Source organism: Crinia signifera, chromosome 4, assembly GCF_055691185.1.
Source record: "Crinia signifera chromosome 4, ASM5569118v1, whole genome shotgun sequence".
In the NCBI taxonomy this organism is placed as follows: Eukaryota; Metazoa; Chordata; class Amphibia; order Anura; family Myobatrachidae; genus Crinia; species Crinia signifera.
The window spans coordinates 206,925,663-207,069,841 of NC_139220.1; the positions used below are offsets into that span (position 1 = coordinate 206,925,663).

Below are 144,179 nucleotides of genomic sequence, written 5' to 3' on the forward strand. Positions count from 1 at the left end.
TTGAAAATATGGACTGAAATAGGAACACAAGGTAGCATATTGTATATTAGTTAGAGGGAGGGCAACATTATGGGGATCATTCTCGTTGACCCGCAAAGCTGCATATTATTCTGCTTTGCTAACCAACTAAACACCACCCGCACGAACGCCCACCTCCCCGCTCAGGGCCAAAATCGTTCAATGGTCGCTGACCATCAAATTGATTTAAGCATTCACAAAAGTCACTCTCTGGTGACTCAGGTTTGCAGCACCCTGCTACATGAACAGGGCGGGCAGCTGACATCCAGTGATGTCAGCTGCCCGACCCCGGCACCCACGTCACTCCGCCATTAGCATGGGAACGCCCAGCATTTGCATGGGAATGGCTATGAAACGCTCGTAACCTGTGCCCGGCCACCCTCTGCCCGCCCTGCTCCGTGCAAATGGAAAAAAAGGGGGGGGGGACAGTAGAGAAAAAATGGGTGCACACTGCAGATAACTACCTTTTGGCGTCCAACTGATACTTACTTTTTAAAACTTAGCTTTTATTTGTCACAATAATTAAAAAAGAATTGTGCTAATTGCACATTCTTGTTAGAACAATAGTAAGATATGTGAAAAAAGTCTAGAAAGAGTGATTAAAAATCGAAATGTGGATGCTCTTTTTTATTTAGTTTTTTTACTAACTCCCTGCCTGGAATTAGTATATAATTTATTTATTCTATCTCTGACTCTCAATAGATATCCTCTGTATTTTTTAGCAGATAGCCTAGTGTTACTATGTAGGCATTATCTTTACACAATGTTGCCCTTTAGTTTTTGTAGGCACCTCTGTTGTGAGAAATTGGATACAATTGTTATCTCATTTGTAGTCAGATATAAGCTTTCTTTTAACCGTTCCCACCTTACACTATCTGTTTTGAGGTGATTATATTATTTTTGCAGAATCTGAGCCCGCACATTGTTCTCCTGTTTTAAATTATTTCAATAATATATTGATGGGTATTTTAAGTGCACATACTTATATTTTTCTTATTTGGTAGATACAATATAGAAAGGAGAACAAAAGGACCATTTCAGTGCGGAATAAACATCCCTTGTCCTTTTCCCTACTTTTCACCAATTCGTGCAAATGGACCAGGGACTATGCACAAGCGAAAAAAATGTATGACAAAGACAAAACATCTCTGATCGAGCGATTCTATCAGAATGACCTCCTACTGTATGTTCAACATAGTTATAAGCAGTGAGGCAGGGCTAGGTGTGTATATACTGTATATATCTCGATAGTGCATCCGGAAAGTATTTACTGCGCTTCACTTTTTCCATTTTTGTTATGTTACTATTTCAAAATTCTACACACAATACCCCATAATGATCAAAAATATACTGGTAGGCTAATTGGCTCCCAACAAATTAACCCTAGAATGTCTGTGTGTGTGTGTACGTACATGTGGTAGGGAATATAGATTGTAAGCTCCACTGGGGCAGGGACTGGGACTGATGTGAATGTTCACCTATACTCTGTAAATCACCGAGGAATATGTATGCACTTTATAAAGAAACTGTTCATAATAAATAATTATGACAACGTGAAAAAAGTTTAGCAGCATTACAAGGGGAGCTGCTACATGTGTATTAGCCTAGGGCACCTGGAACCTGTAATCAGGCCCTGCCTGGGTCCCACAACTTGATGACAGCCCTGATTGCACTACTGTACAGATCATGCAGGTGGTGTTAGCAGAGCATTGCAGGACAAGTACCTTCCTCCTTTGCCTCCTCCTCTGTCACCGTCATGGTCAGTATCTCCCCCCAGACTGGGCTGTTAGTTGGAGTCCGTGCAGCATGTGAGATGCTTTGAGCACTTAATCCTTTTTCCTCATCCATGCTACTCATTCTGTAAAAGATACATTACGGATAAAACATAGTATAAGTAACGTACATCATAAAGCACAAGCCATTTTATGACATGAACATCGGTCTTGAGTCCATCTACTGTCTTTTCAAGCTGCCAGAGTGCAGATGTTATTTGAGATTTTTATATCTTCTGCTCTACATGTACTAGACAAGAAATAATCACTAGGAGTTCCACATGTGAATTTTCTAAGGGAAATAGTGGAACCAGTCCCATCCTAGAAATTAAGATTCCCAAATATGATGGATAATATACACTCTTTCTTTCTGGGCGGAAACTATTTGCAGCAACTGGATTTTCTGAACTTTGTGATCCATGCTGAATTAATAGGCCCTATGAGGGATTGGTTGCCATGTGCCACTTCTCCTATGGTTCACTTCTCCTCCCTTATCACTACTTCATACATCTACCGTTATGTTCTCTATTATTTCTGGAAATAAGAAACAAACCTTTCATGATCCAATGTTGGACAATTTGAAGTTAATAGTTACCCCTTTTTTCCTATACCTGGGTAAGTACTATCAGGCTTGGAGGACTAACATTCCCAATAGATTACACACACAGTACACAGTCTGATGAGAGTGCGGTATGAAACAAGCGTTGTAGTGGTTGTACTTACATCATTTATTTAAAAACAACAAATAGACTCCTTCATATATGATAAATACAATGGTTTATTACCTGAAGCTGTATGGCATAACATGTAATGGGCATTATGGCATGTGATATACTATGGCATTTTGTACACTATGTAATGGGTGTATGACGTGTAGTCGGCATTATGTTGAAAATTTTTGACGCGCGCCTACGCCGCGCACTGTCTGTGTTGTTCCTTCTTTACAAAAAACTTTTTCAGTCCTAGCATATCGTGTAATGGCCATTGCGGTGTATGGCGTAACATGTAATGGGCATCACGCTGTGTGGCATAACGTGTAATGGGCATTATGGCATATGGTATACTATGGTATTTTGTACACTATGTAATGGGTGTGTGACGTGTAATCGGCATTATGTTGAAAATTTTTGGCGCGCGTCTACGGCGCGCACTGTCTGTATTGTTCCTACTTTCCAAAAAACTTTATCAGTCCTGGCATATTGTGTATTGGGCATTGCAGTGTATGTTGTAACATGTAATGGGCATCATGGTGTGGGGCATAACCTGTAATGGGTATTACTGTGTATGATGTAACATGTAATTGGCATTATGGTATGCAAAATCAAGAATGAAATTGAAGCAAAGGTTAAAGAAAATCAACATAAGGCAGGTCAAAGGGCGGAGCTGGGGTGGGGCATGGGCGGGACAGTGGGTGTGTCAAGGGGCAGGCCACTGTCCGGGAATCTCTCAACAAAAAGGTGGTAACCCTAAAGCCACCACCCAGACAAAAAGAGTAACTGCCCCTTGCTAAATTGCAAGAGAATTGCCAATCGATGGCTAATCACTTACACTTGCAAATCCATACGCAATTCATGAAACATCTAACAGTTTTGACCATCTGTGCAAGTGTGAGTAGGTCTGGGGGATTACACTCACCCGTGACTGAGACTGAAAGTGGTCAGTGCTGACTCTCATTAAAAATTCCTGGGAACTCCTGTGTTTTTTCAGACACACCCAGAAAACGTCAGGTTAACACCCCCAAACGCCACATTCCTGTCAGTCAAACTGTGAGGATTACGGTTACAATCCATACACATTTTCTCTTAATATTTCCCCTTGCGCATGTGTGTTACATACGGAATGCATTTGCAGTCGTTCAATAATTGCTTGATTTGCAAATTCTCTGATTAGCGGTCATGTCTAAATCAGTCTCTAAAGGTGCCCATACATGGAGCGATGTGCTCCGTGCTTGTTGTACTAGATGCGATGCAATCTAGTACAACAAGTACGGGCTACACATACTTTTTGTGCTGTGAGATGTGATTGCATTACATGGGGAAAACTCTCCGTGTATGGGCACCTTTATTGTGGAGTTACTTACCCCAGAAGTAATGCACCAAGGAGAGATTACATAACAAATTGTGAATGCAACCAGTTCAGAAAAATTACAGTACAACAGGGAGCGCCAGACATTTCTGGATATATAGATCACGTTTTGTCCTACATGTCAGCCATCCTGATGAAGGGGCTGTGACTCTGAAACTGTTGACTTCCTGACGTTTTGTTTTACACATACAGTATGATTTGAATACACAGTTTGCTTTTTGGTGAGAGCCCCCTTCTGTCTTCATTTTGGTCCCTCACAAGGACCTTAATCATGGCACAGTGCATCACCAGAGATCCAAGCAGCAAATGGGTCTCTGGTGAGTGCCATGTCCCTGGCTTTATATACTTTATATACAACAGGGTTGAATCGGGTCCCCCTCCCGGCCCCCCGGAAAGGTGGGCAACCCTCCCGGATTCTAGGGGACCCCCACGCCAACCCCTGATTGCAGTGTCTTCCCCCTTACCTCTGCATTTAAATGCACTGCAGCAATCCGCGGGTCTCAGAGGAGGGGGCAGGGCTAAAATGTAAACAATTGTGTCATTTTAGCCCCGCCTCCTCCACGGAGATCCGTGAATTGGGGTATTTAATGACATCACGCTCAAGACCCCCCCCCTCCCCCCCAAAAAACCCCTGCAGTTAAGTATAGATACTTATGTAATATCTGGACTCCCGTTTTTCTTATAAGACCGCGTCCCCTCGCAGGGCTCGCTGCGCTCACCATGCTTCGGGCATGGTGGCTCGCTGCGCTCGCCACACTATATAAAATCAACTCCATGCGTAGTTGGATAGTAGGGGTATGAAAAAATGGGGTGCATTTAACATGGGAGTCCAGATAATACATAAGTACCTATATATAGATAGAGAGAGAGAGAGAGAGAGAGAGGAGAGAGGAGAGAGAGAGACACATTATATACATTTACAGCATATATATATATATATATATATATATATAAATGCAGGATACAATCAATTTGTAGATAGGAACATGATGTATGGATGCACGCTCACAGGTCTACACTGTTAATCATCAGTCTGTGACTGACAAAGGAGTGGGGGAGGGTCATTGTCATGTGATCTGTCAGCTCTAGGCCAAGGGGATGAAATATTAATGACAACTGAACCCCCAGAGAAGACAAGGAGGGGGCAACAGTATCCCATTAGCAGTCCCACAAACACAATTTCAGACTGAATTAGCTGCTCTTGAAGCAAAAGTGTTCAAGCCATGTCTCAGATTACCACGTTTCAACCAACGGGCAAAAAAATTATTAAACAACACACACATTTTATATATATATATATATATATATATATATATATATATATATATTTATTATGAGAGACGTTCAATAGTGTTATGAGGGAAGTGGTAGAATAAGCATAGTTGAGGGGAATAACATTGGTGTGATATGCTGTGATAATATCGAACAAATTCGCAATTCGATCATTTACCCCGGGGTTAGCCCCGGGCTTCTGCCCTTGTTCTTGGGTGCCCTGGGGGGGCCCTTTATTGGGGGGTCCCCACTCCCCCAGAGACCCTGGCCAGGGCTGTCCAGTTGTTAAAAAAATACGTACGACCCCTACATCTTTTGTCCCATGTATTTTTGGAACTAGGACCGGACCAGGAGCACGGTGATGATTTTTTAAATACAGCGGAACCTCGCGCACTGTTTCCCCTGAATTTCTGGAACAAGCACTGTCTCAAAGAGCCCAAACTGGTTACGCTTACAAGGGGGGACCCCATGATGTTTTTTTTCAACAATTTTAACCCTTTGTTTTACTTTTACACGTGCTTCTGCAAACTGGTAAAAGTTGGTCTATTTGCCATTCGTATTTTCAGCTGAATTAACGTCCGAATTTGCTCATAGGAATGATTGTAAATTTGCCGATGTGTCCTGGTGCTTATGTAAAGTCCTGATGGGTTTGGCCAATGGTTTATTGATTCCTACTTGTGCTTTCAACCATGATTTTCATTCATAAATGAGCAAATTTAGCTGAATTGTTTGCGTTGCAAATTTGCCGATGTGTGATTCCCGGCCATAAATGGGTACAAATGGGACATTCGTACCCATCCGATCTTAGTAATTTCTCTGTACAGTATGTCCCTCTTGTGTGATCACCTCTTCATACTTACAGACTGATGAAGGGAGAGGGAACAGACCCAGCTGCATTAGAGGGAATGTGTGTGGCTGAATGGAGGAACACAACAATTTTCTCAGTTCCAGGAAGGGGTAAAAGTTTTGGTTCTCTATCAGCACCATGCACAGGTTCAGCTTGAGCTGGTGGCTTCTCTGTAACCTATGGGACAAAGATCAAAAGAGAGAGAAGAAAAATTAACTGATTAGAATGAGCCTTACTGAAGAATAAGGGTAAAGAAATACAACAGTACTGTATATTTCCACAGCAGTTAAAGTGCACTGGTACCCATGGTATAGCATGCTGTGGCAAGGGACAGTGGGCTTTATTCTAGTTCACTCTTATTTAAATCTGTTGCTGTACAAGACTGCTGTATATTTGTACATTACAAGGAAAACCAATATACACTTTTATAGCTTTCTTAGGGGCCCATTTATTAATTATTGGGGTTTAGACCATAGAATTAGAATGGTCTTATTTCCACTATTTGTGGCAATAAGAAATTCTGTACCGCCCATATGTATTATAAAAACCATCCAGGGACAGAGGCTCTGATAGAAATCCATCTCTGAGATGTGTAACGCAAAGTGATCACTTTACTTTGTCCTGCGGGACCCTGGAAGTCTCCTTTGCAGGTGTGGTCATCAGACCATGCACACGCTAGTGGCTATTACTTGTAAGTTCTACCTAAAATAACATTAGCTACCGGGGTAAAGCCTTGGCATGATACATATGACAATACATCAGCCTCTCATACAATCCTACAGGGACTGCTTTAGCATTCAGAAGCAGGGGGACCCCAGCAGATCCAGATGTATGTTACCATAGTTCTATGGACAGGCTGCCAATTAGAGTGCCTGCAGTAATCGCGGCACGTGCTGGACCACAAACTACTGATGTCAAGAAAATCTTGTTGATCTATTTCCAATCAGCTAATGCAGGGTTTCTTGCAGTTGTTAGTATTGGCCATTGCACCAGCCCATGCTAGGTATAGGAGACCCACCAGAAATAGGTTTGCCTTCACCAGATGCCTGACTCAGAACCCACAATATTCCCATGACAACACAAATCAGTGTTATTCTGTGCAACAGATGCGGCCAAGATCTGTCTCATAGGACGGATATACACAAAAATGTATGGTTTACCATCAACGCATGCGCTGTGTGCAAATAAATTCTTCTTCTGTCCATGCACAGAGATCTGTCACTTCATGGCACTGAAGTGTTTTTTTTTTTTTTTTTTATGGCAACCAAGCTAATGTGGGCCTAGTTCAGATTATTTAGTAAATCCGATGATTTACATACTGGAGTAATCTGATGTTTGTGGCTCTATGCATGTGCTGGACCTGAGCAGAAGGGGTTGTTCATCATCGCTTGCATGATTAACATGCTGCTGTGTTTGGCTGGTGGCAGCAGTCGCCCCTGTTTATAGACATGCTGAGTCCAGGGTCTGCGTTGTTGGATGCAGACTTCCTGGACCTGGCTGATTGGTTCTGATAATCTGTCAGACAAATGTTTGTGATCCTGTGTCCACTATTGTCTACATGGTGAAGAATGGTTCCTCTGACCCTATTAACCTTCCTCTTCTACTTCACAGTCAGCTGTCACAGGTCTCTGCACCACGGAACATTGGAATCATGCCTTGCCAGGTGTGATGAGCTATTTACACATTGTGACCTGACTATAATCTCTCTGCAGCTCTCGCCAGGCTATTTTTGATTAAACTGCTTGCTGCACCACAGGATAGTAGGTACAGTGAAAAATCTGCAGTTGTTTTCTTTTTTTCTTTTTTCCTTCAAATCAATGCTCGGATAGTGTGACCACTTCTCTATCAAAGCCACAGAAGACTTCTCTTGCTGCCATGCTGGGATGCAATTACTGATTTCCCATACTGTAGCTGTTCCCACTGTCCACTATCCGTATTTCTCTCATACTCTAGCAGCACAATCACCTCTGGTACTGCACACGTATATGCCTCCATTAAAGTGTACTGAAGCATCACACATGCCCTACTGCATTCTGCAGGAGACTCCCTGAAATAGCAGCAATCTCCCTCTCTCCCTCATTAGTCTACCAATCTCCCTCATTTCACCTAGCCCACATTACACTGTTACAGTTTTTGGGAAAAAAGGAATGAGAGATATTTACATTTACATTGAATCATAAGCACCATTTCCCAGCATTTTACCAAGTATACCAGCTCTTACTAACTGCTTTGGGGCTCATCTACATTTGGATATAAGTCATTTTAAAAGACTCCTCTCAGATGTAGCAGTGCACACCCACGCTTCTAGGTGCCACGTTCACAATCTCTCTAGACAATCTCTCCATGTATGGAACTAGACACACCCTTAGGGTGGAGCATGACACGCCCCCTCAATGGGGCACTGTGCAAAATTCTACTACCAACTATAATCTCCCTGAAACTAGTTTTCAGAAGTAGGTAAGTATGACACATGCAGAGTGCTAACTGTAATTGCAAATGTGCTCTGCATGCCAGTGTTACTATGTCTGCATGCCAGCATGTAAATAATTAGTAATCATTTTGTTTATTTATGTGACACACAAATGTCAGCTGTCACATTGGGGGTAATTCAGACCTGATCGCACGGCCGCGAATTTGGACGGCCAGTGTTAAGTTAAGACGCTGATCCACTACAGTGAAATCCCACCTTGTAAATGAATGTGATCACTGTGCGAATGTGTACAGCTACACATACATTCACAGCCATCCAAATATGTCCAAACCCCATTGTAACAGGCTCACCCCTGAATGATTCTTCCGCTGTGCACCAGTGTATCCAGAGACTACAGTTACATTTGCATACATTACTCTTACGGAGTCCCAATGGTGCTTCCAATGATTGCTACTGCAGATGTTAGAAGTAGGCATCCCATCCCTTCCAAATTCAGGCATCTGCTTGTATGTGGTCACCACACATTACATATACCTCAATGGCTGATTCTGAGGTGGGACTCATGGGAGTAGAGCAAAGAGGTGCAAGTAACTGCTCCTGAGCTGGGCAAACCATGCTGCCCTACAGGGGCGGGGTTATATTTACCATATTTGAGTGCAAGGTAAATACTGGCTGATTTGCATGTAGCCCAAAATGCTGGACAGCTTTATATTTACACTGCATCTTAAATTAGAGTTTGGATATGCCTTTTACATCTAAATCTCTCTGCACATATTAAATCTGCCCCTCCTGCAGTGCAGCATGGTTTTACTAAGGTGCATAATTACTGACCTGGTGACAGATTTAATGAAACTTCTGGAAAAAAAGTTGAGGTGTTGGCCATAGCAACTATGCAAATTGCAGCTATTATTTTCCAGAATGTTCTAAATAAATGTCAACTAGACTCTGATTGGTTGCTATGGGCAACAGCTCCATTTTTCCTTTTTAGAAGTGCCTTATAATCACACAGGGAATATGTACTCACATGAGTCTTTTTGGTGGTGACTGGTGTTTTGGGTGGTGAAGGGAGGAGCAAAGGTGCATCATTAGGCATTCTGCGGGATGCAAGGTGCGACACCATAGATGAAGGTCCATCTTCAAGCTGGTCCTATAGGAGACACATGGATGTGAGAGACAGCAAAGAGGATGTCAGAAAATGGGGAAAATATAGGGAGATTTTCTTAAAAAAATTACAATTTAGAATTACAATTGGTGCATACCTGTTGGATACTTGTTGAGAAAGAGAGGTATATAGATATTATATAGAGGAACAGAAAATACTTTGTATAATCAGTGGCTTATGCATACTTCAACCAATCAGTGATGTATAATCATAATTTGTGGCTGGTGTATGTATGAAAGCAATGCCCTCATCCCCCAAGCTAAGTGGAAAAAGAAAGACCTACAGACATGTGTGGTGTGCACTGGACAATGCATGTGTTGCACGCACCTCTCTCCTTGGTCACTCATGTTCCCCTCATACTTGCCTACCCTCCCGGAATGGCTGGGAGGCTCAGGAAAATCGGTGGTGCTCCTGGCCCCCTGGAAAGTGATCAAGCAAGTCCAGGGGTTCAATAAGAACCACAAAGTACAAGTTGTGTCCAGGCTGCAAAACTGCGCATGTGTAGAGATACTGCCCTTACATTGGGCAGTCACGATCACTCCAGCTCACCAGAGAGGAATAGCAGAGCTTCAGAAATGGTGATGGGTCTCTCTAGTAGGAGGTATGTCTTGCTTAATAGCTTTAATAGAACGTTGTCAAACTTAATTCTACCTTATGCATGTGGAAACAGCTATTGCTGCATGTTTTAAGGACATATTGCTGCATGTTTTAAGGACATAATTAATTGGTTAATGCCGCCCCACTAAACACACCGCACTGCACAAATCCCTGTGCAGGGATGTGAACAGATGTGTACATATACACAAGTGGCCGCATGGAGGAGAATTCAGTTGATGGTTACTTATCATCAAATGATTTCTTCTCCCGTAGCCTGCGCTCGCAGCCACCACGTGACCCAGGAGTCACTCGGCGGCTGCTTGTAGTCTGGCAAAATCAGGGCGGTGCCAATGTTATCCACCCGCCCCAAACAGGCATGGAAACTTCTGCATTCGCTGGGGCCCACCCAGCGTTTCTATAGGCCCGCCCAGCGTTTTTGTGGGCATGGTCCACCCAAGAAAATTAACATCAGATGATAATGAGGATGACCGTGTCTCAATGGAAACATGATATGCTTAAAGTGCATTGTAAGCTTTAAAATAAATGTATCTTTATGCAGCGGATACATTTAAAACAGAATTATGGGTCACAGGAATCTCACAGCTTAGAATATACACATAATCGGGCACTTTTTTTGTAAAATGTATTTAACCTTTTCTGTGTTCAGCTTTACTCTATTACTTCAATTATTCTACAGTATATTAGATTGTTCAATAAACAATGCCATGGCCAAACCTACAAAACTCTACAGGTACACGCCACCAGATGGCGCTAAGTATCTCCTTTCAGGTTGTCATGCATCACTGCAACATAATCATTCTCATTTTAAGGTGTAGTGCCCTTGTAATGCATGTTATTCATGTTTTTTGTGCTTAGCAAAGAAAACAGATATTTTTTTACTGCTGAAAGCCGCAAAAAGGGATGCTATCTTGCCAGGTGAAAGCACCTATGCTTGTCAGGCGAGCACAGACAGTGTAATGCAGGGCTCCCCAAACTTTCCTGAATAACGGCACTCTAGAGTATCAGCGTTTTGATTGTCCACATGTTTATTATTGGCAGCCACCACTACTGGTTTTGCCTATCCCTTTGACCATAATTAATTTGATTCAGTCCTGGACCACCAACCCGAGGACCTGTTCAAGAGCCCTGTGGCACACAGTTTGGGACCCACTGGTGTAATAGTTAGCATTACTGCCTCAAAGCACTGAGGTCATGGGTTCATTTCCCACCCATCAGTGTGGTGTTTGTATATTCTCCCTGTGCTTGCGTGTGTTTCCTCCCACAATCCAAACATATACTGGTAGGTTAACTGGCTCCAAACAAAATGAACCCTGATGTGAATGTGTGTATGTATATGTCAAAGGGAATAAGTGCACCCTTTGAAGAGCTGGCGGATCTCAAGCATCCCACCCAGCCGCTTCCTGAAGCAGACAGGATGTGGAGATAATACCGGGATCTGCGTCTCCATGCAGAGGGTGGGTCTAAAAGATGTGAAATTTTAATTTAAGCCCCATCACTTTAACACGGAATACTAAGGAGATGGGTCCTAATGACGCAAGTGCCCGTCTCCTGCTGCCCCAAGTATCCCCAAGAAGAGAAATGAGAAGGTGACAAGAACACTAATCACCCATGTTATCTACACACACATCATCCCCTGGTTAAGATCCAACCCAAGAGGCAGCAATACTAGTCACATTCTCATATTAAACAAGAAGGACCATAACAAAATAAAAATCAAGGATGCAATATATATTTACTGTCGATAATGGCCATGATGACAATTATAATACTTAAGGAATGTTGACCTGTAAGAATGACACATATCATCCATGGCAGCCCAGCCATTACATCTGCAGAGTCCCCAGTGCAGCTGCCAGATCCCATCTGTCATGTGACTCATTTCCGAGTCAGACCTCTGATGCTTTACTGGTCTATTTCTTCCCTACCCCTAGTTCCTGACCGTAACATCGCAAAGAATGCAAATGCAAAACTTCTTCATACAATTGTTCACGAGAATTACAAAGGTTCTCACAATAACAATTTAAGAAACTCACACATTTGTTATTAATGTTATCATGAACTATATTTCCAATGCAAGAGAAACATATACATAACTATAGGATTGCATTTGATGGGTAATTAGGAAAGTTGTTATAGGGAAGCTGGAAAACCACCATACTAGTTATTCACTTTAAAGTTTATAGTATAGACCAGTCATTTTGTGTAATGCAGTATTGAAAATCAGCAAAATTGTGGTACAATTGTGAAAAAATGTAATTTGTGTGTGGGGTGTATGTAATAGGCCTTGGAGGGAGATAAAGTGCCAGCCAATCAGCTGCTTAATGCAATGTGACAGGTTGGGATTTCCTCTGTCCACTTTATCTCCCCCCATGGTTTAAGACCCCATACACACTAAGCAATATTTCAAACAATAGCGCTCATTTTGGCCCTTCTGAGTGATATCCTTTGTAATATTGCTTAGTGTGTATGCTCTATATTGTTAACTATGGACAATGCATCGTTAACACCACAACCCACACGTCCATCCATCATCTGTACATGCGTCAATCTTGACTACAAATCGCCAGTGACTGCCTGTTCAGTGGGGGATCCAATGACATCACTTAGCAATATTGTTAACAATATGTTTGCCAGGAGTTCAGCTGGAGACATCAATGATATCATCTAGTGTACATGAGGCATTAGTACAAATGCCACTGTATGTGTGAATGGTTTCACAAAATGTATTTTCTATAAAGAGAGCTACAAAGATTGTGGTCAATTCATCTTGCTGTATGGTGCAATCAGGGAAGGACTGGGAACACTTATGGCTAAATTCCACTGGCAAAACAGGCACATTTTATGGTCAAATGTAAAATTAAATAACATTTTGCACATCTACCAGTGGTCCTAGTTTCTGTGTAAAGCTGTGTACACACAGGGGCGATAGGGGATGAAATCGCTGGAAATATGGTTGCAGGCGACCATATTGCCAGTGATGGGAGTGTGCCCCGGCAATAAATCGCCGGGTGTGCGCTCCCGTTTTCAGCCGCATTCTAATCGCTGGTCGCAGCAGGTTGCTCCTGACCAGCTGATTACCTCTGCGGCTCCCCCGGCAGAGGTTCCCTTTCATCAGCATTCAGCGACCATCTCTGGTCGGTGATGAAAAGGAGAAACTGAGCAATATATTGCTCAGCCATATATTGCTATCAATAAATGGCTGAGCAATATATCTCCCCTGTGTGTACGGGGCTTAAGGGTGCGTTGCCACCTATTATAATCAAAGCACCTTTTAAGAAAATCTATGCAAATACTTGAGTATTGTAGTTATAACCAGGGCTTATAGTGGTCCTGGAGAGGGGGTGGAACTCATTTCCCTCTGACACCTGGCAGTAGGGCGAGGGCAAAGAAGCTGTGCACTTGGAGGTTCTCTACGCTCGCCACAGGTTCTATTCTCCCTCTATGGGGGTCATGGACTCCCATAAGGGAGAATAGCCTCTGCAAGTCTGGGCCCTGACTGTCAGGCTTTTAATAGTCATTATTCAGACTTCGGTCTACTGACCATCGGAATCCAAACTGTCGGGTGGTCACCCGGCACCCGTTTTGCATTGATATCTACAAGCAGGTACAGTACTGTATATAGTACATGTAATTGTTTGGCATAAGAATAACTTATACATCACTTGCAAGTCCACAATAAAACATCTACAGTATGTAGGATAAAAAAAGCAATAAAAAAAATGATTGTACATTTAAAAAAAGCTTATGTAAGCAAATATATGGCTGATGCAGATGCTGGGAGTCTGAGCTGGTGCAAAATAGTCTATGGATTAAATATATTAATATTCCATGGTACTCATTCCTTACCTGGTCTTGTGGTGAATCAAACCTTGGAGATGATGCATTTTCTTCTTCTTCCTCATCTGAGGATTTATATTTCACTAGATTTTGGTTCTCAGTGACATTGTGATGTGATCTTGGTGTGGGCGTAACGGGGTGGTTAGTCACAGATCGTGTAGTGTCCAAGTGTGACACATTGGTCATAGAAGTAAGTGCTCTGGGTGAATCTTTTTGCGAATAGTTTTGCTGATAGAGATCATGTCTGGGAGTACCAGGCTGGGAATTGCTTGCTTTTAATCTGGCTGCTATGGGAGAAGCTGGTTTGTAAACCTCCTCAACTTTAATTGGTTTGTATTCACGAAAGCAGACATTGTAGGCTAGACGTCCGCAGTGCATTGCCATATGATCCCCTCCAACTCGTAGAAGTGCAAGCACTCCCTGATAATTGTATAATGGTTGGTAGGGTTCGGCACGCAGATTAATGCGGGGCTGGTTAGTGCGGGGGTAGATGGCAAATATTGCTTGCCCCACTTTCTTTCCACCTTGGAGAGGAGCAGACCCAAACTTCAAGACATCAATGCATAGCCTGACATCATGGTGTTTATCGTTCTTACAAAGCCCTATATAGAAAGAGAGAGGGTTGAATTAGGCAACATGGAGAAAATTAGCACCCATTTTGTAACTTGTTTGTCTCAATGTACTTGTGATTTATTACACTGCTGTCACAGTATAGTATAATGCTCATGCGACCGGTCAAATATAAGCCAGCACTGTACAGACAAACCATACTTGCCTACTTTTGAAAACTAGTTTCAGGGAGATTATAGTTGGTAGTAGAATTTTGCAGTGCCCCATTGAGGGGACGTGTCCTGCTCCATCCAAAAGTCATGTCTATTTCCATATATGGAGAGATTGTGAAAACAGTATGTGAACGTGGCACCTAGAAGTGTGGGTGTGTACTGCTACATCTGAGAGGAATCTTGTAAAATGACTTATATACAAATGTAGATGAGCCCCAAAGCAGTTAGTAAGAGCTACTATACTATACTAAAGTGCTGGGAAATGGTGCTGATGATTCAATGTAAATGTATCTGTCTCTCATTCCTTTTTTCCCCAAAAAATGTAACAGTGTAATGTGGGTTAGGTGAAATAAGGGAGATTGCTAGACTAATGAGGGAGAGAAGGAAATTGCTGCTATTTCAGGGAGTCTCCTGCAGAATGCTATGAGAGAAACATTGGGGGAAATTTGAGAGATTCAGAAAGTGAGAGATTTCCAGTTTTTTTAAAGCAACAATCATTCACACTTCAAAACCAGTTTGATTCTAAATGATTGCCGCTTTAAAAAAAAACCTGGCAATTTCTTATCAAATCTCTCATTTTCTGAATCTCTCATCCTATTAAATTTCACACATTATTTCCTTTTTCAGTGTGAGCTAATCTTAGTTCTTGCATGCAGTAACTGCTTTTTTGCACTTTTTCACATACAAAACCACATTAAAAACAGTTCAGATAAGAGTCAGTGACGCTGACCCCAATATTGCAGTGAAGTGTTCCCTGTAAATTGGATTGTATTACAAACAGTGCAACATGTGAAAAGCACCTGCAATATGTGTTATAAATGCATAACTGTACAGGAGAATAAGGCCCACATTTGATTTCATTCATTTTCTAGCCATCGTGTGAACCAGCCCTTAGTGCCATTACTATCTCCACAGGGCATATTCTGGGAATCCGTCAGACCATGTCAGAGATCAGATCAGCATGTACAGACTACCAGCATGTTACCTTTGGGCAGTATAAATAGGAAGAGGTTCTTGTCAAACGTGAGCGTGTCTTCCAGGTCTGCTTGCTCTGCAATGTCAGTCTCAGCCTGGCAGCTCTGATTCATATCTCCATTGTTAACACTCACTGTGACCCCCTCCACAGAGTCATCCAGCAGGGGGTTCTCCACATGCAGAACCAGTTGGTACTTTCCTGGTTCATTAAACTGGGCATCCAACAGGAGGAACTCTAGAGACAACTCTTTTTCATCTAATCTCAGTCGAGGAGGTCCAAGCGGGACAGCAGGAGGGGCAGCTGGGGCTGGCATGATGAGATGAATGAATCTTGGCTATAAATTCACATGATCTCTGCTCTCTCCATTTCTGTAGTTATCCCCCTGCAGGTATTTCTCCCTGTACACTATGCTCTAGTCTAGTCCTTTCCTCACTTTTACACCCTTCCCCTATCATTACTCAGTTTGATCACCTGCAGGGAGTGGTAGTGAGGGAAGGATCACATTCACTTGGCTGCCGTTTGTTTGAGACAAACCAGGTTACCTGGTGACTTGGGGAAAGTCAATGACCTGATTACCTGTGCAAAACCTGCTTTCTGCTGAATAAGGGCAAACCAATCACTTCCTACATTTAATATACAGTGACTCATACAAATGTGCTGTTATAATATAATATATTGAAATATGACTTTCTTGAACTGTATACAGTAGCTGTAACAAAATTCCCAGCCAACGTTATTTGTAATAACAATTCTATAAAATAATTTATTAACTAAACTGCAAGAGCACATGGTGCCTGATTCCGAATGCCGACGTTAATGCAGGTTACCTCTGCATCTTACGCTAATTTCGGTTCACACAAACCTGAGATGCCCACTTACAGCATCTTGAGACAGTGCATTTAGATTTTAGATAGGTTACACAATACAAACTTGAACCAGTCATCTGACAGGAGCAGTTTCTGAGTATCGCCTCCTGTGTGATAAGCGTCTGCGGATGCAGCAATATTTAGCGACACACCCACGACACGTCCGCATCGGCTTTTTCACCCCCCTCTTGCCTCTCAGGTACTCCCACTAAAATTCCAATACTGTACTGTGGGGGGTATTCTGTTTGCTTTGCAACCAGAAAACCATCGCAGCCCAACCGCTAGTTGGGCTGTGTGCTTACGCATTTCTGTACATGCGCATGCGCTGGGTGCGTGCACCCACTGTGAATAGCGGGACCGCTGGGTGCGCGCACCCAAGACAGCAGGCGGGGGGGGGGGGCGGAGAGGGTCGTGGGGTGGCAAGCAGCCCCATTACCATATGAAAACACCCAGTGTTACTTGGGCGTCCCCATGAGAACGCAATGCAGGTAGGGAGGTGTGCGGGCACCTGACATCACCGGATGTCAGCTGCCCACCCATTTCCTCCCTCGGGTGCATGCATATGTGAGGTAGCCACAGAGCAACCTTACATATGCATGCACGTTCCACGTCATTCGATGGTAGCCGATCATCAAGTGATGTGGGTGTTCCCCCGCAGCATGCGAATGGATGTTTATGTTAGAGATCCATTTGCAGCCTGTGCGTGGGAACACATTTGCCGGGCGGGGTTTGTTGGACAACCCTGTGTCGTTGAGCAGGGATAATTAGTGTGCATGCACTGAGTACTACTGACACTTAACTACTTAGTGGTACATTTAATCAGATGGGAGTTCTATTGAAGATGGGATGTTGCCCAAAGCATCAAGAGTCTACTTATTTATGTAGCACCTTCTGGAAGATAATAGAATCTGATTGGTTGTTATGGGCAACATCCATCTGCAACAGAACTCCCATAACCCATTAGTGCAGATTTATTGCCATTATATGTACTAAAGGCAAAACAACATGAAAACTGAAGTTACCTGCTATATACATGCCGAAACATACAGTGCCACCCCAAAGTTTGAGATGAAAAGAATACAAACCACCAATAAATCAAGCTGCAGTTTTACAAGCGACCAGAAATACACTTTAAATGAACTTTACTAAATGATCTCTAGTTTCTAGATACTAAAGTTCATGTCTCAGAAAGATACTGTAATCACAATTAGCACCTTCTTTGAAGGAGGCATTTAGGCTCAATTAAATAAATCAATCAAGTTAGATATAAATTAGTAGTAGTAGGTTAACAATATAAAAATGTTATCTAGGAAAAAATAAATAAATAATGCTTTTCTTAATCATGGAAAATACAACACCATATAAAACCAATATACTATAACATCACCATACTTGACATGAAACTGCTGGCAGTCACTGGGTGTAATTCAGCCTGGATCTCTAAAACAAGAATTTGCAATTAGTTCATAATATCCGTATGCATAGAAGTCGCACTTTGATTGACAGGAAGCCGGCATTTAGAGACGGAAACTTGGCATTTTCAGGGTGTGCTTGCGATGCTTTTGCAATTTTGCGGGGGGGGGGGGGGGGGGGGGGGGGGTATTTCTGTCTGTCCCTTGATTTTTTTTGATTGCAGGAAACTGCTTTTTCTCTAACTAACGATCCATGCCGAATTAGGCCCACTATTATTAGTCAATGGATACTTATGTACTAATGGCCTTAAAAGAGTCTAAATAGTGATGATCTTTAAAAGGCTAAATGTATACATGTGTTGCTATGAGCAATGAGTAACTGCAGCACTAATACGTGACTAAGTTACTTCTATAGAGCGGATTACTAACATGTAATGCAAGAACAATAATAACACTTAAAAGTGATGCAATAACTTGGGAATGACCCCAAGTTCCTTATAAGCCTGACACAGTAAGCTTGCAGCAACAGTAATACAGTGACACTTACATTTTAGCTAAGAACTTTGTTTCAACACACCATTATAAAGAAAACATTGTGGTCGTGTCAGTCCGCCTGCAAATTACTGCCAAAGACGGGCCTGTTGGCTACTTACAGCTATCAATTACATCACGAGAAACAGCACAGAAACTACTGCCTCACTGTAAGTTATGTTACAGTGGTAATAAGCTACTGTAATACACAGCTGTGCAAATACATGCTGAAGTGCCTAGACTCCTACTGGAGAAAGAGCACTATATACTGTATATATAATATACCTAAAAAAGGGAAAGTTGATAGTCTGAACGACTACCGACCGATCGCCTTAACATCTTTAATTATGAAGGTGTTTGGGAGATTGGTCCTTGCTCACGTTAAGGAAAGCATTCCTCCTGGCTTTGACTCCTTTCAGTTTGCCTACAAGGCTAATAGATCCACGGATGATGCAGTGCTTATGTTAGTTCATAAGATTTCTGCTCATCTTGACTCAAAGGGATCCTCTGCCCGGATCTTGTTTGTAGACTATAGTTCGGCCTTTAATACTGTAGTTCCATCCACATTAGTGGGCAAACTTTCCAGTATCGGATTAAGCGGGCCCATGTGTGGTTGGATTCTGGATTTTTTATCTAACAGGCCTCAGGTCGTTAGGGTGAAGAACCAGGTATCTGGTGAATTGATAGTTAACACAGGTGTCCCCCAGGGGTGTGTTTTGAGCCCCCTGTTGTATTCATTATTCACTTATGATTGTACTGCCAGCTCCGATTCTGTTCAACTTATTAAATATTGCCATACTGGGTCTCATCTCTCATGATGATGAGTCAAAGTATAGGTTGGAAGTGTCCAAATTGGAGTCATGGAGCAGTGAGAATTTTTTGATCCTTAACGTGAGCAAGACAAAAGAAATGATCGTGGATTTTAGAAAATTACACACAACTACATATTGCCCACTGGTTTTAAATGGTCAACAGGTGGAGACTGTTGATACTTTTAAATTTTGGGGTGTAAATATATCTAAAGACCTTTCATGGAGCACTCATATCAATATTACAGTCAAAAAGGCCCACCAGCGTATGTTTTTTCTTAGGAAACTGCGCTTGGCTGGCATGAGTGAGAGAACTTTGGTGAGCTTTTACTCATGTGTGATTGAGAGTGTGCTGTGGCATGGTTTGGTCCCTGTTCGGCAGCTGACCGTAAGTCTTTACAGAGGGTGGTGTCAACTGCAGGTAAAACGATTGGGGTTGTCTTACCAAGTTTAGAAGACATTTTTAAAAAGCGACTTCTCTCTAAGACTAATAGTATCCTGAGGGATCCCACCCACCCAAATAGTGATCTCTTCTCCTTACTTCCTTCAAATAGGCAATACCATTCAGTCTTATGTAAAACCAAACGATATAGGGAGAGTTTTTTTCCAGTAGCAATTCGCACTTTAAATATTTTAAATGCTTAGGGTTATTTATGATCTATGCACAATCCTGTAGTCAAGTGTACCTCTTTTTTAATGTTTCTGTATTTGTACTGTTTACAATTTATTTTTGTTTAATGTTCATTGTATGTGGACGTTTTATGATAAATAAAGATTCTATTCTATTCTATTCTATATAATATTATTATTATAACACTGTCCTAGAACTCTCCAATGTTGAGCAGCCCCTCTAGATGCTGCATTCTTCGGGATGTAGGTGCAAATACTGCGCAGTCTGGGGGCAATTCAGTTATTCAGTTACATGCAAAATTAATGCAACAGTGCATACACACTAAGTGATTTTTGCCCGTCCAAGCAATATTCCCTGGGGTGGATGGCTTGCCATTGCAGGACGCTATGGAAAGCTGTGCCCCCTGTCACTCATCTGCTGGTAATTCCAGCAGATGAGTGGTGGCGGCCTGCGATGATGCTGTTCCATCAGTAAGTTACATTGGCACAGCCATCTGGCAGTCATCTTAAGAACTTTATCTTTCACAGTGCATCAGAATAAATTAGGCCTTCATTCTATTCCTTGGCTGTCACCTGGAAGGCGCCCCCCAAGTCCTGGCACCCTAGGCTGCAGCCTAATCAGCCTATAGATTAATCGGGCACTGTCGTTCAGTGACATCACTGGGGCCCGTAACACATGCCGGTCATCAATCATCATGAACGACGCGAAGGGAGCATACATCTTTAACGATAATGAGTATACACACTATTGTGAACAATATCGCTCAGAAGCCCCTTTCTGTATGATATTGTTCATATAGTGTGTATGGGGCTATAGTTTAGTAATGTGCAAAAAAAAAACATGTAGCTCATTATTCTGTACCGAGATCACTTACTCATCACCCAGCAGGACATCCAATTGCCCAACTATTCTTATCTCACTCAGACAGATTTAGAGGAAGAATATTTGTGGTTTGATTGTAAAAGGTTTCCATTTATCCCACGGAACACTAGGGATTACGCATCTTGCGGAAGCATTAATTATGTGCACTTTGATGTTTAGTCTCTGCACCTAGAAATATTAGTTTAGTAACTAAAGTCAAAACAGACAATATACATATTAATGAACACTTTAATGTAGTGTAAGGACACATGCTGAAAATGAGAGATGAGCTACAGAATTACAAGTGAAAAAACCCTGACAACACACCAGCTTGCCAAGGGCCTGGTCCAGAGATGTATGTAACCAAAGTTTCTGTTTTATGGAACATGCGTAATTAAATACAGCAAGTCTGCTTATGACAAAAGTAAGGGTGTCTATAGGGAAGATATCCTTGTTGTACTTAATGCAGGTGGTGGCTGTGCACCTTCTAAGATGCCACCTCCATATTTTCACTTGAGGTCTCGAAAGTGGCTATTGGTGACAGTGTGGGGTTGCGGTGGGAAAGGCGGTAGGTTGAAGTTTTGCCTAGGTCAGTGATGGCTAACCTTGACACTCCAGCTGTTTTTGAACTACACATCCCAGCATGCCCTACATCTGTTTTAACATGGCCAAATAGTAAAACTGTAGCAGGGAATGCTGGGATGTGTAGTTCAACAACAGCTGGAGTGTCAAGGTTAGCCATCACTGGGCTAGGTGCTGAAAAACATTATACCGGCCCTAGCTGTGGCACACCAGAATGCCACGGTTCCTAGATTGAGAACCACTGACTTAGATAGTATGTATGGATGGAATGGCAATAGAGGGAAGGCATGAGGGAAATTGAAGGAGTAGATCAAGATGGAAAAGTGCATTGTATAAAAATTAATATAGATAAAAAAATAGAAATTAAATTAGATAAAATGATTACATTTAGGCAGTGGAAAGAATAACTAAAATAAATTCTGGTGGAGACATGTTCCTAAATAACGAGTATAAACAATGTGGAAACATGAGATATGTATAAGACATAGGTTTCTAAGGGTGTTTGTGATATTGGAATTTAAGAAAAACATGATTATACTGTTCATGGGGAAAACCAGACACTTTCTGACATTGGGGCAAATGGATCAGTGGGTATTGTACTGGTGCCAACATTTCAGAAATGCTTCCTGAGATATAATCTGCTGGGTGGAGAGATCTCAGTGTGTTGCTCAGGCTCCTTAGTCCTGCACAACATGTAGCTGGCTCAGAATGTTCCAAGCCACACATGGCTCCCATAGAGCATACAAAGAGCTTATCTGATGAAAATAAATAAATGTATATGTATATGTATATATATATATATATATATATATATATATATATACAGCAAAATTAAGTTCAATTGCACATCCAACATGTCAGGGCATAATGATACCATATTATATTAACTATTTGTTCAATAAATAGTAAATATTGCTATAGTATAAATGACTGATGCATCATACCAGCAGACAAATGTTTTACATGCAAAGACCATTAGTAAAAGACAAAGAAACAGTTTGATAACATAAAACAACAACACACAAAATAACAGAAACAATAGTTTTCTAATATAATAACAAATTGGTGGAACTTGAGATTGGTTGGCTGCCGGATGTGGTCCCGACAGTCGGGATCCCGACAGTCATTTACCCGACGTCGGGATTCCGACTGTCAAAACTCCGACAGATGAGTGCCCGACGGCCACCGGCTATTCTCCACGACCCCCAGAGAGGGAGAAAAGAATAGGTGGCGAGCGTAGTGTGACACCGTGCCTGCAGCGTGTGGCTATGTTGGGGCCCCTGATTTTGTGGGGGCCCCCGTACAGCTGCCTCTATTGCCCCTTCCAGTATACCGAAATCGGAATCCCTTAATTAAATGCCTGACAGTCAGGATCCTGACTGACAGAGGCTATTCTCCCTCTTGGGGAAACTACAATCTCTGTTGAGTGCAGCAAGCCGCCGAGCCCGGTGATGCCTGACCACTCGGTCCATCATTCGATGGTCGGCGACCATCGGAGGATGGGGGAGGTTCCCGCAGATGGAGGAGGTTTTCACATGAAACATTCACTCGCGGTCCGTTCGGTCGGCATCTTACCGCATTCAGACTATGTGAGCGATCCGTACGGTAGGCGGGGCTAAGAACACTCGGTTCCTGTCCAAAATACGCATGTGTCCGATTTAACTAGAATAAGGGCCTTTATTTCAGTCCGATGCTGATCTATTGATACCATAGTCCCAAATCAGGATGTGTCGCAGAGTATGAGTACCTCTGTAGACGTGCAGGCTGAGCAGTCCAGTTATTGTTAATTTTAGCTAAAAATAATTAATCTAATTTTCCAAGCTTTATACTTGTCAAGTCTTCCCCCATAGAAAAAAGTATTAATAATTCCCCTGCAAGCTACAGTAAATAAGATTATGTTGCAAAGACGTGACTCAAACCTAATATTAATCTAAATTATTCTTTTGTTTACCCTTGAGCAATTCACACACACTTCAACCTGGTATTGGAAAAACGAAAAATATATACAGTACTGTAGTTACCATCTAGGGAAGTACTGGCATTTGGCACTACAGCTGCCACATTTATTTTGTTGGAGAGGATGGGACGGCCAGCTCTGTGAAGTATGGGGCAGGGCCAGTGGGTATGATGTACTGTAGATAAGGGGGGGCCTTACTTCAGGAAGTTGTGCAGGGAGCGTGGCACTCCCGATTGCATTGTTGTGGCTACCCCTAACTGCACAATGATGATATTACCAGCCAAGGAGGTGTTGTTGAGACTTGCTGGGAAGGATATCAGATTTTCTGGAGCCTCCCAGCCTTTCTGGGAGGGTAGGCAAGTATAATTCGAATGGAGACTAATTTGCACTGTAATAAATAATACATATATCCTGGATGCAGTGAGGATACACACCCTTCTCATTTTGGCACACATTGAATCTTTAATTTGGGGTTTAAGGTACTGACTGGGATGATGGGGATTGTTTCACCTGGGCCCACCAGTCACTATTTCATGCCTCGGACAATTCCATATTGCACCACTTTTCTTTTCATAATGGGCTGTATTTTGGGAGGGGGCATTGGGGATGGTCTTTTTTCATAGATATTTTTTTTGGTCATAATATACATTAATTTGCAACACATTTTAAACAGATAAACACAAACGGGGGTTATTCTGGTTCACTCTCAAAGACAAATTCACTCTCAGATGGACAAAACCATATGCACTACAGGTGGGCCTGATGTAACGTGTGCAAAGGAAGTTGCTGGTTTGAACTGACATTTGCAACTATGAAGATTACACTGTGGGAGGTGAGCCATACAAGACCCCAATGAATATATGAAAAACTGACACTTGTGTAGTAGTATGATATACCCTATATTGAAAGATACATTTGAAGAACATCCTTCCGGAGGAACCAACAAAGGCAGACCGTTGCTTTGGGTTTTCGATAAATGTAAGTTAAATATATATAAGTTCTCTCTCGCTGTCTCTCTCTCTCTCTCTGGGTGGGATGTATTAATATACATCGCCGCCCTTCGCCTGACAGCCGCCGCGATGCTGCCGCATATGTACTAACATATGCGGCTAGCATCGGGTTGCGGTGACGGAGACCCCCGCGATACCTGTGATGTGGTCTGCGGGGTTCCCCGTCACATCCCGGCGGCTGCCAGTGTCCCCTGCGTCTCCTCCTCACTCCTGCAGCCGGATGTCCTCCCAGCTGTGACACCTGCTGGGGGAGGAGGAGATCAAGGAGGACAGGAGGGGGGGCGCGCGGACGGCGATAGAAGCCCATAGGCTTCTTTAGGGTGGTGGCGATACCCTGCCAGACGAAGACGGGCGGACAGGTATTGGTACATAGGAAAATGCGGTAAAACCCCTGTTTTACCGCATTTTCCCTTTAGTAAATCCCGCCCTCTCTCTCTCTCTATCTCTCTCTCTCTAATGACCCGCACTGCAAATTAAATCACTATAATACCTGAGTGCCCTTCCTGAACTTTGTTGTGAAAGCCCCACATACCAATATTCCAGCAGGCGGCACTCCTCGGATTTCCAATATTAAAGACCACTTGTGGCAAAAATCTAGTCCAAAGTGTCTTTTTCCCCCATAACGAAAAATGTAATTAAACATTTGAAACATTGAACTACATTTTTTCCACAAGTGCCATTTAATATTGGAAATCCAGCGTGCTTGCATGCACGCTTCATTAAAGGCAATCTTACAATCTTACATAGCAAACAGCTTTCACAGGTTCTGCAAAGATGGGAAATCCCTAATAAAGAGGAGAAATTGATGTCAGTTTTACAGTAGCATGTAGTTTAAATAGGAGTGAGATTCTGAGAAGATGATTTCATGTCTGGTAAAAAAAGACTCAGCCTCCCACAAACTGGAATGCAAAACACAGAGCCACAACTGGAATTTATAGTAACATCCTAATACATATTTCTACTCTTAGGTTTGAAGATGAAGAAATATTTGTAGAAATGCAGCACACCCAATAATCTGCTACAGCTGCTTCTTAATGATAAGCTATGATGGTATAAATGTAAAAAAAAATACTAAATCTTTTTAACCCTTTGAATGCCAAGTGAATTTGTCAAAATAGGTGTGAAAATTACCAAGCAAACCTTTTTATTCATCAAAATGACCTGTTGGGTGACATTCTATGCTTTGAGATAAATGCGCATGTTTTTTTAGCGCACCACATCGCCGCTATTCGCACTTTTTCAAATCGCACTTTTCAGTCAAAATTCGCATATTTAATGTGATGCGCTTTGGAGGCTGAAAAGTGCGAAGAGGTGCGATTTGCGGCGAAGTGGTGCGATTTTAAGTAACAAAAAAGTGCGAGTTCTTCCGCTGGTCATGTGCGAGTTTTGGACCAACCGGAGTGCGATTTACAAAACTGTCTCCGCATGAGTAAGAACCCCACAACCTATTGGCCCACCTGTGTCCCCTCCATTATGCATCACACCCCCTATATAAAGGGGCATTGGCGCCATTTCACTCTTTGATAGGAAGTAAGGAGCATGGAGAGGAGCAGTGGCAGTGTGATTAGAGGAAGAGGAGTTGGTGGCAGAGTGAGGAGTGGCAGAGGGAGCAGTGGCAGAGTGAGGAGTGGCAGAGGGAGCAGTGGCAGAGGGAGCAGTGGCAGCAGCCAGTCAAGTGGGAGACCCAGCAGTGTGGCAGGCAGCATGGCCACAGCAAGGGCAGCCCCACACCAGGCCCTGGGCGTCCAGCCCCAGCAGGAGGAGGTGGAGGATCCGCTGGCATCCCCATCCTACAGCCAGGACCTTGACCATACCCCACACCAGCTGCAGGAGGGCCACATGTCAGAGGTGGCGGAAGATGGTGGTGAGGAGGAGGAAGACACTGGCATGGAGGAGGAGGGGTACATGGCTGGAGTTGAAAATGAGGAGGAGGAGGAGGAGGTGGAAGCTGGCCGCACAAAAAGTGGCCGAAAGGTCCGCTTTTCATATGAGGAAAATGCAGCACTTGTCCGGGCTATCCTGCCAGTGTTTGAGCGTTTGCTTGGCAAATCTCACCACAAGACCACTGCACAGCGCAAAAGGGCTATGTGGAAGGACATCACCCAGGCGGTGAACGCTGTCAGTCAGCACAAGCGCCTGGTCCGCAATGTGAAAAAGAGATTTAACGACATCAAAAGGCAGTTGAAAAATAAAATGGCCATGGAGTTGGAGGAGGCCACCAAGACTGGAGGAGGAAGCCCCACCACTGTGTGCTACAATTCATATGAGGTGAAGCTGAAGCGCATCATACCCCCTGAGGTCCTGCCTGGCATGCACGTGGCGGATTCCGATAGGCCGCAAATGCCATCCAGAGCTGGTAAGTGTGACTCCATGCAATGTTAAACATACATGCCAATGTATTATAACTGTAATGTTCACTTGTATTGTTATGCTAAGTAAAGTGCTGCTGTGGAACTACATAGCCCAGCAAGCTCATGCACAAGAAATTGGCTGCTCCTACTTTTAAATTGCTGATAATGCTGGGCCTTGTAGTTCCACAACGGCTCATATTGATTAACACTGTAACTTTCTTTCTAGCAGCCTAACATGTATGTGGGCAAAAACCCAGAGGTGTACTGGTGGTTAAGCTGCCATGCCTACATACCACAGATTATCCAATAGTTGTCATGTGTACAATAGTTTAATAATAATCTTATAAAAAAATCTTTGCCTTTAAACAAAAAAGAAGGTGGTGAAGAAATAATGCAGTCCTTATCCAAAGGGTATTGTCCATTATTGTCATTTCAATGCATGTTTGCAGAAAATGCTTAGCCATAGCAAGGTCCATAATGCCTGCCCATCTTTCCTTGCACAGATTGTCCATCCCGAAGTGCTCACGCATCCAAGACCAAAAGGCCCGTTGCTGCAGAATCTGCGGAAGCAGGTAAATGATGCCAAAAAACGCCATTACACATACAGTACACACACCTATGTCACATGAACTCGATCTCACACTACATTCATCTCCTGCTGCTACATTGCAATGGAAATGAATGTCATCTGAGCTAGGCATGTGACATATTATTCATGTCAATGTTACATGATGTATCGGGGTACATGTGTAAGTACATAACACCCCAAGGTATGTGCGTCCAGCATCTCTAGCCCTATGTAAAACAGTATAGATGACAGTGTGGCCAATATACGCATCAGTACTTACCTCTTCATCTGTATCCACAGGTGCTATACAACTAGGGTCCAACCAAACAGATTCTTCAATACTGGTGTTAGACGAAATGGACATCATTCTTGATCCGGTCGACACCTTTGCGGCAGAGGAAGAAATACAGACCTCGTCACAGAGTGATCTTCCCCCAAATGGGGTGTCTCCCAACCCACCCCCACCCACCCACACACCCCATACAGCAGCTTCTGCTTCCCAAGTAGCTAACTCCTTGGTTAATTTCAAGGACAAACAGTTAGAATTCATGGCCTCCCAAAGCCTCCAAATAGGTAATATCCAGGGGTACATGCGTGACACCTTCCTTCAGTTACGCAAAATTGCACGTAGTGTATGGGTAGGTGTAGGCACTCATGTGCGCATTGCTAACAGCATTGACACCCGTTTTGCGGAACAAACTGCTGCTATAAGGGAACAGAATACGCATATTGGCAGCCTGGCGCAAAGTATCACAGCACTAACCCAATCATGCACAGCGCAGACCAATGCCTTACTAGCTATGCAGGCCCAAATACAGCAGCAGGAAGCCAATGTGGGAGGTGGCACAGCATCAACCCTCAGCAGTGTATCCAGCACCCCAATAAGTGGCTCCCCCACTTCCCCACCCCGTCGGAGTGTTAGGACCCGTGGTGGGCTTGGTGCAGGGTCTAGAAGTGGTGTAGGGGTGCCTGATGCTGGGAGAAGGTAGCTGATATATATGTTTGTTCATTTTGTCAAATCCCAAACATCTTGTAACATGCCCCCAGAGTTGTTATTTTTCACCTGCCAAAATGCAGATTGCTTCTAAAAAAGAAGACAGAAGTAAAAATATCTAACCGCATACCATTGTGTTTGTGTCTTTTTCTAAAAACCAATTAATGTGTGAATTCTAACATATTGTAATGGTATATGACAATGGGATTGCACTAAAGTAGTGTGGGGTAACTCCTTGGCTGGCAAAGGTTGTGGATCTACATATTCCAGCAGGCTCTGACACTCATGGTTAGGACTGTAATGGTTGTAGTGTGTCAGGGCATGCTGGCATGTGTAGTTCCACAACACCAGTGAGCCATGTTTGACTGCAAACTTCATTCATACATGTATCAAATGTACTTACAAGCTAGATATCAGCAAGGGATAGGTCAGCACCACCATGTGCATCCGTTGGGCACTGTGTATTAGGTTAAATGTGGGTGGAAACAGATGGTATTGGTCAATAATTTGTTTATGAGTACACTTACAACACAGGTACATTTTGGAGTACAGGGCACATGTGCTTACCAGAAAAGTAACGGCTGCTGATGTATGTCCGCCACAACTTCTTTATAGCAAGTAACACTTGAGTAAAATGCTTAGAGAAAGTGGCCTGTGATACCCCCAAGGCCCATGTGGTCACAGACTGAGTGGAGGCTGTGGGCAAATAGTAGAGGGCACACATTAATTTGTGCTGGCCAGACACTGCATAGTTGGCTCCCACAAAAGGGTCCAAATCATCTCTCACCTGCTCATATAAGTCCAACAGGTTAATGGGGTTCAGCCTAAACATCCCCACAACCTGTTGATCCGAGAGGGAGTCCAGGTACAGGCGAGCACAATACATACGTGGGGTACGCAGTAGTCGGGGGGCTACCAGGATCTGTTGCGCAGCTTCCTCCCTCCTGCGCAGCTCCTCCAAATGGGCCACATCACAGAAAATTTTGGGAGGGGGCATTGGGGATGGTCTTTTTTCATAGATATTTTTTTTGGTCATAATATACATTACTAATTTGCAACACATTTTAAACAGATAAACACAAACAGGGGTTATTCTGGTTCACTCTCAAAGACAAATTCACTCTCAGATGGACAAACCCGGTACTTGTATACTATCACGGCTCCCATCGCATGCCATCGCATGCCATATGTAATGGCATGCGATGGCATGCGATGCGATTTTACCGGGTTTTTAATGCATTTGTGAGAAAAATCTCATGCCATTGCATCGCATGTGATGCGATGTGATGCGATGAGATGCCATTTTTCACAAAAATCATGGACATGTGTTCAAAGCATGTAAAATGCACCCCAAATGTCATTTTTCACACTGTGTCACCCCCACTAACAACGACAACCCGAAGCGTGGCGAGCGCAGTGAGCCCGCGTGGGGCGGCAGTACGCGTCCTACAACCTTTTCATACTCCCACTATCCACGTCGGCGTGGAGTTGAGAATAGAAAGTGTGGCAAGCGCAGTGAGCCAGCGAGCCCCGCGAGGTGACGCGGATACCTTCACAGGTATCCGTGTCCCCTCCCGGGCTTCACAGGTATCCGCGTCCCCTCGGGGGCTCGCTGCGCTCGCCACGCTTCGGGCTCGGTGGCTCGCTGCGCTCGCCACACTTTCTATTCTCAACTCCACGCCGACGTGGATAGTGGGGGTATGAAAAGGTCGTAGGACGCGTACCACCGCCCCTCGCGTACCGCCGCCCTTCGCGTACCGCCGCCCCTCGCGGTCTCGCTGCGCTCGCCACGCTTCGGGTTGGCGTTGATAGTGGGGGTGATACAGTGTGAAAAATTACATTTGGGGTGCATTTTACATGATTTGAACACATGTCCATGATTTTTGTGAAAAATGGCATCGCATCGCATGCGATCGCATGCGATGCGATTCTTCCCTGTATGATGCACATCGTGGGAGCCGTGATAGTATACAAGTACCACAAAACCATATGCACTACAGGTGGGCCTGATGTAACGTGTGCAAAGGAAGTTGCTGGTTTGAACTGACAATTGCAACTATGAAGATTACACTGTGGAAGGTGAGCCATACAAGACCCCAATGAATATATGGAAAACTGACACTTGTGTAGTAGTATGATATTGAAAGATACGTTTGAAGAACATCCTTCCGGAGGAACCAACAAAGGCAGACCGTTGCTTGGGGTTTTCGATAAATGTAAGTTAAATATATATATTTAAGTTCTCTCTCGCTCTCTCTCTCTCTCTCTCTCTCTCTCTCTCTCTGGGCAGGATGTATTAATATACATCGCCGCCCTTCGCCTGACAGCCGCCGCGATGCTGCCGCATATGTACTAACATATGCGGCTAGCATCGGGTTGCGGTGACAGAGACCCCCGCGATACCTGTGATGTGGTCTGCGGGGTTCTCCGTCACATCCCGGTGGCTGCCAGTGTCCCCCTGCGTCTCCTCCTCACCCCTGCAGCCGGATGTCCTCCCAGCTGTGACACCTGCTGGGGGAGGAGGAGATCAAGGAGGACAGGAGGGGGGGGGCGCACAGACGGCGGACGGCGATAGAAGCCCATAGGCTTCTATAGGGTGGTGGCGATACCCTGCCAGACGAAGACGGTGCGGACGGGTATTGGTACATAGGAAAATGCCGCATTTTCCCTTTAGTACATCCCGCCCTCTCTCTCTCTCTCTCTCTCTCTAATGACCCGCACTGCAAATTAAATCACTATAATACCTGAGTGCCCTTCCTGAACTTTGTTGTGAAAGCCCCACATACCAATATTCCAGCAGGCGGCACTCCTCGGATTTCCAATATTAAAGACCACTTGTGGCAAAAATCTAATCCAAAGTGTCTTTTTCCCCCATAACGAAAAATGTAATTAAACATTTGAAACATTGAACTACATTTTTTCCACAAGTGCCATTTAATGCAATCCTCTTTTGTGGTGGCTGCAGGGGAACAAGATACAGCACCTGGTCCCTAGCGCCAAAGACCTAATTTTTCTTGCTCTCAAAATATTGGAAATCCAGCGTGCTTGCATGCATGCTTCATTAAAGGCAATCTTACAATCTGACATACTGTAGCAAACAGCTTTCACAGGTTCTGCAAAGATGGGAAATCCCTAATAAAGAGGAGAAATTGATGTCAGTTTTACAGTAGCATGTAGTTTAAATAGGAGTTAGATTCTGAGAAGATGATTTGATGTCTGGTAAAAAAAAAGACTCAGCCTCCCACAAACTGGAATGCAAAACACAGAGCCACAACTGGAATTTATAGTAACATCCTAATACATATTTCTACTCTTAGGTTTGAAGATGAAGAAATATTTGTAGAAATGCAGCACACCCAATAATCTGCTACAGCTGCTTCTTAATGATAAGCTATGATGGTATAAATGTAAAAAAAAATACTAAATCTTTTTAACCCTTTGAATGCCAAGTGAATTTGTCAAAATAGGTGTGAAAATTACCAAGCAAACCTTTTTATTCATCATAATGACCTGTAATGTTTACATTATATAGAAAATATCATCTTTTTGTTTCCACTACATTTTTTATTTGAATTTATATAACAAATGTGAGGCATTTTTAGCCAATATTTTGCATATCTCTTATAAAGATGTTGGCATTGAAGGGTTAAAGTCACAGTGTTTTCCATCTTAAAAGTATTTACAGATGGAGCCGCTGCCATCCTTGGCCGGCGCCCGCCAGATCCCTTTCACTGGCGAGCGTCGGCGATAGGGACTGGTACGCACGCGTGTCCCAGTATCGCAGTGGCTGGGCAGCGTCTCCCTGCCCATCGCTTCAGGGAGACTATGCCCAGTTTGGGGGGGGGGGTCGGGGTGGTGAGGAGGACCGGCGGCGAAGGTGGGGGAGGCAGCGGGGATCGTGCAAGCGTCTTGTGTGCACCCCTGGCGGCAGCCGGCCGCCGGCAGGGGCTGGCGATAGACTGGCGATCTGTAACTACAGTAACTTGGTTTATTTAATATCTTTGAAATCCAGTAGGATAGTTTCTATATATCCTCATACAGGACCTTATTCTGGTTGAAATTCGCAGCTTTGTGAGTCCACCAAAGGCCACCAGTTTTGCATTAACATCCATTCGCAGCCTTGTATACGGGGAGAAAATCACTTGATCGAATGATTTTTCAAGCGCTCCCAGATCTAAGACACCACTGTGGTGTCTTAGATCTGCAGGTGCCCTGTATGAGAAGCGGACAGAAAGCTGACATCTACTGACGTCAGATGCCCGCCCCCCCCCCCCCCCCCCCCCCCCCGCATGTGCATCATGGGAGCTTTTTTGCAATACACAAAGGAGTGGCCCATCATACATACAGACTTCTCGTCCTGTCGACCTGCAATGTTTATAAAGAGGTTAATAATCTTGTCACCACCAGGTTATGGTTAGCAGAGAGAGGTAAGAAAAACCGTGGCCAACCAGCTCTTGAGGCACAAAACACAAACAACCCCCGGAGTAAACTAAGAGGTACGCCATGTCAGATTGTAATTGAAGGCCAAATTGTGCCCCCGGGGGAAATGTGAAACTGCGTTTCCCCTTTGGGCCTTTCTTACCTGTACGACACTGAAATATATACTGGAAATTAAGTGCTGCAAATTTGAAATATCACTTGTGACAGTAGATAGCATTACTGCTTCACAGCACTGAGGTCTTTGGTTTTATTTCTGCAAGGGTCAAGTGTGGAGTTTGTCATACCCTCCAACATTTGAAGGAAAAAAATCGGTACACACCCAAAAAGGGGTGTGGCCATATGTAAAGTGGGTGTGGGCATTGGTAAAAGGGGGCGAATGTGTACTCTGCATTTAAAATAAAAAAGTGTTGCCAACCTTCCTTTCTGCAGAGCTTCGTGTGCTCTGCCTCCGTTCGCCAAGCTGCATGTGCTTATCAGATCCCCCGTCTGGCCACTGCATCTCACGCTGTGCAGCTCAGCCTCAGGCAGCTGAGCTCTCTGCTGCACTTTACTTTGCGCAAAGAAGGACGCCACTGCCCTTCCCCTGAGTGTGCCGGGTCCGCGGTGCCGGCGTGTGACGCCATGACGCGTCACACGCTGGCACATGACCCGCAATGCACCCTTGGGAATGGGTGCTTGGACGGGTGAGCGCACAGCCGGACTGACAGCCCGGAGCCAGGAAGAGTTCTACAAATACAGAGGAGAGGGCACCAGTGATGTAAGGCAAATGTAAAATATCGGTACATTCGGTACGGACTTTATTTGCCGGTATAGACCGTTAAAAAACGGTACTGTACCAGCAAATTCGGTAGAGTTGGAGGGTATGGTTTGTATGTTGTCCCCATGTTTGCAAGGGTTTCCCCCAAAGCCTCCAGTTTCCTACCAGAAGCCAAATACATGCAGGTTGATTCATTGTTGTCTGACGAAGAATTATTAATGGTAGTGTCTGCGTGGTGAGTAGAAATGATGACGCCCAGTGGGGCAGATGTATTAAGCTTTAACAAGAGACAAATGCAAGGGTGATAAGGAGAGATAAACGTCCAGCCAATCACCTGCTAACTGCCATGTTACAGCCTGTGTTTGAAAAAAGTCAGTAAGGAGCTGATTGGCTGGACGTTTATCTCTTCTTATCACCCTTGCATTTATCTCTTGTTAAGGCTTAATACATCTGCCCCAGTGTGAGAAATAGCATCAGCCCCCTTAGGGCTAGCTGAATCTGCCCCTTGGACACAACAATAACTGCAGGGTTGCCGACCCTCCCGGAATTTGCGGGAGTCTCCCGAAAATCGGGTCCTTCCTCCCGGCCCCCGGAAGGGTGGGCAACCCTCCCGGAATCAGGGGGACCCCCACTGAGCCCCCCGATCGCGGCATTTATATGCCGCAATCCGCGGGTCTCAGGGGAGGGGGCGGAGCTAAAACGGCACAATCGTGACGTTTTAGCCCCGCCCCCTCCATGGATAACTGTTATTTCGGCTATTTCTTGTAATGGGGGCGGGGCTTAATGACATCACGGTTAAGCCCCGCCCCCAAAACGAGTAATGCAAGATTCCTCTCCGGGCTTCTCCCGGAGAGGATTTTTTCAAAGTCGGCAACCCTGAATAACTGTTTGAGAAAATAATGGAATGGAATGCTGCAAGTAGAAACCAACTGCAGGTTGATGATTAATGTTCCAGCTATGTATATATTGGCAGACATGGAACATTAAAATATTATTGTGGCTAGCCAAAATACTGTTTTTTGCTTTTATCAACATTAGCCTGCCCATTAATCACACAGCATACTAAAATAGCACGTCATACACAGCAAATATCTAGCATATAATGCAGGGTGTCCATAATAAAAGTGTACATATTCCAAGTAGTCTACAGCAAAAAATACTCATCAGAATGTGGCCAAATTTTCAGTACGTCTTAATGAAGTCATGGGAATGAAAATCATGGCAAAAAATTTGTGTTGAAAAAAGTCACCACCAGGGGGTGTTTCTTCCGCTTGTAAGTTATCAGATATGCATATTTCCCTTTAGCACGTCATTCCTCTTATCACTATTTACAGTAAACAACAGCCGTACAACCTTTTTTTGTTCTACATTTACAATAACGTGCATCACTGGTGAAATTGCTTTACCAAAACATGTATTCAGCAGCAGAAGATTTGAAAGATCTTCAAAAAGGTCCAATTATTTTGCCATTGAATTTCGTTCCCACAGCTTCATTAAGACATTTTAAAAATTTGGCGATATTTTGATAAGTAGTTTTTGCTGAAGACTGCTTGGAATTACAGTATAGACACCCTGTACTTAGAAATATTTATTACTGACCATTAGAATACACCCAGTATACAGTAATTGAACAAAGAATATTCAGGAAATAGCCAACATAGGAACACAATTAATATTAACCCAACCAATGTTGCTGAATCTGAAATTCCCACTTAGACTAGACCCATCCTAGCATCTGCGATAGCACCAGTCGCACGGCACTTCTTATGGCCCTGTGGTTGGGATGATTGTAAGCTCCACTGTGAGTCAGTGACCAATTTATTTATTATTTATGAAAAGTTTCTTATATAGCGCACACATATTCCACAGTGCTTTACATTCACATCAGTTACTGCCCCAGTGGGGCTTACAATCAATATTCCCTACCACATGTACACGCACACACAGACATCCTAGGGTTAATTTGCTGGGAGCCAATTAGCCTACCAGTATATTGTGTGGATTGAGGGAGGAAACCGGAGCACCGGGAGGAAACCCAAGCAAGCTCGGGGAGGATATACAAACTCTGCACAGTTAAGGCCATGGTGGGAATCGAACCCATGACCACTGTGCTGTGAGGGGTGCCGAATGTGGTCCCGATAGTCGGATCCCGACAGTCATTTACCCAACGTCGGGATCCCGACTGTCAAAACTCTGACAGACGGGTGCCCGACGGCCATCCACTATTCTCCCTCGTGGGGGTCCACGACCCCCATAGAGGAAGAATAGAATAGGTGGTGAGCACAGCGAGCCACCGTGCCCGCAGCGTGGCGAGCGTAGCGATCCCGCAAGGGGCTTTGTTGCGCTCACCATGCTGTCTGAGTCCGGGCAGTCAGGATCCCGACGTCGGGCTAATGACTGTCGGGATTCTGACTGTCGGTACCCTATACCACACCCGCTGTGAGACAGTAATGCTAACCATTACACCATCCGTACTTATCATTATCACTTGGACTACTACAGGATGGAAGAGTCCCACATGATTTTAAAGAGTACAAATGACACATATTTGTGTTTGTATTACTTTAGTTACTTATTTATTGAGTACTACATTGATTATCACCTAATTCTGTGAGTTGCTCTACCTTTGGCAATATTATTTCTCCTTCACTATTTATGTATGTTTTTTGTAGTGTTTGGCACTTACGCTGTGTACTTATAGTATGCTTTAGTAGCCTTTGTTTATGTGTGATATAATTAAACCGTTCAGGAGCGCTTATCGCGGCCGCGTCTGCAGCGCTATTCCGCCGGACTATCTGCGCCTCCTGCCTTGGACCTGTGTCCCGCTATCCTTGTGTGTTTTATCGTGTGGAATAAATTGTGTTACCCCCTACCAAGTGACTACCTGGTCCTTTCAAGCACCTGCTACGTGCATGCGAGTTTGAACCTAAAAGTAAGTGCTGTTTCCACTTATCACACAGACGCATATTTGAGGATTGTTTCCCTGAGCAAGTACCTGCTATGTGAACACGAGACAGAACTTTAAAGTAAGTTCTTTGTCTGTTACATATATCCAGGGAGGTGATCAAGCCAACTGGTCAGACTCTTCAATTGAGTGAGGATCAACTGCAACGCTTGCCTCCTGGGTCATACACACTAGGAGATCAGTGTTTGCTTTTACACCCAGCGCTAGTGACGGTCCAATCTTGGAATTTTGTGTTGCTATAATTAAAGAGGCGTCTTGCCTTTTTATCCTATGGACCCTGTATCAACGGGGGTCTAACCGCTGTGGAGCGTAGGAGAAACATATAAGGGAATGGGTAAAAACCTGAGCTACGTGAGCATCAGCATTGCCTGCAAATCTGAATCCGGCTCCGGGTCTTTTGAAAGTAGGCTTAGTACCCATGTGACATTTAAAGGAAACTGACTGCCCACATACAATGGGTGAAGCCATTTTGTGCGTCCAAACATATTTTATCCTATCAAAGAACATCAAAGGGACTTTGGGAGGTGTGGAAAGGTCCATGTGATGTCATGACGTCATGCTGTAGTCATGTAATGCTCCTCTGGGAAGGTTTTGGATGGCCAGGATATCTTTATGGGGCCAGGATATCTTTATGGGGACCTGCTGGGCCCTAGGCAGACTCCTTGGTTGGTTTGGGAAAATCTGCCCCTGAGCCTTCCTGTGTAGTCCGGGGTTGTAGTAAAAACTGGAACGGTCCAGGTTATATTGGGAGAGTGTAATCTCTCCTTCCCCATCTCCCAGATGATAGCTGTCACAGGCACTCCCTGGACAGGCATCCCCCCCCCCCCCCCAGATCAGACACTACAAGCTCCTGAATGGATAGTTTGATGAATGGAGCCTATCCGATCTGGCATTCCGGTATCTGGTATGGTTCGGGCTTTTACCTAATCCCATCATTCTAGTTTAACGGGTTGTTGGAGCTGATTGGCACAGTGGAGAGTAGGGAAGACTGTTGAGCAGAGGTGTGTGCTGGGAATCTGAGGATCTCCCCGGAACTCTGCATCTGGTGGGAAGAGACCAGGAACACTGTATTGGAGCCACAAATGAGGGGTCACTGAGCATATGGCAATGAATGAGCGCCATGCATGGAGTTCTTAAATATGGGAAAAAGAGAAAAGAGACCAGTCCAGTCTGTCAGCACTGTGACCACCAAGAGTTTGCTGTCAGGTTGATGAGACAGGGCGGATACCTCTCACAGTAAGTCTGTACCTCGTATTGATACATATATACTGTATTCAGAGCACTGAGCCTTATAAAACATTTAAGTGCTAAAACAAGATTTGAGCACTCAGAACTATAATTGCTGCAGTGCTGACAATTCCATTTCTATGTTTGTGCATTAGATGCTAATTATTCCCTTTTTCTTTGTGGGTTGTAAAAGCATGCATGTACTGTAACAGGAGGACACTGACCATCACCATCTGTGACCACTTATATTAAGTAAATGACTGATCAGTCTATGGTATAAACAATTTCCATTTTAACATAAAATGCTTCTATCTTGCTAATATATGTGTATTTGTGGGCTATATTCTGTGCCTAGAATAACATAATAGGTGTTATAGAAAAAAATACATTGTTTCCCTCCAGAACACTGAATGGCATCAGTATCCAGTCTTAAACACCATGGGGGAAATTTACTAAGAAGGCTGATCCCGTGTACAATAGGTACGTACGCGATCAGCCGTAAAGTGATTCGTATTTGTGTCGAGCATGAAGCATCACACAAATCAGTCAGATCCGTGCAATGCTTCGCTGCATAAAAGATATAAGAAATAAATAATTAAATAAAACATACGGCATGCGGTCCCCCCTCCCGGCTATAACCAGCCCCCGGCTCTTAGAGCCAGTCCTGGTAACAGAAATACAGGGTAACAAAAGATGTGGGCTCCCCCTGTATTTCTTAAACCAGCACCGGGCTCTTAACCCAGCCCTGGTTCCCAAAAACAGAGTAAAAAATTACTAGGGACTCGGCAACCATCTCCGGGATCAAACAGCCAGCGGGGTAATGCCACCGACTGGCAACACTTTTTATACAAGGTTCCCCCAGCCAAAGCATCAACTTGTGGCTGGTCATGGTCAATTTTTATAATTACCCTGGACGATAACACCCGAAAACAGATTATTAGGGACATTGACATTTCTCCTCCATCTAATTTATTTGAATATTGATACATAAATGTGTTTCAAACAACCCATGGTAAATTTTATTAGTATTGAATCAGTCTTCTGAAATGCCTGCCTAAAAGGCTTTGTACTTTAAGTCCTCAATCTTAGATCGTTATGCTCTTTATTTTACATCTTTATTCACATCTGGAGCTATTTCCTCCCCCCCCCTCCCCTTCCCTCCTTTTCTAGTCTATGTGTATATGTTTAACAGATATCTTTATTCCTTAATTATATGGTGGTATTAACGTTTTGCATACATGCTTGAAGTCCTATTCTGGGGCACGATGTGGTCACTTCCTGATTGTAAACCAAAACTCATTTATTTTAATCTTTCTTTTACTTTTTCTCGCCACGCTTCGGGCTCGGTGGCTCGCTACGCTCGCCACAGGTTTATATCCAACTCCATGCCCACTTGGATAGTAGGGGTATGAAAAGGACCCCTTTTCCCATTGAATTCCATGTTAAAATGGACTCAGTCCATTTTAACATTGAATCCTATGAAAAAATCGGGTCCATCGCATCACATCGCATGCGATATGGTCGGCTGCGATGCGATGCGATGGACCCAATTTCAAAATCGGCAGCCCAGTTACTACATAAGTACCGAAAATTCTAATAAAAAGATTAAAAAAAAAAAAAACTTGTGGCTGGTCAGCCCTGGGCGAGACCCTTGGGGAGTGGGGATCCCTCCCCCCAGTAAATGGCCCCCCCCTTCCAGAAAACCCATGGCCCAGGCTGAAGCCCAAGGTTGCCGAAAGCTGTGGGGGCCGGCTGATGGTGTTAAAAGTGCAAAATAGAAAAAAGTATTGGGTTCTGTTGAGCCTGATAGGCTCTGCCCACTGCTCCATAGAGCCCATGTTATGAATTTAACATGGGCTTCTATGGTGGGAACCAGCAACTCATTGTAGGGACTTGCTGTCAGCCTGAGTTGCCGGTTCCCACCATAGAAGCCATGTTAAATTAATGTCCATTAAGCTGCTGTCTCTACTGTAATATTCTGTACCATCTACACCTAACTAATACCCCTTTCAGACATACGACCCTATAATTACCCGGGTCAGTTTGCCGCGAGCAGCCTGACCCTCTTTCACACCGAACAGCAAATTATCGGGAACTGCTTCACCCAGTAATTTGGGTTTCTGTGTGAAAGGGGTATTACCTTTGCTTCTGATCACGTCTATGGCTGATACTTAAAATGGCAATGATTTTACTGGCAAGATACAGCTAGCAAAAGTATTACCCTTATAAATATCAGGCATAAAGACAACCAGAAAAATTGGATTTTACATCCACACACTTCATAAATAAACACTATAGAGGTTACATACTAAGGAAAAGTTTTGTTCAGGATAATATCAAGTGCACCTTCAACTGTTTCTAAATACAATTTATGAGTGGTCACTGTAGTATATTGAGTTGAATAAGCCTGTGTGTTGAATGCACCAATCCGTTTACTGTGATTTAGCCATTAGTTTTAAAATGATGATGATACAGTAAATTTAGCTGCAAAGCCAGGGTATTTTCTTCTTATAAAGTATTGCCGCTCTACCTATTAGGGGCTAAATTGGTGAAAAATGTGCTGTGCCTGTAACTGTAAATGTAAGACATTTGGGTCTTTGTATTATTTACTACATATGTACTATTAACCTATTTATTATACAAATTGCAATCACGCATACTGTAGTAAACCTTCAACATTACACCCTATTCTATTGCATCCCAAGATTATACTGCAATGCTGAGTACACACACACACACACAGAAAGCTAGATTACTGTACTTAGTGGGATTGGAAAAAGTTTTTACATGGCTGTAGTAGAGACTAGGGGATACATTTACTAAAGCTTCTAAAAGTGATAAATGGGAATGTTGCCTATAGCAACCAATCAGGAATGAAAGATAAAATCCAATATTTTTCCATAACACATTGGGTGAAATGTAATAGGATGAGAGATTCAGAAAGTGAGAGATTTGGTAAGAAATCTCCCGTTTTTCTTTTTACAGCGGCAATCACTTACACTGCAAAATCAAACTGGTTTTGCAGTGTAATTGATTACTGCTTTAAAAAACTGGAAATTTCTTACCAAATCTTTCTGATTCTCTCACCCTATTACATTTCAGCCAATGTTATATTGAGGAGGAATAACAGACTACAACCCTGCCCACCACCATGACTGGGACAGCCTAAAGTTTTGGGTACAGGTAGCAGAGGCAATATGATTTATTTTGTTTCCCAACACTACTAGGGGAAATTAGAACTGGGGTGAGGTTATCAGGGGATGGTAAGTAAGTAATATGGTAAGACTAAGACCCCTTTTAGAATGATCTATTATAATGGAGTACTCAACTCAATTTCTATTTCAGTCTCTGTGCACTCCACCCCAAGCTTCACATCTCTTCTTCTGCTCCAACTACCAGGACTCCTCCCACTGTAGAGAAGCAAACACTTATATCACAAGGGACATATGCATAAATAATAAACCAAGCCTGTTTAAATACAGTCAAAAAGGACAGCACATTGTAAGAAACAGGGCAGCCGAGAGGTATGCCGTGTCCCGGAAAAATAAATGGGGTCGTGGCCTAAATGAGGGAGGCATGGCCACCTCCTGCGATTGATTAGGCCGTGCCCCCCAAAAGTTTTGGGGGGTGAAAAGACACTTTAAAGTCGAGGGGGAGTGTTATTGCCAAACCATCCCCCCCCCCCCCCCTCAGCAGCAGCACATATCTACAGTATGTGCTGTGTTGACAGCAGGCTGAGGGGGAGATTCCCTAAGAATCTCCACCCCCCTTCGCAATTATAATTATCAGGGCAGCCGAGAGGCAGGGGGGGTGGGTACATTTTACCTGGGCCCGGGCCTATCAGGGGGCCCGGGTCCGAGAACACACAAAATATATTTGTTTTCCATCCCAGCAAGTGCGCTTCTGCGTAGCGGGCGCCAGCGGTAAATCAAAAAAGGACGGGAGAGGCCGCGGCAAACGGGTGGGTGCTTACTGTCTGTCTGTCTATCTTGTGTGCAGAGTCAGACAGTGCAGGCAGAGGAATTCCACCAGCCACTGCGGAGCTTCCGACGGCGTCACTGTGCAGTCATAGACTCTCGCAGGATTTCATCATCTCGCAGGTCTCTGACTGTGGAGCAGCAGACTGCAGCAGCTGGGACCGGATGCTGCAGCCTGCCTATGGGACACCAGGAAGGGAAAGGACGGTGTGGAGCTGGAGGAGCTCAGAGGCTGAGCTCACTGTCTGCTGACAGAAAACTGAGACTCAGTATAAAAACGCTGCTAGTAAGTGCCTCTGCCTGGCTTAATATTTATAATTTACCTTTATATATAAATTAATATATATCAATATATATCAATATATATATATATATATATCTCAAACAAAGTCAGATGGCACTCACACGATTTTTTTACTGCACGGCGGCAGATACACATGAAGAAAGTAACAGACATAGGTAGTGTGAGTCAACATTTTGGGCGGGTAGCCCTTTATGAAGACTGTTGCTACCTTGACATTACCATACGTTTAGGGTTGCCAATCCCAGAGCATTTTTTCAATCCCGGAATTCGGGATTGAAAAATGCCCGATCCCGGGATTGGCTTCCCTAATTAAAAAACCCACCCCGGCCGCCCCGCATATTTACTTACATGTGCGGTGTGGCCGGGAGGGTGGTCGGTGAAGCTGGGAGGGTGGGCGGCTGATTACTGATGCCGGGAGGGAGGCGGGCGGGTGAGTGAGCGGCCAGCAGCAGGAGCCGGGCAGGCAGGATCCAGGAGCTGGTGCCGGTCAGGCAGGTGGGAGGGCGGTCGGCCGATGATGTCATGCTGGACGGGTCTTTGCAGCTGCTTGGCCTGCGCAACGTGACCTCTGGCCTCGTCATGCTGCACAGAGCCATACTGCCGGGTAAGGGAGAAGCCGGGCAGCGTCTGAGCACATGCTAATTCCGGCATTTTAGGGGCCAAATCCCAGGATCCTGCCGATCCCGATCCTGGGATTGGACACCCTACATACGTTCCTGCTGCCTCTGTCTTGGCACTTAGCACTGTCCTGTTAGTGTCACACCATAGTGCCATGCCATTACCGCGCCTTATACTTACGTTTTATTTTCCCTTGAGGTGCCTCAGGGGGGCCCTGGGAAATTGTTGTACTGGGGCCCAGGATTTCTCTTGGCAGCCCTGATAATTATCGCATATGTTCTAAAATATGCGATAATTATAGCAAAGGACAGCTCTTGCGTTAAGAGCTGTCCTTTGCAGTGAGAGTCGCCGGGTCCCAGCAGGTCCCGGCGGCTCCCCCCTCCCTCCCACATCCGGCGCTGCTGCTGCTGTTGCACTGGGCTCTCCTCCTCCCTGCACCTGGAAGAGGATCAGTGCAGGGAGGAGGTCACAGGTCCGGGCAGCACAGCTCTGTGCTGCCCGTACACAGGTGAGGGGGGAGGGGGCGATGCGGGGCGGCGGGTGTCCGTGCAGGGTGGCGGTGGGTCGATGCGGGGCGGCAGAGGGTTGCGGTAGAAGCCCATTGGCTTCTATGGAGCATCACCAGATTTTTCTGGCGATGCCCCCCACCCCGGCTTACAGCATCCCAAAATGCGATAAAAACCCAGATAACTGGGTTTTTACCGCATTTCTAGCTTAGAGAATCTCCCCCTGAGTATGAGCTCTCACGTTGTCAGTGAGAGCTCATGCTTAACCTGCTGTCAGCACAGCACATGCTTTACGTGTGTCCTGTTGCTGCTGCCCAGGAGAGGCGGAGGAGAAGGGGGTGGGTCAGACCAGGGCCCCCGCCGGGCCCCTCCAGCAAGCCTGGGCCCGGATAATTAGTACCCGCTCCCCCCTCTCAGCGGCCCTGGCAAGAAACCCCTAAATAAAAATAAACACATTTTCAAAGTACTTTCAACTCCAAGTAAAAAAACATCAATGTGCCAATAGCATAATATAGAATGTTCATGATCTGGAACTGATAAGCGGATAAACAGGTGTTCTTATCAGCTTGCAAAGTCTAAGTTAATAAACTAGCAAATGAGATATAAGGCGTACTGTAGACAGGCTGCTGTTCTGGTGTAAAGCTGTTTATGACATTGCCTCCGTCAGGACCCAGCGGGGGAGCCGGTAATAGCAAGTACACATACACTTGCAGATGTCGTCAGTGATGTCCTTTGTAGTCCTGCAGGCACAGATGACGGAGGGTTTCACCGATGACATCTGGATATGCACATGCACGCTGGATGACATGAAAATGTTGTTGTTCCAACCCACAAGAATTGGCACAATCATTCAAAATATCGTCTAGTGTGTACCCAGCTTAAGATAATCATACTAGTAATAAGAACTGCAAATATATCGCTTTTGTTCACTGGTTTTCATTAACAAAAAAATCCTCAATGATTCATGTATGCAAAAATGAAAGAGAATAGGGCTTTTCTGAATGTTTACTTAAGTTTGTTTATTTCACCTGTCCATGACTATACTATTTTCACTCCAATGCCATACTTTGGTTACACAGGAATTTTTAGACTACTCAAGTGCTGGCCAAAGGTTAAGGCACCTGCAGCAGAAATTCCGCTCAGCAGATTTTATTGCAAACAAAATTTCTTCATAAAATTGATTCCATTAACTATCTACAGATGGTATGATCTTATACTTATATTTAGTATTCCAAAATATGCTGTGTCCCCTGCCAGGTGTCAACCTGGAACATTTGTTCTGCCATATACTGGAACAAACACTCTAAAGACTTCCCTAAGCCATTCAGTTTGTATAAACAAGTGGGGAGTGCTGTGGGCTCAATTAGATAATAGATCACAGTAATAGGCCTTTTCCACTGTCACTAAAGGCCCGGGTTATTGCTGTGAAAACTCCTTAAAAATGGCCGCCAGGTCCCATTGAAAACAATGAAAAGTAGAGGGAAAATATGTGTTTACTTAGATATAAGTGGGTTGACTGCACCATGGCAACAGTGCTTCTTGTATGCTACTATTTGCCGAGGGAGGGAGGACGATCGGACCGCGGACAGGGGGTGCGGGCCAAGTGAGTTGTTTGGTGTCATCCCACCAAAGGGTGACACTCGGGTGCGAGCTGCCTAACCACCCACCCCCCTCCCTGTACCTCCCTAGTGACGCCACTGCACAGGTCCAGTGACCTGGCAATCCAATCCAGCTAGCTTGCAAAGTGTGTCCTGGGAAGATGCAGTGTAAACAGGCAAGCCAGGTGGATGCGACCCAGCACTTGTTTATAGCATAGGAAAATGCCAGGGCTGCACCCACAAGTAGTAATGTAACAGCCCTGGCAATAAGTCAAGTCCTGCCACCAGTCCGAAAGGGGTCTCAACTGTGTCGTACCCAGGGTTGCCTACTTTTAAAGTCAGCAACACTTCGGGGGTGGGGAATGATATAGACGTCATCAAGCCCCGTCCTGCAGTATGGCAAATCCCACAGTTTGCGGGTCTTCGAGGAGGGGGCAGGGCTAAAGGACACAATTTGCAGCTTTAAGGTGGCCATACACATACATATTTATCTTCAGATCTGGCTGGTAGGAACAAAAACATGATTATGGATGAGAGCAAATGACAGTTGACCATTTGCTTGGAAATGCTGGAAACCTGACATACAGCCACTCATCCTTAACCATGTTTTTGTTCCAACCAGCCAGATCTGAATATTAAACAAACTAGTGTATGGGCACCTTTAGCCCAGCCCTTCCCCCGAAAAGCCGCAAATCACGAGAAATTAACGCTGCTGCAGGGGGGGTGGGCCCGGTATCTGGGAGGGTTGCCCACCTTTCCGGGGGGCCGGGAGGGGGACCGGATTTTTGGGAGCCTCCCAGCCATCTGAGAGGTTAGGCAGACCCATATTCAAATTCCTGGGTGCCACCTGGTATTTTAATGGAAAAGAGGTATATATTAGCACAGATCAAGAATAGCTCAGTATATAAAGTTCATAATGTATTGTATTGTATTGTATTGTATTGTAAATGTATCCTAATTTTGTGTTTCATATTTTAAATGCAGGTGAATTGAATTGTGAAAATTTCCGCAATATGGTATCCTGTCGCACATCCATATGTAATTCACATACTATTTAATGATTTTTCGGTACTTGTTTCCTAGCACAGCGCCCGTCGGGGTTCATCACATGCCTCAAGTTAAGGCATGCGATGGACACGATGGACTCGATTTTCTGACTTTAAGAAGCTCAATTGCCGGTAAAAGTGAAAATCGCGTTGATCGTGACCATCGCGGCCCCTAATAAGGGGCCGCGATGCGACCAACGCGATCAACACGATTTTCCCATAGGGAACAATGTTAAATTAATTGTAAAGTGAAAATCGGATTGATCGTGTCGGTCGCGGCCCATTATAATGGCCCGCGATGCGATCAACCCGATTTTACATAGTAGACAATGTCAAATGAGCCAATATGGCCCATTTCACATTGAATATGTAAAAAAAAAAAATGGTTAATGCCCCCCCCCATTGTTAACGCCACCCCGGTATTGATGCCAACCCGAAGCGTGGCGAGCGCAGCGAGCCCGCGAGGGGCAGCGGGATGCGTCCTCCGACCTTTTCATACCCCCACTATCCACGTCAGCGTGGAGTTGAGAATAGAAAGGGTGGCGAGCGTAGCGAGCCACCGAGCACAAAGCGTGGTGAGCGCAGCGAGCCCCGCGAGGGGACGCGGATACCTGTGAAGCCTGCGAGGGGACGCGGATACCTGTGAAGGTATCCGCGTCCCCTTGCGGGGCTCGCCACCCTTCGGGCTCGGTGGCTTGCTGCGCTCGCCACACTTTCTATTCTCAACTCCACGCTGGCGTGGATAGTAGGGGTATGAAAAGGTCGGAGGACACGTACCGCCGCCCCTCGCAGGCTCGCTGCGCTTGCCACTCTTCAGGTTGGCGTCAATACCGGGGTGGCGTTAACAATGGGGGGCATTTGAAACATCAGGGGGGTTTTCTATGAAAATGGGGTGTTTTCAGGCATTTTACATTAAAATCAATGCAAAATCTGGTCTCAGGGACCATTTCACATTGATTCCAATGTAAAAATCGGTTCGATCGCGTCGATCGCATCGCATGCGATTTGGTTGGCATGCGATGCAATCGACGTGATTTTTCCGACCCGATGCTTACAATAAAAATCGGTGGCGCCGTGCTAGGAAACAAGTACCGATTTTTCCAGTCTGTGCAAATGTGAGTAAGTCTGACCCTCCACAATTCTGTGACAGAGACAAGCTGATCGTGGCCAGCGCTGGCAACACCTTCACTTAATAAAAGACTTGGATACACCTGGGTTTTTTTGGATGCTCCCAGAGTATGGCAGATTTCCACCCCCCGAAACAACAACTTCCTGTCTGTCACAATGCAAAGGGAATGCAAGTAGATATTATTGTCGCTATTTCAGCTCACGCATGCATGCTTCAATCCGTACGCATTAGGGATGCCAATCCCGGGGCATTTTTTCAATCCCGGGATTCGGGATTGAAAAATGCTCAATCCCGGGATTCCCGGGATCCCCGGGATTGGCTTCTCTAATAATGAAAAGAAAAAGTGTCCCGTCCCCCGAAAACTTCCCGCAGTCACTTACGGAGGTGGGGACATGCAGGAGCAGTAGTCCTCCTCCTGCGGACAGGCAGCGGGCTTGTGGCTGGGCGATCGGCACAGTGGTGATCTGTGCTGACAGGCATGCTGGCGGCCGGGCTGCGCAGCGTGACGTGATGTCAGGGGTCACGCTGCACAGCCTGGGCGCCGCCATGCTTGTCGGCACAGATCACTGTCCCGAACAGCAGCACTGCCGGTGGCACAGGTAACTGGTCTGTAGCAGTCAGCCGGGCAGCATCTGAGCCATATAGGTGCTCAGCGCTGCCCGGCTTTTTTAAAAAAAAGTGAATTTTACACGGGGTACTAATCCCGAAATCCCGGGATTGGGAGCTTCAATCCCGGGATTCAAATCCCGCCAATTTTAGGCCCAAATCCCGGGATCCCGCCGATCCCGATCCCGGGATTGGCCTCCCTAGTACGCATGCGCAGTCATTCGATAATCAAAAGGATTGCGAATTATCACAATAGCAGTCAACTCTGAATAACCCGCTTTGATGGTTAGTCGTCATACTTATAATTCTCAAATTCCCACACTTTGCCCTTTTAACGAAAAAGCCTAAGTTTAATTCTCTGCATGACACAGAGGCTTAGCATGGAGCCGTGGTGCACTGAGCTTGTACGGACTGCGATACCCCCACCTTAAGTAAGCCAGGGAATAGGAGTGTGCAGCGTATGGGATTAAACTGAAGGGAATAAAAATAAACATTAGGGGCAGTACTGAACTGGGGCATAGTGACCTACATTAAGTGAACAATAGGAGCTTGAATTGGCAAATAAGAACAGAATGCAGTAGTGTTCAAGATTGGTTACTAATACTACTCTGTGTGCTGGGGGGAAATATGTCTTGTTTACTTACTCAGTATTAACCCCTCCCTCATGCACCTGAGTAATATTACTGAACTAATTTATTTTATTATTATTTATTAACAGTTTCTTATATAGCGCAGCATATTCCGTTGCGCTTTACAATAGCAGACAGTGAAACAAAACAGGGTATTTACAGACAGTCAAAATGTAGGAGGGCCCTGCTCGCAAGCTTACAATCTATAGATTGAGCATCTACCACTATCTGTATGTATGCAGTGGCAAATGCAGCATTTCTAGAGGGGGTTTCGAAATGCAGTCCACACATTTTCCACTGGAACAAGAGAGGGAGTCTGGGGGAGCACAAGTAGAACCTAGTAATGACCCTTGACATTAATGTACACACTAGTCTTTTTATACACTGGATACTGTATGGAATACAGTACTTATATGTAACACTATATATATAAATATATATATATCTATACTTTAGTATATGATGTATAAAACTTTTAAATAATATAAATAAGTTGTCAGCATACCATAATGAATAAATACACAAACTTAATAGAACCAGTACTGCACTTTCAAAGCTCACATTCTCCCACCTCATGGTAATGCTCCTGTCTCCTCTTCCTGGCAACTGCTCTCTGGTCCAATGCACTGACTGAGGACACAGAAACGTGGCAGAAGAAGTTACTACCACAGGGCATGTGCAGCAGATTCACTCTGTCCCTTACACTGCATGATGTGGCGACAACTCCAGTAATCGTATTATATACCATTGTTATTGTCATAATTTGAATAACTTGCCAAGAGGATGGGGGTTTATGGGCAACTAGAACCCCCCCCCACACACACACACACACACACACACACACACACACAAACACACACACACACACACATTTGCCTATGGAATGAAATACATAAAAACAAGACATAGTTCATGGAATGGTATATTTGAGTTCCTGGGGTGTTTGTTGGGTGGAGGTGTAGAACACACCCTTTTTTGGGGCTTAGGAATTTTCAGTCTATTGTGCAGTTGTGCTCCTTAGGTGTTGAAGGGAGCAAGGAACATACATAAGTGCCAGGTTGGTTGGGTGAGGCTTGTGGACTACATTTTTCAAATACTGTAGTGCCAAAGATTCTCAATATTATGGTGATTGTGACTTTAACCATTTTAAAAAATTCACGTTTTGTTAAACTGAGCCATTGTTGCTTTGACCTTGTGCTTGGGATCATTGTCTTGCTGAAAGGTGTAGTTTCGCCAAAGCTTCAGTTTTCTAGCAGACTATTGCAGTATCTCCCTGTATTTTATACCATCAGGACTTCCATAACGGCAGTTGCAGTACCAGGATCAATGACACCCGGTACGTCCAAGAAACCCATATTTGTGTGCCGAAATGACTAATATGGGAATTTGATGTAGGATTCGTATTAGTCACTCTGGTAGCAGTATGCAGCTACTGCTGGCTGCTTGTGATGCTCATGGCTGAGGGCAGGGACGGACTGGAAGCTCCACTTTTTTCTTCTTCAACAAACCGAAAGGTCAGGTCAGTGTTTACTATCTACTAATCTATGTCATTTTTTTCCCTGTGGGGACCAAAATGCTTGTTTTCTTTTCTGTGGGGAACAATTTGTGCTTGCTTTTCTTGTGTGTGGGGCAATGGTGGAGAGGGGGGGATCAAGTGTTTGGATGCCCATAGTTCTTTATCTAAAGTGAATATAGATATTCAATTTATTGAATGACCGGCCCTGCGCTGGTTGCCACGGTGTCAAATGTGACCAGTTTGCAATCCACAGATCTCATTTATAATGGCTTTCAAGTCTACACTACTTCTTCAATACTCCACAAGTTCCAAGTAATTCCCGTCAACTACTTGAACATATTTTATATCAGTGAACCAGGACTGAGGCTTCTGTTTTCATTTCCATCCCTGTATGCTTCTATAAAGGTCTCCCAGACTGACAAGCCATACTCTCCATTCCACTGACCAACCTGCACAAATAGCCCGTCTGTTTATTTTTCAGGTTACTTATGTTTGTTTACCAGCACATAGAGGCACAGACATCACAGCCCCATATTTTAGGGCACATTCATGGACAGCATATTTCAATACATACTTTAAAAATCCATGTGAAAACTCGGTCAGGGCCATCTTAACAGCATTGTAGGCCATGGGCAAAGCAATGCATTTGGGGCCCCTCCACACCCATTTACAGAAATTTTTAAAAAATCATAACCTGCAGATCCCCCCCCCCCCCCCCACTGTGGATCCATGCCCAATCTCTCCACTTGCTTCCATACAGTGAATAGTTGTCAGTACTCTGATTGGTTAATAGCTCCAGCCATTCACCAATCAGCATGCTAGAAAGCCATTCACTGTCTGGCTGCAGGCTGGGAGGCAGCTAGAGAATGCAGGCAGGACTCAGAAGAAGATCAGAAGCCAGATGCCTACAACCCAATCTGCCCCAGCTCCAAGGCCCCCAGAATTTGGTGGCCCGTGGGCAGCTGCCCATTAAGCCCATATGTTGAAATGACCCTGAACTCGGTACAGCAGATCAAAGTTCCAAAAATATCTAACAGTCATTTCACATTAAATATAAAACACTCTCTTTGCATAGAACATTTACTTAACTGCCGCTGTGGCTGGGTAAACGGCTGTCTGATGGCCTCCAAGCATTGCTACAGGATTTTATATTGTTCCCATGATGCTCAGCTGTCCAGGTCATTTTCTCTTTATTGTGTTGGTTAGCTCTCCGGACCTCACTACCACTGGGCAGCAGGCAGTGTGTGCGCCAGATCTTTGCCCAATGGCTCTGGATGATGCTGCGGGTAAGTGCTAACTAGACTTGATATACAGTTTCTGCTCATTAGCTCCTCTTAGTCTATGACCTACCTGTTACTTCTTTTAAGTTGCATGGCTTTAATAAACACCATGTTTTTCTATAAAGCTTTGTGGCAGAAATACCTATCAACTGCATCAAATATAGTATTCCTCAGCATAATGGTGTTAGGTCTATCACAGCAGCTGCCATGCAAATATTCTGACAGCTGTAGAGTTTATGAGTGAAATACAGAAGCGTGAGACTATACAGGGGCAGTGTAGAGGCAGATGACAATACGACACTTTTAGCAGCAGCACTGAACTTGCCATTAGCACTGTAAAGGTTGTTCATCAGAAGATGCTAAATATACAGGTGTAGCAGGAAGTTTGTCCAGTGGACCAAAAACAACAAAACAACTGGCTGATCAACATAGTGTTTTATTAACTGAGTTGCTGTGTGTATTAATCAGCTACATTCTCTGTGAGAGCAGAAGTGCAAGTTTCAGGTATATTACAGTCTTACGTGTTTCAAGGTAGAAGGCACTAGAGGTATGTCAGGAAGTTGGTAATGCTGCTGATATAGAGCTATGAGCCCCACCACCTTCACCCACACCCCCCTTTTCTTGGATAACATCCACTACCTCCTTGCTGTGCGGGGTGTAAAGTTCTCCCCCCTCCCACTGAACTTTGCCTGCTCTGTCTCTGAGAGTTCTCCCCACCTCCTCATCCCAGATAAATCACCCCCCCATCACTTCCAGACCAGAGGAGTGAGGAGAGCGTGCACAGATTTTCCTGTCTCAGAACACAGGTGTCCCAAATACTCAGCACCTGCAGCACCCAGGAAGCCACCATAAGGACAAAAGGTTTGTCATTGTATGCAGGCAGGTGGATTCATATTCCAGGCAGAGAGAGAATATGACAACACTTGGATACAAATGTCAGAGGTTATCCTGTGTCTATGGAGGATTGCACAGTAAGGGAAAAGAAAGCACAGTGGGGTAAGGGTGACCTCCCTTCTGCACTGAGGCAAAGTAATGAATAGAAAACTTTGGCAAAGTGTCTGACTGTCATGACAGCTAACTCTGCACAGGTTCAGTTCTAAGACAATGGCACATACTGACAAATGCAAGTCTGTTATATAGACCAAAATCAGATACCTGCTGGGACAAAAAATCTTGAAACAGGCACATCATGTGCATCTATAAATGTCATTTTTTCATATTAAGGAACATAGGATCAGAATATTATATAGCGCAATACTATGGAAAAATAGATTATAGGTAATAATATGAGAAAAACATTCTAACAAGCCTTGATTATTGCAGGGAAACCTGGCCTCAATGTAACACTTAGATCAGACAAAGATCATATAATGCTTTTACGTTGTTGATGATGTTTGGTAAACAATGGCAAGAAATATTCATGTAGGAAAATATAAAGTTACCATTAACCGTACATTCTATATAGACACTATCATTTTTATTATCTTTGATTTGTACATTCTATATATACTCACTTATAATGCAATTGGTTGTCACACATTGGTGACCCTTCCAATTTCTTTAGAAAACGGCATTAATTTGTTTTGATTTGTTGTTGTTTTGCTGTGATAATCTCTATTATGCTGTATGGTATGTAGTAAGTGCTAAGGTCACTAAGGCCCTTATTCTGATCGGTGCGGATATTCCCGCTTGCGTACGGCCCGCCGATGTTTATCGTCTGCGCATGTGCAGAGGTCACTCTGCGCATGTGCAGGCGATTTCGCCGCATGGATTCTTTATACGCCGCACAGGGGGCGTAGAGGGGCGTGAGGGGCTACTTATCCTCATTACCCTATGCATACGCCCCGCGTTTCATGGGCGTTCCCATGCAAACGCGGGGCGTATGCATGGTAATGAGGCCGTGACGCGTGGGTACAGGGCGGGCATCTGACATCGCCGGATGTCAGCTGCCCGCCCCCATACAAGATTTCACACGGACAAGTGTCCGTGTGGTCTTGTGTTGCGGGACCTGGTGGAGCGTGCGGCCCTGCATTCGATGTTCGGCGACCATCGAATGCAGGGGCTGCTCCCACCATGGAGGAGGCGTATCCCCGTCCACATTCATGCGGACCGCCACATATCCGCATACGGACGGAGGTGGCGATCCGTATGGAAGGCGGGGATTCGCCTGCACGGACATGACCGCATATTTCTGATCGGGCCGCACCGATCAGAATAAGGGCCAAAGTGTTACATAGGTCAGGCTCCATTTGGTAATATAATAAGTCAGACCTGATATATATTTTGTTGTAAAAATCAATTATATGTATGTATTAAATATATTGTTAAAGCCCATACACACTGGGCAATTTTGAGCTGAAGCTGCTCAGTTTCACGCTTCAGTGTGTATTGGCAGACGATGAGTGGTGAGTGCTGATGCGCATCATCGCCGGCAGGCGCCATTCCTCTGCTGGTTTTACCAGCAGACTGAATGGCTTTCCATAGCGTCCCACTATAGAAAGCCGTTCACAGTTGCGGAAATCGCTGAGCAGGGGGAAATTGCTCAGTGTGTATTTACTGAGAGATTCTCTGCCCAGCCATTTCAGCGATCATTGCTGTGCATAAATGCTGGACAAAATCGCCCAGAGTGTATGCACCTTTAGGATATAATTTCACTGTTTATTTACAATTATCTAACAATAAAGTGTTAATATATTAAAGTAAAACTTTTATATTTCCAATACTGTATAAAATGATGCATACAGTAGGTACTGAAATGTATTTATTATTATTAAATGTGACATTTCTTCTGCTTATAACTTTCTTATGATGGAAAATATCTTTAGTATGTTGGAATGTTGCTGTTTTGGAGAGGATCTGGTAACAGTCCGGCCTATGCTTTATGCCAGCTTACTATATGTGTGCTTGCTTCATCTGTCCAAAAGGGTCAAACAAAATAGTAAAAAACAATAAAAAATAAATAAAAATCAGACCATGTTTACCATTTCAATTATTATTTAGCAGGGCCAAATTTAGAGTTTAGGCCATCCTTAGGCACAACATTGTTGGTCATCCCCCAACTGCTAACTGCTAGGGATCCCAAGGCCTGCTCTTGTGCCGCCATTCCCCCAGGGATTATTTTTTTTCCTTTATAATCCTGGTAACAGTTGTCCGTCCTCCCACTCGCATATTTCCACCACCATTCAAAGATGGTTTAAAAAATGAATTTGTCAGTTATCTATTACAGAACCGGCAAAGCCCTATAAAATTAGCTGCACATAACCACCCCCAGGCTCTTTTCCAAGTGGTAAAGCCGCTTTAAACTTATTATTGTAGGAATTGCAGATCAGTAGGCATAAAAGCAGATGGATAGGAAATATATGAATAATGCTGTATCTTGAAAGGATAGATAAAATATCTTCAGCATTTAAGATTTATTAATCCTTAAAATAAATGTGATATCAACATTCCCTCATCACTTCTATTGATCTCCTTACGCTACGTTTCCCAGTTCCTTTTAGCACTTATCTCCTCACCATTATCACCTAATGTAAGTAATAGATCATTTGCTATACCATCATTTTAAGGGTTCTTAGTTCTCCTATCTACAATATTCCTCTATCTATACTTGTCCTTTTTCAATCTCATGCACTCTGCATCCCCCCCCCCGCCCCCGCACACACACGCACAAACACCACTGTTGGCCTCTCACCCCAACATTCAATGTTTGAAAGAATTATAACCCATGTAATTGAATGCCTTACATTACTTTTACCCCATGAGGAGGAAAGACCTGAATAATTAGTAGGGGGTCTGCTCCCCTGGTAGTGATATATGGGGGTAATATAAAGGTTTCTCACAAATACAGACATGATCAACCTTTCACTACTAGAGCAACACCGCTCTGCCGAGGACAGGACAAAAAGAGTCAGGCTTCAGCATCCTAGTCAGACGCTGAGAAACCACATCGCCCCTGCATAATAAGGTATCGGGGGGTGACCATTCATTTGTGCATTCACTCTATTTTGTCAGTGCAAAATATTTAAACACAGTATGTATATATATATATATATATATATATATATATATATATATATATGTAGAGAGAGAGAGAGAGAGAGAGAGATTATTGACTCCATTTAAGAAGAGAAACTATTTAAATATTGAAAGCTAATATAAGGCAATATAATATTGTCTTACAGTTGTGTAATAAAGACAACCACAACCTGGTAAAACAGAATTTAGTGTTAATACCAGGCAATCAAGGTCTTAGGCACTGTGATTAGGAATTAGTCAGTGATGCCTAAACAGTGTGTCACAGTGCTTTACTGGAATTGTTATGTGAAAGTTACAGGGAAAATATGAAAATGAAATATAGGCGTTATGGATGACATAACGCACATAGACCTGTACGATTACAAGATGCTTCGATCTTCCATACTTTTTCATTTTATCCATAACAATTTCATAAAAGTTCTGAAATAAGTATGGTGACAGATGTGTGCCAGCTGTCTGCGGCCAAGAATACAAATACATTATTATATCTACCGGTGTGAGTCTGTTTACTATATGTGGTGGGCTGCAAACTATCTAGAAAACTACAGCAACTTATGTGTACTCTTTGATGACATTGTTTCAGGTTGATTTGCAGAAGGTCATACTTATAGCTGCCACCAGATTAGTTGTTTGTTACTTTGGTTACTTACTGGCATGATACTGTTTGCAGTCACATTTTGCATGTGTAATTAACCAGTGCTTATTCCTGTGGTCAGGTGGAGATGAGGTGGTCACAGGTTATGCAGAAGACACATAATTGGACAATATGAGTAATTGTCCATAGCAACAAGATGCTACTTGTATCAAGTACATATAAAACAATACAGTAGGTGGAAATGATTGGTTGCTATTAATCCACTTGCCCAATTCTTGCCCAATTCTCTGCTCTTTGTAAGGTGTGTACTGTATACAGTATCTCCCCAGCTCTCACTGCTCAGAGCTGCAGGTGTAATGGACTCCCATCCCCATACCTATTAATGTGCTGTTACTAGTAGTAGTGTTCATGAAAATCATTTTTTTTTAACACAAGTCCCTAAATGGCCTTTTATCAAAATAATTACCAGCTAAGGAATTTGATTACATGAGGATACAATGGGAGGCCATTAAGTTATCTAGGGTCAATAAATAAGAGAATACACTGAAGGCAGGTTATTTCAGGTTACATCAGGGAAGTGTACTGAGCTAGACAGCAGATTAGTTACCTTTATCATCGAGTTATAAGGCACTCAGTAACAGGAAGACGGCGGGGCAATAAGGCAGAACAAATGCGAGACTGTCACTCTACGTTGGCTCTATACTCGCATGACATAGAAGAAGACTTCATAAGTTAGTACTCTCATATTACTAATGAGAGGGTGGGAGACATTTTTGGTCAGTCATTGTACAATGGGATTAGATGTCAGAGGAGGTAGAATAGGTCAAATTTGATTTATATTGGAGCCAGAATAGTTTGCACACAATCCTCAATTGTTCATGCAGTGTCTCTGCATAATTATTTCTGGTCTCTTCTCCAATATTACTCAACTCTGATATCCCCTTCTCACACACTTGTCATTCTCTTTTATTTGATCATATTATCACTAGTAACTGTTTCTGCTACTGCATTCCGTTGGCATTTTCTGACCCACTGGAATGTTTTTAATCCCCTAAACAAAAGGATGCTGTGAAGAGTGGTCAGCTGAGCGTGGGTATATAAATGAGGGTCTTTCTTGTCCTAGTACAGGAGCAGCAAGGTGGCAGCATTATGTCAACTCAGGAGGGGGACCCTGAACTGGACATTTCATCGTATGATGACTGGTACATTGATGATCCCCAAGAACCAACGATACCCCCTCACGAGTAAGTGGACCTAGGGTTTTGGGGGGGTTTTCATTTATTTTTTTTAAACCAATTTGTTATAACATATACAGTACCTGACACTGTAATATAATCTGATTGGATAATTTCTGTAATGGTTTATTCCCTCCCGACAGAATGATTTTGCCATGTGACCCAACCTTGTCAGAAGGACTGTACCACCTGATCCTGGCACCTGTATCTGTGAGTGTATACCATCACTAATAGCTGCTTCTCAGATTCATCCCCCTAACCTTTGATTACAGTATACACTGTATAAATCTTTGCTTCATGAACTTCCCTGGCATTTTATTTATTATCCCATGCGATACTCCCTGCAAATAGAAAATATTTTAATAAAGTGTGAATCCCCATTATATTCCCTCTATACAGTATATACTCCTAATACCTAATATTTGACATTTTAAATAGTGTGTTCTGCTTATTTTAATAACGGCATGATGGCTCTGGCTCTGTACAGTGGTTGGAATGCATTAAAAGTTGTATCATAATGCTAACAATAAAACGTCATTTATGAAAGTGCAAAACTGCACCTGCCGCAAACTGCATTTTCCAAGCACAGGTAAATTATCATTAACCCTTTGAATGCCAAGGGAATTCGTCAAAATAGGTGTGAAAATTGCCATCATAATGCCCTGTAATGTTAACTTTATATAAGAAATGTAATCCTTTTCTACACATTTTTAATTTGAATTTATGTAACATATGTAAACACCGCTGGCATGTTTCACAGATATTTTGCGCATCTCATACAGAGATGTTGGCCCTCAAAAGGTGGCACAGTGGCAGTTTATGGGCATATAATCATTTCCCATTTATATGCCAGCCGACAATAGTGTAAATAAACCCCAATCCCAATTTACCTATGTTGTTTCATACACCATGTGCATATACTTTTTCCTAGCTGTGCACGTTGCTGCTTCTATCTTTCCTGATTCGACGGCGAAAGCTCTGCATTTCCTGCTGCTGGGGGTTCCCTGGTGTCCTCAGGTAGATTGTTACCCCATCTCCCTCTCTGCTTCCACATGGCTGGCCACCCCCAATCACCTGCACTTCCCCACATGACATCCCTTATCCTTCACTTCCTCTCACTTGTCAACTTTCCCTCTGCCCAATCCACAGCCCCGTAAACCTCCTGGAGGGTTCAGGGAACAACTGGATACCCTGTACAGTCTTCGGTTTACTATTTTCCTCAATCTGCCGGCTTCTGCTGGATCCCTCGGCACTTAACTTCATGCCAGAAATCGGTAGCTCACACAAAGGTAAATGTACTTTTAAATGATTCCACCTCTTGTATGTCCATAAACAAAGTTTACTATCTGTAGGGCAGTGTTTATCACATTCAACCTTCTAGGAACCCTAACAATGCACATATTTCCTTCTCTATACTAGAGCACAGGTGTATTCATTACTAACACGTATTAAAAGATCTACAGGTGGTACTATTATTTCACGTGAGATACTCTGGGGAGACCTAGACAGGGCCGGTGCTAGGGTGTCCGACGCCCTCCTGCAAACCATACATTTTGCGCCCTTTCACATTGCCATTGCAACAAGCTGCAGCCCAATTCTGGGAGTAGGAAAAAAACATTTTGTATCCCAATTGCACACTGAATGAGAAAATAACTACATATTAATCAGATAATACAGAGATCTTGGTTGCATATATCTGCAGATATAGGGCTAAGCCCCCAGGCCGTACGTCAAGGCCTCTCTGTCACTGGGGGTCCCTAATACTGGGTATGGGTCTGGGGTGTGGGCCCCCAACATGCCGACACAGGCTGAGTACTCCAGGGCAGCACACAAATGAAAATTAGTAAGGGTTAATAAGAAGCACATAAGTGCTATGTAGGGAAGTGAAGGTGGGATTAAAATACAAAATATATACAATGTGATAGGAAAAAATAAGAGTTAATAAAGTGTTATTTTATTAACTCTTATTTTTTCCTATCACATTGTATATATTTTGTATTTTAATCACACCTTCACTTCCCTACATAGCACTTATGTGCTTCTTATTAAACCTTACTAATTTTCATTTGTGTGCTGCCCTGGAGTACTCAGCCTGTGTCGGCATGTTGGGGGCCTACACCCCAGACCCATACCCAGTATTAGGGACCCCCAGTGACAGAGAGGCCTTGACGTACGGCCTGGGGGCTTAGCCCTATATCTGCAGATATATGCAACCAAGATCTCTGTATTATCTGATTAATATGTAGTTATTTTCTCATTCAGTGTGCAGTTGGGATGCAAAATGTTTTTTTCCTAGACAGAATTACCCCTCCCTTTTGGCACCTGAATGACACACCTCTGATTGAGCAGCTAACCAACAAAAGTGTTGTGCAATTCTGGGAGTATATGCAACATGCGATCCTATGGAGGATCTCGGGTGCATGTACATGTATGCATACACCATCTCAGTGCTGTGTCCGCAAAATGTTGCAGACACTAAAGGTGCCCATACACGCTGCGAGAATCGCATACGTTATGGGCTAGATCGCATCGCACAGCATGCATGCAATGTGTGTGCAATGCGATCCAAAAGCAGTACAAAAAGTATGTGCAGTACATTACACCCCTCTCGTGACTGAGGGGGAAAGGAGGGGAGAGGAGGAGATGGAAGAAGAGGGGAGGAGATAGAGGGGGCGGGGTGTTGAGGACTGACAGTGGCACTGGCACAGCACACTGAGAAGAGGGAAGTAAGGGGAGGCGGCGCTGCTGCCTGTTCGTCATTTGATTGACAGCTGACAGGCGCAGGGAGCAATGGGTAGGGAGAGGATCTGGACAGGACATGTCATCCAGGCATTCACAGACAGCGCTAAATGCCTCAGCGCAAGTGTTCGTGAGGAAGAGGTGGCAGGTCGCAGGAGGACAGTGGGTGCAGGGAGCTGCTCAGCCTCTTCATCCTGCCACCCGCTGTCAGACAGGCGCTACGGGCGGCGTGCAGGAGGCAGTGACAGTGAGGGCTGAGTCAGCTTTACCAGAGCAGGAAGGGAGACAGCGCCTTTTCAGCATGGCGCCTCCCTGCTTTGCAGGAGCTGCTGAGTGGGTAGCGCCGGCCCTGGACCTAGAAAACATGCACTGTTAGAGACTGTTAGGGTTCCCTGGGAATACAGAGCAATGATAGTTGTAATTGCATAGATTAGAGATGAACTTCAGAAATCTAAATTTAGCAACCATCCATGTTCCCAATCAGACAGAAAGGTTTTTTTTTTCCCCTCATGAGGTTTGCAGAGGTTTCCGGCTATCAGATATGCTGCTTCCCAATGGCAGTTTGACGGCTGACTGTACTCTGTGGAGGAGACCCAGTAGCTCATGTGCAAATGCATGAAGCTTTGGAATCTTCTCCGCATGTGTACAGTAAAACAATTGTTGGTTAAAACATAGTGGGTATTTGATACAGTGGCAGCTAACCTCTCACTATGCATGGCTTGATGTCAGAATAATGCCAACCCATTGGATGCCGGGTTTGCCATGTCCATCCTAAGCTTGGGGAGGCCGCAGCAATATGCTGCTAGGGCTGGGCATTATGAAAGCAATTTAGGATGGAAATTACCAGCCTGAGGTGGACATTAATGCACTGCCTGTCTGTCGTTTGGATAGCACATGCATGTTTACATGATGTAGCACAAGTGCAAGTCTCCTGTGAAGCAAGACATAGATATGCTGTGCTGGTGTCACCTATACAGTAGCACTACATGCATATGCAGTGCATGAAGCCTATTAACTAGACATACAAGCAGAGCAGGTCTTTCCAGAGGCAAGGCACATAGTCCTGGGTGCTCTGTCCATAATGGGGTCAATGAATCAATAGGTGAGATATCTGTGCTGTTAAACACATCATGTACTGCCTCTTATTGCAGCAATACAGGGTGTGATAGCCCTGCAATGTATAAAAACTTTAAGGAAGGTCTTTCAGTCAGGGGTGCCGATTTGTGTTTTTGCTGGAGGGTGCTCAGGGAGGTGTGGCCTCATGAGGGGGCGTGTCATTTGGGGAGAGGGTGTGGCCCTGCAGTGTGCTGGCCTGGGCGGTCCTGTGTCATGGTGTGCAGTGGCTAGTGCTGCACACTGTATACACGGCACATGGTGGTGTGCTTGCCTCCCACTGTGGGCACACATGCTGCACGGAGAGGGCGGTGTGTGTCCAGGGAGAGCACACATTGGGCAGCATGCATGCTGTACTCTGTCTGTTGGTTGTTGCTCGTCGGGCGTCAGGTTCGGTGGTGTGGGTGCAGCGGACACAAATCAGCAGGTGGATGTGGCCTGGCAGTGGGACTTAGGAGGTTGTGGGCCAGTGGGTGCTCATAGTCTGCTGTGGGTGCTCTGGCCCTTGAGCACCCACAGAATCGGCACCTATGCTTTCAGTAACCCGTCTTTTGGTAACTCTCTAGGTCAGGTCAGGGCTGTCTAACCAGCATTGTAGCATTGTAGGCCCTGGGCAAAGCAATGCACTCTGGCACCTACCCAGCCATTCATGGGAACCAAAAAAGAAAATATGTGCCGCCTGTACACATGCATCCTTACGCTGGCTGTCAGTACTGTTATTGGTGGATAGCTCCAGCCATCTACCATTCATTGTCTAATGCTGCATCTCCGCGTAACAAATGTGTGATCACCACCCATGCCTGCTCACAGGCACCTGGAATTGTGGGGTTCAGGGCAGCTGCCCAATGGGCCTCTATGTAGAGATGGCCCTGATCCAGGTTCAGAGTCTAAGAGGCACTGCAGGTTAGTATAACGCCATCCACAGATGGCATTTTTTTTTTGCGCAAGAGAGGAAAATCTCATCCTTGATAAGCTAAATGGACAATCACTTAGGGGCTAGCTGCTGCAGAAATCTTCAATTCAATCTTTCTAAATAAGAACCAATGTGATGATTCCACTCTACATCGCTGTCACAAGTGTATTATAGCCAGGGGTTTAAGTGAGGGGGAACAGTGGGTGGAACTGAGTTCCATCACCTCCCCTTTTACAACAGAGCCGCAACCCAGATTATTGCCGCTCCAGTCCAGGCTGGGGCTTGGTGTAAAAGGACAAAAAAAATAAAATAACCTGGATCCTATTACCCGGTGTCCGACCCGACAAATGTTCAGGGTCGGACACGAGGCTTCCCCGGAGTCAGGGGCCGTGTAAATGGATACCCCGGGTCATCTGAGCCAGGGACCCATTTCCTCCAATCGAGGAGCCCCAACCTCCAGACCACAGCGCCCTGAGGTCAGTCCGGAGGTTGGGCAGGGGCTGCGTACAGACAGCATCAGAGGTGAATGGATGCCTGTGTGCAGCATCCATTCACCTCCTGGACGGAGGCTGGAGGCAGCCCAGCAGCTTACATGGGTGCTGGGCTTGCCCCCAGCATGTCGGTCGGCGTTGCGGGGGTGTCAGGCGGTGTTGCGGGGGTCACGGTCGCCGGGTTTCCCGGCACTTGGAGATGATATAATCTCTGAGCGCCGGCTCAGGGCCTGAATTCACCGGCGTCCCCTACCGGGCATAATGCCGGGGAATGCCGGTTTAAAAGGGAACAACTGTCGGGTCGCACCCGGGTCCAAAAACCCGGGTGCGACACGGTAGTTTTGGTGTAAAAGGAGTATAATGGTGAGGTGAATCATTTTAACCTGCACAGAAAAGCATTCTAGTTTGCAGGGGGATGCCAAAAACCCTACCACTGGCCCTGTGCCTAATGGGGGGAGGGGCAGTAATTAGGTGGCATAGAGAAATGAGTTCCCCCACCTCTGCATGACCACTTTAAGCCCTGATTATAGCTACTGAACAGGCTACACTGCATCCAATTGCTACTAAACAGGCTGCTGTACTGTCTTCAGTACTGTATGTGCTAAATTGGCTGTACTTGTATTAATGCTTGTTTTAGGGCCTTGAGCCCATAGTTAAACTTCTGACATCCAATACTTGTGGTACCTTAGATAAGACCTACTGTATATTTTACATTTAGTCTTCTCCAAGGCAAGATAAAGTGAATAATTATGCATGTACTGTATACTTTGCTTCCATGTACATAAATATGAGTTTGCCCATTACACAGGAACAGTAAAATCATAACTGCTTACCCAGCCATAAAAATGGTATGTGTATATCTGATTTATAGTACATTTCTTATACTGTATAATACTTTATAATATAGACCATGGGGGACATTTACTAATATCGAATGGGTACGAATATGAACGGGTACGAACAGCTACAACATCGGCAAATACGAATGAGGAGAATACGACAGCTTTGTAAATTTGTCTCCATTCGTATTTTGGGTTGTATACGGCCGTTCCCGTTCATACGCGTTTGTACCGGGATCGGCCCGTATTCGGCCGGGTTAGTAAATTTACCCCTATGTGTCATTTCAAAAACTGTACACAAGCCTAAGGGTTTGTGTGCATCCCTGTTATACGATCTGTGCCTGAATGTGCACATCTCTTCGACCACAGTTATAGTGTCCCCTATGCCGCAGCATGATTGACATTCTGTACTGCAGCTTTTTGTGGGTGGGGAAGAGCCAGTAATGTCAGAATTCCAGAAAACAAAGACATGTCAGCCCTGTTGTCTGTGGGTACCATGGCCATTAGTTGTGCCCATGAACAAAGCTGTGGGTTACCAAGTAACATGAGGGATTCTATGAACTGATATTCATGCAGAATGTTTTGATGCCGCAGCAGATCACAGAAAGCGGCAAGAGGCGACTATTTACAAAAGAAATCTCCTTCCACATTAGTATATTGGCTATCCCCTAAAAACAGGTGTTTTCAGGAATTTGCTGCAACTATTTAATGAAAAATAGTTGCAGCAGATGTTAATCATGTTTGACATATGGATTCATTTTTTACTTTATTTTGACATTCTCTTAATTTCACCTGCTCTACTCCAACAGAACTTTGGACAATTCTTGCCCTCTTCTATTACCCAGCACTATACTACCCTCTTGTAGCATGTCACAGTGTACAAAGGACAGCAGGATATATAGTGGGTACCATCCTGTCCTGGATGCACTGTGGGGCATTCATATGGCAGAAGGCAGAGTGTCCACAAACACCACAGGTAAGACAGAAATGAAAACAGTGTAAACATACAAAGGTACTTGTTTCCTAACACGGCACCCACGATATTAAATCGTACGACATATAATCGCATTACATGCCATACACCCGATGCGATTTAAAATTGTATAAGCCCCTACACGCTTCGGGCTCGGTGGCTCACTGCGCTCGCCACAATGTATAATTTCAACTCCACGCTGACGTGGATAGGGGGGGTATGAAAAGGTCGGAGGACGCGTACCGCCGCCCCACGCGGGCTCGCTGCGCTCGCCACACTTCGGGTTGGCATTGATAGTGGGGGTGGCGTTGAGGGTGCTTTTAACATATAGGGGGCACATTTAACATTGAAAACACCCATTAGGGTGCTTATACAATTTTATATCGCATACAATGGCATACAATTGGCATACAATGCGATGGTATACAATTTAAAATTGTATACCATCGGCTGCCATGCTAGGAAACAAGTACCCATACAAATATATAATTCCTGAATTGTGGGCAAGGGGTGATTAAAGGGTAAATACACAGATTATGTATATGGTGGTATAATGAATTGAGAATTTGTCCTCATAAATACAATATATATATCTTTCAAGGAAGTTCTCATGAAAAGGAATATAGAATACAACATTAGGTAGTGATTCTTAAAGTGTATTGCATTTCAATGTTGTTTTATTGATCATGAGCATAAACATATAATACAGTATAAGCAATTATAATTTCCAATAATATATAAGCAATAACAGACATCAAGATGACCTAACTATCCTAGGCCTAATATCCCGGCGGTGACCATCCCGACAGTCATAATCCTGGCAGTGTCATTCTTTTTGACTGTCCGGATCCTCACAATGGCATCCTGACAGGCATAATTCTGGCAGTGACATCCTGCAGGTCAAATTCCCAAGGAATTTTGGTGAATATCATAACCCTCACCCACCCCTCCTGCAGCCTAACCCATCACTCCCGCAGCCTCACCCTAACATCCCCTTTCGCAGCCCAACCCACCCCCTAGTGCCTAGCTCTAAAAATGTGTCTGGATTTTGACCATTGGGATGCTACTGCCGGGATTGTCCCTATTGGGATGGCGGCCACAGAGATTCCGCCTACATCCCTTTAGACTTCATATGAATATGACAGAATTTGATGCACTTTATAAGAAATTGTTAATAAATAAATTAAAGAACTGGTACATAATGCATAGTATCATTAAAGCCCTGATTCTAATCTCATCGGTCCCCCGCATCTTTGCACTGTTTCTGTGCAGGGTTTCTGTGCGGGCGCCTTCGCCGACCTGTGCCGCCAGAGTGTCGCTCACATGGGGGGGGGGGAGGTTTGGACAGGGGCAGTGGTAGTGCTCCAACATGGGAATGCCCAGCATTTCATGGGTGTCCCCCATGCAAATGCTGGGCGTTCCCATGTAAATTCGGGTGGGACGCAATGTGCCGGGGGTGGGAGTCTGATGTCACATGACTTTAGACGCCTGACCCTGTCTTTGTCCCAGCACCTGCAAATATAATTCGGTCTCCACTGACATATTTGCTAAGCCCAGGAGAAATCATTCGATGGTCGACGCCCATCGGATGATTTCTCCTGCTGCGGGCACATGCGAGGGAATGTGTTTTCATAGCACATGCCCTCTCATGGTTCCAATGGGATATGGCGGCGGGGGGCTGAGATTCGGCGGGGCGGCCTCGCAGCTTACCGAGCAGATCCGAATCAGGCCCAAAATTTGTTTCAATTTGTTATAATTTATTAATGAATATTATGCATTCAGTTCTACAGATATTACTCCCTACTATCAACTATACCGCAGATCGGCTGCCTGCTGCTGCTAAGTCTCATGTACCCTGCGCTACTGCTGCAGAAACTGCGCCAGGCCTCCCAGGCTGAACAGGTAATGAAATCCACTCTGCTTAGATTGTGCATGCAGACTACAGGCTTATACCGCATATAATGCACCATGCTGTTTTTAAGAATGACTGACAGCCTGGAAAGATGTTTGCCAAGATTTCTCTATTCTGTATAAAAATAGACGGTTTAGTGAGTGCTGGCACCAACCAAGTTATGTCCTGCTGTGGGTATTAATGGAGGGATTGGGTTGTGTGAGAGCCAGGCATTGTGACTACTGTATCTTTATTTCTGATACTTTTTTTAAATAAATGAGTTTTATGAGATTTATATTGTTTAATATAATGATATACATAATGCATAATATGTGTTAGGTGTTTGCATACAGTATATTGCGCTATATATTGTTGTGCAACAATATATATAACCTTATATGATACTACAAGGCTGAGTTCTTAGTAAAGCAGACTAGTGCATGCATATCTGCCGTCTATATATCATTTTTATAGGTATAAATTGTTTCATTTGATGTAGCGCGCCTTTATTCTCAATTACGGATTCGCTACTGGTATAATTGTATTCAGATATGCTGTCATTGATTTCTGTACTGAAATAGTCAGGCTCTGTGCCTGAGGAGAGGCTGGCATTGCTTTGGCCCACTTTAGATGTTACCTAAGTCTTGTCCGTGTAAAGGGATTTCAAGTGGGGAGCGAAGTCCCACTGAATAGGTTCATTGTCCCAAAAATCTGTCCCATGTGATTAATCAGCCTGGTTCCCATGGCGACTTGTCGTTACCTAACACAGACTTTATCTGATTAATTTATCAGGTGACGTGACTATGGGGATCTGTGCGTTAGTTACATATGTATAAAAGATATATAAGACTATGCATGTTTGTGTGTGTGTGTGTGTGTGTGTGTGTGTGTGTGTTTGTAAAAATATACATACACAAAGAAACATATTAACTCTTGCCTGCATCCTTAACAAGATGTTGAGTAGTTGTTACTAACACAAATTGCAATGTATGTTATTATTGTTCGCAAGGCAATTGATATGCTGCTGACTTAAAACTGTACAGTGCTTATCTGAATTCATCCTTGCACCAGCATGGCTGACAGCTGGGAGAGCAGACAGCTGTCACTATTTCTATATTGAAACTAAAACATGAGGTGCTTGTTCTCTTTCTCCGAGTACATGTACAGAGCAGTCATTTTGGCCTTCCTTCATAAAATAAGGGCCCTTTACTTTGTGATCCTCAGAGCCATAAGGCACCTTACAAGGCAATGATGTTTAGGCTCCTGGATTGGGAGGACTATACTCGATGTACCCAGTGCCACGGTGCTCCTCAGAAGGCCATGGTCCTCAGGGTCAACGTATTATGCAGCATATTACAGATAATGTTTAATCATCACATCCAGTGGTGGATCTTACCTCTGCGGAGGAGAGCTGCCATGATGCGCCCCCCCCTCTGCTGCCGCCGCTGCTGTGCTTGTGGTCCCCGCCACTGCCACTGCCAATCCTGGGCCCTGTCCCAGCCGTTGGTTCCGGTCCCCACTGTGGGGCTGGCACATGCGTAGTAGCTTCTTTGGTACTGTGCATGCGCTGGCCCCCAGCCTCTATTTTTCAGCAGCCCCCAGAGGCATATTCAGGGTCCAGTGCATGCACAGTATCGTCCTCTTACTGCGCCTGCATGGAACCCTTTTTATATGGACTGCTGCTCAGCAGCCCATGAAGAGGTGTCCCAGAGGGAGGGAACACATCCCAATGGGACTGTCTTCGGTGACAGGCAGGTCGGACTTTTAATAGGAAGTCACAGTGAAGCCAAAACAGTCTCACAGACATTTGACTTTACTTAGGCAGAGAACAGTGACGCATTTTACCTTGGGGGGCTGCAGCCCATAGGTAAAAACCGCCACTGATTACATCCGTCGCTGCCTCTGCAAAACATCTCTAATACACAAGTGCACACATTACGGTCATTTTTTGGACTGGATGGACAAATACCACACATAGGGCCTAATTTGGCATGGATTACTAATTAGAGAAATTGCAGTGGACTGCAAGCCACCACCACCCAGACAGAAAGAAAAAAGCCCTTGCAAAATTGCGCATGCATTGCTAATCTTTGCTGTCTGAGCAAATGTAAGTAGGTCTGAGGCTTCCTCTAATATGATACAGATTAATACATAGGCCCTTATTATGCGGCTCCGACCGTGCAGGCGAATCCCCGCCTTCCATACGGATCGCCACGGCCGTCCGTACGCGGACATGTGGCGGTCCGCATGAAAATGGCGGGGGATACGCCTCCACCATCTTGGAGCATCCCCCTGCATTCGATGGTCACCGACCATCGAAGGCAGGGCCGCACGCTCCACCAGCTCCCGCACCCATAGACCTCACGGACACTTGTCCGTGTAAAAGCATGTATGGGGCCGGGCAGCTGACATCCGGCGATGTCAGATGCCCGCCCCCAACACATGCGTCACAGCCTCATTACCATGCGTACGCCCCGCGTTTGCATGGGAACGCCCATGAAACGCGGGGCGTATGCATAGGGAAATGAGGCTAAGTAGCCCCTCACGCCCCTATCCACCCCCTTTGCGGCGTTAAAAAAAATTGTGCGGCGATTTCGCCTGCACATGCGCAGAGTGCGCATGCGGCCGTTACCGCTTAGATCAGAATAAGGGCCATAGACAGGCTGGAAGCGGTCATCGCTGATGTCAGAAACCCGCCCCAAAAACACTTGGGCACCACTGTGTTTTTAGACACACCCAGAAAATGCTGTTTCCAGAATTGCCAGCTTCCTGTCTGTCAAACTGCAAAAGTTTTTTGATAACTAAGCATTTTTCTTTGCTATTTGTTGCTGCATGCGCCCAATGTGAGCACAACACATACACAGTCATTCGATAATTGCTTGAATTGCAAATTCTCTGATTAGCGATCCACGCTGAATTAGATTGGATTTGAACCCTTGGCACCACTCACTTGAATGTAATAGTAAGACCAAAGCCATTGAGGGTCAGCATTTGATTGCAGTACCAAAGGTGAACACAGAGTCTCACACCATGCTGAGAAGGACTCTTAAATTAATAATAGAAGTTATACATAAAACTACAGTGTATTAGATAAATTGCACAGCTGGGCACTTGTGGCAGCATATCGTTACAAAAAGCTACAATAGTTATCAGTGGTGGCTCCTACCATTGGCTGTAGCCCATAGACGTCGACTAAGGCTGCAAGGTAAGGCAGTGTGCGGCTTTCTACAGTAAGCCAGCTCTCGGCCTTTCAGTCCCATCTGGCAGTCCTGGAGGGAGAAAACACCTCCCAATGGGACTGCCTGTCCAGGGCCGGCGCTACCTTAGCAGCTCAGCAGCTCCTGCAAAGCAGGGAGGCGCCATGCTGAAAAGGCTCTGTCTCCCTACCTGCTAAAGCTGCCTCAGCCCTCACTGTCACTGCCTCCTGCACGCCGCCCGCAGTGCCTGTCTGACAGCAGGCGGCAGTATGGAGAGGCTGAGCGATCTAGCCCAAAACGTATGCGATTCTCGCAGCGTGTATGGGCACCTTTAGTGCCTGCAACGATGTGCAGACACAGCACTGAGATGGTGTATGCATACATGTACATGCACCTGAGATCCTCCATAGGATCGCAAGTTGCATACGCTCCCACAATTGGGCTGCAGCTTGTTGCAATGGCAACAGGAAAGGGCGCAAAATGTATGGTTTGCAGGAGGGCGCCGGACACCCTAGCACCGGCCCTGTGCCTGTCATGTAAGTGACTAAGGGCGGTATTCAATGAGGCTGATTTGCCAGGTTTTTATGGCGATTTTGTGCTGTAAGGCAAATTTAATTTAAATCGGTGAATCACCCTATTCAATGACCAGATGGCGAATACATTTCAAGGTTTTTTTCGCCATGATTCACTGAGTAGCAATTGCTATCTTTTAATGGTGAAGTGGAATGTGAACTTTTAAAATAAAGTGTTTTGTTTTTTACATTTGGTGTAAAAAAAATCAGGAATTTTATACTGAGGAGGGGCATGCTATTTTTATCCATGTGCTGTAAGCACATGAATATATATTTAATAATTATTTTTTTTTTTTTACACAGACCAGCCAGCAGGGGGCCGGGAGCCGAGCCGCTTATTAGATATTCATATATTCACTGCACCCGATCATTACATATGCACGATCGGGTGCAGTGAATATACCCGGTCCCCTGCTGGCACCCCAGGGGGGGCAGCCTGTGCTGCCTGGCTCCCGGGGAGCCCACCTCCCCCCCAGATACGTTCTGGGGCAGGCAGGGAGACTTTCATCTCAGGCATCGCCGCAGGAGTTAAAATTCTCCGGTCAGGGGCAGCGAGCCCCTGACTCGTTGAATACTGGAGCCGGCGAGGCTCCGGAACGCAGCGAGCAGTGGCAAATGTGCAGCGAATCCTAAACAGGATTTGCTGCACATCGCCAAAATGCTCATTGAATACTGCCCTAAGAGCTACTGTAGGACTTCCAAGTCTGGCTTAACTGACACTGAGCTGAGTTGTGGATTTGACTAGGGGGTCTGCAGTCCTGCAGTCCATAGGTAAAATCCGCCACTGTTAATTATTTATTTTTTGCTTGTTATTAAGCAACATTTTGCACCAAGTGATGTACATATTTGGGCAGGCGTAACATCTCCTTCACCATAAAAAGACGTATATTTGATAAAGAAATGGCATGCGCCTTTACAAAACAGAGCATTGTTCATCATTGCACAGATGTACTGTATGATAAGTATTGTCCTATAATTTGTAATTGTCACAAATTTTATTTCCCATTTATAAATAGCAAAAACATTTCTAAGAATTAGCACACGAAGTATGAAATGACTTGTTACCTCCTGCACTAACAGTAGCCGTGCAACTATTGTAACAGTCACATCTGCTGTTGTTTTGTGATGAGAAAAACAATCTCCACAGTAACCTGCCCAACAGGAAGGGATTTGGTCTTTCTGCCCCCCTTTGGACTTGATTTGAATAACCAAATATTTGCATATAGGTGTATAACCTGTGCTCAGCTAGGAAGACCTCAATCGGTCCAACTCATCACCTCAAAAGATTTGAATAATTTAGAATAAAATGCATAGATGTTTCATAAATATTTTGCACAAATGGTATTACACTGATAGGGGTATGCTTTTATCGCGGCATTTCTACCTGACTGAGCACTTGTGTAGGTGGTGACCAACAACTGTCCTTAGCTATAGGGGGATTTACTGAAGTGCAGTTTTACCCACTGCATATTGATGGTGATGGTACAGTATATATCAAAACTGATGGAGCAAGCTTGTTTAAACTGCATACATTACTGTGTACTACATTATTATTATCATAGTATTAAAACTTATCATACAGTATACTGTTGATAACACATGACACAGACCATGACAACCCCTCCCCATGTAGATGGCCGCGTAGCAAATAAAATAAAGAGAATATAGTGCTTTACTGGTTTTCCCTTTTGAACATTTGCTAATAGACCTGCTGGCATAATATATGCACCATTTGCTACATTAGGCTGTCCCCAAATAATTGTGGGTGACTGGCTGTGCGAGGCATGAAAATTGCTGTGGCAGCTGTTTCAAGAGTGTTAATGTTTTCTTTCTTTCAAAATGCATAGATTCTACAAGGCAACATTTAGAACATTACATATACATTTTATTTGAGCAACTGAAAGCACAACCTTTTTTATTTATGTTTTTTTTTAAAGTATATGTTTTAAAGAATACTCAGTCACAGTATGAAGCATGAGCATGAAAGTGCGGTATTAATTATACTGCATACAATACGCCTAGATTATCAGCTAGTCATGTGTTCTTCTGCTCATAATTGTGATATAAGTGATTGCTAAAATTAAATATAAGAAATATAAGAATATAAACATCAGAACTTTACTCCAGAATATATATGATTGATATATCATGTAAATTGTATGCACTTGCTACTAGGTGGTACCATTAGAGCGCACTCTGGACAACCCCCTTCTGTCATATATATATATATATATATATATATATATATAGAGCAAAGATTTGTTCGGCACTCTCGGCTATAACAGGGACATCCACCGGGGTGCCTTCCTAAGGGATTGGTATAGGAGTTTGTTCTCCAAGGCAAGAAGCCCTGGAAATGAAGAAGCGGCACTCTCCGGATTTGTGAAGTCAATAATACTTTAGTGCATCACAAAAAAGTTACAACATGGTCGTCAACGTTTCAAGGCTGGTGTGCCTTTTCATCAGGACGAGATAAAGTGCTGCTAGTGCTGTTCTTCTATTTGCACAGCACTAGCAGCATTTTATCTCATCCTGATGAAAAGGCACACCAGCCTTGAAACGTTGACGACCATGTTGTAACTTTTTTGTGATGCACTAAAGTATTATTGACTTCACAAATCCGGAGAGTGCTGCTTCTTCATTTACAGGGCTTCTTGCCTTGGAGAACAAACTCATATATATATATATATATATATATATATATATATATAATCCCAATATTCCAACACGCGCTATGCTCAGATATATGACACAAAGTAGAAATATTAGTAAAGATTTGACTTATGGCAGCCTTTCCACTAAATTCCCTGAGGGAAGGGAATAAAACAACCAAGATACTACACAATAGTGGAGTGGCGCCTTTCACACAAATGTAAGATAGTCCTGATATAATATCCAATTTTCAGATCCAAAGAAGCAAGAAGGGAATTCTTCCAATATTCATTTATTAATCTTCAGTGGATAAGAGTATAAAACAACGAGTAGATAACATCCCAACGCGTTTCGTCTCACAGAGACTTCATCAGGGGAATAAGTTGTATCAATCTACAAATGTACATAAAAAAGCTTTGTTTCAATAAAATATAATTATTGAAATAAAATACACATTTAGTTTTTATAAAAAAGGAAGATGAAAATAAATGAAATAAAAACAAGGAAAAGAGAACAAGGTGGTGGACTGGAAGAGAACAGAAGAGTGGGTATAAAAATAGAAGTATAAAATAGGAACGGACTCTAAGAAGTACCTTCTATAGGTGAATTCTACTGCTTAATTGAGTAACTCCTATTGGAGTATAAGATAACGATGGTTTTAAGAGATAATCTCCTTGATCCTAGGTATTAAAAAATGTGAATTAGTATTGCATAGGTCTTAATGGGCCTGGTATCTAATTCGTAGCTACATACCTGTTTAATTTAAGGGTTTCCCATGTATATTGCGGATAATTTTTAGTTAGAAAAGCCTATAGAGAATCAAACATATTATATACTTAAAATTTAATCAATAAAGGAATCAATTGGCTCATGTGACATTTGAAAGTGAATATTATTATATATTATATAATATAATATTCACTTTCAAATGTCACATGAGCCAATTGATTCCTTTATTGATTAAATTTTGAGTATATAATATGTTTGATTCTCTATAGGCTTTTCTAACTAAAAATTATCCGCAATATACATGGGAAACCCTTAAATTAAACAGGTATGTAGCTACGAATTAGATACCAGGCCCATTAAGACCTATGCAATACTAATTCACATTTTTTAATACCTAGCATCAAGGAGATTATCTCTTAAAACCATCGTTATCTTATACTCCAATAGGAGTTACTCAATTAAGCAGTAGAATTCACCTATAGAAGGTACTTCTTACAGTCCGTTCCTATTTTATCCTTCTATTTTTATACCCACTCTTCTGTTCTCTTCCAGTCCACCACCTTGTTCTCTTTTCCTTGTTTTCATTTCATTTATTTTCATCTTCCTTTTTTATAAAAACTAAATGTGTATTTTATTTCAATAATTATATTTAATTGAAACAAAGCTTTTTTATGTACATTTGTAGATTGATACAACTTATTCCCCTGATGAAGTCTCTGTGAGACGAAACGCGTTGGGATGTTATCTACTCGTTGTTTTATACTCTTATCCACTGAAGATTAATAAATGAATATTGGAAGAATTCCCTTCTTGCTTCTTTGGATCTGAAAATTGGATATTATATCAGGACTATCTTACATTTGTGTGAAAGGCGCCACTCCACTATTGTGTAGTATATATATATATATATATATATATAATATGGAACTGTGGTACAATTGACACAATACAGGAAACAGCTATGGTTAGCATTACTGCCTCACAGTGCTGAGGTCATGGGTTCAATTCCCACAATGGCCCTAATTGTGCAGAGTTTGAATATTCTCCCTGTGCTTGCGTGGGTTTCCTCCAGGTACTCTGTTTTAATCCCACAATCAAAAAATATACTGGTAGGTCAATTGGCTCCCAACAAACATTAACCCTAGCGTGGATGTTTGTGTATGTGTTTGTGTGTGTGTACATGTGGTAGGAATATACAGTAGATTGTAACTTCTAATGGGGCAGTGACTGATGCAAATGGACAAATATTCTCTGTAAAGTGCTATGGATTATGTGTGCGCTATATAAATAACTGGTAATATTCACACATCTTTCAGTAATTTAGCTACCTGTTTATAATAGAAAACTTTACAGATGCACTGAGAGGAGAAGCTGGTGGAAGGTGCCTGGGGAGGTGCCTAGATAATTGTTTCATTAGACCCTGTTCCTCAAAGGGAACAAGCCCAAATTTGGATACTGTTTGCCTAGGGGCATGACTAAAAGGACTCGATTAGTATATGATTGCACCCTACCGCCTCCACCATACTTCCCAACTATTCCAATTACAGCAGGACAGTCCCACTAATTGGAGACTGAGCTGCTGTCCCTCCCATGAGTCACAGTGTCCCACGGGCTCGGAAAATGCTGGGCGAACCGATGAGCACTGCTCGGTGATATCTTCTGTGTGTGGAAGAGAGTCGGGGGCTGCCTAGCTGCTCAAGTTGTGGGGTATCATCCCCCCTAAATATAGGTCACTGTGCTCGTCCATGCCCCCTCTGATGGAGGCATGCCCCCTTCTGGTGCAGCCCCACCCCCTTTTTCATCGTGGCTGTGCCTACTGCGTGGCATGTCCCAACCCAACAGCCACTAAAGGTCGGAGGTATGCCTCCACCGGCACACTGGGTTTACTGTATTTATTTCATATTCTGCCCACTTCCCTGGGCAGGATGTGGAAGGGGTGCTCAGTCTTCTGTGGCTGCGGGGACTAACCTAAAAACTGTGTGTCTCTCGCAGGATCCGGCATAGTTGAGTATGCCTTTACATAAGCCTATATTTGTGCTATTTTAGCCATTAGCAGCCTCTATGTTAATAAACTGTGAGGGCTTCCAAAAGTTTGTTGTACAGGGCCCACACAGATCTTAATCTGGTCCTGTGTGTGCTCCACGTTTTCAGATTTTGGAGGATCCAGATATCATCAAAAGTGGAGCAACAATGACTATTGAACATCACCTGAAGGATGATGGCATTCCAGAAGAACTTCTGAACATTCTCTGGCATATTTGTTAACAATATTTTCACTATTACTGGAATGTATTAAAACAAGGCCTTAACAAGAGCTTTGTGGACCCTATTATAAAATCTTGGAAGCCCTCCCTACAAAAGTTACAATACAGGGCGTTAGGGAGGATATAGGGAAACACAGGGAGGTAGGGAGGAAATAGGGAGACACATGGAGGTAGGGAGGAAATAAGGAGACACATGGAGGTAGGAAGGAAGGGGATAGGAGGAATGCATTGCTTAGGGAGGAGATAAGGAGGCGCATGGTGGTAGAGAGGAGATAGGGAGACACAAGGCAGTACGGAGGAGATAGAGAGATCCAGGCCAGTAGAGAGGGTATGCCTGCAGCTCCCTGTGCTGCTACTCACTGCCTCTCTCTATCGAGCTGAAGTACGCTCATCGCCGGGATTATAGCGAGTTTTGAGGCAACTCAGGCAAAGATGTTTTAGGAGGAGGGATAAGAGGGGAGAAGTGGCTGTACTACGGAGAAGTGGGGACAAAGACTACCTGGCTGCTATCTTAATCTATCTTTTCTGCAGGCAGCTGCTATGATTTATTGCTCACAGTGTCACTCCCCCAACCAGAAATAAAATGCAGGACCCCAAACCCAGCGCATTTCAGTGGTACTGCCTCTTTAATTCACATGTTCAACTAACCAGATTACATTCCCAAACTTATATTGGGAAATGTAATCTGTCCGAATATACATTATATAAAAATATATATAAAAACAATACTGCAGTGAGTCCTGCGATAATTATAACAGCTTCATCAGGGCTCCCTGCTGCACATATTATCTATGTTGCAGTAAAGTGATGCTACAAAGCGGCAGCTCACTTTACAGCATCGGAGGCCACAGCACCAGGGATCACCGACCACGATTGGGTTGGCGTGCCAGCAGTTGAATCGATGTTGGCGATACCCTGATTTGGCTGCAGAGTGGCACCGCAGGGACAGAGCTTTCTAGTGTGTTCTGCCCTGAAAGCAATAATTCTCACAACTGTGCGATGTGATCATTTATCACATTGCAGACTAATACAATATTACCACAGCACATCCACATCTGAGGATGCGGATGGTGGTAAATTGGCCCCTAAATCTTTGTTTATGCAAAAGTGTAAAAGTATAAGAAGCTCCCAAACATAATTTTTCTACCATCAAACATTTTTCAGTGGATGTCCCCTTATATAGGGGGTTATTCAGACCTAATCACACGGCTGCTACTTTGCAGAATGCTGCGATCAGGTACACACCACCCAGCCAGAGTCAAATCCTGCCATGTGCAAGGCTGCAATAAGCCTGCCAAAATATATAGCGAAAACCTGAAAATCTATTTTTTTCAGGTTTTTGCTCAGCATCGAATGATTTTTACACTGTGTGCAGTCTGTGAGTATCCCAGGACTTACTCTGCGGCTGTGATAGAAACAGCTTGTTTTGGCCCGGAGCTGACATCACACAACTTCCCTCCAATTGCCTGGGCACGCCTTTGTTTTCTCTGACACTCCCAAAAAATGTTGGTTACCACCCACAAACGCTGGCTTTGTGCCAATCAACTTGTGTACGGCTAGCGATTCAAAAGTAGCAGGATTTTATTGCAGGATGTGTACAATGAGCCAAACGCAAGCGTGGTCTATCAATTATTGCTCGGCCTACCAATTCACAGCTGTGCAATCAGGTCTGAATTACCCTCTTAGTTGGAAGCACACAGAATTACCACAGTGATCTTTTGCTGCCCGCTGTGGCTTATGTCCCAGCAGCTGATTGTCTGGGTTGTAGAATGTTTGGGCACTGATTGGAACAAGGATAAAATATGAAGTACGGGAAGCCATGCAATCAGTGAACACCCTATTCCTCCATCATTGCAACCTGCATTACCATTCACATTTTACAGACCTATTTCATCTATAATTTGACCTGACATTAAATTGATTGCATTCACATTTGATAAATATACCTATTTCCCTTGAATAATCCCCCACAAATATAGTATTCATATTTAATAAAAAATATATTTTTCCGCGCAAACAACTACAATTGTAAATTAATATTCTCATTTAATAAACAACATTCCTTTTTTACTCAAACTCAGAACCATATAGAATTACTCATCCCCGATCCATCCCAGTATTCACATTCTGGATATTGATAAACCGGGCAGCATTGCATCCCCCTCCATGATACATGCTGGCGGTGCTCAACATTTACGGATAACCGCCCGAAAACACCCGCAAATACTAAATGATAAATGGGCCACATAGATGTGTAATATGAGAGTCCTGTTTATTTTGGAAATTTCTCTAGTAGATTCCTGAGAATTATTCTCCTCCCTCTTTTCCCTTCATTTTTCTCTCTTTTGAGATATTTTGTCTTTTTCGTTGTCTTGAAAAATGTATGATGCATTATGCTATATATGTTTTGATAATGTTAATTGATTGTAATATGCATCTTTAAATAAAAGAATATATTTAAAAAATATAGCTAAAGGGCCTGGCTTCAGGCTAAACGCTGCCGGACGAACTCCCGCCTCCCCAGCCACAAGTGCCGTCTGCATCCCCTCTGTAACATACGAGGGGATGTGTACAAGAACACATCCCCTCGCATGCGGCCCAAGGGAAGAGGAATTATTTGATGGTTGCTGCCCATCCAATTAATTCTCTCCCCTTCAGAGATAAAAGTCAGTGAAAATTGACTTCTATTTCCACCGCTATCCGCCGAAGATGGGGCGGGCACTGATGTCATGTGATGCCAGCTGCCCGCCCCGTTCAGGGGAACGCCTGAGTTTTTCATGAGGATGCTCATAAAATGCTGGGCATTCCCCTTCAGCAGCCCCCTCCCTCCCCATGCGTTCGCACAGGCGGTATGCACATGCACAAATATGCGCATGCGCAGACCTCCACCATCGGAATGGGGACAAGTTCAGCCATTTCTGAGCCAATGTGAATCACCCCCAAAGTATTAACAGGTCAGTTTATTTCAAGTTATCAGGCTGTTGGGGAGATTGTCTAACATCCGCGCCCCCTTACCGCCGCACATCGCCGGCTACCGCTAACATAATTATTGCATATGCTCTAAAATATGCGATAATTATGGCAAAAGACAGCTCTTGCATCAAGAGCTGTCACAGGTCCGGGCAGCACAGCGCTGTGCTTCCCGGACACAGGTGGTGGGGGGGGGGGGGTGTACAGGTGGCGGGGGGGGGGGGGGTTGGCGTGAGTTGGTGGTGGTCGGTGCGGGGTGGCGTGGGTTGCGTTAAGAAGCCCATAGGCTTCTATGGGGTATCGCCAGCTTTTGCTGGCGATACCCCCTGCAGCGAAAACCCGGCGTGTGGGTTTTGCTGCATATCAAAATGTGGTAAAAACACGGATAACGGGGTTTATACCGCATTTCTGTTTTAGAGAATCTCCCCCTGTGTCTGAAAAGTGACAGGAACTGATTGGTTGGTATCTCTCTCCACTTTATGTCTCTCCCCGCTTGATTAATCTCCCCCTTAAACAGATAAGATGTATTTCAGAAGCCATTTTATTCTGTAGCTTCTTGGGCTGAATGGCCTTTTACTGTTCAATATACTGCACACTATAGGTACCTAGTGATTATCTGATAGTGTTTGGTTACCCCAGGCATCACAAGTGAAGGAAGGGACAAGTAACATGCAGTACAGTGAGACCTAGATGCATTGCTAGGAACACAATACAGGTATGTACAACAGCAAGCAGATTAACAATGGGTTGAACAGGACTAAAGCTCCACACCTCCACATAGGCCATTATCATTACAGCATGATGAAGGGTTGGCCTTTAAATATGTTATGTGTTCCTCACAATTTTTTTTAACATAGTTAGGGACATTGGGGCTGATATTGTAGGGGTGGATATCCCCACATGGCAGTGGCCACACCCTCTGAGCATTGGTCACACCCAGTGGCGTAGCTACAGGGGTCGCAGCGGTCGCAGGTGCGACCGGGCCCCTGAGCCAGGGGGGCCCAACCCCCGCCACCAGGGCCGGACTGGCCATCTGGCACTTCTGGCAAATGCCAGAAGGGCCGATGGCCTAGTGGGCCGATTTTGTGCAGCATGATTTGAACATAGTGAGCGCCGCTATGCGGCGCAGCACGTCTATTGTTTATTGACGTCATGACGCCGCAGCGTCATGACGCGACAGTGCTTGAGCCTCCGGCGCCCACATCCTTCCAGTCAGTGTGAGTAGCGCTAATAGTGGGGGGAGCTGAGGTGACGGGAGAGCCTGGCAGATCATCACCTGGTGGGATCCGTCCTAGCCTGCCTACTGTGCAAGTGAGTGGCCTGCTTCCTGCCTTGTCCTGCTTCCTGCCCCATACCCTCATGTATATGTATCTGGCGCTGGAGGGCATATGTACCTGGCACTGTGGGGCATATGTACCTGGCACTGTGGGGCATACTGTATGTATCTGGCACTGTGGGACATATATATATCTGGCACTGTGGGATATATCTGGCACTGTGGGACATATATATATCTGGCACTGGGGTATATATGTATCTGGCACTGTGGGGCATATGTATCTGGCACTGTTGGGAATAATATGTATCTGGCACTGTGGGGCATATGTAGCTGGCACTGTGGGGCATATGTAACTGGCACTGTGGGGCATACTGTATGTATCTGGCACTATGGGACATATATATCTGGCACTGTGGGATATATCTGGCACTGGGGCATATATGTATCTGGCACTGTGGGGCATATGTATCTGGCACTGGGGGTTTGGCGTGCTGTAGACATAATATACTTGATGTATTAAAATATAAACAGACCGAGATTTTAATTTTGTTGTATGTAGGGGGGCCCCAAGCTGACCTTTCGCACCAGGGCCCATGAACCCTTAGCTACGCCCCTGGTCACACCTCCTTTACTTCTCACATTAAGCCCTTTATCATTTTCAGATTCAGGCCCATGTGGCACTTATCTGAACCTGACAGAGTGAAAATACATCAATTTTAACATTTCAATGCATAAAACACAGGGGCAAATTTAACAAGTGATATCGGGGGGAATTTACTAAGATGTGTATTCTACTTCACATGTGATGTTGCTATAGGCAACCAATCAGAATCTACTTCTTATTTATTCAGCACTCTCTAGAAGATACTAGACAGGATCTGATTGGTTGTAGAATACATATCTTAGTAAATTTCCCCCATCTTGTTTTAACTCGTTACTATTCCCAAAAGGTGTTCCAACTAATCAGCCCCTGTCATTTTTCAAATATATGACAGAAGCTGATCATCTATATATATGTCAAGTGTCTGTGAGTCTCTGAAACACTACCATCTGCTGGCAGAGAGTGAAAATACATCTCTTACACACACACATGCACAAACACAGAAGGTAGCAGACTAGCTATCGAAGCTCTTGCTTCGAACGGGCTTACTAGATAAGCACCAAGTTTAGTAACGTGGGAAATCAAGACTATCACTCATTGTTAAATCTGCTGACCCTTAAGGCCCCCATACACTAGTCTGACTTGTCCCAAGGACAAGTTAGACCAGTTTGCCCTTGAGAGCTCCCTGGGAGCTGCGCTTACGATTTGGCATTTTTACATGGGGGGGGGGGGGAGCAGTGGGTCTAGGCAGCATGGTCCGGGCAGTGGGGGCTGGAATCTTGTAGCGGCGGGGCGGAAAGCACTGCAGAATTTGAAAACATATTTGAAAAGACTGGCCGGACACTAATTGACTAAATTCTTTCGCTGGCACACACCTACGGATAGGACCGACACATCGCGGGTGCTAAAAACAATCGCAATGTTTCACTGATGGGTCTGATCCGATAGATTTAATGTGCAGCTCGTCTGACCTCCCCACTCCGATCCAATGCGCATGGGACCGTGCATCGGGTCGGGGGGGATGTCAAAAACATTTGATTTGGGCCGATTTCTCGAAATGGCCCAAATCGGACAAGTGACTCTGCAACTTAAGTTCACTTTTATCATTTCTGTCTACCATAATTCCCTATAGCTTTAGTAACACATTTTCTAATTCAATTCCCCATCTACTTCCTCTACATTTAAATGAACAGAAAGATGCCAGTGACTGCCTATGCAATGTACTGTAAATGCTTTTACTTGTTGTCATGGAGAACCTTACATCCCGATGCACCATCCAATCCACATCCAAGGTTACAAAGCAAATTGAGATTCATGCTGACAGTTTGAGTTCTCTACATTTATAGAGTGATATGAGGAGTATATTGCTGGGCGCAGCACTCAGGTTCTAACTGATACACAGCATATGGCAGCAATCTTCACAAATCGCACTGATGGTTATTACTAGTTGGTTCACGTAGCTTGAAAAGTAAAGGCTAGACATGGGATAAGGAATGGTTGGGATCTGTTATATGATCCATAAACAATGGAAATATAACAAGAAACCTGGCTACGAGCTATACCACATTATACCACCTGTGAATAAATGATGAGGTGTTGGCGAGCCAGCCCTTATTACAGTGATACATTTTAGTCTCCGGACTTATTCTTGTACCATAGCTTAAATGCCCTATTGTGGTGAAAAGACAAACACGGACTGGAGGATTCCCTCTTTGTAATGTGATTGATTTTATATAGCATTGATTATGACAGCAACTGAAATACATATGAATAGTATATGGATTAATCCATTCATTAAATCATTTGCCTTATTTTATTCCGATAAATAATATTGTAGCAATACAATATATTGATAGCATTTAGGTATGAAGTAATATTGGATTATGGATTGTTTTTCTTGAATTAATTACTGTAGCAGCAAGAAAGTAAAAGGGAAAAAAAACCTTGTTTGTAGTTCATGCTCACTCATCTTAATGCTATTAATATGTACAGTAGATTAATGTGTATTGGTTTATTTTATTGCTTATAATTTTATATATATATATATATATATATATATATATATATATATATTTGTAATGAGATAGCATAGAAACGTATGAGCTTAGCTTCCCCAGTAACAGTGAGCTAGATGAAACGATTAGTGACATAGGTCAGATGATCACTGATTGCTGCTGCCGGTTGTATGAATGGACTGACATTAACAGAAATCTATTCCGAGCACAAAAATTGATTTCTGTATGTTGTCTTAATCACAGCCTGTATGCCACTGATTCATGTGAAGGCAATATTTTGTGATGTATTAGATGCCGCCTCCTTAAAAAAATGATTTTTTTAACTATTTATTAAAAATATCACTTTTTGTACAGCTTTTGTACATGGGCTAACAGTTATTTTAGAAATACGTTTTACCAATTCACACTTGAGAGAAAAACATAAGGGTGGTTAATTATAGATGCCTGAAATCTTCCCTGGGAAAGTAAGTCTAGAGCGCTAGGGATAGTAATTGTGTGCTGTGTACATCAGCAGCCAAATGGTGGAGGGATGTCCCCGTCCAATTGGCTAAGAAACAAGGATGGTACCATCAGGCGCTTAGGTGTACACAAAGGCAACAATTTAAAAAGTTTTTAGTAATTTATTCAAAACAGTATTAATATTAATATTTGCATGAATGCACTAAAAGACATATACACATACAGTAAATTAAAAAATATTAATGAATATCAGAAATAAAAAAATAAAAATAAAATATAAGTACTGATGAAGAGATCCTGAACTCATGAGATTATATCCCCAGGGAGTCAATAGGGCTAGAGCTCTTATATATTGTTTCCAGATGGGAATATATCTGTTAATTGTCCTCTCAATGGCCCTTATTCTGTTCTAAGCGGTAACGGCCGCATGCGGCCGTTCCGCCGATGTTTTCGCTATGCGCATGTGCAGAGGGCACTCTGCGCATGTGCAGGCGAAATCACCGCACAATTTTTTTTAATGCCGCAAAGGGGGTGGATAGGGGCGTGAGGGGCTACTTAGCCTCATTTCCCTATGCATACGCCCCGCGTTTCATGGGCGTTCCCATGCAAACGCGGGGCGTACGCATGGTAATGAGGCTGTGACGCATGTGTTGGGGGCGGGCATCTGACATCGCCGGATGTCAGCTGCCCGCCCCCATACATGCTTTCACACGGACAAGTGTCCGTGAGGTCTATGGGTGCGGGAGCTGGTGGAGCGTGCGGCCCTGCCTTCGATGGTCGGTGACCATCGAATGCAGGGGGCTGCTCCAAGATGGTGGAGGCGTATCCCCCGCCATTTTCATGCGGACCGCCACATGTCCGCGTACGGACGGCCGTGGCGATCCGTATGGAAGGCGGGGATTCGCCTGCACGGTCGGAGCCGCATATGCGGCTCCGGCTGTTCCAACCAGAATAAGGGCCAATATGTTTAAATGTAATGGTGTTTTGTATGAGATGTTACTCATACATACACAGTCTTATTATTGTTTCTGATTATAATCTCGAAATAAAGGAAGCACGGGATGCGGGTTCGGATGTCCGCAGGGTCCTCCACTCCTTGCTGTAGCTGATGGCAGGGGCAGCCGGTTGCCAGACCTAGGCACCAGAACCCGCTCGCCATCTGACCTCTCCCGGCCACACATGACACAATCACCTCCCTCCGCCATCACACGAGTCACGCTGTGTGTCACACATACTGTGAAGGACGCGAACCGCTCGCTGCCCGATCTCTCCCAGCAGTACACAGTCACAGAAGTCACGGTGAGTGACAGTGAGGCTGGAACCCGCTCGCCGCCCGACCTCTCCTGGCTGCACACAGTGAGTGACGCTGTGAGTCGCAAAATGCTGGGTCGGGAACAGCGAATCGCAATCTAATCCTGAAATCCCGGACATTTTTGGGCCAAATAGAGCAGTCTTACAGATTGCATATGGCTTCATGGGCAGAGAACAGTGGCGGATTTTACCTGGGGGGGGGGGGGGGGGGGCACATTGCCTTGCAGTGAGAGGGAAAAGGGTTAGCAGCAACAGGCAAAAAAAAAGTTATAATATATTGCAGTGAAATTATAAAATGGAACGTGATCAACAGTGAAAAATATAGAATCAGTTATATAAATTAGCACAATAACTGAGTTGGATTAGCTTTCCATGTCACCAGCAGACCCCTAGCATCAGAACACCGCCGGCACCACAAGAAACTGTAGGACTTTTGAAATGCTTTATATTTCTATACTGTACAAATTTAAACCAAGCCAAACATATATATACGATGGAGACCCTTGTAAATGTGCTGCTATGGTTATATGGTTATGGTGTGTACGTATGCTGTGATGGCCTGTCTCCTTTAGTCTGCATCAAGGTCTTAGCTATTCAGTTGATCTGTACAAAACATTCTCCTTGGAAACGCATTTGCATTACAGTTGCTCTTAGCAATTAGTTGTCTGGCTGTGGCTTGGCATTATACCGTGGCCTTGGTGCAGATCTTTAGGCCTTTAATTATTGCATTTAACAATGAAGCTGTAGTACCCAATCAAGCTAATGTGCCATGTGAATGACAGTCAGCCTAGTCACATCCCACCAATCAAATGCAACCAGAATGCCCAACTCTATAATGATATATTGATAGACTAATGTACTCTGCTTAATACAGCAATGTTGCTTGGTCCAGGATGATACCAAAGACAGCTTATAAACACTAACAAACATGTATTATTTTGGTGGAACAGACTTGCTTGTACGACGTGATGTCAAGTTTAGAAAATGTCATTTACATTTGTATGTAACGAAAACTACATTTGTTTATTCTTCCTTCCTGTTGTCTATTGTTATTACTAAACATTTCTTTCTGCAACAGTTGAATTAACATAATCTTCCTCTACCATATACTGGACAGGACATATTTTGTTAATGGATGCACGTGAAGCAGCATGACAATTTTAGAGTAATTTTTTGCCTTGTGATGGCCTTAAGGATATATATGGATAAAGAAAGATCCAAGCAGAATGCAATAAATAATGCATTTGATTCTGAGCATAAATGGGAAAACAAGATTTTGTGCAATGTTCTTTTTTTATATCTTGGCCCTTATTCTGGTTCACTTGCAAAGGCAAATTCCGTCTCAAAACCATGTGCACTGCAGGGGGGGGGGGTAGATGTCACTTGTGCAGAGAGAGTTCGATTTGGGTGGGGTTTTACTTCAAAGTGAGATCTATATTGCAGTGTAAAAATAAAGCAGTCAGTATTTTCCCTGCACAGAAACAAAATAACTCACCCAAATCTAATTCTCTCTGCGAAAGTTACATCTGCCCCACCTGCAGTGCACATGGTTTTGTCCATTTGAGAAGAAATTTGCCCCCCATAACAAGTAATAAACATCCAAAAGACTTCAGAAAACCTGTTTCTTAACACACCCCATATACAGTATGCCAGGAGATGCCCTCATGAAACACCAGCACATGCCAGCAGACATCTCTCCACATGCCCATTATATTTCCACATGCCCCTTACATGATATCAGACATAACTACATGCTCCTTATGAGTTATCAGGCACACCTACACCCCGAACATGCAATCAGACATACCTACATGCTCCGTACATGCAATCAGACATACCTACATGCTCCGTACATGCAATCAGACATACCTACATGCTCCGTACATGCAATCAGACATACCTACATGCTCCGTACATGCTATCAGACATACCTACATGCTCCTTACATGCTATCAGACATACCTACATGCTCCTTACATGCTATCAGCCATAACTACATGTCCCTTACATGCTATCAGACCATGCACCCATAACATCTGAGCCCTCCCTCCTCCCTCCTCAATGTATTTATGTATTTGTAGCTTACCTCCCAATATTCGGGTATGGGTCATAGAGTCGACCACAGGAAGATCTAAATGCATTGGGTCGACCACTGAAGGTCGACATGGCCTAAGGTCGGTGGGTCGGACAAAATATTATCATTGTGAACCGTTTGTGTATTATTCAGCCAGCGCTGGCATAGCCACCCATTCGGTGGGCGGGGTAAGCCTATCAAGGTGTAAGTGCACGGGTTCCTAAGATAGCTGCGTACCCAACGTGTGGCTTCAAGTGGTAGTGACAAGCCATATAAGTTTCTTTTTCTGATTTAGGACCAGTTCTAAGAAATTTCCACTCTGTTTTAGATGTAACAAATATAATTCTAAAAATTGGTGAGCAGTAAACTCCACCTGCAGCTAAAAAAAAAGTACAAATAGCATAACATTAACAATACTCAAAAGAACAGATTTGAAAAATAGTATTTTTACATTTAACAGATAACACACGATGAATCACATGGTATCTCACAAAAATATATTGTAGTCGTTGTGACACATTCAGGGAAATGTTAAACACATGAAAATTTAGCAAATTAGCCTTTCTAAAGAAGGATCTCAGGATCTGAGACACAATAATTGTGGCTCTAACGTTGGACATCATCCCCATCTGAAACTATTGGTTGCATATTGGAGAACCAGTACTAGCTACATTGGGCGGTATTCAATGTGAATACCGCGACGTGCAGCGAATCCTGTTTAGGATTCACTGCACATTCGCCACTGCTCGCTGTGTTCCGGAGCCTCGCCGGCTCCGGTATTCAACGAGTCAGGGGCTCGCTGCCCCTGACCGGTGAATTTGAGCTCCTGCGGCGGACGCCGCAGGGAGCCTGAGGACGGTGGCAGACAGGGAGATGGAAGTCTCCCTGCCTGCCCCAGAACGTTTGTGGGGGGGAGGTGGGCTCCCCGGGTACCAGGCAGCACAGGCTGCCCCCCGGGGGTGCCAGCAGGGGACCGGGTATATTCACTACACCCGATCATGAATATGTAATGATCGGGTGAAGTGAATATATGAATATCTAATGAGCGGCTCGGCTCCCGGCCCCCTGCTGTCTGCTCTGTGTAAAAAAAAATATATATATATTTTTTTAAAATTAAATATATATTCATGTGCTTACAGCACATGAATAAAAATAGCATGCCCCTCCTCAGAATAAAATTCCTGATTTTTTAACACCAATTGTAAAACACAAAACACTTTTTTTTAAAAGTTACCCTTCCACTTCACCATAAAAAGATAGCGATTGCTACTCGGTGAATCATGGCGAAAAAAACCTTGAAATGTATTCACCATCTGGTCATTGAATAGGGTGATTCACCGTTTTAGTCAGAAATTCGCCTTACAGCACAAAATCGCGATAAAAACCTGGCGAATCAGCCTCATTGAATACCGCCCATTGTCTGGAACTGTGGCCAGATGACATCTTGGACAACCAGGACTACCAACTAGTTGCTGATTGCCAGTGGTGATCTGTGGCCAGATGTTTCAGGCTCAGTGTGTTGCAAAAAGAACAAAAAACAATTATGTGCAGGACTGTTAAACTTCAGAGGGTAAAGAATAACACCTTGTAGTGTTGAATGTTAGTAATGGGGGATCGTACCTTGACTCACAGCGAATGATACAGGGGAAGTGCATATCTAGGTATTTTTAGAAGGAAGGCCTGCAACTTTGAAGGGACACCCTGCTGGTGTGACCTTTCCTTAAATAACCAATATGGCAGGGGTAAATAGCAGTTTTTAGGTAGACCATAATAGTATGCTATATGCATGCTAATAATAAAATGTTACTTTAAGGCTGATTGGTTGCCATAGGTGACCATTCTACTGACCTATGTTTCCACTCTTCTCACTGCTTCACAAATAGGTCCCCTATTAGGCTTGGTATAATATAAAATAGCAACAATTGAATTGAAAAAAATTCCCTATTCATACACATTTTATTCGTTTCTGTACATTGCATCTTTTTACAATGTATAAGATCTTTGTAAATTTGTCTAGATATATTGTGTACATTAGGACTATATCGAAAGATCATTTGTAGCATGATAGGAGCTTTAATTCTGTCACAAATAACTGACTGAGATTTATTTGATTTGTACAGCAGTTAAAAACATTTGCATATAAGACATCTGCCAGATTTGACTGATTGATGCCTCCGTAGCAATCTGTAAAAGCTTAACAGCCAAATAGCCCGTACCACATTTCCATAACTGCAGTGCAGGCAAATCTTCCACATGACTGTCTTGTGTTGCTGGGTAGACATCTGTAATGCTGCAATAGCCACTCTCGTAGCATGTATGAAAGACATATCAGATAGTGGGGCAGATGCATTAAGCCTTAACTAGAGATAAATGCAAGGGTGATAAAGAGAGATAAACGTCCAGCCAATCAGCTCCTTACTGACTTTTTTCAAACACAGCCTGTAACATGGCAGTAAGGAGCTGATTGGCTGGATGTTAATACATTTGCCCCAGTGTTATACAATCTGCTAGAAATAATGTTCATTGTGATGCCACATCCAATGCACCCATATAGAAGTACCGTATATACCAATATAACATTATTGTACTGTAATTGATCTAATCTTGACAGTGATTTTCTATTGTGCAATTGTGCATCATGGTCTTTCAATAAGTATAGTGTTAATGTTTTATGCTATAACAGGGTAGAGCGCATATGTACAATAGGGTATATATATATGTATATATATATATATATATATATATACATATATATATGCTATAATGGGGCTGCTTCATTCTGGTTTGTTTTATAATCTTTTTACCTTTTAGAGATTGGAGAAAAATTATTACCTTGACTATCTAAAAGGACTACTGAGGCGTAAAAAATCCAAAAGCAGGTGTGTTACAATGTTTTTCCATTTCATTTTGTATATTCACTAATTAGTCATTTGACACAAGCTAATTAACATTTGTTTTTCTGCTTTACTTTTACAAAAAAATATACCTTTTGTATGCGGTCACGTACAATAATGTTTTTTAAGCAATAATTGAATTCTGTAAACATGTCAAAAAAAGAATTGTGGTCCATTTTATCCATACAGGTTATTCAGCTACAGTATTTGGTGTTTTTTTATATAGTTGTTTGTTAAATTTCATTCCATTATTGACACATGTTTGTAAAAGTAAAAATGAGTATACCAAAAGATCTGCATTTAGTAAATATACAGTATGTCAGTGTTTTTGACAAACAGGTTGCATGCTCTTATTTTCTTCGTGTATTATAATGATTGTCTTTGATTGTCAGCAAATGTAACCTTCCATATTTGTGTTTTCACAGTAAAGACTCAGTCAGTATTAGGTCCCAAGTGTCCCTCAACCTCTGCGCCTACCTTTGTCCTCCCAAAACAGGTAAAGTGCTGCTTATACACAGTGGCAAATTTCCAATTAGGTAGGTGCCTAGGGGCGGCATTTGTTGGGGTTGGCACTTTTTGGGGGGCGGCACATGGATGCTTGTTTTGATACTATCAGTATGAAATATACAAGTAACTGCAAAATAATTCCACTGTACTGCACAATATGCCATCTTAGTGTAAATGTGTAGGGCATACACATATTGCCCCTGTCATCTGTTAGTACATATGTGTACATAATTAAAAATAAAAGCAATTATAGTGTATTTTACCTATTATTCTATTAAATTGGAAAACTCAAATGAGGTTTTATAATCAACCAACCAATCAAAATAATAATTTGTCAAAGTGTGTGTGTGTGTGTGTGGAGGGGTGGATCACCATTACTTTTGTGCCTAGGGGGCGTTGTCACCTGTAAATTCACCCCTGCATATACACTTCATGTGGGCATTGACTGATGTAACACTCACACCATAAAGAAATAGGACAGGGCTACTGACATGGTGCACGGAGGTCATGTACTGTCTTCTGTTCTATTGATATATCTGTTTCTCTGTTACTTTGCAAAATCACTGTACAACACTGCAGAAACTATGCGGTGCCTTAAAAATAACACATAATAATAATAATAATAATAATAATAATAATAATAATAATAATAATGTATAATGCCTCCTTCACTTCTCACTGAAGTTCCATTTTCCACAGGTTTTCACTTGTCGCTAAGATCCGTTCTAGCAGTAACTGTATCTATACTATCTGCATATCAGGTAATAAAGTGCAAAGTCCACAAAGGCTGGTGACTGTTCTTAGCATGGGTTGTAAAATATTGGAGGGATGGCCAGAACCTACTAATTGCATTCCATCCTCTTCCCACAGGTGGCTCTCCTCCTGCTGGCAGCTTTTCTCCCAACTGTGCAAAAGATCCGTGGATCAATTGATGCAGATTTTATACTCATGATATCTGGTTTTGGATTAAACGTAGATGATGACAGAGCCAAAGCAGTGGATTATGTTGTTTACTATATCTGGACAGTGGAAGGTGAGAGGACAGAGACTATTGGTAATATATTAGTTTAACTTGATAACTTAATTGGTTAAAACTTAAAAGGGGAATATATAGGTGCATAGTACTACAGCATTGTAATACCACTCAATTCAGGTTCCCTCACAAATGTGCTAAAATCACAGTTCACCAATTTAAGCATTTCTGCACATGTGCATGCTTTGCTTAATGCAACTGCAGTCTGTGCGCTAGTGAGGGGTGGCAATGCAGCGTTGGGAGGCTGGTTTCGTGTCATTGGGGGGCGCCATCTGGACAAAGGAGGAGTGTCGGTACAGATTGTGGTGCAGGTTGCGGTGGCTGAGTGACATCACACACAGGCACTTCAACCTAAAACATTGCAGCCTTGCGCCTGCCTTCAAAGCTATGCTGCCAGGCAGGGGGCTACACTAGTTATTTGAGCCCAGAGCTATTCAGCAAAGCAGGCACATAATAATGATTAATTCAAATGTTGCATTTAATTGTGAACCTAAATTAGTCCCTATGCAAGCTAAGTTACCAGGAAATGGCCAAGATCAAAGTATCATGTGTAAATATCCCAATAAAACTGTAGCACACATGGGGATTCCTAACTAAGACCGTACTTGTACTTAATAGTACGTAAGCCTCACACATACTACCCGACCTGGACGATGCTAATATAGTTACCTATATTAGCTGCTATATCATTTGGCTATATAGCCAAATTGACCTGCATGTTCGGCAGACATGCGCAGGTATTGAGTGTACACACTGGAGGATATTGTGAAAGATATCGCTCAGAAGCCCTTTTCTGGGTAATATCTTTCACAATATCCTTTAGTGTGGATGGGGCTATAGTTATCAGCTGTTGCAATTTTGATTTACAATAATGTTATGAAAAAGTACGAAAACCACTGCCTTATATGATTGCCACAGACATTTAGACACGGTCATTTAGAGTTTTAAAATGTATTCATATATTTGAAATTACGTATTTGTTATTTTCTTCTACAGTGTGTTATATTGCTGCTCTGGTTCTGTCCTGCGCTGTGACATTAACAATGCTACTGAGATCACTATCGAAGCACAGGTAAAGTAGAAATGAGAGTGGACTGAGAAACCATAAACTGAGTCTAGGTAGGGAAAAGAGGCTAAAATAAGCATTGCATTGTTAGAAAATAAACTATTATCAGCTTGCTTAGGAAAGAGGTACTATCCAGAAGATACGTAAAGAAGTGACGATGCTAAGCATGGGAGAGCAAGAGAAAGTATAAGGAACATAAGTACTATACTGAGCCTGATTAAGGATAATAGACTACACTGCTGGTGGGGGTGGGTAGACACAGTGCTTGAAACAAGGGCTGGGTTATGCTGCAGCCAATAATGCTGCAAAGAAAACGGATGGCTGGGCATCCGCCATCGAGTCTTTCGATTCGATGGTCACTGACCATCACATCAAAAGTAATCGATTGAGAAAAAATCACTGGCTGGGGGGAGGGAACATCAAAACACCATGGAATGTTTACCATTCGATGGCAGCAAACTTAGGATTGCCACCATCGAATGGTAAAACTGCAACCTTCGAAACAAAAACAATGATGGTACTGAAACAATGTGATGTGATGTCAATCCCTGTGCTATGTTTTAGCTTCTGCTGCCTGTGCTATGTGTTACCCTGTGCCCCCCTGTGCTATGTGTTACCCTGTGCCCCCCTGTGCTATGTGTTACCCTGTGCCCCCTGTGCTATGTGTTACCCTATGCTCCCTGTGCTACGTGTTACCCTGTGCCCCCTGTGCTACGTGTTACCCTGTCCCCCCTGTGCTATGTGTTACCCTGTGCCCCCTGTGCTATGTGTTACCATGTGCTATGCATTTCCTTGTGTCATGTTTTACCCAGTGTCCCACTGCCCCCTAGTATTATGTATTATCCTTTACAGTTGGTAACCATGTGTCACTGTGTTCAATGAATTAGCCTATATGCCCTGTGCTATGTGTTACTCTGTGCCATGCATTACCCTGTGCTATGTATTGCATTGTGCCGTTACCTTGTGTCTCCTGTTACATCTGTTACCTTGTCCCCCACTATGCCATGTGTTACCCTGTTCCCCCCTGTGCTATGTATTGCCCTGTGCCAAGGGTTACCACACTGTTCCATATGTTACTATGTGCCATGTATTACCCTATGCCTCCTGTGCTATGTATTAGCTTGTGCCCCGTGTGTTCTGTGTTGCTCTGTGCTGTGTATTACCTTGTGTCTCCTTGTACCATGTTCTATCTACCCTATGCCTCCCTGTACTATGAATTACCCTGTGCATCATGCTGCCACATGCCCCTGTGCAATGTATTAGCTTGTGCCCCCTATGGTATGTGTTACCCTGTGCTATGCATTACTGTGCCCACCTTGCCATCTGTTACCCTGTGCCCCCTTTTATATCTATTTTATTGTCCCCCATTGTGCCATGTGTTACCCTGCTGTACACATATTTTACATGTGTTACCTTTTCCCCCTTTTACTACTACTACTACTGTATGCTTATTATTTACTTGAAATGTGTTGTTTTCTAGGTGGGCACTGCAGTCTTTGTGTGCTGGCCAGGTTTCGCAGGTTTTTCTAAACTCCCGCTCTCTTCATCCATTACCACCAACTCTTGCAAGCTGGATGAGTCACATCAGTTACCAGGCTGCGGTGACTTGTATAGGTAGTTACTGCACCCTATATACTGACTGTTTCTGAACATAGACAAGTCACTGTATACTGATATAAGATATTTATGCATCTTATTTCTAAGGACTCATCCTGCAGCATGTAATACTGTTTCTTGTTCATCTGATTATTACATTTCTGATCATTATTCCAATCGGGTATGGAAAGTTCCAAATTATTCTCCAAATCCTAGAGAAAACATGGTGAGTACTATGCACATGGTTTTTAAAGATAGAAGATATTTGCTGTAAATTCACTTTAAACAATAGTATTGTACAAAGTTTGCAAAGTTATCAATGGCAGATGTGAAGCCTGGATCTCCCTATACTTAATAGTGTTCCCATTTCATTATATAGTGTCCGCAAATTACACAGCACCTAAATGTTCAGAGAACGTTTCATAAATCACATAAGTGCTGAAACCATTGGAAAATATAAATTCTGCCACTGCACCACGCTTACACACATTTGGTGCTCCTATTTTCTATCTGAGGGTGATAGCCGTGATATCAGTTTCACAGTCAGCAGGGGATATGGACCATGGACAGACACTGGGGGTTATTCTGGTTGATTGGCAAGGCTGCTGGCGCCACCCATTCGCAAGCACAATTCACACGCAGGGTTTGTGAATGGAGGTTACACAGTAACATCCATTCGCAGGCCAGGGGGGGACGCCCACATCTTTCGACGGTTGAATTTGCAAGCTGTGGTGCATGCACGCTGGGAAGGAAATGGCTCATGGAACGCCCATGAAACGCTAATGGGGCCTCCCATCACGCCACGCCCCTCTCTGCCCCTGTCAGCTGTCCTGGGTGCGTGCACCCGGCGAACAGTCTGTTCACTGTGGGTGCACGCACCCTGCGTATGCCTGTGTGCCTTAGGGTGGCATGAGGGCGGCTGGGGAGAATGAGTGATGCTGTCCATCCTCACATGCTGCTCATCTCCATGCTGAAGTTGCTGCAGGGACAGGTTTACTTACCTGCCTGTCCCCCAGGTGTGTGCCGTATCTCTGCTTGGGGGGTGGGGAGTTTGGGGAGCTTTTTGAGGGTGGTAGTAACAGCCTGCATATATCCAGATGGAGCCACTCTCAATAGCTGCGTCAACACACCATTCCCCAGGACATGGATGCGCAAGCGTCTTACATGCTAGCACGTCTATTCCCGCAGATGGGGCACGCAAGTATCTCACACGCATGAGCACCTCAGTCGCGACATGTTGCAGCATGACAATTGCTGGAAGCCGCTCAGATGAGAGCGGCTCCATCTGTATGTATAGAATGTGTAAGGGCATTACAGTGTGTGTGGCGTAATGCGTACAGGACATTGCAGTGTGTGGCATAATGTGTAGGTGGCATTATGGTGTGTGGGATATAGTGTAAGGGGCATTACTGTGTGTAGCGTATAGTGTGAGGGGCATTATGGGGGGTGCCTGAAACTATTTTGGCTTGGGGGAGCAAAATTTATAGTTAGCCACTGACCCTAGCTTTATCCTATGGAAGCCTATGGGTTTTTACTGTATAGGAGCTGTAGAGGCAAACCCCCCCCCCCCCCCCCCCCCACATCACTCTGCACACATGCAGTGGGACTTCTGGGGCTGAAACCCAGAAGTCCAGGGACAGGCACTCATTACAAAGGGCAGCTTCTATTGGGAGAGCTGCTGTTTGTGTTACTAATTACCAGTGGCAGTTTTTACCTATGGGCTGCAGCCCCCCCAGGTAAAATCCTACACTGTAGTGAAGTGGCATCACTGTGACTGGCAGTGACTTCCAATTGGAAGTCCGACCTGCCAGTCACAAAGGCAGTCCCATTGGGAGGTGTTCCCTCCCTCTGGGACGCCTTTGTGCGGGCTGCCGTGCAAAAATGGCAGATGCGCATGCGCAGTACCTATATACTGTAGGTACTGCGCACGCGCTGGTCCTGGTGCCTGTAACTTACATTGTACAGGCGCGGGGACCAAGATTGCATCTATGGGCTGTTGCCCAAGCAGCCCATAGAAGTTGGCTGCATGTGCGGTACATGTGTGTACTGTGCATGTGCCAGTCCCAGCGCCTGTCATTCATCATCACAGCAAAGGCGCCGGGACGGGAGAGGAGGCAGCAGCGGCAGCGACAGGGGGAGCGGGGTGCCTGAATCACGGCACCCCCGCTGCGGGCAGAGGCAGCCCCCCTCCCCCAATAAGGTACAAGCCACCGCTGCTAATCACGTATGTAAGTAGCAAAGGTTTGGTAAATGGCGAGATGTACCATGCAAGGTGGGTACATCCTGCTGGGGGCAGCAGAGGCTGCAGAGCTTTGTTCTAGAAACACATAGGGTGACATTTAATAGGATGCAATTTTTAGACACTTTCCAAAATCGCACCTTATCGCACTTTTCAAAATCACTTTTTTTTCCCAGAATACGCATATTTAATGGGATGCGAAATCTGGGCAAAAAGGTGCGATAAAGTGTGATCATGTGTGATTTTTAGTCATGAAAATGTGTGATTTATAGTCATGAAAGTGTGCGATTTCTGTCATGAAAACATGCAAATTTGAGGAAATGTGCGATTTTGTGTTGAAAAAATGGAATTTTTTTTTGTGAGTTCCCCCCTCCTGAGCATAACCAGCCCCAGCCTCATTGAGCCGGACCTGGTTCCAAAAATACGGGGGACAAAAAGCGTAGTGGTCCCCCGTATTTCTAAAACCAGCCTCGGACTCTTGGACCGGTCCTGGTCCAAAAATATGGAACGTGTTCCCCGTATTTTTGGAACCAGGTCCAGCTCAATGAGCCTCTGGGGTTTTAAAAGTCCTCTGGGGTTTGGGGAAAGGGGTCAAGAAATGTATACTCATAGTGCATCCTATAACTATGCTGTTTTGTTTTCTTAAGGCCATACTGGCTCCTGCTGTTCTTGGTAACATTGACGCAACACCTCTGTACGCGTTTTATCTTCCTGGAAAGAAATACAGGCCAGATTACTAACAGGTACTGTATTTAAATTTGCTATAATAATATACAAAGTTTATATATACCCCCACTGCACAAACTCCTCCAGCTTGGCCAAATCCTCGCTAAACTACAGCTGGATTTGAATCAGGCACACATTTGGTACCGGAGGGGGGAAGGGAGTGACATACAGTCAGTGGCGGCTCTTACCATTTAGGAGGAGGGGGACTGCCGCAATGCGGCTGCCGATGCCCCTGCCGCGATCCCCGCGCCATCCCAGACGCCGGTCCTCTGCACGGGGCCAGCGCATGCGCAGTAACTTCATACATACTGCACATGCGCTGGCCCAAGCCTCCATGGGCTGCCTTTGCAGCAGCCCCCGGAGGCTTAATCCGGTTCTGCGCATGTGCAGAACCCGGTTTGGGAGCTGCGGCGCATATGCACAGAGAGAGGCATCCTGGAGGGAGTGAAAACCTCCCAATGGGTCTGCCTTGAGTGACTAGCCGGTCAGACTTCCAAAAGGAAGTCACTGCCAGTCACATTGGAGCCAGAGCAGTCTCACAGACTGCATCTAACTTCATCTAGCAGAGACAGTTCGGATTTTACCTTGGGAGGGCTACAGCCCTGCAGCCCATAGACTGCCACTGCATACAGTAGAATGGACATGCTCTGTATGTCACCGCTGCATGCTTACATGGACTAATGAATTCCAGGTCTTATCTACAGTACTGCCGGTCATCTGATAATCGCTTGGGCTGTGATGTATCTCTGGCTGGTGGGGGCTCAGTTGATGGTACCAAGGCTGTGGACCCCAATCAGATTCTTCCAGCACATCCACCAGCATGTGTGTCATATGATGCATGTGTAGACGGACTCCCAGTCCTATAGCCTGAAGTCCTCACACACCGCAAAGGACAGCTCTCACAGGAAGAGCTGTCCTTTGCTAAAATCTTCATGCATTCTGCGTTAGTGAATAGTGATATGCATGTGATTAAAGGCAGGAATCGATGCATCACAACATTAAGCATCCTGCCCCAAGTAGGAGTTATTATTGTAAGACACAAACTAACCTGCTTGTGAACCTATGTGGTTTTGGGTTACAATGGCAGTATGCATATTATGTGCATTTTACCTGAATATAACAGATGTGTTTGCCTCTACATGATCCCACTTGTGTCCTTTGCATCACTATGTGGAAACAACTAACACCTACCATACTGAAGGCTAAGGTATATAAACTGCAATAATGTATAGATACAGTACATTCCCCTTGGAAACTAGCACCATGGAAACGGTTCCTTGGCAGTTCTGTACCCAGCATGCATGCACACGAGCAAATGCCATTTGTGTCACAGTAGAACATTTCCACGCCAAACCAATGGAATTTATTTAGCTGGAACAAGTTGAACTATTAGTGAATATGTTGTTATGTTTCTAAACGTACTTCAGACTTACATCAGATATAAATGTGTCTATTTTTATTTTCCTTCCTCACATTATTTGTGCAAATCTGTCATGCTGAAATTGTAACTGGAGCATTTGTAGTTTTATTATACTCTGCTCAGTGTTCTGTAATATTTATTTTTGCTTACACATGGGGAAACTATGTGTTAAATTATTCCATAATAAAAAAAGGAAATGTATTAATCCTCCTAAACATTACATAATTATGTCATATAATAATATGATACTATAAAAAGGATTCTAAAAATGTAGTGAAAATGAATTTCAGTTCGATATAGAGTAGAAATAATATGTTTGACTATTAAGTGCTAGCATTTGTGATCCATCTTTAGCCTGGTTGCTACCTTGTGTGGCCTGTCATATAGCATCATTCTTCCTGTGTCTCAGCTGCCAGCCGTATCCTTCAATCTTCTCTCCAGCCTCAAGCCCAACTGTGTATCTCCAGCCACATGCCCACCTGTCCTTTGAGGGGGCATAAATATGAGATAACAATAGTAGTAAAAATAATAATTCTACAATTCAATAAAGCATTGTTTTTTATCCTAGTGGCAGATAGTATTTTATGGGTATATATATATATATATATATATATATATATATATATATATATATATATATATATATATATATATATACATAGTGCAGGCATTTACAAACTTGGACCTCATATTCTAGCTATTATCTTCTAGACTCAGGTGATAGATATATGATAGGTAGAATCTGATTGGCTGCTAGGACAACACCCCCCCCCCCCCTCTTCACCCTTAAAACTAGTAAATATGCTCTTAACAATCTAGGTTTTATTGGTATCCATGCTTGAAAACAGGTGACCTAATTAGTACCTCATTTATTTTGATTTAACCATCTGTCCTGTAGCCTGGATATCACTAATACCTGCACTTTGTGCATTGGGGACTGGGGTTGGGAATGCCTGATATAGCAGCAAAGCGATATGGACACACTTGCCTACCTGACCCTCTCCATGAGGGAGAAAATGCTCTGTTCCTGCACTTCCCTGGTAATGTAGGATTGCCATCACCTGTGGGGAGCTAGGTAATTGCTAAGAAAGGTGTTTCACCACAGGTGATGGCAATCCTACATTACCAGGGAAGTCCAGGAACAGAGCATTTTCTCATGTCCATGAGGGTCAGGTAGGCAAGTATGGATATGGAGAAGTGGAGACTGCGCAGGACCACTGATGGGAATCTGTTGATCTGCAGAGGAGATAGGGGAGGTTAGTATTTTATTCTAATAATGTAACTCTATTTTTATTATTGTTTTTACATGATTTATTTAATTATTTTAAATCTATTTGTTTATTTGTATCTATTAGATCCATATTACATGTGAATCTAATATTGTTAATGTTGAGGAGAAGGGAATATCGGAACTGGGCCTTCCTACAGTATGTTAGTATGGTACTACAGCACTCATAGAATCATGGGGAAATCTCCAGGTTTTCCAGGAAACCCCACTGAATACAGAAGTGCGAGTTACGTTCACAATTAGAATATAGAAGCTCTCACATTTGTTGGAAGGGGAGTGGTCCATGTTGCATACCTCCCAACATGACCCATTCCAGGAGGGACACAATGCTCTGTTCCTGGACTTCCCTCTTAATGTATGATTACCATCACCTGTGGTGGAACACCTTTCTTATCAATCTTTCTTACCTGTTAGATACAGGTGATGGTAATCATACATTAAGAGGGAAGTCCAGGAACAGAGCATTGTGTCCCTCCTGGAATGGGTCATGTTGGGGGGTATGACACTGTCTGTCTTCTGTTACTTACTCAGCACTGCCAGAGTTGTGTCATTGACATAACTTCCAATACAGTTCCCAAGTGCACTACTGAACAACATTCACTAAATCTTTTCTGTCTTTCTTGAATAGGAAGAGAACGTGTCCCTGAGCATCTTGCTACACAGCAGGGGCACCAGAGAGTCCACTGTGTCACCATTGACTACTATTAGAGGGCCATTGCCACCACTGTAGGTGTGTGCTATGCCCTGTGTGCACACTACCCATATGAATGCTGTAAGCTCCTTTCTGGATCTGTCACATCCTGTATGTGCTTTCCTGAAATGACCCCATAGGCAAACAAAGGGAGTTGCTCAGAAACCCTTCTTTCCCACAACCTGGCCAGCAGCCACAAGTTCCACAACATGCAGTGTGAAGGGCAGAATGGAGCTGCTGCACAGATTTCTGCTGTGTATGTATGTGTGGATGAGGGTGTTATGGCACCCATAGTCTCACACAAGTCGCCTATGGAAGAGGGCAGGAAATCTCTATCCTACAAAGGAAATCCCTGACCTCTTCCCATCCCCTAAATGGTGGCAACCCTCCTCTGCTTTAACAAATGAACGTTACCCCCTCCATTTGAATGGCAGCAGACTGTCAGTACGGCAAGGGAATCAGACACAGATGCTCCTTGGATGCTCTTCATATCTTGGTTTGAGTGTTTAAGAACATTACTATAGTTGGTACTTGTTTCCTAGCACGGCCACACCGATTTACATCGGGGTGGTCGTGTCGGAAAAATCGGGTCGATCGCATCGCATGCGATTTGGTCGCATGCGATGCGATCGACGCGACCGACCGATTTTGGACCCGATTTTTTTTTTGAATGAAATGTAAATCGGGTCCCTGGGACCCGATTTTACATTGGATTCAATGTAAAATATTCCCAACCCCCCCAAATTTAACGTCGTACACCCCACCCCACGATAGACGCCAACCCGAAGCGTGGCGAGCGCAGCGAGCCCGCGAGGGGCGGCGGTGCGCGTCCTCCGACCTTTTCATTCCCCTACTATCCACGTCGGCGTGGAGTTGAGAATAGAATAGTGTGGCAAACGCAGCGAGCCACCGAGCCCGAAGCGTGGCGAGCGCAGCGAGCCCCGCGAGGGGACGCGGATACCTTCACAGGTAAACGCGTCCCTTCGCGGACTTCACAGGTGTCCGCATCGCCACGGACACCTGTGAAGCCCGCGAGGGGAGGCGTATAACTGTGAAGGTATCCGCGTCCCCTCGCGGGGCTCGCTGCGCTCGCCTCGCTGCGCTCGCCACACTATTCTATTCTCAACTCCACGCCGACGTGGATAGTAGGGGAATAAAAAGGTCGGAGGACGCGCACCGCCGCCCCTCGCGGGCTCGCTGCGCTCGCCACGCTGCGGGTTGGCGTCTATCGTGGGGTGACGACGGGGACATCTAAAATGTGAAATGGGTCATATTGGCCCATTTCACATTTTTCACATTTTTTCAGGATTTCAATGTTAAAAAATCTTTTAACATTGAAGCCTATGTAAAAATCGGGGGCATCGCGTCGGGACCTATGTTAATGGTCCCGACCGACGCGATGCCCCCGATATTTTATCTTTCCCGACACGATTTCAATGTTAAAATATTTTTTAACATTGAAGCCTATGGGGAAATCGCGGGCATCGCGTCGGTCGCGTCGGGACCATTGTTAACGGTCCCGACCGACGCGATGCCCCCGATATTTTGTCCTAGCCGGCCAAATGGACCTGATTTCAAAGGAAATCGGGTCCATCGTATGGATCGTGTACCTTAACTTAAAGGTACACGATCCATACGATTGTGGCCGTGCTAGGAAACAAGTACCCTATAGTTTTATGCCAGAATGTGAGGAACACTTTCATTATGTTTTTCCCCCAACTGCTGTCGGACCAGTGTCAGGTTTGATTATGTAAATAACTGGTATATATTTGATCAATTTAGAACTGACAAGCAAGTACTCGCTGACATAGGCGTGCGCAGAACATTTTATTAGGGGGTGCACCATCAAAGGGGTGTGCCTAGCACCACCTATTGGGCGTGTCTAACACCGACAATCAGGTGTGTCTACAATCATATATGGACCCTCACTACAATATAAGCCACACCATAATCTGCTGCCTCTTTCACTTTTAATCTTCTAATTACTCTGTATAACAGTACATGCAAATACAGTCATAAACATATATGGATGACACAGGTATGTAGCGATATGGATGATACAGGTATGTAGCGATATGACAATGGTTTAGTACAATTAACAATGCAAAACACACATAATTGATTGATGGGCGCTTCTTTTAATGGAAAACAGTGCTAAAAAGCAAAAGTATTTGGTAAAAGGTATTGCTGGTATTCATAGGTGTACATAAGGGTGGGCACAGCATTAGGGGGTGCCTGTGCACCTGCGCACACCTATGCTCGCTGACAAGCTTCTGTTTCTTGTTTACACAGGAGAAGTCTCTTCTTGCTCACCTACCTCTTGCTCCCAGTGAATATTTTGCGTGGTGGGCTGCTGTCCATTGCCCGTCTTGTGGTTTCTCTTACCTTTAATGTCATCCACTTTTGTCGTTTGGATCTGAGCTTGCTACAGCATAGTGTTCAGGGCTGGGACCCAGGTAAATGCAAAACATGACTGCCATGAGGGAAACCTGTATACATATCTCCTTCCAGCAAGCTGCAAACTGATCATGATTTGGGAAGAGCCAATTGTCAGTGATTTAGTGACATATAACATAGATTATACACTACAATATGTTTTATATCGACAGATGATGACTTGCCCTGCCCCCAATCATTAACAGCTAACACTCTAGTGTAAATTTTGTTTACATTTTTGTATACTGTACTTAGTTGTTATTTTACTGATCCGCAGGGTACCGTAATTACAGTAATTTCCTAATGCTGGAGGTCACTGAGTGTCATCCACTGGTCAGAGCATTTTGCCGGCTCCTGAAACCGCCAAACTGGAAACAGGCTGACTTAGAGGAAGGTGAGGTATATCTGTGTATAATCTGTACTGTTATTAGTTTTATTGTAATCAGAATTCATATTATTGGTTTTCATGTATGGTAAGCGTCATACTATACAGAATGTTATATTGATATAGTGTTTGATGGGGATCTGGACAATGGGTCTACAGCAAAAAGGTCGACAACCATTACGTCGACAAGCAAGAAGGCCGACAAGCAAGAAGGTCGACATGTAAAAGGTCGACATGCAAAAAAGGTTGACACGGGCATTAGGTCGACGGTGTCTAGGTCGACAGTCAAAAGGTCGATATGGGGCTTTCCACTGTTTTTTGAGCCGACGTGTGCCGACAGATGATATTTCATGCCCTACCATCCACTAGGGCGTGGTGGGAGAATAAAATAGTTACCGAGCGTAGCAAGGCACCGTGCCCGAAGCATCGCAAGTGAAGCAAGGGGATTGCGGTGCACTTCAAACTGTGTCCATGTTGACTGTGTCGACATTCGGGTAAAAACACAGTGAAAAACCCATTGTCGACCTTTTTTTTTTTACACATAACAGCCAGCAGGGGCCGAGAGCCACTCATTAGATATTCATATATTCACTGCTCCCGATCATTACATATGCACGATCAGGAGCAGTGCAAGCGGCTCCCTACCTGCGTCCCCTGCTAGCTCTCCCGGGGGGCAGCTTCTGCTGCCTGTGACCCCGGGAGCCCTGCTTCTGCCCCACAGTGTCTGGCACAGGCAGGGAGGCTTCCATCTTCCTGCCTGCTGCCGTCCCCCAGCTCCCTGTGGCGTTCACCGCACAGGTTAAGAATCACCGTCAGGGGCAGCGAGCCCCTGCGGCATTGAATACGGTGACAGGGAGGGCTGGCAGCGAATGGATCAGCCCTCCGGAACACGGCGACTGTGCAGCGAATCCTAAACAGGATTCGCTGCACATGCAGAGTATTCTCATTGAATACTGCCCATTGAAGCCAATTTCTTCTCAAAACAAGTGAGCACCAGTTGATACTATATAATAAACATTAGATGTACAGTTATTGCTGAATACTGTTCACAAAGCCTCTGTAATACGGTTTACACAATAGCTAAGATGCATAAATAAAATCAGTGATACGTTCCTGCTTCCAGCGCTGATATTATGTTGACTTAACTTGATATAGAAAAATTGATAGACCATTTAGAAATCACTAATTCTGTTAGCTGGAGACCATTTAACCCCCATAGTCTGGGCAATATTCTGTTTTCCTATCCAGATAACACACATAATTATCCTGTCGGTGACTTATACAATAATCTCATGCAGTTTGTTTATTTGTTCATTGCAAAATAACTTTTATTTTATACCTTTATAAAATATGTATTTAAGATATTGGAAAACAATATAGATTAACTTACATTTTATTTAATGCTCTGTGTCTTTCATAATAATTATATCACTGTGCTGTGACTCCTATTTGAAATAATGACTGTATAAAGACTTATGAATAAATGCTGACTCCAGGGGTGGATTGGCCATAGATCTTACAGGGCAGATTCTCAGTAGGCTAGTACACCTGTGAGGCCGCTTGTTAGCCAGTGACTTTAAAAAATTTTTTTAGATGCCCTGCCCAGAGTAGTGGCAAAATCCCCTCCTGTCTCCCATACAAACAACCTTTTACAGTAAAGAGTACCTAATGCTGCAAATACTAATCTAAGGGGGGTGCCCATCTATATGCATTGTGACCAGTGGTGGCTTTAAAGGTGGGGCTGCAGTACAGTTCAAAATTCAAATAGTAGAGCCACACCAACTGCCATTCCAAACTGACTCACTGGCAGTTGGTGTTGCTCCCCTATTTCAATTCGACAGGGACAGGAGGGGTGCTTTCTGGGGATGTAGCAAATTCTGGGGTGCTTCTAGACTTAACTGGGGGAGGTGAGAAAATATTTGTGGGATTATGGTAATGGTTATTTGGGGAAAATTTACTAATATGTGTATTCTACTTCACATGTGATGTTGCTATGGGCAACCAATCAGATCCTGTCTAATACCTTCTAGATCAGTGGTTCCCAACCCTGGTCCTCAAGTACCCCCAACAGTGCATGTTTTGCAGGTCTCCACACAGAATCACAAGTGCTATAATTAGCTCCACCTGTGGATCTTTTAAAATGTGTCTGAATAATGAGTGCACCTGCTGGGTGACCTGGAAAACGTGCACTGTTGGGGGTACTTGAGGACCAGGGTTGGGAACCACTGTAAAGAGGGTGCAAAATAAATAAGAAGTAGATTCTGATTGGTTGCCCATAGCAACATCACATGTGAAGTAGAATACACATCTTGGTAAATTTACCCCTTTGTCTGCTTGATGGAGATTTTGGGGTCTGTGTTCAGTCTTAGTGTGGGGAGGTAGGGTATTATTTAAAATGTGGAAATTTGTGGTTTATCACAGCAGCTTAAGGGTATAGGGTCAATAGACTGCCAATCATATTGAAAAGAAGGGCTTGATGGTGGTTCCACCCAATGTTCCCTCTAATTTTACGAAGGCTGTGTGCGGCTAAAGATTTTGGCTGTGCAACTTTGGAATGAAATTTACATTTTTGTGCGTCACTTATATATAACTGGAAAATGACGTTCAGCATTTTTGTTAACTTTACTTCAAAATAATATTAAACATTTAAACATTCAAAACACAGCACACAATGTAGTTAATGGGTGAAACACACATTAATTGAGTCCACAACTGCAAAAAGGGACCACTGCTGCTTTGTGCGCTCAGTTGTAATGTCTGTGCGCACGCTCGTCAAGGTGTGTGCACGCGCACGTGCGCACAGCTTAGAGGGAACACTGGTTCCACCTACATTTGATATGGTGCCACCCACGTGAGGCCACGGCTATTTCTAGAATTTTTTCCAGGGTCACTTTTAGTTGACAATCTGGTTACTCCTAATTCTTCTGGACAGATTCTCCCTGAACCTCCTGTTATTATATAACCTACTGTATGCCTTTTTACTACATAACTGGTCTAGAAAACTTGCTTTATATTTCTACTTCCCTGGAACATCGGCATATTGCTTGAGCTACTTAATCTGTTCCATTTCTCTGGTACCTATAAGTATAATAAATATACAACTATTAATATACTATTAATAATAATAGTACAATAATACAGATGCAGTAATCTAACTGTGAGTGTGATCGCAAAGGAACCTTCACACATGCGCAGTGCGATTGTGGCGCATGTGCAGTCTGACGATAATTGCTCAATGGTGAAAACATTGGCATAGCGTGTAACACTGAGTTAGGCCCTCCATACTATTTTTATTGCTTGGCTGCACAGCGAATAAAAATGCACAGCTTTGTCTGTGGTCTGCTAAACTTGTCATTTATGGTTCTACCTTTGCTTAAAACACAGAAACTAATGCTGTCGAAATAAATAAACCTGAAATATCGATGTGACAAATTGAAATGATTATTAACACGTGCCATTTTGTCTCTGTTTACAGTACTTTATGTTTCCTTTGAAATGTCTTTGTATTCACATCCAATTTGCAAAGTACTAATCACTTTCTTTCCACCTACACAGGTATTCACCTCATGCCAGCAGATGGGCGATACCAGAAGGGTGCACGTTCTCAACTTGCCCGTGCTCGCTGGACTCTTGCTTATACTCTAATCCACAACCCATCTCTCCTGATGCATCGGAGATCCAGAAGCATCAATGGTGGCTCTCCGCTGCATCCTACATAACACCTGGAACAAACCAGGGACATTCCAGTGACATAGTCTACCTCCCACCTCCTTTCCCTCCTATCCCCTAGATGCACTGCTGGGCAGGGTGGGGTTATTAGCGAGACGGTGGCCCCTTTATTTTTGTAGTTTAGTCAAATATATGTCTCCAATAGTTCACTTTGCTCACTTGAATCTGTTGATTATGTGTTATGTTGATGGTCTTGTACTTCTACCTTCATATGCAGGAGTTCATTCAATTGACTCTGTCTCATCTCTGTTTTAAACTTCTGATTATATTAATCACCAACAGTTCTCCCGCTACTTACTTAATTAATGTTATTTCATATATTTTGCTGCCATGTATTGCGCTGGTGTATTTAATATGAGAACCGTGTATGTAAGCTACAAAGCCATACAGTAGTGTGTGTCTATGTAATGCAGACTTAATGTCTTTCTGCTCATCATATGTGATAATCATATAATATTCAGAGAGCTTCTCAGAGGACACCATTTGACGTCACCCTCTCCCATGTATTCATGCAATTCTCTGCCCCATCAACACAAGCAAAGCCTGACAACATAGCCTGCTCACAGTCATAGCAGACAAACCCGCATTAGCCCCTGACCTCAGTCTTCCAGACACAAGAAACAGTAGCAGCTTTTCCCCTGGCTCCGATGGCCAGCCTGAAATTGTCTGGGCAACGGATACAGACATGTCCCCAGTAGTGTCTGATGTGTGATTGTACACTCGACAAAGGTAGGCTATGTCTTTCTTAATGGGAGTTACCGTGAAGCTTCCATTGACTAGTTTCCTAATGGCAACCTCAATCTCATTGTAGCTATTGTGCTCATTGCTATCTTTGACAATCATGACGATTGGAAATCCTACTTCTTTGCAAAGCAACAACATATCAACCAATACAGGGTCATCACCTACTATCTCCAGAGGTTTCCTGCATTGTAAATCAGGCACCTTTTCTAACGAGACACCTTTTAGCTCACTGGGTGATAAACATGCAATATCACCTTTTCTATCAATGGTAATCTCAGCCTTTTGAATCCAATCCATTAACCATTCCAATGAGCAAGAGCAGTGGAAGGAGTTACTATGGAGCTGAAGGTGTGACAAAGAGATCAGTGTATGAAACAGGCCTTCAGGTAGGGAATACAAGCGATTGCTGCTAAGCTGCAGGGACCGTAAACTTCTACAGTTATTCAGTGCTCCACGTGGAAGAGTAACCAGCTGGTTGTTGTTGAGGTTTAGGAGCTGGAGTTTTTCAAGTGTAGATATATCACTCCATGGGAAGTCCACAATTTGGTTATGACTCAAGTCCAGATTTATCAGTTGTGTAAGGTTCTGAAATGTGCCAGGTTGTACAGTAGTAATCTGGTTGTATGTCAGCCACAATGATGTTAGTCCAGAGCTGTTGGAAAAGGAGGTGTAGCTGATGTCAGTGATCTGGTTGACAGCAAGGGTAAGCTGAGCAAGATTGACAGGAAGATCTTCTGGTACATGAATTAGATTGCGGTAAGAGCAGTCTGCAGAAGGACGGGCTGTACTGCTGCAGCGACAGGCATTCGGACAAGGTGTGCTTGGTACCAGACACAAGTATCCCACAATGGTAAAGTACTGCAAGAAGGTACCCATGGTCCAATGATAACCATAAAGAAGGTGTTGTGATAATGTGATCTGATGACACTTTCCAAATTCGTAATAGTAATAAACCTATTGTTGTTTTACAGGAGAGAGAGAGAAAAACAAATAAATATTTACACCATTTACATTTCCGGTTTTGCAATAACTTTGGAGGAGATACAGTTATTGTAATGCAGATTTCTAATTTAGGGGCCTATTTATTATGATTATATTGGGCCCATGATAATTAACATTCTGTATTGCTCATATTGCAGTTATTTGGATTGTATTTTATCTGCTTTTTTCAGACTGGGGCTTTTGGAGCCAGATGAAAACCCTTAGGGGCATATTCAATTTGCCACAGGAATTACCGCAGGGAAAAAGCCTCAACGTTTAAGAATTGGAACTATTTAATACTAGTCTTAAGGTCTGTCGGACGGACAGGCAAAAGTTTATTCTTAAGCAATTCTTGTTCCACCTAACTTACCCAACTACAGCAGAGCAGAAGCTGCTGCAGCAGGCACAGCAAGTCTCCAACTATCCACCTTCCCAACCACAGCAGGGCAGAAGCTACTGTAGCAGCCAGAGCAAGTCTCTAACTATCCACCTTCCCCTTCCCAACCACAGCAGGGCAGAAGCTACTGTAGCAGCCAGAGCAAGTCTCCAACTATCCACCTTCTCTTCCCGAACACAGCAGGGCCGGAGATGCTATAGCAGCCAGAGTAAGTCTCCAACTATCCACCTACCCTTCCCAACCACAGCAGGGCATAAGTTGCTGCAGCAGCCAGAGCAAGTCTCCAACTATCCACCTTACCTTTCCAACCACACCAGGAAAGGAGCTGCTATAGCAGCCAGAGCAAGTCTCCAACTATCCACCTTCCCTTCCCAACCACACCAGGGAAGAAGCTGCTGCAGCAGCCAGAGCAAGTCTCCAACTATCCACCTTCCCTTCCCAACCACACCAGGGAAGAAGCTGCTGCAGCAGCCAGAGCAAGTCTCCAACTATCCACCTTCCCTTCCCAACCACACCAGGGAAGAAGCTGCTGCAGCAGCCAGAGCAAGTCTCCAACTATCCACCTTCCCAACCACAATAAATAAGCAAACAATCAAGAGAAAATATAACTGACTGATGATCGATCTCACATGGATTTCACAACGATATCTACAGAGTTTGTCAAAAGTTTTGTAAAGTTAAAATGTTTTTCATTTATTGTATCATATAGGCCTTTACTAGTTCACTTAAGGGAGTCTGATTATTGTGTTGTATTGAGAAAGTTTTCCAACGACATATCACAATGCATGAAAACAACAGAAATAGCATGGCCCCTTATGACAGCACCCTTAAGGGCTCGTCTGATTAAACCCATCTTTGAACGTAGATTGTCCCTTAAGATGATAAGGCAGTGTGCAAAGTTTGAAGACGATTAGTTAAAGCGTTCGAGAGTTGTCGTGGAACATCCATACACACAAACCAACATCATTCAATTATACTTATGTAGATTAAGCCCATTTCCTCTCGTATCTGGATGGCTCACAGACATTGTCTAGGTGGCCAGTCAATAGTTCGATATGCACTAGGTCGACAATGTCAAAAAGTCAACACAGGCAAAATGTTGACATGGCAATGGTCAACACATGAAAGGGTCGACGCAAGTTTTTTGTGATTTTTACCATATTTTTTGCAGTCTTTCATGCTTTACCATCCACATGGATTGGGAACAGTAAAGTGTGCTGATGGTAGTGAAGCGAGGCACCTACACTAATTGGGAGTCCACATGCTCAGAGGTCAACCCTGACACCAACAAAACCCTGAAAGACTCATATAGCTCTTTTCATGTGTCGACCTTTTCCATGTCGACCTTTTGCATGTCAACCTTCTGTCACTGTTGACCTAGAGCAGCAGTTCTCAAACTGTGGGTCCTGACCGCAAAGTGGGTCCTGACCTTCTCAGCATGGGGTCGCGACTCCATGTTGCTGATGACTTCTCTAATCTATCAGTTATTCAAAGAGTCTGAAAGATCTGTTGAATTGTCTATTATGTTAGACTCCTCCCATCATTTGGTGCCTCCACGATGCTGCCATGTAGGTGCTGTCTGCTGACTACACATGTGATGTGATGACCTTCTGCAGTCACTTGCTGGGGTCTTGTAATTATTTTTATTGTCTGATGGGGTTCCAGAGAAAAGTACTGTAGTTTGAGGACCCCTGACCTAGAGCATGTCAAACATTTGACTGTCTACCTAGACATTGTCTGAGCTAATCCACGCCCATTTCCTCCTGCAGTAAACCCATGGCCAATACACATTAATTCCTGGATTAAGTGCCTGAAGCTATGGGTTTATATGTTCGTGGTGGTTTTGGCAAAGATCCCTACTTACCCTGGAATTCTGTTTGCACCTCTGAAGGGTGTGAGCAGAAACCCACAGTAAGTACAGCCTGCAGACTTACCAAGGGCCGATCGCACGCTACAACTGAATTGCTTCAGTCCTTGCAACAAGCTCATTGATTATAAGAGTTGGGGCCTAGTGTAACGTACTCCCTGTCCCACCTTTCCTTAACCAAGCTCTGATTATGCCCCTTATGCAATAAAAGCATTGTATCTGACATTAGCTGACCGCTCGCACTTAGAAGAGCTAAGCCTTTTGGAGCTTTGTATATTGGTGCAGAACACAGTTCTGATTGGAAGTAATTAGGAATTTGGTCGCCGGTGTCAGAAATATAGCCTGCATTTGGCATTGGATATTTTCCAAGATGCAAAAACCATTAACATTTCTGCACGATTTAAATAGAAATTACCTTTATTAAATAGGCTTTGTATTCACATTTCTTATTTACCATATTAAGGATCCGATTCAGCGATTTATGCAATTATTGGCCAACCGCAGAAGCGCCACAGTCGCACTGTACATGTGCCAACCTACTTGTGCGATGTCGCTGGCAGCTATTATTTACACATAACTGGCAGTGAGGGACCACTTGGGGCAGTAATGGAGAGGCAGCATAAACACCGGCGTATTGCGACCATCTATGTGGCACGTCCCAGCCTACTACTGCAGTACCATGTGCAGGAAACATTGCGCTAACTTCTCAATTCCTTTGTCAATTCTGCATCACTCATATGGTCATTTATGGAAGGATCTGCGACCATCGCTACAAGTTTCTACGCAGTTGCTGGGCTCTGCGAATCCGCTGCTTGGAGCCTAAATACATTTCTTTGGTGGCTACATTGTTAGCTTATTATTGCACATCAGCTGTGTACGGGCTTGCAGCTGCCAATGCTTTAGCTTACATCTCTGAATCAGACCCTTTCTACAATAATTCTTGCTTTCATATTTATGCTCTTCTGCTACCTCCCTTTTATGCACTCACATTCTCTCGGACATAGATGTTCTGCCAGCCCCTATTCACATGCTTTCCTTTTACTGGAGAGTGAGACACAAATGTTCTGCTACTATAAGGAGATGTGGAAACACTTCCGCTTTATAACATAGCCTCTCCCCTCTTTGGCTTGGCCTCTCTGATCAATCCATGTAACATTTACTGTACAGGCATTTGCTGCCTTGTACAAGTTTACAGCATTTGTAAGTTCTCTGCACACTTCCATTTCATTAGTCCTAAACCTACATAATCACACTTCTTTCTGTACCTCTGGCTTAGCCTGAGATTTCATTCCCGTCTCTTTCATAAAGCCTGTCTCCCCAGATTTCCCCTGGCTGCACTTCTTACCTAAATCTCGCTGTGTCTTCTCTGCTAATCGGATGAAATAAATATACACATTCCCTCTTTTTCTCCTCCTTCTCTAACAGGCTGGACACAAACCCAGAAACTACCATATAACAAGCCAAGTCCATCCCTAGCCTCTTGTACTCTGTTCCTCCTCCTCTGTCTGGTGTCTGTCAAAATTTGTAGCATGTTGTAGATTCAGCCAGACAGTCATCTGCAGGTATTGTGAAATAACACTTTTAGACAAAGAGAGATCACATCTCCGTGACACAATTGAAGCAGAGACAATGCGTAACAAAACCACACATATAATACAGAGTTTTATTTTCAGTCCTATATAGCAGATATGTTTTCTTTAAGTGCTATTAATACTGTAATGTTTTGGGATTATTTCCGTTGTAAGAATACGTGTTTATTTTCCTGATAATGCTGCTTTTAGTCCAATCTACGGACATTATCTCAGCCATTTCATGGTGTAAAAATAGTAAATCTCATTGGTAAATTGAAAAACTGTGCCTTTTACAATGTATACCTCCCAACTGTTCCAATTACAGAATGACAGTCCCGCTAATTGCAGGCTCTCCCACTGTCACTCCCATGGGTCGCATTGTCCCCGTGCAGTTGGGGACGCACCTACTCAGTATAAATTTGTGCCCTACTTCCCACAGGGCCGTCTTAACAGCAGTGTGTTCCCTGGGAAAAGCAATGCACTGGGGCCCTTACCTATTCTCCCCTCCTAGGGGTGAGGGGTGCTATCAGCAGCAGCTTTGATGTCCCACGTGTGGCAGGGGGTGCTCTATCTTCCACTCAACATGTAGGACCTGGAGCAGTAACTTCTGCTTATTGCTATTTTACTGCACAGGTGGTGGGAGGGTGAACACTAACGTGTGGATAGGGGCACTGAGCTGTATGAAGGGTCCCTTGTAAATGACTTCCAGGGAGGTAGGGGGTGTTGTATACGCAGGGGAGGGTTGAATAATGGAGCGGGCTTAATATTCGTCATTTTCCGGTGGAAGGGCAGCTTGTTTGACTGCAGATATCGCCATTATCTGGAAATAGATTTCTTAGCCTTAAATAGTATAAAAACCTAGAGTCCCAACTTTCAGGAGGTGCTGGGAACTTGGGGATCAGAGATCAGGAGACAGAGCAATCCATTGACAAAAATATAAAACTGTACACCAGACATTTGGAGCTGGAGCAGGGACCGGCTCCTGGAAGGCTGATATCTCTGGTTCTCGGCATGATAGAGACAAGCCGCTAGTGTCGACATAAAGAGGAGAGTCCCGCCTTTTGGAAAATACACTCAGAAAAACTCTCAGTCAGAGAGAACCTGAGAAATATGACTGGGAATTGCAATTAGCAGGTCAGATGTGGACTGCTGTTTTGAAGTTGGATATCTCCAGTTCCCCAGGGCCGATTTTCAAAATTCTGGTATCCCTGGAAAAAGGGGATCCTCAGCTATCAGCGTAGGGCCCATATACACCTGGGGCAAGTGCCCATTAAGCCCATATGAAAAGACGGCCCTGACTTCCCATACTTTATGAAGGAATGTGGTCACATAACAGTTCCCTCAATTCAAGTTAAGCCACACTGTAGAACAGGGGTGGCCAACCCGTGGCTCTTGAGCCACATGTGGCTCTTTGCTTAATGAGATGTGGCTCCTGCAGCAGTGGCACTGCTGCTTGTCTCCTCTGATGCTACTTTGCTGTGTGCTTGACGTGATGTTATGACGTCATGTCGTGGGAGGAGCATTCTGTACCCAGCATTAGGGAGCGGGCACAGAGACCATAAGGGTTGAGAGGCTGGGTACGGTGACTGGGCATCAGAGAGGGTGCGTGGCCAGACGGCAGATCAGGTATGCGGCTGCAAATGGGTTGTGGAGGCTGTCTACTAACCTCTGTGTGTCATTTTTTGAACATTAAGGGGGGTATTCAATCCTCCGCCGCTATTCTCGATGGGGGAAATAGCGGCTGGTCCCTAAAAAATGCTGTCTTTACTTTATCGACAGCACTGAAGAGGGATCTCGGCAGAACGAGCCCAACTTTAGAAGCTGCCAGGCCCGTTCTGCTGATAACAGCCGTGGATTGACACGATCCTGGCCGCAGATCATCAATCCACGGCTGTTTACACGGACACGCCAACTTTTTGCCGATCGACAGGTGGGACATTGAATCCAGCCTGCCGATTTGCTGTCGGGCAAACCACAAACGGGCCTGGATCACGGCTGTCTTGAGGAATCGACAGTCGGGATTGAATACCCCCATAAATCAAGTGAAATCAAACATTCTTACAGACACACATGTGAGAGGATTACTGAGAGTAGCTTCACATACAAGCCAGAATTTATAAAAAATTATTGAAAACAGGGATTGTCAAATGTCCCACTAATTACAGCAAAGAGAAAAGGTGATAAAGTTTCTTTTATATTGGGAAGATTACTTAATTGTGTATTTTCAACGTGCCTGTCTGAAATAAAAAAAACTGAGGTTTGACTCAAGGTCATGCAAATGTCATTCCAAAGGCACAAAAATGGGGCTTGGCTTTGGGCCACAACCCATTTGAAAATGGGGTGTGGGCTTGTGGGAGCTAGGCCACGCCCATTTTCTGCATGGTATCGGCTCTTTGTCTTACCATCACATATTTTTTGGCTCATTGCCTCTGATTGGTTGGCCACCCCTGCTGTAGAACAATCTTTTTCACATTACACTGCATGCAGAGCCCCTGATTCATATTACACCACATAGTAGTGCCCCTTATTAACATTATGACACACAGTAGTGTCTATTATTTTATGTCTTAGTAACATTGAAAAAATACTGTAACAGCAGATAAGAACCATTTGGCTCATATTTTCTGCCCCTATTTTAACCATATTGTTACCTCAAACCCTATTTTATTTTTATTTCTTTGTAAGGAGATGCTTATGTGTATCCCATGCATGTGACCTACCCTCCTCATTGCTTTGTTACATTACTTATCTGCCTTTAAGTCACTTGTAATAGTGACTCCTAGATCCCTTTCCTCCTCAGTAGTTTTGAATATAGTGCCATTTTTTTTAATTCAATCATTTTTATTGATTTTTGCATGTAAACATTAAAAAAAAAAACCATGAACAGCAGATACAAAAAGTATACACATATACATATATATAGGATACAGTGCAAAATGTGTCACCATACAGACAAGGAGACTTAGGACCGTATACATATGAGGAGGTTTATGTCAAGCCCAATTAAGAAAAGTACCCCTAAGACATACAGTAAAATGGTCTAGTTTCACCTCCCGAAGGCACCATTCGGGAGTATCAGTATATAGGTAAAGGGGAGTATATGTAGAGGTAGAATTCATACAGTAGGGTATTTAATTCAAGGAGAAGCATAGTGTGCACAGTGTATTGAGACTAATTGCAGTAACAGATCGACAAAAGGGTATACCCAGCGACCATAAGAGAAAATAAAAAAGAAAAGGAATCCCAAAACAAAATCCCCAAAACCCCAAAGCAACCCTCTCCATAACCCCCACCCTGTATGACCTAACCCCAATCTAGGTATACCTGGATCCCAATTAACGTATCCCCTACCCTACTAACTATACTAACTAAACATTACCCCCACCCATAAAACCCAATTATGGAAAAGGATATTAACGGATAACTGATGAAGGCAAAATAAAAATAAAAAAATCAGGATACATACTAATGGCCCTTAACTAGGCTAGCCCCAGCTCTCCCACAAGCGGTGGACATGGTGACTATATCAGATATATTATTATATAAACAAACAGGATATGGTACAAATATATACCATCGATTACAAAAAAGGGAACATATCTAATAAAAGAAAGTAGTATACGGCCTCACGATAGGAGGGCACTTTAAAGCATTAGTCTGGCCATAGTTCGATAATTTGAGAAGACACAGATGGGGTACCAGACTCATTCCATGTCATTCCAGGGTGTACAGATGGGTGGTCCGCATCCATATACAGCAAGAGTCAGATTCGTGAGATATCAAACAACAGTATTGGAGGAGTCATTGCGGGGTCCGTGGCCTTTTCATAGGAACCAACCATATGGTAGTACTGAGCTTCCATTTTGGGTAGAATCAAGGTCAAAATGCATACAATGTCAGGATCTTTATAAATTGCAGGATTATAGCAAAAAGACACAGTGTCTCCATCCCCTACATCACACAGCCAAGGGTTATCAAAGGGGGGAATTGTACCCAGCTGTGTATCCTCTGAAGGCTGAGAAGGTACAGGGCCCAAACCATATGGTGTAGTGTCCACGAACCCCACTGCACAGTCCACAAGGCTATAAGAATGGGAGCGTAGAGCCATAGAGGTTTCATCTGTTACAGGATAAAAAAGACAAAGCCTCCACTTGTTCAAGTGCAGGGAGAAGCCGCTGAGTAGATGCAGCAATGGCTTGAAGTACATGCTGCAGAGCTGAGTAGATGCAGCAATGGCTTGAAGTACATGCTGCAGAGATACAGACATCATGGGCCAAGACTGATGTTCAGAACGAAATGTAGTGACAAGATGGTGGCGGATAGCACACCGCCAAAACTCACCAATTATAAAGGATATTATCTCCAATAACATCAAGCAATGAGCATCCAGGTAGTCCTCAGTTGCACAGTGAAATGCAGTAAACGAATATTGGCCAGATGAGACACAGTCCAGGCAGTCAAGCTACACCATCGCCAGGATGTCTGTTCGGTGGGGCAGCGGGTAATGAGAGGTGGACGAAGCAGGGCAGCTAACTGAGGATTGTGCAAGTTATAGCTCCCAAAGTGGCACCCGGACCCACACTTAGAGGAGTCAGGAGGACAGGATTAATCAGGCCCAATGCCCTGTCACGGTCGCGGCAGTCACTCTGCGGGAGTGGCGCACCTCACTCCAGCAATCAATTGAATGGCTCAGCGGATAGACACTGGAGAGGTGTATCGCCAGATAGAACTCCCAAGATGGTGCCGGCCGCGAGAGCACCAGAGCCAATTCGAGTCAGCTCCAGGGGTCCCACCGTGTCCGCACCGGTTCGCCTAGTTGGATATCAGCACCCCGGCATCAGCAGGGGAGCAACAGGGATCTCGGTGAGCAGGGCAGGAGTCTCCAAAGACCCACAGGCAGGATATATAACAGGCTTAGTATGGAGCTCCGGCACCCTGCATCCTACTGCCTGCTCGGCCAACCCACGCCCCCCGAATATAGTGCCATTAATACTATATTTAGCCTTTGAAATATTTTTTTAGCATTAAACTGTAGATGCCAAGCTCTTAACTATTCCTCTAGTCTACCAAGAGATCAGCAGCCATTTGTTTCACCCGTCCTGGTGTGTCTACCCTCTTGCATTACTTTGTGTAATCTGCAAAAAAGGCATACTTTCCCTTTAGTAGTGCCCCATATTCTTATTAACCTACACAGAAGTACCCCTTATACATGTTATATCACACAATAGTGTCCCATGAACACATTATGCCCATAGTAGTGCCCTTATATCCATAATGCCCACCATAGTGCCCCTTATACACATGTCTCGGTCACTCCAGCAGCTCACCACCCATGTGCCTCTAGCAGCTCCATGCCCTTTAATACAGTGCCTATGCTCCTGCAGTGGCTGGACGTTACACACTTACCTGCTCCCACATGGATAATAGTGTACTATGCCATTAGACCCTCCTCATGGAGCTTTCCATAATTCAGGATATCAATCAAGCATCTCTGACTGTAAAATTGTGTGGTTATCCGCTTAGGACAGTGCCGGCTGCCTACACCTGGTGACTGTATCAGCTGCCATTACCCATGCACCTTGCAAGATTTATTTGATTAAAATATTTTTTTATTTTAATTCAGGTTGTCCCATATATACAGTGGTGCTACAGTGCTCATGCTAATATACTACAACATTTGTATTGTTTTTTTTATTTATATTTGTTAAACTGTACGATATTAACTATGCTCTCCATGATTCAAATTTTATATTTGTCTATATTGCCCCAAAGTCTGTGTCACTCAGGGGCAGATTTATTAAGCTTGGAGAAGAGATAAACTGGAGATAAAGCGGAGAAAAGGTAAAAGGAGATAAAGCACCAGCCAATCATCTCCCAACTGTCTTTTTCAAACACAGCTGATTGGCTGGTGCTTTATCTCATTTTACCATTTCTCCGCTTTATCTCCAGTTTATCTCTTCTCCAAGCTTAATAAATCTGCCCCTAAAACCCTTATCAGCAATCCATGTGGGCTTCATACAAATATTGTATGGAACCTTTTTGATATTTCCCTTCACCACATTTAAAAAAAGGTTCCATTCAATATGTGTATGGAACCTTTTTGAAATGTGGTGTAAATGAAACATTGGATAATGCAGTATCATATCTCTCATTCTGCAGTTAAATCCTATTAGTCCATTTGACCCTTGTCCAATTTGCATGTATTGCTAATCGCACATTGTAACCTACAGTATGCAGCATACCCAAGATGGCAGTCTCAACTGGGACTCTCTTATGAAGAAAGAGCGGTGACTGGTTCTGATGATTTAGCAAGGATTTCTCTTACCCCCATTTTGTGTAGGAGGAATAATCATTGGGTTTGATGACCCAAATGGCTGTTGCATCCTTATATTATATTCATTGTTTTTATATTTTATGCAAAACTAAACTTTTGTTTTAAAGTATCTAAAGAGCACATTCATTCCTAGATTGTAGAAAAGTGCTATATTAATATATTTCTTCTTCCTCTTCTTCTTTTGATTTTTCTTATGTATCAGTAGTTTATCACCCATATATGATATTATTCCTGTGCACGAATCTCTTACATACAAGAAGGGGGGTAACTCTGAAGGCTCCAGCCTCTGGGCTCCAAGCCCTGAAGGGGCACCTGCATGTAAAGCAGCACCTGTGTTGTTCAAAGCGGGATCCAAGGGTGATTACTGCTCTTGCAATGGAGTTCTGCGGCACAACTGTATTTAATTGACTTTATTCCTGGAGCCCAGCTACCATCTGCAATAGGGTACAGGATGGCCCTGCATGGGAACACTCAGCCTGTGCATTAGTAAGCCAAACTGCTGGACTCTGAGATGATATGCACAGGTGAACGTTGACACACACATCATATTTGGGGTGGGGGGCACCAAACTCCAACTTCCCTCCGGGCGACTAAGATGAGCTTATGCCCCTGCATACAAATATGTCCTGGGCCAAAATTTACTAAGGCCACCGATCACGGCCGAGCCACTGTACGAATGAGGACTAATGGCTTTGGCAGCGATCGCCCGTTTTAATGGCCTGTGAACTGAGTTCTCAGGGGTTCCCGGGACTTGTTAACCATTAGCAGCAGTAACTAGGAAACTAATGCAGGAACCACCAGACAGTCCTAGGGGCATGCGGTCTGCAGGTCGACAATAAATAGGTTGACAGTTAATAAGTCAACCACTATTGGTCGACAGATCATGGTACACTTATACGGTGTCCATGTTGATGTAAGTCAGTATAGACACCAAAAATACCTTGAAAAAGTCATGTCAACCTTTTTCATATCGACCTATTGCTTGTGTTGACCTTTCAACCCTGTTACCTGTAGCCATGTCGACCTTTTCGGGGAGGGAGTGTGGATAAAATGTCACAAATCATGTAATTTTAGGCCTGCCCCCTCTCCATAGACCCGCAAATCACTGCATTTGGCTTTCACTGGGCCTCCACATAAAAATAGGCCCTTTATCATGCCAGCAGGATGATCACCAGAGAGACACCACCTGGCCACATGGTCATAAATCATATGGGGGAGATTCTCTAAGCAAAAAATGCAGTAAAAACCCCGCATCGCCCCCTCCCCCCAGTAGCGCACGCAGGGGGGGTTTCTGAGTACCCAGAAACCCCCCCCCCCAGGAGTCTAAGGACCCTAGTCTGAAAGCTGAGGATCCCCTCTTTCCAGGGGTATAAGAATTTTAAAAATCGGCCCTTGGGAACCGGAGATATCTGACTTCAAAATAGTGGTCCCATCCATGCCTGTTAATTACTCTTCCCAGTCAGATATTTCAGGTTGTGTCTGACTTAGAGTTTTTCTGAGGGTATATTCCAAAATCTGGGACTCTCCCCCTTTGAGGGACACTAGTAGCTTGTCTATACTGTTCCCAGAACCAGAGATATCAGCCTTCCAGCAGCTGGTTACTGCTCCAGCTCCACACACCTGGTATGTAGTTTTATATACTCATTGGCAGATTGCTCTGCCTTCTGAACTCTGATCCCCCAGTCCCCAGTACTATTTGGTAGGTGGGATTCTCTAGTTTATAATTCCATTAAAATCTAAGAAATCTATTTCCGGGAACTGGAGATATCTGCAGTCAAGCTAGCTGTCCCCCTTCCAGAAAATTATGAATAATAAGCCCACTCCACTATACACCCCTCCTCTGCATATTAAACATCCTCTACCACCCTGGAAGTTATGTATCAGGGCCCCTTCATTCAGCCCAATGCCCCCTTCTCCCACCATCTGTACAGTAAAGGGGTAATTAGTGGAAATTATTGATCCAGGCCATACATGCTGAGCGGTTGATATAATACCCCCTACCACCCGCGGGACATCAAAGCTTCCCCCATATATATGTATGTGTGTGTGTGTATATATATATGTGTATATATATATATATATAATAATTACTATTATTGTTATTTATATACATTTTATCTATCTGTAATACTTTAACTGACCCGGCATATACTGGATCACCTAAGTGTCCATCTCCGTGCTTTGCTCAGCCCCTCTGGAAACCCCCTTCTGAAAATCCTGCGTTTGCCCCTGCCCCCCTCACCTGTGTCCGGGCAGCACAGAGCTGTGCTGCCCGGACCTGTGACCTCCTCCCTGCACTGATCCTCTTCCGGGTGCAGGGAGGAGGAGAGCCCGGCGCAGCAGCAGCAGCGCCGGGTGTGGGAGGGAGGGGGTAGCCGCCGGGACCTGCTGGGACCCGGCGACTCTCACCGCAAAGGACAGCTCTTAACGCAAGAGCTGTCCTTTGCTATAATTATCGCATATGTTAGAACATATGCGATAATTATAATTGCGATGGGCGGCGAAGGGGGGCGGAGATCCTTAGAGAATCTCCCCCATGGTATTAAAATGACATTACATTTTTAAAGATTTTTGCAATTTTTGTAATTTTATATATTTATGGAGACATTGGGGCGTACAGAGTATGGATTCTTAATACCTACATGGCATTGGCTACACCTCCTACACTTTTCATAATAGGCTCTTGAAAAAATTCAGCTCCAGGCCAGTTAGGCTCTTAATCCGGCCCTTGATGTAGCTAGTTAAACATCTAGAGATGATACTGACTAACAGGATATTCAACCATTTGGAAGTAAGCATCACTAAATTCAGTGGCGGAACTTGTGGCTTGTGGGCCCAGATGCAAAAATATAATTTGAACCCCCTCCTTCAGCTCAACCCAGGGGGATGGGGGAGCAGAGTGTTTCAGGGAAAAACGGCGGGTGACAGGAAGAGGGTGACAGGGGCAGCAGTGGGCCCCTTAGTCCTCAAAGGTTCCAGTGCACTGCACCAGCTGCACCAATGGTAGTTCTGCCTCTGACTAAATTGTTTTGATTGTAAGTTATCGTTAACAAATAATTACCAATTGTACATTATGTGAAGAGAATTGTCCTGTTTAAGTTTTCACCCTTGGAAGTGATGTTATAGCAAGAGATTTGTGTGAAACGGTTATGTTTAAAGAAACTGTACTAAGAATATAGATTGTCCAAAACACAAGCTAAAGTCAAGACCTTAACTTCCTTAACATAAGATGCTCTGGCAAAATCAGGTCTGGAGCAGGTCTGTATGTGACTACATGCTCACCCCACCCAATGAATCAGTGACATCATGATATCATGTCTAGGAAGCAGGACAGCTCTACAGACTGCAGATTCTGTGCCCAGAGAGCCTGTAGCAGCAAAATCTAACAGAGTTGTATATCCGCATCAATAAATTCAAGCTGTGTTTTAAAGTTCAAATTAAATTTAAGAGACTGGAAGGTACATACCGAAAAGATTACTATTATTGCTGCTTAGGGTGGTTCTACAGGGTTTTCTTACTTTCTCACACATATCTTCATCATGTTGGCTTTTTTGTTAACCAAATAGCTAAAGAGCTGTTTAGCTGTATTACATGTTGGGAATTTTGGTTAGTGCAAGATGATCGTGAATTATATCAAAATAAGGAAAACCACATATACAGTATGGAAGAAAGTGTATGTTCTTTTTCGCTATACTACTACTGTAGTGATAAGAAGGGGTTGGCTATTATTTTTGCTATATATTACGTAATATGTGTGCGCTATATAAGAAACTGTTAATAAATATATATTTCACATAATCACAATTGTTCACATCTGGTCCTAAAACGGTCCATGAGGAGATTTCTGAAGAGTTCAGGACAATTGCTTTCTGTAGTACAAGAATAAAAAAATCTATAAACTATATAAGACTATTATATTACTTTTACATCTATCATGTCTATATTTTTAATTGTTATTTTGCAGCCTTATATTATTTTTAGCCATCTATTTTATCACAGTCAATTTCAACATTGTCCTCTTTAACCTCCCTCTGGCCTTTAGCCTCCTCCCCATACTCATGCCACCATTCTCCCCTTCTTCAGCTGTCAGATTGAGGTCAAATAATAATCACACCTCCGATAAAAGCTTTTCCAAGTATCACAGCCTGGGGGATTCTGCAAGAGTGGTGGGGAGAACTTGATGGGAGAGATGTGTGCAGCGACATGGAGAACTCCACATCACTGGAGCGAGGGACTGAGAGGGAGGAAGGGAGGGAGGGAGTGACACACAGACAGAAAGTAAGACATGCTGTAAGGGCCATGACTAACTCATCTTACCCGAATCATAAACATGAGGTGACTATGATGGTAACATTATATTCTACCAGCTATGGTGTGAGTGATGGCGAACAGTAGAAATATATAAGGAGTACAGGGCATGGAATAGAATATGCCGTCAATCAGGTGTGCTAGTTTACTATACCATTAGACTACATACCTAATTTTGCATAGCATAAGTTTTTAATAGAAAATGGTCAACAACCGAAAAAATGTTTTTTGTTATTTTTTCACAATAATAATAATAATTTGCTGTTTTTATAGCCAAAAAAAAAAAAACATTTTTAGCCCATAGATATACAGTAATATCAAAGACATGTGGGCATCTCATGTACAAAGAAGAATTGTGTAGAATGTTTATTTGCTATTTACTTTTTTAATTAAAGCAATGGGGGAGATTTATCAAAGCTTGGAGCGAGTTAAAGTGGGGAGAGGGATAAAATACCAACCAATCAGCTTTTGTCATTTTTCAAAAAGAGCCTTCAAAATAATAGTTAGAAGCTGATTGGTTGGTACTATATCTCTCTCACATTGGGCCTTATTCTAGTTCACTCTTTCTGACAAAATTCCTTCTTAGATGGACAAAACCATGTGCACTGCATGGGGGCAGATGTAAAATGTGCAGAAAGAATTACATTTTGGTGAGTTATTTTGTTTCTGTGCAGGGTAAATACTGGCTGCTTTATTTTTACACTGCAATATAGATCTCACTTTGAAGTAAAACCCCACCCAAATCTAATTCTCTCTGCACAAATAACATCTGCCCCACCTGCAGTGCACATGGTTTTGTCCATCTAAGAAGGATTTTGTCTGAAAGAGTGAACTAGAATAAGGCCCATTATCTCTCTCTAATCTATGAAAATGATCCCGTAGTGTTTCCCTGCATTTGTCTCACTTTCTGAAGTTAATGATTTTTGCTAAATTAAACAGATGACTAAAAAATCGGCATGTTCCCCTAAAAAATGTCCAGTCCACCAAATATACACTAGAATTGGTGCTAAACAATGCACCTCTGGATTAATGGAGCAGACTGAGTAGAATAAAAAGTGTTTGTTATTTTGTGGATGACTGCAGCTATAATTCCCAGTGTAATAGGCCCTGTAATGACTACCACTATTACTTTCTATGGTGTTCTGGATGTAGAAGCTAAATGCTCTAGACACTCCTTCCTCACACGTCCTTTATTACATAATACTAATTTGTCATTTTTGACTTGCCCAATGTCCTCATACTGGGTGTGGTGCAGGTCGACAATCATTAGGTCAGGTCGAGTTTTTTCATGTCATTCTATTTTCAGCATCTTCCTTGTGCATGTCGACCACCTACACGTTGTCTGTCTGCCTTGCAGATACCCCTCTTAAGCCCCATACACACTAGACAAGAAAGAAAAAGACATCGCTCAGAAGGGCCCTTCTGAGCGGCGATATCTTTTACTGTATGTTGTCAAGTGTTTACATGCAATATCATTATCGATGCACCCTCCCTCTCATTGTTAATGACCCCCTCTCTTGTCTTGCATGTAATGCACTGTACACTGTATTGCACTGTATTGCACTGTAATGTATTGTACACTGCAGTGCACTGTAATGCGTTAAAAACTGTAATGCTTTGTGCTTTTTTGTCCCCTGAAAGACAACCACATACCAAGAACAAGCTTGTTGCTTACAAATTAATGCTGCTTTATCCCTCAGTACCTGAGTGAATTCCAATGTAACAATAGAAAAACGTTAGAAAAATAAAAGCGCGTGATATGACCAGTTCACCTGTCACTCATATTCTTTGTTCAACAGGTTTTTAGCATTAATTGTTGCTGCCTCCTGTCAGGTACTTTGTCAGTGATTGTTCACCTGTCATGGTTTCACCACATGCACACTTAACATATCTATTACTTGAGTCTGACAGAGTCATTCAGAAGAGACAGCCATAGTTTAGACTGTCAGCTCTTTTGCACAATGACTGTGCCATCAGAGATTTTATAATGCAACATGATAGGAATCCAACACGGACTTGCGTGAGTGCATGTGGCTGTGAAAAATCCTATGTGTGAGACTGAGACCTGGAGCATAGAAACTCCCACATCACATTCACATCACATTCCATGTTCTGAGAAATGGAAAACACAAAGAGCGGAGTTAAGGAGGAAAGAAAGCGTGGGGTGGAATAGAAAAATAAATTGCACAAGAAAAAATCTGAGAAGAATACAAACAAGTTGCCTGACGCGTGGGAGAGAGACGATAAGAACATAAGAGAAAGAAAGGGTACTTCTTTACTTTCACGGCGCCACTAGATAGGACAGATAGGACAGATAGGATACTAGATAGGATACGATTTTGTATGCGATTTGACATAAGATATCGCATAAGATATAGGATAAGATTTACTATCCATTTCATTACCCCACTATCCACTAGGGCGTGGAGTTGATTTTATATAGCGTGGCGAGCGCAGCGAGCCACCGAGCCCGAAGCGTGGCGAGCGCAGCGAGCCCCGCGAGGGGACACGGATGTTGTTTCAAAGCAAGTCCCCAATATCGCATGCCATTTGCATGCAATTCCATAAAATACATTCCGTGTCCCCTCGCGGGGCTCGCTGCGCTCGCCACGCTTCGGGCTCGGTGGCTCGCTGCGCTCGCCACGCTATATAAAATCAACTCCACGCCCTAGTGGATAGTGGGGTAATGAAATGGATAGTAAATCTTATCCTATATCTTATGCGATATCTTATGTCAAATCGCATACAAATCGTATCCTATCTAGTATCCTATCTGTCCTATCTAGAGTGGCGCCGTGAAAGTAAAGAAGTACCAAAGAAAGGATAGACAATAAAATACCAATATGAAATTACAGTGCAGAGGGGAAGAGACGCTAGAAAGAGAAACGGGAAGTGGGTAATAGGCAGCATTCTATAGCATAAAACAATCAAGCTCGTGTTTCCTGTGATTTCCATAGAAGAGGATATTTTCAAAGCTAAAACCATTTTATGTACTTATCATGCAGCAGCATGTATCCCAGACAAATAGATGTGGAAATAGCATGAGATCCAATTGTGTGAGCGGAAGGAGGCAATCATGGGGTCTGGTGAGAGGTGGCCAGAGAAGCAGCAGAGATACTGTATAATGACCAGGGAAGTGAGCGGTGGTTGTGTGCAGCCGAAGTCAGAGATCACTGTACAAATAACACACACTTCCCGCTTTCCTATTATTACAGCATTTTATTGGATTTGCACACATCGTGTCTCAGTGCATCCATTTTTAGAAAACATTTCACAATGACAGATGTCTTTCTGATATTATCAATATACATTTATTAGGGAAATAATATATATATACAGTTGCGGAGAAGGAAACCAAACATTTCTATAATGGTAGGCATGTAACTGGAGATGTTGTAGTGAGCGATAGTTGTGGAACTACAAGGGATAACTTAAAAGGAATAACAAGAGCTTTTTTTGTGTAAATTGTGCAGAAATTAATTGCAAACAAACAATATAAATATTATGTTTTAACAATCTACAGCTTTTTGGATTCTTTGGGCTCTTTTGAAGCATACTAGAAGCCATTTGTAACATACAGTATAGACATAGGGCCCGAGTTAGCTCACTTGCAAATCTGTGATTTTTGCTGATCTGATTCAGGGTCCGGCACATCATTTTCTTCTTTCGTGGTTCAATATATGCTAATGTGCAGGAGATGGCGGAACAAAACCAATAAGATGGCAGTGTTTGCAAAGCAGAAACATTTCTGCTCTTTATTTAGAGGAGTTGGCTCAGCTACTGTATACTGTAAATACCCAGATTTGCACACCCACAGTTTGCTGAGCGAGATTATTGGAATGAGATAAAGGGGTGATGGGTGCACAAATTCTTGTTCAGCCATTTCCATTCTGATTCCATCCATTCCATGCTGCTGCATTGTGTCTCCGCCTGTACTTTGCATCTTCCACTGGAAGATGCAAAGTTACACTACAGCAAGGAAGACATTGATACTGTAGGCAGTGGTGGATAGGCAGAGGCAGCAAGTAACAGGAAGAAAGAGAGGGTGGCAGGAAGAGGGTGACTGGGGCAGCATTGGGCGTGGTGCACTGCAACTGTGGTCTTTCTGCATGTGATGTATCGCATGTGACCCTGCTGTCGGAGGTTGGACATGCAGGCAACCTCCGACGCTGTACTGATGTGCATGGGACCGCGCATCGGATCGGAAGGGATGTCAGACACGTGCTTGGCCAATTTCATCTGATTGTGCCACCCAATCTGTCAGAATTGGGTGAAATCGGCCCAACACTCATAAGTGTATGGGGGGTCTTTAACAACCTCCAACGGATGCAAAGACTTTCCTATTAGATTGATTTATTTGTACTGAAAAAAAGCAACTAAAGTCAAAGATTTGTGATGTGAAGTGTAATACAGCCTAATAAGGACAATAGCAGACAACCATTAACATCTAAAGAAACACAAATAGCAATAATCTGATTTAATTACACCACATTGCTAAAGCCAGGAAGGTGGCACATGAAGCACAGAGGATGATAGTTGCTGCTAAGCCCTTGGTGGCTTCAAAATGTAAACTATTGACAGTGTACCATTGATGTGTTGTGTTTCCCCAATGGTCATCCTTCATCTATTACAGGGCAGTAAGCCAATCAGAATGAATGGTGTGGGCTATTGATGTCTGTTAGTGATTGCTGTTCAATGGTCATCCCTAATTGATGCAGCCACTTAATAACACCCCTTTCACATAAAAGAACCGGGCCCCACCCCAGATATAAAACACGTTTCCAAACTGGGCATGACCCAGGCAAGACCCTTTAGATACTGTAGTGTGACCTTATGATTTCTTAGTTTTTTATTTTTTTGTAAATTTCCCCAAAACTAATTTCACTTTGCCATTATGGGGTATTGTGTGTATAATTTTGAGGGAGAAAATGAATTTATTCCATTATGGAATAAGGCTATAAGATAACAAAATGTGGAAAAATTGTGAATACTTTCCAGATGCAATGTATGCAGATTCTGGTGCATTATGACCACATTTCCATATAGCACAAACTTATCTGACACTGTCATGTAACAACTGCATTTTATCTTCAGCAAATATTTGCTCATTACACATTCTTGCTGCATTATTGAGCATTACATTATAAGCTGATGCAATAATCCAAAAGTAGATGCATTACATCACAAAACATGAGACAACTGCTTTAGTTGTGCTCCACCCCATTTTATGCATTTAGAAATGGTCCCCTATGACTTTTTCATTGGTTTTCAACCCTCTGTAGCCAGAAGTTTATAAATTAGATTATATTGCTCTTTGCAGTTAAAAGACGCCATAATGTAATAAGTACTGTGCTAAAACACTACCTTATGTGAAACAATTATATAGAGAGAGAGAGGAGTCCAAATCAGCCGGCACTCAGTGGTGTTCTCAAGTATAATGGCCCCGGTGCCCGGACGTAATGACAGATACAGATCCAAAAAAGGCAGCACTCAAGAGGCGGTTGTAGGTGAATAAACAGTTTGTATTAAAAGACAAGCTTTCGGGGTATGACCCCCTTCATCAGGTACAGATGGTTGTCTGTACCTGATGAAGGGGGTCATACCCCGAAAGCTTGTCTTTTAATACAGACTGTTTATTCACCTACAACCGCCTCTTGAGTGCTGCCTTTTTTGGATCTGTATAGAGAGAGAGAGAGAGAGAGAGAGATGTGGAGGTGCGGCACTATAGCACAAATTAGATCATATGAGATTTTTTTTTTTTTTACATTTCAAATTTAGTGAAAATTTGTCAACAGGTTATGACAAATTTTCACTAAATTTGAAATGTTGTAACCTGCCGGCTCCATCTCGTGTGATCTTATTTGTGCTATGAGTGGCGCGACTCCACATCTCTATCGCTAACTATTGTGAAGACTCCGGCTGCAGTTAGGTTAGGTAATCTAAATATATATATATATATATATATAGATCTGGGCAGCGGCGCGGCACTCAGGATGGCGTAGAAATTAATCAATACGTAGCCAAACTAGATTAGTTGACGTTTCTGCCTTGCAGCTTTTATCAAAACAGCTAAAATGTATATATATATATATATATTGCAGGTGGTCCGGCACAGCAATAAATAATACTGCAGCTGTGGTGGGTGCCCGAACACCAAATAGCAGTTATAGGAAACATGATAGGTGCAGCACTCCGATCAGTTTAAATCCTTCTAATCCAAAGTATTCTGGTACAAAGTTTTAATACACACAGAGGGGTGTATTCAATGCTTTCTGCGAGCTGTGACAGTGAGCAGTGCTGCTTGCTCTCTGTCACAGCTCGCAGGGTCAGTATTCAACTGACCCCCTACACACATCGTTTCCACCTTGCTAGGTTTTTGGTGCGAGAGGGAAATGTCCTCTGACAGCGAGGCTTTCCGCAGCGCATTGAATAGGGTGAGTGTTATCGTCATCAGGCTCTGGGGTGTATTCAATGCGGCCGGCACGGGGGTTAAACGGTGAGGATCACATGTTTTTGGCAATCCCTGCCATTTAACCCCTCACCAGCTGCATTGAATACACCCCAGAGAATGATGACGATACTGCTGTGTATTAAAAGGTTGTAACAGAATACTTTGGATTAAAAGGATTTATACTGGTTGGAGTGCTGCATCTATCCTGTTTTTCATAACTGCCTTTTGCTGGGCATATATATATATATATATATATAATTTATTTTTTTCCCCTCTGCCACCCATTTACTCTCCCCTTTTGTCAACCCCCCTGCAAACTGTAATGCTTTTCTGTGAGAATTTCTGAGCATGGCCAAGATGGAGGTTGAACTAGTTTCACCTCACCATTACAGGTGGTGGAACTCAGTTCCACCCCAATCCCCCCCCCCCCCCACTTTAACCCCTGTATATATATAATTTATTTATATATTATTTTCCTAATATTCAAACAAATAACGACTATAAAATTATAAAATAACATCCAAAAATTATCACAAATGTTGACCCACAATAAAACAGATAAGTACAAAGGTAAAAAATCTTACATATGCGGAATAACAGACATTTTTTCAGAAACAGTGAAAGATAAGATTGACAATAAGTGCATGATTATGACTTATTATGACTGGAAAGTATATACAATATCTTTTGGCTGAAAATATATACATTCTTTTATGGACAGATTCACATTTTAAGTGCATTTATGCAAGGATTAACTGACACCTTTAACCAGACACCAAATGCTGACATCTACATTAAAAAGGTGACAAATAAGATTGTGGAATAAGAACTTTGATAAACTGATTCCAGGGATATTTCCCTTACATTCTCGTTCTAGTCATGCTTTGTCCTCCTACTGTATGTTCTCTTTTTTTGTCTAGGCTTTTCAATTGTTGGTTTCTTTATACATAATCAATAGCATTTTTCGGTAGAGTTAATTGACAGAGGCCATGCTGACAGCAAATTGAGGATAGGCGTGTCCAAGCTTAATTATAACCATTTCCAGTAATTACCTTTTTTTTCTACTTGGTCAAATTAATTTGTTATAATTAAAATAGGAAGAAGGACTTAAACATATACATTATATATAAACATAGAAATATTAATGGAAAACATGTATATGTCTGTATATGTACAGTGTGCTGTCTGTAAAAATGTTTTGCAGATGTGTATAGACAGTTGTATACATATTTTTATTTTAATATGGAAATGTATCAAATCAACTACATCTTGTCGACATGTTATGCAAGCACTTTATAGTTTTGTTTCATGATACTCCTGAAACTAAACTTGTAGCAAAATGCAGATTTTATGCTACTAATCTATGGGGTGATACCCTGGCTTGCAACACAAAAACAATAACTGTTTAACAACTTACAACTCATTTCCTAACAATTATATTTTAATAAACGGTATACATTGCCTGAAGCAAAATATACCGTAATAAAAAGGAAATATATAAAATATATATAATACATATTCAAAGAGAACTATATGTCTCAAAGCTGCCCTCCAGGCTTAAAATTGCTCCCAGCATTAAAAGGTTAAAACCCCTGCTCTACATTTTCAACCCCATCACTTGGAGTGTTACTTAATTCAACAGAAGATATGAATGTACTGTGCATGTAATATATATATATATATATATATATATATATATATATATATATATACACACATACACGCTTTAGATAATAAACAGCAAATACCATATAAATATTGTGCTATTGTTTCTTGACTCTGTGTCACCTCTCTGACTCTGACGGGTGGTGACGTTGTCCCAAGAGTCACAGCATGAAGCTTTTATAGAGTATTATAGCTCAGAGAAGACATATACCAGATCCACACTCATCACTAAGTTTCTCCCATAATCCTCTTGTTAGAATGTAATTAGATCTTCCTGGGATTTCAATAGACTTTGTTTTCTAATTGACAGTGGTGACAGAAAGAAACAACCTATACTTATTGAAGGATTAACATTTGATCATATATTTCACAGTCCTGGTTTAATCTACTTACATTAACTACGTCGGATACTAATTGTTGTGATTTGTTTAAAAAAAAAACTAAATTAACCAACTTAAAGGTCATTATTTTGATCAAATTGTTAAAGTGAGTCTCCAATTCATTTACAGAATATATGTTTCTCTAGTTATAGGATGTGCAAGGCCAATAGCTTTGTACATAAACATGATTCTAGGTTTGTGTCCTGTACAGGGGGAGGGATGCTGCTGTGTGCATACAGGTATACATCCAACTATGTTGTATGTGTTCTCTACAGAACCACTTTTCTTACTTACATTTACAGATAAATATGTACTGTGCACTTACCTTTGTGCGATACATCCACAAATATGTTTCACAGACTAGCCTACAGTACACATTTTGTATCATGTGGCATATATATATACACATTGCTACATAAACACTTTAATGCACACACATATGCGTCACACAAGGCATGCATACAGATGTGCAGTGTACATCATCTGTATAGGAACTGTCTACTGTGATAGCCAACAGAATCTTTCCATTGGGGCTTTAGAGATTTTTCTATCCTTTCTATTACTGATAATCCTATATTGTTGACAAATACTATAGTTGTGAAATCACTGATACCATTAGTACTGTTTTTTTCCATGGGAGCTTTTGGCTGTCTGCATTTTTGCTTTTTATCCACTGGTCTAATGATAAGGGTCCAGATGCACTAAGCTTCAAAAGTGATAAAATGGAGAGTGATAAACAGCCAGCCAATCAGCTCCTACCTGCTATGTCACAGACTGCGTTCAAAAAATGTCAGGCAGGAGCTGATTGGCTGTTTATCACTCTCCATTTTATCACTTTTGAAGCTTAGTGCATCTGGCCCAAGGTCTTTTTCTTGAACATGTTCCTGGAGAATCTGAGAAATTTGTCAAGAGAAGTTCTTATTCTTGTTACGTTCCAATGATGCTTGAGACCTGGTGTGTAAGAGATCTCATTCCTCTATATATTCAAGGATAATTGAAATGGTTTAATTGAGAATTGATAGCTTGACATCTCTTTCTGTAATTTCAGCGTGCAGGTTGTTTGTAGTTTCCATTAATCTCCTCGGAGACGGTCACAGCTTCAGCACCTAAAGGAAGTTTGTCACTGTACTCTGAGCCAACCTCAAACTCTTCCTGGTTGGTTTTGGATTGGGAACTTGTTAGGACCTCATCTAATACACTTCCTTCAACCTCCCTCTCCAACTCTTCATCCGCAGGGGCTGCTTCTATTTCTCCTTCATCTTCTCCAGCTTCACTAGGGTCATAATTCTTTTCTGACTCCATGTAAGAAGCTCTGGGGTCAAAATCAGCAGCCATGCTCTTCTCCATTGGGTCGGCTTTCTGGGTTTTCATGATTAATTTATAATTTTTGCCATGATACTTAGAAAGTAAGTGACAGCAAGTGGCTCCCATTAAAGGTATAGTGGCCAAACTAAGGAGGAATATGCTCACCACAATAATAATTATTAAAGAAGGGACCTCCTTTTTGGTAGTGAACACCACCTGCACTTGGCAGTCTTCTCCTTTGTATGTTAGGCACACAGAATAGTTGGTACCAGGTGTAAGTCCTTGAAACCAGTAAGAATTTACTTGATCCTCAATTTCTGACCACTGGACCAAAGAAAAACCTTCAGGACTTTCTTGGCACAGGTACAGCATCTTGAGATTTTTCTTCCCTGGGCGTGTACTATATGGAGTAATTTGCACTTTAGCCTCTTTCTCAGATACATCCAGGGCAATGACACCAAGGTCAAATACGTGAGGCTTCAGATTTGTACTGTCATTGAAAGCATGGTTGGAAACATGTAGTCCCCCCACACCTGGTCCACACTTCTTCTCATTTGGGTGATTTGGGGTATCCAAAATGTTATGATCATTACCAACAGATTGGGATGTGGGATTTAAATTTTTCAGTTTTTCCTCAGTTTTATCTGGGTTAAGAACACTATTTCCAGATTCCTTGACTGTAGTCTTTTTATTATCTGTTTGTGTCTTCCCTGCTGCTGGATCTTCAACCTTTGTGGGGTACTTTTGACTTGCTGCCACAGAGATGTTAACTGAACTCTGACTACTTCCCATTTCATTTGTGGCTAAGCAAGTGTAGGCCCCTTCTAATTTCTTGCTAAGGTGCGGGATAACCAGTGTTCCATTTTGGTAAACTAGAAACTGTCCGGAGACCTCAGTTTTTGACAAATCAGTAGAAGGTTTAATTTCTACCTCTTGAGTGGCATTGCGAACTTTCCATTGGATTGTTGGTTTGGGGCTACCACTGACGAGACAATGCAAAGTGAGAGTGAATCCATCATATAATTCTGTGTTGTCTAAGTTGGGGTGATAGCTTAGTTGCACAGTAGGAACATCACATTCTAAATTTGGAATTTCAGAAAGTGGCTTCCCTTGGAATTTTTCAGGGGAAGCACATGCAATCAAGTCCTTTTCTGCCACAGTGACTTGAGCTTCTTCAGCCCATTTTTTAAGCCACATCAATGAGCAAGTGCAGCGAAAGGGGTTGTTGTAGATCTGGATATGTAGAAGAGAAACAAGAGGTTTAAAAGTTCCTTCCCTAATGACAGTGAACTGATTGTTATTTATCCTGAGAGATCGCAGATCTTTTAAGTTGTCAAAAGCATCCAATGGTAGGTTGACCATGCGATTGTTGTTCATTTTTAATAGTTGAAGTGCAGGAAGACTAGCCAGATCCTCCCAGGGGAAGTCTACTAGTTGATTGTGACTAATATCCAAATTTTTAAGTAGCACCAAAGTAGCCAAAGTACCCCCTTCTATTGCACTAATATCATTGTGAGCTAACCACAGAGATGTCACTTGAGTCACATTCACAAAGTTAGACTTCTCTAGCGAGCTAATTTTGTTGGCTGAAAGACTGAGGGTGGTAACATTGGAAGGGAACCCTCTTGGAACATTCTGCAGCTTCTTGTAGGTACAGTCAGCAAACTGTTGGTTGTATTTGTCTACACAAGAGCAGTGCTCAGGGCAGCTGAGCGTTGTTCCCAGAAGGGTACCAGCAGCAAGCAGAAAGAGGAAAGTACCCATTCTTCCACCTGCAAGATAAACAGATATTATAAAACAAGGAAAAATCTGATTGAATATTTATCTGGTTATAGTGACTGGTCAGAATAAATACAGTTTACCCCAATTACAAATTGCACTGGATAGCAAATTTGTAATTCTACAATACTGCAAAGTTAAACATAATTTCTGGTTTATTTTATATGTTATTTTATCTGTTTATTATTTTTCCAACAATATTAGAAGTACCAAGGCCCTATGTTTGAGCGTTTCGACAGTTTACAACAAGCATTTAAGATAGCAGAGTTCTGTATATATCAAACAGTCCATTTACATATATTAATAGATCTTCTGTTATAATATCACTATGACATAATGCCAAACATATACTAAGGAATAATACCTTGTAAGCAATTTACTCTTAATCTTTAAGGCCCATACAATCATATATATATATATATATATATATATATATATATATATATATATATATATATATATATATATATATATATAGCCACAAAGAATGAGGACACTCACCGGTCTTCTTGAAAATAGACAGTTTTTTCTTTATTTAGTCCATCTCACCAAAATAAAGTGCAAAGTGCCTGACAATGGGCCAAGGGCCAACGTTTCGGTCCGCCACCAGACCTTTGTCAAGGCCCCCACTATCTCCTCCTAAAGTGCAGGGCCGGATTTGTGCCTAGGCACGTGAGGCACCGGCCTCAGGGCGGCACCAATTAAGGGCGGCAGGCAGGCTGACATTCTGTTAAATAGCAGCATGGCACAGCGTGTGCGCAGCAGTGAGTGACGAGCGCCGCCGCCGCAGACATGAATTATCATGTGTAGGCGGCAGCACCGCTCGTCACCCGCCACTGCCCACCCGCTGTGCCATGCACATTACATCATCACTTAGTGGCTGGGTCCGACGGTCCCCTTGCGCGTCCGGAAATGACTCAGACTCACTTCTGCCAGCACCGCCCACTGGCTACTCTACACACACACACAGTCTATTGGCTGCTGTGTATCCAGCAGCTGAGCTGAGTGGTGTGCAGATCCTCCCTGCGCTCAGTCAGTCACAGTGTGAGAGAGACTGATGGAGAGTGAGACACACTGTGCTGTAAAACACTGTACTAATAAGTGCCTCCCTCCCTCCGGGTCCTCCGTACAGTGAGCAGTCCAGAGTGCTTAAAAAAATATTGAGGTGGGCTACAGTTAAATTTTAATGAAATATATAAATAACATTGTATATACATATAGGAGTACATTAAAATAGGAGGGGGGGGGACGAACAAAAATGTTGTGCCTAGGGGCGGCCTGATCCCTAAATTCGCCCCTGCTAAAGTGCATAACCTGCAGTATACCATGTATGCCTTATATGAGCCCAGCCAGTATACAGCAACGCCCCCAAACAAATACATAAAACCCGGAGCTACAGCATATCACATTCCATATGCATACACAAAGCTTAATACTCCATGCCAGTTAATAGTGTGTACTTACACCCATATTCCCGCCTGCCACATCGGGAGAATGATGTGCAGCTGTCCCACATACGCAGGCACATTTCCTGCTTCATGGTGTATAGTAATCCAGTGTGTCCGGCACCGGAAGTGCGTCTCAGCGGCGTCACTTCCTGCCGGTGGAGCGCACAACCAGGATGTGTGCGTTCCAGTTACAGCGCTAAACTTTATTCAAACATAAATGTTACCTAGCTAGGTTGTGGCAGGCGGGAATATGGGTGTAAGTACACACTATTAACTGGCATGGAGTATTAAGCTTTGTGTATGCATATGGAATGTGATATGCTGTAGCTCCGGGTTTTATGTATTTGTTTGGGGGCGTTGCTGTATACTGGCTGGGCTCATATAAGGCATACATGGTATACGGCAGGTTATGCACTTTAGGAGGAGATAGTGGGGGCCTTGACAAAGGTCTGGTGGCGGACCGAAACGTTGGCCCTTGGCCCACTGTCATGCTATTTGCACTTTATTTTGGTGAGATGGACTAAATAAAGAAAAAACTGTCTATTTTCAAGAAGACCGGTGAGTGTCCTCATTCTTTGTGGCTATACTGGTGAACTGGATTTGTCCAGGATTTCCTGAGGTGACACCCCGGCAGTCGACTGTGGTTGGAGGAGAGTGTGATCCCTACCTCTGGATATATATATATATATATATATATATATATATACTCAAGGTGTCAGCCTGGCACTCCCGGGGTGCTGGTACATCTGCCGTGGGTGCCCTCTGGCAGGGGGAAATGCAGGTCTCAGCTAAGTAACAATCAGCGGCACTCCAACGGACTTCAAAACAGCAAACTTTTAATGCACAATAGTGACCAACGTTTCGGGGACAACACTCCCCGTTTTCAAGGTGTGCAAGGCTCCAACGGACTTCAAAACAGCAAACTTTTAATGCACAATAGTGACCAACGTTTTGGGGACAACACTCCCCGTTTTCAAGGTGTGCAAGGTCTTGCACACCTTGAAAACGGGGAGTGTTGTCCCCGAAACGTTGGTCACTATTGTGCATTAAAAGTTTGCTGTTTTGAAGTCCGTTGGAGTGCCGCTGATTGTTACTTAGCTGAGACCTATATATATATATATATATATGGATTCTTGCTGTATGCCTGACGAAGGGGCCTAGAGCCTCGAAACTGTTGCACAAATAAATTTGCTTTGAATTCACAAATCCTGGAGTGCCGTGCGATGTATCACCCGCAGTGGGATCCATCTCCAAATATATATATATATGACAAAAACAAAGACAGAAAGTAAGGGGGAGGGGGATCTTTATCCCTGTGGATCTATTATCACTTAATATTCTTTTAATACTCTTGGTTACTTCTCTTAATTAGTTCCCTATATATACCTCTTTCATATTTGGAACATCCAGCTACTATTATAACACAGGTTTGATCAGATATATTCACTTCTGGTTTAATGTGCTCATGACAGTGGCTCTGAAGGATATTAAGTGATACTTAGCATTTAATGTTTTGTTTTTTATTGGGCTGCAATCATGATGAAGTTTTCTTATCCCAGTAAAACTGGAAGAATGCCAATGTGTCTCATTCATAGTGTAGGACAAATCTTATCGCCCCCAATCTCTATAGTGTATTACTCCTTTTGTAGCGTGGAAATGACAGTGAGCTCCTTCACACAGTAAGGTGCCTACATCTTTTCAGTTTCGGACACTTTATAATATCAATAATCTTACCATGCAAAATGTTTTTGCAGTGATCACCCAAAACTAGACACACCAGTACATCTTCTCCATACTAAGGGCCTAATTCAGATATGCTGCTGTAGTATGCAGTGAAGTGATGATTTGCACTGCACCTACATATAAGTCACACTGCAAACCTGCCCTGATCGCTGCAGAGAGGATTTATTTGCAAAGTGATTGACAGTAAAGGACAGTGGGGCAGATGTACTAAGCCTTAACAAGAGATAAATGCAAGGGTGATAAGGAGAGATAAACATCCAGCACAGCCTGTAACATGGCAGGACGCGGATACCAGTGAAGCCCGCGAGGGGACGCAGATACCTGTGAAGGTATCCGCGTCCCCTCGCCATGCTTCGGGCTCGGTGGCTCGCTGCACTTTATAAAATCAACTCCACGCCGACGTGGATAGTGGGGGTATGAAAAGGTCGTAGGACGCGTACCGCCGCCCCTCGCGGGCTCGCTGTGCTCGCCACGCTTCGGGTTCATGTTTATACTTGGGGGGTGGCGTGGGGGTGCATTTAAGCATTGTAAGCACCCATTAGGGTGCTTATACAATTTATAATCGCATCCCATCGCATTGTATGGCATTGTATGCCATATACAATGCCATACAATTTTAAAATTGTATGACATTGTAGAACATCGGCCGATATCGCATCGCATCTCATGCGATATGGTCTGCGATGCGATGGGCGCCGTGCTAGTACACAAGTACCCTTTTAAATAATATAAGTGGTCAGGAAAATGGTTAAACATCCCATAATTAATAAATATACAAACATAATAGAACCAGCACTGCACTTTCAAAGCACATATTCTCCCATCTCATGGTAAGGCTCCTGTCTCTTCCTGGTAGCCATTCTCTGGTCAAGTGCACTGAGCACTCAGATCCACACACATAGCAAACTTTAGTAGAAGAAGCTGCTACCGATGGGCATGTGCATCAGCTCTGCTCTGTCCCTTATGTAGGGTACACACCAGGGCGACCCGCTCACGATGCACATCGTGAGCGGGTCGTCAGTGTCTCGTCTGACCCGCTCACGGTGACGGGGAGGGGGCACGACCAGCTCACAATGTGCACCGTGAGCGGGTCCGATCCGATGGCGACCCGCACCTGGCTGTATGGTCGTCATTGAGATCCTACCTGCAGCAGGTAGGATCTCAATAACGACCAACCAACCCGCGGGACCGCGCATTGGATCGGTATCGGTCCACACAGGACAGAAAAGGGCCCAATCACCACACAATCTACATCCAATTGGTCGGAATTGGATCTAGATTGAGGGGATCGGGCCCTAGTCGTCCTGGTGTGTACCCAGCATTACACTGCATCTCTAGTAAGCACATTATATTAAATTGCTATTGTCATCATTTTAACTACTTGCAAAGAGGACAGGGGAATCTGTGCAACCGGAATGTTTGCCCACGGCGTAAAGTAAAACAATAACTGCACTCTACAAATGAAACCAACAAGACAAATACAACATTTGGGGCTGCTGTTCATGGGACAGTGAGACATTCTGTTTGGGGTGTGGTATGGTGCTCCGACAGGGGAGATCCCAATGGTCAGAAGTCGGAATCCTGACTGCTGGTGCTCCGACAGGGGGGCAAGCGCAAAGAAGCGGTGATGTCAGCTGCCCACCCCCCGCATGGTCGTCACGGCCGCATTAGGATGAGAAAGCCCAGTGTTCATGGGTGTTACAATATGCTAATTGACGGAGTCTGTAATAGTTCTTAATAAGAGCTGAGATAAAGATTGTTTATATGTAGGATATAGTGGTTCCCTAGTTTGTGTGTAAAAATATTTGCATAAGTTAAAGGCCCGAGTCACAGCTTATCAGGGATTTTGTTTTACTTACCTTAGTCAAGCAAAGCAAAATCCCAGATAAGCATCAATTTTTCGGGGGTTTTGGCAGTGAAAACACACAAGTTTCTCTGAACCTGTACTGGTTCCGATTGATAGATCTACAGTGTCTATATAGACAGTCAATAGATACCAAAAGGTTCACATGCAATAGGTCGATGGGATCAAAAGGTCACCAGAGTTAAAAGGTCAACTTAAAAAAGGTCAACGTGCAAAAGGTCAGCAAATTCAACATGGTCAAAAGGTCAACATGAAAAAGGTAGACACATGTAAATGTTGACATGAGCTTTTCACAAAATATTTTCTTCATTTTTTGGACTTTTTCATACTTTACCAAACACGTGGAGTACAAATGAGAACAATAAAGTGTGCTAAGCAAAGCGAGGTACTAGGTCCGAAGAATGGTGAGAGAAGCGAGCCTTGCACGGTTACGCATTGACCTAATTGGAGATCCATTGTTTGTTCAATAACAAAAAACAATTGTGAAAACTTATGTCGACCTTTTAAAGTGTCTATCTTTTTCATGTTTGACCTTTTGACCCTGTAGACCTATTGCATGTCGACATTTTGGTGTTAAACTATTGACTGTTATAATGGCATGCGATGGACCCGATTTTTACATTGTCGGGAAAGCTGTTAAAAAGCCCGAAATCGGGTCAGTGGGGTCCCATTTCATGCCTTAAGTTAAGGTATGCGATGGGACCCGATGGGCGCCGTGCTAGGAAACAAGTACCCTTTATTAACCTTGAATTCTACCCCACGATACGAAGCACTGGAGAGGATGCCTGGAATCAGTTCAATATGAGATACCGCAGTAAGGAAATATGGAAGGAGTTGGGTATCCTTAGATAGTGAGGTAATTTGATCTTGTAGGCTACAGGACTGATTTTCTGAATTACCGAATACGGTCCTATGAATCTTGTGGCGAATTTCATGGAGGGAACGCACAACCTCTAGTTGGCTTAAACTCGGGTACCATTTTCCTCCTTCAATCTGCAAAGAATTTGTACCTCTTCCAGACCTGGGAGAAATGAGTATATGCAGATTTGGCAGCAGGGACTTCCATTGGAGGCAATTCTTCAAAGACTGGAGGAGGAGGGTGTTGTCCATACACTGAAGAACAGAGTATGGCCTGCTGACGTGGGCTATCTAAAGTTGTGAGCAAACTCTGCCCAGGGCAGTAGAGCAACCCAGTCATCTTGGGAGGATGAGACATAAATGCAGAGGAAGTTCTCTAGGTCTTGGTTAAGCCTCTCTGTTTGTCCATTTGACTGCGGGTGATATGCTGACTAGAATTTGTGCTCCACTTTAATCACTTTACAGAGTGCTCTCCAGAATCTGGCAACAAATTGAACACCCCGGTCGGACACTATCTCCTTGGGAAGGCCATGTAGCCTAAAGATGTGTTGGGCGAACAATTGTGCCAGTTGAGGTACTGAAGGTAGACCTTTCAAAGGGATGAAATGTGCCATTTTTGAAAATCGATCCACCACGACCCATATAGTGTTGAAATCCTGGGACTTGGGTAGTTCTGAGACGAAGTCCATTGATATATGGGTCCATGGACGATTAGGGATCGAGAGTGGCATTAACGTGCCAGCAGGAGCCTGAGAAAAGGTTTTATGTTGCGCACAGATTGGGCAGGAAGCAACAAAGTCTTTGACATTTTTCCGAAGCTGTGGCCACCAATAGGACCGATGAATGATCTCCCTGGATACCTGGATTCCCAAAGGATTGGGACAAGTGAGCCCAGGAGAGTAACTTGGGATGTAGCTCAGGAGGCACAAAGATTTTTCCTCTGAGTGGCACAGGTGACAAGGCGGTAGTGGCAAAGGTTGTAGGAATGATCATAGGATGGGACTCAGGGAGGTTGACATCTTCATCCATGAAGCGGGACAAAGCATCCGCCTTGGAATTCTGGGAAGCAGGACGAAACAGGATCTTTAAATTAAATCTCAAGAAAAACAGGGACCAACGAGACTGGCGTGGATTAAGACACTGTGCAGTTTGAATGTACAGAAGATTTTTGTGGTCAGTGTAGATTGTAACAGGATGCTTGGCTCCTTCCATGAGGTGAAACGACTCCTTCACAGCCAACTTAATCGCTAGTGGTTCTTGGTCTCCAATTGCATAATTATTTTCTGCCGGTAGGAACTTGCAAGAAAAGAATCCACAGGGATTCATCTTCCCATCTTCGGCTGCCTGTGAGAGAACTGCCCCTATGCTGACATTAGAGGTGTCAACCTCCAGGGTCTATTAAGATCTGGATGCTGAAGGATTGGAGCAGTCATGAAATCCTGTTTAAGGAACTGGAAAGCCTTGAAAGCTATTTCAGGCCAGTGAGCCGAGATGGCACCTTTCCGGGTGAGTGCTGTAATGAGAGCAATGAGCGTAGAGAACCCTTTGATGAACTTTCTATAGTAATTTGCAATCCCAATGAAGTGCTGGATGGATCTGAGAGTGGAAGGCTGGTTCCATCCTTTGATAGCTTCTAACTTTTCTGAGTCCATTCGGAGTTCTGTGCCAGAGATTTTGTATCCCAGGAAAGCGATGGACAGGACTTTGAAAGTACACTTAGAGATTTTGGCACACAATTTGTTTTGACAGAGGTGAGATAGGACCTCCTTTACATGAACACGGTGGGACTGAAGACTTTGGGAAAATATGAGGATGTTATCCAGGTAGACTACTAGGTACTCGTATAATACATCAAGAAATATTTTGTTCATGAAGTTCTGGAAAACCGCAGGGGCATTGCTGAGACCGAAGGGCATTACCAGATACTAGTAATGCCCATCCCTGGTGTTAAATGCGTTCTGCCACTCATCCCCCTTCCGGATCCTGATGAGGTTGTAGGCCCCTCTGAGGTCTAGCTTGTGAAGACTCTGGCACCTATGACCCGGTCGAAGAGTTCTTTTATTAGCGGAAGTGGATAACTATTTTTCTTCTTTTTCTGGAGGTTATCGTGGATGTACTCGGACATAGCCTGAGTATTAGGGACAGACAGTGGATAAGTTCAACCCCTAGGAGGGATTTTACCAGGAAGTAAGTCTATGGGACAGTCCCACTCATGATGAGGGGGTAACTGATCTGCAGCTTTCTCACTTCAGAGGATCACAGTGTTCTTGGCAATAATTACTCCATTCCTAAATCTGGAGCGTCACCCATTTGATCCTTGGATTGTGTACACGGAGCCAAGGCATACCCAAAACAATGCTGAAGAAGAAGTTTTGGGCACAACCAGGAACTCCAAAAGTTCCTGGTTTCGAATTGAGGGGCGGGGGTGGGGGGGGGTGGGGGGTAAACCAATCACTAAACTGAGTGAATAAAGACACCTTGTGATACAGAACCAGGTCAGGGAGAGTTAACCCCTCTTGTCTCTTGGAGCAGACCATACATAAAACCAAATGCAAGCTGGGGATAGTAAAGCATTTTCTTTTCATAGATTCTAAATATTTCTGGATGGTTGCATAGGGAATGGCACAAAAGAGGTACATCATTGTGAATATTGCGAGGCGCCCAACCAAGTGATCTCATGATTCATCCCAGCAGCAGCTAGTGGTTTTAGCTGAGCAAGAGAACAAAATTGATATACTGTACAGTACAGTCTTAATAGAAGAGAAGATATTAATCCCTAAATAGGTGGGGGAGGAGTTCTCCCAAGTGAAGAGAAACTGCAATTGAAAAGATTAGAGGGGCAGTGGAGTTTTAATGGCATTTAGTTTATATTTTGAGGTTGCATTGTAGCAATCTAGAACTTCCTAGAGTGCAGTCAGCAAGGTCACAGGTTTGGTTGCAAACAAAGGGACATAGGGCCTTATTCAGACCTGGTTGCTGGGCTGATCATTTTCAAAGCGCTGCAATTAGGTATATACCGCCCCACCAGAGTAAACCCCATTCTGTGCAAACCTGCCATTTCCTTAGCAGGGCTTGCAATTAGCTGCAAATCCATTTGCAATCTGATCACCATTGAATGGTTTTCCCAGTGTGCAGTCTGTGCGTAGCCCAGGACTTAATCAACAGCAGCTGCTGATGTCACACGACTTTCCCTCAACGCCTGGGCACGCCTGCCTTTTTCCTGACACTCACAGAAAATGTTTGGTTACCACCCATAAACGCTGGCTTTCTGTCAATCAACTTGCATACTGCCAGCAATAAAAAGAAGTAGCAGGATTTCATGTATCACAAGATAATCAAAGGGCTTGAACTAAAAGCTCTATCGCCATAGGTGGTGCACTATGAAGAAACATTATTAAAATGTAACTTTTATTAAATTGTCAAATTAAAAGACTGCGAGAATTTAAAAGCATACATGTAACAATAAAGACACCATTGGACAAACTTAAAAAGGATATGACAATCCTGACGTTGGCGTGTCAGTAATATTTATTATGTTTGATTAGAGAATGTTTAGTGCGTATGAGAACACTGATGTGGACATGGATACATAATATGATAGCTATATTTTGTAAAATAATACAATGTTACCAGTGTTAAAGCTGTGCTAAATATATCTTATTTGACACAATGTATTTTCACTTGTTAAGGGAGATCAGTGGCAGGCAGCGTCCCAGCTGCTCCTGTCCCTTGTAATGATGGTATACGGTAAGTATTCACAGGCTCTAATGTGAGGTTCAGATCCTCACACAAATAGATTGGAGCAGGAGAATCTTATCTCACTCCAATCTATCACTCTCTTGGCATAAGACCTGTGTGCCACGCTGATCGGAGTATACTATATCCCACAGCGTTAGTAAACCCACTGCCGTAATGAATCACAGTCGGCACCGGTTAGTGCAACAGAGGAGAGCGCACCACTAGAGCTGGATCATGTAAACTAAACATTCAAAAAATACATTTCAAAATGGTTTTAAGGTCTGACTGCGATGCCCCAGCTCAGGTGAAGCGCTGACGCGCGTTTCGCAGTGAGCTTTCTCAAGGCCAGAGAGGCGTACGTGTTCTCGCACATACTAAACATTCTCTAATCAAACGTAATAAAAGTATTACTGACATGCCAACCCCCGCCATGCCAGGATTGTCATATCCTTTTCAAGTTTGTCCAACTGTGTCTTTATTGTTACATGTAAGCTTTTCAATTCTCGCAGACTTTTAATTTGACAATTTAATAAAAGTTACATTTTAATAATTTTTCTTCATTGGGCCCTGCCTACAGACATACCTTTTTTTAAACCTCCAATTGTCATAACCAGGGAGGTCAGTCCAAGGATCAGATCCAGATGCAGCGACTCAAAAGTCTTCTGAGCAGTAAACTGGCTTGGTGTTGTACAGGCTGCCTTGACAGATGTGTGTTGAATTCTTAAGGTGCATACACACTGTACAATTTATTTGACCAATTTGGTTGAAAGACATTTCCATTGAACCCAGTGTCCTGGACGAAAGATGTTGACAAAAGAT

At 43.6% G+C, this 144,179-nt stretch overlaps 3 protein-coding genes across 5 annotated transcripts in view; 1 reads left to right on the forward strand and 2 right to left on the reverse strand.

The window, feature by feature from the left end:
• Nucleotides 1–51,706: 51,706 nt before the first annotated feature.
• STRA6 (signaling receptor and transporter of retinol STRA6) lies at nucleotides 51,707–106,308 on the forward strand. Of its 2 annotated transcripts, none has more exons than XM_083183586.1 (18): nucleotides 51,707–51,831; nucleotides 56,729–56,844; nucleotides 56,979–57,045; nucleotides 57,767–57,852; nucleotides 57,985–58,124; nucleotides 63,740–63,906; nucleotides 65,686–65,805; nucleotides 88,729–88,796; nucleotides 89,237–89,307; nucleotides 90,018–90,079; nucleotides 90,189–90,351; nucleotides 91,348–91,423; nucleotides 92,898–93,031; nucleotides 93,122–93,239; nucleotides 95,900–95,995; nucleotides 101,670–101,833; nucleotides 102,091–102,207; nucleotides 105,754–106,308. In XM_083183586.1, exons 2-18 carry the CDS (start codon nucleotides 56,750–56,752, stop codon nucleotides 105,915–105,917), a joined length of 1,908 nt encoding a protein of 635 aa, XP_083039712.1. In that variant the 5' UTR covers nucleotides 51,707–51,831; nucleotides 56,729–56,749; the 3' UTR covers nucleotides 105,918–106,308. The 2 variants fall into 2 exon arrangements, with proteins under 2 accessions (XP_083039712.1, XP_083039713.1); XM_083183587.1 differs by having other exon boundaries at nucleotides 51,736–51,831; nucleotides 56,724–56,844.
• On the reverse strand, nucleotides 105,622–110,957 carry LOC146074904 (immunoglobulin superfamily containing leucine-rich repeat protein 2-like). Its single transcript, XM_083183588.1, has 2 exons — nucleotides 110,905–110,957; nucleotides 105,622–107,625 (listed from the first exon to the last, which is right to left on the reverse strand). The coding sequence occupies exon 2, from the start codon at nucleotides 107,545–107,547 to the stop codon at nucleotides 106,435–106,437; it is 1,113 nt and encodes a 370-aa protein (XP_083039714.1). The 5' UTR covers nucleotides 107,548–107,625; nucleotides 110,905–110,957; the 3' UTR covers nucleotides 105,622–106,434.
• A 16,964-nt stretch (nucleotides 110,958–127,921) lies between these two features.
• Nucleotides 127,922–144,179, reverse strand: part of LOC146074905 (immunoglobulin superfamily containing leucine-rich repeat protein 2-like) — a 26,378-nt gene continuing 10,120 nt past the window's right edge. For both annotated transcript variants that reach the window (XM_083183590.1, XM_083183589.1), the window contains exon 2: nucleotides 127,922–133,702. In XM_083183590.1, the coding sequence (XP_083039716.1) occupies nucleotides 131,670–133,694 (2,025 nt within the window). In that variant the 5' untranslated portion in view covers nucleotides 133,695–133,702 and the 3' untranslated portion in view covers nucleotides 127,922–131,669. The remainder of the gene's footprint in view (nucleotides 133,703–144,179) is intronic.

Coding starts and splice junctions, on each gene's coding strand:
- STRA6 (XM_083183586.1), top strand. CDS start 56,750: ATGTCAACTCAGGAGGGGGACCCTGAACTGGACATTTCATCGTATGAT. Junction 57,853..57,984: donor GGGTTCCCTGGTGTCCTCAG/GTAGATTGTTAC, acceptor CCCAATCCACAG/CCCCGTAAACCTCCTGGAGG. Junction 89,308..90,017: donor CCTTTGTCCTCCCAAAACAG/GTAAAGTGCTGC, acceptor CATTTTCCACAG/GTTTTCACTTGTCGCTAAGA.
- LOC146074904 (XM_083183588.1), bottom strand. CDS start 107,547: ATGGGTACCTTCTTGCAGTACTTTACCATTGTGGGATACTTGTGTCTG.